At 42.3% G+C, this 143,394-nt stretch overlaps 9 protein-coding genes across 29 annotated transcripts; 5 read left to right on the forward strand and 4 right to left on the reverse strand.

Moving 5' to 3' along the window:
* Positions 1-4,744: 4,744 nt before the first annotated feature.
* Positions 4,745-24,433, reverse strand: syt13 (synaptotagmin XIII). 7 transcript variants are annotated; one of them, XM_042061219.1, is made up of 8 exons: positions 24,382-24,422; positions 23,007-23,070; positions 20,083-20,266; positions 15,442-15,661; positions 14,783-14,920; positions 12,057-12,358; positions 9,317-9,440; positions 4,745-6,987 (listed from the first exon to the last, which is right to left on the reverse strand). In XM_042061219.1, the coding sequence occupies exons 3-8, from the start codon at positions 20,254-20,256 to the stop codon at positions 6,683-6,685; spliced, it is 1,263 nt and encodes a 420-aa protein (XP_041917153.1). In that variant the 5' UTR covers positions 20,257-20,266; positions 23,007-23,070; positions 24,382-24,422; the 3' UTR covers positions 4,745-6,682. The 7 variants fall into 7 exon arrangements, with proteins under 7 accessions (XP_041917153.1, XP_041917155.1, XP_041917154.1 ...); XM_042061221.1 differs by having other exon boundaries at positions 20,083-20,263; positions 24,382-24,399; XM_042061220.1 differs by lacking the exon at positions 24,382-24,422 and adding an exon at positions 23,169-23,360 and having other exon boundaries at positions 20,083-20,263.
* fbxo3 (F-box protein 3) lies at positions 24,422-36,662 on the forward strand. Of its 3 annotated transcripts, none has more exons than XM_042061222.1 (11): positions 24,424-24,594; positions 27,162-27,251; positions 28,525-28,688; positions 29,497-29,611; positions 30,897-31,101; positions 31,467-31,512; positions 31,678-31,762; positions 32,285-32,407; positions 32,640-32,755; positions 33,630-33,820; positions 35,187-36,662. In XM_042061222.1, exons 1-11 carry the CDS (start codon positions 24,503-24,505, stop codon positions 35,319-35,321), a joined length of 1,362 nt encoding a protein of 453 aa, XP_041917156.1. In that variant the 5' UTR covers positions 24,424-24,502; the 3' UTR covers positions 35,322-36,662. The 3 variants fall into 3 exon arrangements, with proteins under 3 accessions (XP_041917158.1, XP_041917156.1, XP_041917157.1); XM_042061223.1 differs by having other exon boundaries at positions 24,426-24,594; positions 35,190-36,662; XM_042061224.1 differs by lacking the exon at positions 35,187-36,662 and having other exon boundaries at positions 24,422-24,594; positions 32,640-32,775; positions 33,630-33,780.
* Positions 36,663-37,035: 373 nt separating this feature from the next.
* cd59 (CD59 molecule (CD59 blood group)) lies at positions 37,036-41,520 on the forward strand. The gene is made up of 4 exons (XM_042061225.1): positions 37,036-37,559; positions 37,887-37,996; positions 38,574-38,675; positions 38,929-41,520. The coding sequence occupies exons 2-4, from the start codon at positions 37,942-37,944 to the stop codon at positions 39,126-39,128; spliced, it is 357 nt and encodes a 118-aa protein (XP_041917159.1). The 5' UTR covers positions 37,036-37,559; positions 37,887-37,941; the 3' UTR covers positions 39,129-41,520.
* A 3,234-nt stretch (positions 41,521-44,754) lies between these two features.
* aplnr2 (apelin receptor 2) lies at positions 44,755-46,848 on the forward strand (the record flags this gene model as incomplete). The annotated part of the gene is made up of 2 exons (XM_042061240.1): positions 44,755-44,951; positions 45,524-46,848. A coding segment is annotated over exon 2 (1,221 nt), but the record flags the coding sequence as incomplete, so codon positions are not given.
* A 2,371-nt stretch (positions 46,849-49,219) lies between these two features.
* scg3 (secretogranin III) lies at positions 49,220-60,680 on the forward strand. Its single transcript, XM_042062283.1, has 12 exons — positions 49,220-49,768; positions 50,267-50,319; positions 50,601-50,640; positions 50,740-50,964; positions 52,331-52,473; positions 52,564-52,728; positions 53,086-53,290; positions 53,682-53,798; positions 55,568-55,651; positions 55,780-55,890; positions 56,608-56,697; positions 59,732-60,680. Exons 1-12 carry the CDS (start codon positions 49,672-49,674, stop codon positions 59,848-59,850), a joined length of 1,449 nt encoding a protein of 482 aa, XP_041918217.1. The 5' UTR covers positions 49,220-49,671; the 3' UTR covers positions 59,851-60,680.
* A 948-nt stretch (positions 60,681-61,628) lies between these two features.
* On the reverse strand, positions 61,629-65,542 carry lysmd2 (LysM, putative peptidoglycan-binding, domain containing 2). The gene is made up of 3 exons (XM_042062289.1): positions 65,297-65,542; positions 64,369-64,694; positions 61,629-62,599 (listed from the first exon to the last, which is right to left on the reverse strand). Exons 1-3 carry the CDS (start codon positions 65,540-65,542, stop codon positions 62,551-62,553), a joined length of 621 nt encoding a protein of 206 aa, XP_041918223.1. The 3' UTR covers positions 61,629-62,550.
* Positions 65,543-74,595: 9,053 nt separating this feature from the next.
* On the reverse strand, positions 74,596-97,959 carry tmod2 (tropomodulin 2). Of its 2 annotated transcripts, none has more exons than XM_042061229.1 (10): positions 97,785-97,959; positions 90,763-90,940; positions 90,331-90,487; positions 82,125-82,247; positions 81,330-81,404; positions 81,035-81,165; positions 80,839-80,946; positions 80,259-80,402; positions 79,746-79,890; positions 74,596-77,033 (listed from the first exon to the last, which is right to left on the reverse strand). In XM_042061229.1, the coding sequence occupies exons 2-10, from the start codon at positions 90,886-90,888 to the stop codon at positions 77,005-77,007; spliced, it is 1,038 nt and encodes a 345-aa protein (XP_041917163.1). In that variant the 5' UTR covers positions 90,889-90,940; positions 97,785-97,959; the 3' UTR covers positions 74,596-77,004. The 2 variants fall into 2 exon arrangements, with proteins under 2 accessions (XP_041917163.1, XP_041917164.1); XM_042061230.1 differs by lacking the exon at positions 97,785-97,959 and adding an exon at positions 94,641-94,696.
* A 6,342-nt stretch (positions 97,960-104,301) lies between these two features.
* leo1 (LEO1 homolog, Paf1/RNA polymerase II complex component) lies at positions 104,302-111,506 on the forward strand. Of its 3 annotated transcripts, none has more exons than XM_042061227.1 (13): positions 104,302-104,449; positions 104,975-105,335; positions 105,372-105,709; positions 106,640-106,741; positions 107,118-107,212; positions 107,355-107,503; positions 107,659-107,743; positions 107,860-107,954; positions 108,175-108,309; positions 109,311-109,446; positions 109,800-109,989; positions 110,484-110,581; positions 111,388-111,506. In XM_042061227.1, exons 1-13 carry the CDS (start codon positions 104,392-104,394, stop codon positions 111,499-111,501), a joined length of 1,956 nt encoding a protein of 651 aa, XP_041917161.1. In that variant the 5' UTR covers positions 104,302-104,391; the 3' UTR covers positions 111,502-111,506. The 3 variants fall into 3 exon arrangements, with proteins under 3 accessions (XP_041917161.1, XP_041917162.1, XP_041917160.1); XM_042061228.1 differs by having other exon boundaries at positions 105,390-105,709; XM_042061226.1 differs by having other exon boundaries at positions 104,975-105,709.
* Positions 111,507-124,616: 13,110 nt separating this feature from the next.
* On the reverse strand, positions 124,617-130,553 carry LOC121682373. 10 transcript variants are annotated; one of them, XR_006022540.1, is made up of 4 exons: positions 125,973-126,558; positions 125,770-125,838; positions 125,627-125,688; positions 124,617-125,542 (listed from the first exon to the last, which is right to left on the reverse strand). XR_006022540.1 is itself a non-coding variant. In XM_042062489.1 (4 exons), exons 1-4 carry the CDS (start codon positions 130,468-130,470, stop codon positions 124,980-124,982), a joined length of 804 nt encoding a protein of 267 aa, XP_041918423.1. In that variant the 5' UTR covers positions 130,471-130,553; the 3' UTR covers positions 124,617-124,979. The 10 variants fall into 10 exon arrangements, 8 of the variants coding, with proteins under 8 accessions (XP_041918423.1, XP_041918425.1, XP_041918427.1 ...); XR_006022539.1 differs by having other exon boundaries at positions 125,910-126,558; XM_042062489.1 differs by lacking the exon at positions 125,973-126,558 and adding an exon at positions 129,898-130,553 and having other exon boundaries at positions 124,617-125,131; positions 125,679-125,688.
* Positions 130,554-143,394: the final 12,841 nt, after the last annotated feature.

Here is a 143,394-nt window from a genome sequence, read left to right on the forward strand (position 1 = left end):
CATTGGGACATAATTCGTGTTTCAACCGATACAGGGGGGGGAATGCCTCTGCACTCAATTGGATAGACCTTCGTCAATAGGCCGTCAATGTCTCCTACCACACTCATTAGCGAAGTCTAAAAGATACGTAGTAGGGTAGGCTATTAGGAAAAAAATGATAGCCTATATCCCCTCCGTTTTTAAAAATAATTCTGTTGAACACTGACATGCTACAAACATGTTATAAACAGGGAAAGGCTATCGCAAATCCCTCGAACAGGTGGTCAATCAGAGATTTCAAACGAACGAGGGAACAACATGTCACAATGCAACACGCTGTTTTCCCTTGATGAAAGTGAAACCATGAGTTTTCCCACATCTCAGCTTTGGCCAAAGTTTTCAGAAATAATCATTTCAGTGAGAAAACCTCATTGAAATAATACGCATTTTCCATATGGGGTCTTAGAAGCCATCTGTCTTCTATAGCCTCAGCGTTTTTGTTGCAAACATAATCAACCTAAGCATGCTCAGATGACATGATAGACAAGGCGCTGTTGCTCACCTGTCCATCATCGTAAAGCCTGATTTGATTGGTCCGCCAGATTTGGTGCGAGCATAGTTGCTCCACAACAGAGCAATGCCAGACCGAACTTCCCGACCTCAAATGTTGTTGGCGGGACTAGGTTCGGCTGACACCCAGGCTATAGCTCTACAGTAATTGCACAAATACATGACCTTATTTATTTTTTACTTTGAGAGTAGACCTAAATAGGAAGAAATGCATACAAGCAAATAAGATCACATTGAATTGCAGTGTTCAATGCAGGTGAAAGCCAGACTAGCAGGGCCTGGTTTCCCGAGAGGAATGAATCTTAGCAGTTGCGACGGTCCGACTGCGACTGTCCGACAAAGGATCTAACAGGCGTTGGTTAAGTTTTTACATACGCTTAGAACATGCTCGTAGCATGAGCTGTGAGCTGAGGGGGAGCTGTCCACATTAACAGTGCTGAAATATCGCCTAACTTGGTGATATTAGGTCAGGTCCTTGAATTTCCCCTGGGGATCAATAAAGTATCTATCTATCTATGTCACCAATGCTCGTATCTAGGACAAGGCTTCTCTGGATCACATGTAAATCTGTGTTTTCACGTTCCTAAGATACAATAGTTTCAGGACGCATCTCTGAAAATCATTAGATGCCTGTGAGAGGGACCTCATGAATTCCATATGCTTATGCCCAGTATATGTAAAAGGAAAGGGGTGTCATATATAACTCAGGAGTTGTCAGGTGTAAGAAATCAATATTATCAAAACTCAAACTCAAAAGTCAAAATATGGAGTCCAGAGATGGAAGTGCTGTAAATAAGGCTATTGGATGTAGGAAAATAAGGAAAGGTAAACCAAGTTTTTGTTAGACTAGAAATTCACCAATTTAAAGTCAAGATTAGTCTTTCCCTGAAAGTCAACTCAAACAGGCCATTCAGAATTCCCTCAAGTTAAAGAGTATTTTATCATTTTGAGATATGAAAGTAAAACATGATATATTGTACAGTCCATCATCTTTGCTTGAGTGTGGAAGAGATGGACATTCATAGCTCTGGGAACACATTGGAACTGAGCTCTGTGTGCTGCTCTGACACCATTAGTGTCTGTCTATTGACTTGGAGTCATTGTGGGTTTAGGCTAATGGTCAATTATGTGACTGTAATTAGAAAATATAATTAACAAGAGTGTTTTGATCATTTACTTTGTTTGAGCTATAGTGCGAAAGGCAGCTGAAACTGAAGAGAAATAGAACATAATGAGGAGAGAATGTGACATCAGAGGGAGCTAAGACTAATTTGAGCAGGTACAGGAACACAAAGTCTGACTCTCTCTGTGTATGTGTGCGTGTGTGATGAAATGTATCTGTACATTTCTTCTCTGCTCCAGATTGAGGGCAGATTGTGTCAGATTGTTGTTTATATGGATTCTTTTTATTTATTTATGTGTGTGTGTGTTTGTCAGAGAGAGAGAGAGCTATTCTTGCTTTTCTCAAGCTTTGTTTCTTTTTGGTCTTGCTGTCTCCATGGATGCTGTGCTCTGCCCTGTCCCTGCTTTTTACAGAACCTGATTATAACATTTCCATCTGAAGGAGAGGAGGTTGTGTTCTCATAGTGGTCTCATACTTGTCATGTGTCAGTGTCATGTTGTCAAGATAATCATGTGCATGCAGGTGATTTTTTTCCATACTTGATAGCAGTGATAACATTGCTAGTATATGAACCCTACTGCTTTCAGTAATGACTTTAGTTTTAGTTTAATTTATTAGAGAAATGAATGTATATCAAAATATTTCTCTCAATTTATTTGATATGGTTAAGGTATTCTAATGAGACCACAGACCTTCATTAACATCCCAATACACTTGCTAATGAGCACTGAGCTCATAATCTCCCAACCCTTTGCACATTCATGTGCCAGAGCCTGTGAGCACATTTTGTCTTTGTCTGATGCCGATTTAAATACTTTTGGCCATGCTTGCTAAATTGTTTTTGGTAGAAATATATACATAATATATTATGTAGTATTGAAAAGGATTCTGGGTGATGAGGGATGTTGTTCTTAGCTTCTGGTAGCAACCTCTACAGGGTGTCCAGTCAGAACACGGAAACCAGATTGTTGTTCAAAGAGTTATTTTCTTCATTAATGCTTCACACCCACAACACAGAATAACGATGGATCAGGTGAATGAGTGTGGAATGATATGGAATGTGTAAGATTGTGTATGTGTGTGTGTGGTTTCTGAAATAAAGCAACAAAAGACAATTCCTGTCAATTCGTATACTGATAATTTCATGTTGTTTAAGATTCTGCAGTTTTGCAATAAATGTATGTATAAAGTATATATGAATAATTAATTAATTAAAACGTACCTTCACATCCAGAAAGAGTGTCAGATCAAATGTAGTCATATCTTGATTTCTGAAAAGCTCCTTTACTGCCAATGACTAACACAAACTGGCAGCCATCTCAGCCAAGTCTCTCCCATAGCCACCCCTCTTACACCCATCACAATCGTTTCTACACAAATGACATAACGGTGATAAAGGACTTTACAGCTTGAAATTCCAGCCGTTTTTGAAGATGTTTTTTGTAGTGTGTTTTTTTAAAGCATATCATAAATATCATATATCATAATAAATAAAGAAATAAAATTATCAGAGTGACCTTTCACTACACCTACATTTAAACACTAGACCCACATGGGAGTTTTCATTTAAGAAATACAGTACACTAATGCTCTATCTATGAGAACATTCACTGTTATCTGCAATAACATAAGTGCTATAAACTAGCTTGTCCTTTTTTTTTCAGACAGTTCTATGCAGACATACTGTAAGTCTATATGTTGAAACACTGAAAAACAGATGAATCACCCATATGATCTCTTCCATCACAACAGGACCGCTGCAGCTGCACAGACTTCCCTCTGAGAGCTGATATTTGATCATGTTCAGAAACAGAACTGAGCGAGTAGCGGTGGTCTTGGGTATCAGGATGCCCTTGGCAGCGGTGGTCTTGGGTATCAGGATGCCCTTGGCAGCAGGTTGATGTCTGTTCCCGCTCCAAATGGATGGGACTCACGACAGGGGGCAGGAGGCTTCTACAGCAGCAGCGTTACATACTGTAACAGCCTGCTCTCGGAAGCATTTGTCATTAATGCAGACACTGTCTGCTTCCGTATGATGAGAACAGGAGCAGATCAGATTCCCTTTTTCCTGGGTCTAAGATATTCAGGATTTTACTCTTATCTATCTACTGTAGTGTCTTGTCAGTTCTCCCATTGGCAAATAACTGATTGACTATTTGACTACAATTATGACTACATAACTGTCTTTGGAGGAGGTAATGTGCAATAAGCAACATAATGTGGCCCAGTACAGTTGTTGGTAGGCCTACAACATTTAAATGTGTAGATCCCAATCAGCATTTTCTCCAAGGGTTAGGGTTTTGGTTGGATACTAGATATTCCCCATCTGTCCAAAGTGTCAGATGTTGGCTGTATGTGCTGTATGTATGGATTATACCACTTTTTGTTCAAATTCCCATTGTGATGCTCTATTTAGAAAAGTCAATTAACTTTCAAATATTTGCACACCTATGAAAGTAGTTTCTGTTTTTGGCCACATTATTCTCCATCAATTCACCAAACTCATTAAGTTGAAATTAACTGTCACATCAGGACGGTTTCCTATGCAGGAGCTCACAGAGGTTACACAGACAGATACATAGCTTACATTTAGCTTTTTGAGTTGAGGTACACTGAATGAACAAACTTAGCTTAGTGATGAAAATAAGCTTGCAGTGTCTATTGTCTTCAATTTAGTCCATTTGGAGGTAACCTATTTGCACAAAATCGAATAGGCTATCTAAATCTAAGGTGGATCATTTAGGTAGTAAGAACGTTCAGATTACAGTAGCTGAACACATAAGCAAAATGCTAATAAAGGATTTAACAACATTGTGGTGTATCAGTGTGGTGATCATATTTGCTGCAGCTGCCACCAGATTTTACTTAATCTAATTAACGTTGTGATGGCAGGGCAAAGGTTGCATCAGAAGGTCCTACACGTCCTGTAAGCAGTGGAGACAAAACGGCTGAAAGGGCTGATCGAACGGGCATTAATGACAACCAACTACAGGGTAAGACTGAATTAGATCCCATGTTAAAACATCACAAATATCCTATATGAACTTAGAAAGTACCACAAAAGTATGGAAGTAGTATGCAGACAGCTGATATGTTTATTTTATTCAACTGTGGTACATATAACCTCCTAAACTACTGTTTGTGATATTAGGAAACAGAAGAACACTGCTGCTTCTACACATATTGCTACTATATTTCAAAGTGTCGAACCGATTACAGTACATTATGTAAATCAAGCCTGTGAGAAATTATTCAACCTTTTTCGAAAACATACTGGCACCAAAGCCTTTGACAAAAGGCTGAATAACTCTTGTGTTCATAAGGTCTGACATCTCCTTAGAGAGGGAGAATAAATTTGGCCTTCAAGCACAGTACACTGGAAAGCGTGACAGGATTGTTTAAGCAGCTTGGGCTGAACTAGCAAGCACTTCTGCTGATCTGTGCCCAGACACATAAGACAGAGTAATGTCTCCTTTACAATTTACATCACATTCAGACTACAGCTGATTGAACAATAGTCAGGGAACATAAATAATGACATTGAGGAAAGATAAATGATGAAGTAAGGTTTGGTAGGTAAGGTTAGGATGACATGACAATGTATGAAGTAAGGTTTGGTAGGTAAGGTTAGGATGACATGACAATGTGAAGATCTCTCTTGAAAAACCAAACAATAACTCAGTCAACAATGCTGCTTTCATAACACAAAAAGCACTTGAAAACATTTTAGGTTTTTAGGTAGGTAGGTTTTAGGGCCCTGAAGCTGGCTAAAGTGTATGGATATAACATGCAGAGATACTTTTCTCTCCATAGAGTCACTGTAGTTCAATGAGAGCTGGTGGAAATCATAAACGATAAGAGTAGCTGATCCATGTGAGCATGTTTCACTATGCTTTTGTTTTTGGTATGCTTGATTAAATATATGCATGATTAAATTGATGCTTGATTAAATCCAGAACCTTCGGTAAGGAACCTTTTACCAGAATTCCGGTAACTTACTGGTTAGCTTGCTGGTTAGAGAACTAATCTTAAGGTCAGATCCCTATAAACCAGATTACATACACAATAACTTAGTTTTGACTTGACCATACCATAAACTATCCATCTTCTTATATTTACTATAATTTACCTGAAACCTGAAAACCTGAAACCTGAATGAACCTGAAAAGTAAGAGGTGCTGTTACCTTGTTTATGTGTTCTGTAAAATTCAGCTTCAGAAGTACTGCTTTTGGTTTTGAGAGCATTTAAACAGTTAAATAGAAACAGAAAAAAAAAATGTGTATTGTATGTGATTTAGTATTGGGCAGTAACATATTTTCATTGCCAAAAGGCCTGCATTGTTTTTTGGAAAGCATTTGTGCAATTGCCTGGCAGATGCCCAAGCAAGCACTTAACCTTGAAGAGGAGGGATGGCTGGAGACGCATGGGATATCAGCCATCTCTTTATTGAGCCATAGTGTATGTGACCAGCTTCTAGAGTCTAAAATACCCTTTATTTAAAGTGGTGCTTTAATCTTAGAAATGATCTTTAAATATTCACAATTTTAAGCATGGAAACTTTGTGTATGATCAATGTGATGGGTTGAACATGGCTAATGATGCTAACAAAAAAATATTTGTAGAGAATATTTAACTGATATAACACCATAAGGGGTCTTATCAGTAGGCTACTCTAAACTCATAGCAGGATTGTCTAGCCATGATTCACTTTTGTGTCCCAGTCACTAACCAAGATAGACTGTGATAAGCCCCCTTAAAATAATCCCATGTGGAATATAAACACAGAGCAAATGTATGTATGTATTACAAAAATATGATACTTTTGAATCAGGTAACTGTGCATGTTTGGGTCCATTCTTCAAAGTGTGCAAAATGAGTACCTGTGAGAACCCAAGTGAAAGACACCCCCACAAACACAAACCAAGAGAACATATGCAGTTGTTCAGGCCTGTGAGTGTGGCTTAACAGACACATCAGAAGTGATGAGTTGGGAGAGTATGAGGGAGGTCTCAGGCAAAGAGAGGATGCCACATAGCGATCTGCTTGCGAGGGTTGTCTAGCATCTGCTGCCAGTGCTGAAGGCCAGTGCCAGAGGCCTGAAGACCCAACTGGCAGTGGCCAAGGGGCTCCAGCTGCCCCTGCCCAGTCTGGTTGAACAACTCTAAGTCCAAGCTGGACTTGGCCAGCATCTCACGGGGAACCTCCAGCATCATCATCTCATTCCAGACAGGGTTGATCTTGTGCTTGACTCGTCGCGTCTGCTTCTTCTTCAGCTTGGTGGACTGGTGCTTCAGGGCCAGCTTTACAGAAAGGTCTGAGGAGAGGATGAAGAATTAAAGAACAGGGAACACGGTTCTACTGAAATCAGTCAAATGGGTCAAATCAGTCAGTGGATGGTAATGTTGCTTGCGTATTGCAATATCATGAGTCCTTGTGAATAACCATATTTAGTGAGTTGTTTCCGCATTTGTCTCCACAATATTCAGAAGTAACATAATAAATAACACATTTATTGTGAAGTTACACTTGAGGATGGGGTCAATCGTCATAATATACTTGAAAACTTAGAAAATTACATGTTTTCCATGAAAGTACCATGAGCTTGAAAATGACACACTCAGGTAATCCAATATACAAATCCAAACATTAAAGTCCATAAATAAAGTAATGTGTAATAAAGTGGAACGACACAAGAAAAAAGTATTGAACATGCCTACTAACATTTCTTAAATACTTTGTGGAAAAGGCTTTGTTTGTAATGACAGCTTCAAGATATTTCCTGTATAACAAAACTAATCAGTCGCAGTATTCAGGTGTAATTTTGGCCCATTCTTCTAAACAAATCTTGAAGATTCCAGGGGTCCCTCTTGTGAATCCTGATTCGAGAAATCTTCAATTGGATTTAAGTCAGGGCCTTGATTTCCTTTATCTGAAACCAATTGAGAGTTTCCTTTGCTGTATGCTTTGGATCATTGTAATGCTGGAAGGTCCACCCACATCTCATCCTCATCATCATGGTGGATGGCAAGATTCTCCCGGAAAAAATGGCTCCATTCTTCATTCCTTTAACTGTATGAAGTCTGCCAGTACCATGAGATGAAACACAGCCCCTTACCATGATGCCTCCACCTCCAAACCTCACTGTTGGTATGGTATTTTTAGGGTGATGTACAGTGTCATGTCTCTTCCAAACATGGTGTGTAGTATGATATCCAAAAAGTAAAATTTTGCTCTAGTCTGACCAGACTACATTCTTTCAGTATTTCACAGGCTTGTCCAAATGTTGTGTGGCAATCTTTAAACGAGCTTCAACATGTTTTTCCACAGTAATGGAGTCATGCGGGGTGAGCGTGCATAAAGGCCATGGAGGTGGAGTGCATTACCTATGATTTTCTCTGTAACAATTGTACCTTCTGCCTCCAAGTCTTTCTGGAGCTTTCTCCAACTGGTCCTTGGCTCTTGGGCTACTTTTCTGTCTATCCTTCTGACTCCCTGGTCAGAAATCTTGCAAGGAGTTCCTATGGCCGGTTGATAATGCAGTTATGTTCCTTCTACTTGCAGATAATGGTCCCAATGCTGCTTACAGAAAGATTCTGAAGTTTGGAAATGCATGGGGCAGCCGTGGCCTACTGGTTAGCGTTTCGGACTTGTTACTGGTTGCCGGTTCGAACCCCGACCAGTAGGCATGGCTGAAGTGCCCCTGAGCAAGTGTGTACTTCACCTCACTGTGTGTTCACTGTGTGCTGAGTGTGTTTCACTAATTCACGGATTGGGATAAATGCAGAGACTAAATTTCCCTCACAGGATCAAAAGAGTATATATACTTATACTTACTTATACATCTGTAACCAGTTCCATCAATATTTTTTGCAACAATAAGGTTGCAAATGTCTTAGGAGAGCTCTTTGGTTTTACCCATCATGAGATGTTTCTTGTATGACACCATGGTGACGAAAAAACTTTTTATAACCCATCAAAATGTACTAACCCAGCTTATATTAATATAGGAGATAGGAGGGATAATTACTCTCTAACTACTTACAGATTCCAGCTCGTTCTTTGCCTTTGCTTGCCTTGGTGTACTGTTTTTTCTTAGCAGGTTCAATATTTTTTTCCTCTGGCATTCCCCTTTATTACACATAACTCTACTTATAGACTTTAATGTTTATATATATATATACAGTATATATATATGTGTGTGTGTGTATTTCCTGAGTTAGTACCAATGTCTGGTGAAAATTCCATGCGAATAGCCTCACTTACGGAAAACAATGCTGTATATTTTAAACAGGGCTTCAAACCAGAATTTTTCCTAATTTCCTAATTTAACTTTGCCTATATTGGGCTTACTTGAATTGGTTAGAACCAAAAATCTCAAACGGTTAATAATGTTTCATGTAATGCTGTGTGATATAACAAGAAGCAGGTATAACTTCCGGACTTCAAAAAAAATGTCTATTGATACATGTTTTACTCTAGCCTCTATTGTCACAAAACATTACCAAGCCACATTGTACCATACAAGCATTGCTGTACTTGTACACCTAAACAATCAGTTTCTAGCAGTTCCAAAAACCTCTCTGTTCATCCGGTTTATGCAGACAGACAGAAATAATTGAGTGTGTACCTGCATGTGTTCTTACCTATGTTGTTTTTCAGCCTGTCAGATTGGAGGCCCCTCGCCTTCATGACCACAACACCCAGCCTGTTAGCAGCTGGCAGGTAGCTAATCGACAAGAGAATCTCACCTGCAGATTCGGCCACCTCCTGTTGTTTGGAGTAAATACACAATTCTAATTAATATGGTATATGAGAGAACACTCTATCATAATTAATGCTAAAGGTCACTGAGAGTGGACATGACTGGCCTCATGTTAAAGGTCAAACACTTTCTGCTCTGGCTAGCGGGCACATCAATGAATATGTATGAAGACATCCCAAACTGAATACGTTATCAGCGAATATCTATGAGGTTGATAACTTGCAGGTGTACTTCACACACAGATGGACAAATCACATGCTTTTAGCCATCATTCCATTTCCATTTCCAGAGAGAAACATTATTGTTATCAGATAGATAATTCATCCATGGCATCATCCATTTAAAAATAGGAAAAGAGGTTTCATTAATGTAAGACTGCTAGAACGTCACAGAAGACCATTGAGAGATTTGATTAAAATAGGTTGAGGGCATATCTCTTTCAAACCTGCACAGCATAGATGATTTCATAACTAGGAAATATGATGAATGATGAATGATGAGAGAGAATAAATAGAGAGGTCCTGCATGACTCAAAAAGGATCATGCCACAAAGACGTGAATGCAGTGCAGGGTCTTTCTGAATCAGTGTAAGTACACATTTGATCTAGACTGAGTTACGTTGCTGAGTTGTAATTAGAGCTAGTATTAGAGTTTAGTTATTAGAGTTAGTAGAATGTAAAAGGTAAAGCAGCTGTCAGGGGTTGTCTCTTAATAATATAATGTTGAACTTTATTGGGCAAATTTTATTTCATTATAGCACTTGGCAAATAAGCCTGGTGTGAATCTAAAGAGTGTCTCTCTATATACTGGCTGAATTTATTGATAAGGTCATTGATTTCCTACTTCAATCTATGTTACACATACTCCACTGAGACAGATACAATTACACTTGTGAAAGCAAACACTTTGTGTGACCTGCACTTTAAATCATGTTTTGAAGGCATGTTCTGTGGAGAAGAAATGTTAAAAATATATTTGACATATGACTCAAAATGTTGAATTTGCATGTGTTAGTCTCCTCTGTTCCATCTGCTGTCTTATCCGTGCAATTTTTAAATAAGGAAACGGGAGGCCTCTGGATGTACAAACTGTTAAATAATTTATGGCCACGCTTTGCAGTTACGCAGTACTTGCGTCACAGCCCTCCCCATTTGCCAATCCCACCTTCCTGCCTCTTCACCTTCTGTCCTCCTAGGGGACACTCATCTACTCCCTCAAATCCTTTACTACACACATTTGTTTTCAGTAAACTCTAAATCAACCTAAATTCAGCTGTGCTTTTTATTCTCAGCTTTTATAATTCAACCTTCAAAATGCATGGTTCCTGAAAATAATGCATTGAGTCTGTAATTCCTTATGGCACATCTATGAAACAAAAAAGAGAGAAGCAAGCCCTGAGGGACTCTCTGATGACGCACACTGTCTCCTGCCTGCAGAGCTCCCACTTGCTGTCGACAGTCGACAGGGCAGGACAGGTGGATGTTAGCACACTGCACACACACACACACACACACACACACACACACACACACACACACACACACACACACACACACACACACACACACACAAAGACACACACATACACATTCACACACACCACATATGCCTCATTAGATACTGATCTGTGAGTATTTCTGTCCACATCACTAGAAGGACTTAGGGAGCAACGATGGGGAGAACAGCTTGGTAAATAAATGCTATCGTAAAAGGACCAATTTCCACCCCTTTCATTCGATAATTCGAAAACAAAGATGTTTTATAATACTTCAAAATAATATTTTATATTGAACCTTACATTTTCCAGTAGCCATACAGTGTGTATATTTAGACAAAATGTGGTTCTCTCTTACCGGGAGGATCTATTGCCTAAAATAACCAATTTTGTTTACTGTGCTTGGAGTCTGGTACTGGGCTGGTGGGCTCTATTTCCGCCCACTCACTCCGCCCATCAAGGTACAATGAGGCACATTAAAATGTAGTGGTGCATTGAAAACCACATTCAGACTCACTTTTATTCCCCCAAGACCCCTACCTCACTAGGTAATCAGCTCATTAGCTCAGATGAAAATAAAAAATTCCACAGGAGCTCCAAGTGGTTTTGAACACACAGCCTTACAACACTGTTTACAGCTCTTTGAGTCAATGTACAATGCCATTTTTGGTACAAAGATAATTTAGATACCCTTATGGGGTGGGTGCTTGTGTTTCTTTAGGAGTCCGCCATCTTGGTTTTAATAGAAATTCATATTAAGTGACACATACACGTAAAAGGGCGAAAATAGGGCACGGGCGGTAATAGGTCACTTTCCGATATATGCGTAACATAAGAAATGTCAATTCACACTCCTGGCTTGGATTACATGCCCCAACAAAATGAAGGGGAAGATGCTGTGGATGGTTTACCTCTTGATCTAATAGCAGTTTACTAAAATAAAGCTTAATCATGACTAACATCTAGATGAGGGAGTAATCACACAAAAATGTACACTACGTGCTCGTTCTCAAGCTACATGCAGCTTCAAAACAAAAATGATTGAAGACAAACCTCTAGACTCATCAATAGCTTATGAGCATAGATTACCACAGATCACTTCCACTTATTAGTTGATGAGGTGTACCTGTTTTGGAGGTTGAAGATCAACCCAACAGTCTGCATCTGACATCATGCCCACATCGGCCAGCTTAAACCTCATGACACCCAAGTTGGTGTTGCGGGAAAATCGGTCACAGCTGTGAAGGGCCAGAGACACCTCTCCCTCCACCTGGTACCCATCTGGCAGGGGGAAGATCAGGTCTTCTCCCCACTGAACGTGACCCATGAGGCGGCGCACTGAGGTCTGAGCCTGCCTCTCCCTCCCCTCTGTGGTCAGCAGGCCTGCGATGTAGCCCTCACCACCCTCCTCCACCGCCACGTGCTCCGCTGTGAGGAGGACAATCAGAGAGTGAAGAGCTGCAGCGTGCACAGTGTGGAAAATAAACATTAGAATGGTGGAGGAGAGAAGTTGAGAGAATCTGTGCTGATGCATTACCAAGAGAAATTGTGAATTAATGCTTCAACAACAGTGCAAAAATATGTAAAATTATTAACTGAACAAATCAGTAGTTACTGAACATTTGTATTTTGTTCAAAAATATAACAACATAAAATATTTTGTCACCAAGGAAGGCTATTATGTTCAATATGAAAAAAATATTTTCTCACAATACAGAAAAACAGTAACAACAGTCACACATCATTACAAATGCATACCAGCATCTTGTTCCCTAGGGGAGGAAAGTGTCATTTGAATTATCTAATCCAACCAAGCAAAACTAATACATAAGATTTGTGGACTAACTGCATTTAGCATTAGGTGGAAAAGATTGGAATCTTTATATCTTTATGCTAATGTTGTTTGATTGAGTGATTTTGCTGTGATAATGGATAGCCTTATTTCATTTTATTTTAATTTCACACTGTCAGCACTTTTGGTTTTGTATCTATAAGACACACTGTTTTAGAGAGGCTGCAATCTCATCACCTTGGTTTGGCATGTTGTAGGCCTATGTAGGTAATATTTTAATGAATTACACTGTAAAAGATGTGGTGTGGGGGTTGTCATGCCGACAGATACATTCAAGCGTCACTGCATTCTGAGGGTGGTGATAGCTTGAGGCACTGTCAGTTGAAAAGAATGTGTGCACACATTTAATTAGTTGTGTGTGTGGTGGTAATGCTATGCTGACGTTTATGTCAGTCGTTTGAGTGGACAAGCATTCTTGCCATAATGCAAACACAAACAGATATACCACAACAGTCAACTGATTATCAAGACCTTTGAAGACATTTTGACAACTGAGTGCAAAAGCCTGTTTTATTGAATATTTATTATTGAAATTTTTGTTATGTTTCAAATTTTTGTTATGTTTCATTTTCTTAAAATGGATTTAATTATTTTTTCCCTCATCAAGTCATTGGATACCTGTCTGACCACTTGATGAGGGAAAATAATTAATTAGATCCATTTTAAGATGAGTCTGAAACATTACAAAATGTGGAAAACTTGAAAGGGTCTGAAAACTTGAAAGGGTCTGAAAACTAACCCATCAGATCATTACTTCATTAGATTCACTGTGCACCTCCTGGATAACCCAGCAGCTCCTCCTCTGACAATTTCGATCCAGCGTAACATCAGAAGCCTCTCCAAGCAACCATTTTGCAATATTAGTAACATCTGCTTTATCTACTCCAAGTTCATTCTCATCACTTGAGGTTAATGATGCTACAGAGACTCTTTGCTCTACACTGGCATCTTGTCTGAATGCAGCATGTCCTCTTTCCACAAGACCCACTCGTTCTAAACCTCGTCATCCATGGCTGACAAACAGTATACGCTCAGTACAAAAGGAACTTAGAGCTGCTGAGAGGAAATGGCGTAAATCCAGAGATAACAATGATCTCAGTAACTACCAGTCTGTGCTATCATTTTTTTCATCCACTGTTACACTTGCAAAAAAGGCATTCTATCAGAGCAAGATTGCGAGCACCACTGACAGTAGAAAACTGTTCTCCACTTTCAAGTCTCTTCTCAATCCTCCACCACCATCAGCTACTTCACTGTCAGCAGCTGACTTTGCAACATTTTTCATTGAAAAAGTTGCTAAAATAAGTGCTCAGTTTGATGAACCTATCAGGAGGGCTTTGCCTTGTGTTGGCATGATGGCATCGTTGGACTCTTTCTCTCCTGAGGAAGCGGATGAGGAAGCAGTCTCTCAACTGCTTCAGCGAAGTCGTCCAACAACATGCCCTTTGGATCCTGTCCTGTCTACTCTTCTACAGCCTATTACACCTGCTGTTCTACCGGCAGTCACATATGTGTTTAACACTTCACTCTGGTTCTGGAGTTTCAGTTCAGTTCTGGAATAGTTCCTTCTTCTTTTAAACAGGCAGTGGTTACACCTTTGCTAAAGAAAAGTACACTTAATCCAACTGATATGAAGAACTACAGACATGATGTCTTCTTCCTTTCTTGTCATGCCTAAATTCTGCTTACTGCACATTAATTATAGTCTAATATAATATTCAGTATTCATTATTGAACGCTTAGCTGGAATGATGATCATCCTATTTTAAAAGCAGACATTCCTGCGAGCATGTAATTGGGCTGCAGGTACAAGAATGACATGTTTGAATGGGCACTGCACTAGTTTTTTTTTTTATACATTTACAAAACACCTGCTTTTTTGTGGAGTATTGAAGTATTGTGTGTAGATTGATGAGAAAAAAATAACTGAATGTGCTTAAAGATGAGTCTGAAACATAAGAAAATGTGGAAAACGTATGGGACCAGAGATGCTGGCTTACCTTCTATCACTGTGACATGCAGTTCTTTGTTTTGCATGTTATAGGTGAGAGAAAAGTGCAGCTTTGGATGGATGATAGAGCTACTTGTTGTCATCCCATTGCTCAGTTCAGAGCCACAAGGTGTGTCATCCGTGGAATCTGGAAAATAAGGACCAACACCGACATCTGATTCCAGAAGTTACAGTATTCTGTCATTTAAAAATTATCCGATTTTTAAAATCTGATATATGGGCTAATATTGAAAATGTAAAAGTGTAACACAATACACCAGCTCAATTGTCTGTCCAATTCCCTGATTAAAGCCCTGACTCTGTAACTTATCCTCATTAGTTATTCTGTATCTGGAGGCATTCATTTGTCAATTCTGCAGGGGGAACTGAGTATCATTGCAAGCATTGAAAACATTTAGTGTCCATAAGGGATAATGTATAGAACACCGGAAAATTATCGGAAAATAAGTCCCGACGTGTCTTTGTGCTGTCACAAAGCATTGCCTATAATGGGATACATAGTGCATCTTATCTTATAAACTGGATTAGTTACAGTTAGTGAACAATATGTAGAATAACAGTATATTGATGAGGGATCAGTTAAACCACATTTGATTTATACTGTATATAAGATTGATACCAAGGTGAATTCTAACTTTATTTATTTACCCTCTCTGGGGATGGCAAAGTCTTCTTCTGGTCCATCCGTTGCTTGGTTACAAGAATCAGACTCTTTGGCAGTTTCCTTCGGTGTCATTTGTTTTGTTTTTCCAAGGTCAGCACAGTTTAAGACTTCAGGTGAAGTGACTGATGGTGTAGGCTTGTAGGTTTTGGGGAAATTCAGCAGGGCTTTTGGCTGAATTGGTTCTGTGGATTTTTCCACTCTGAACTGAAAGAATATGGGGGAAAAAATGATGACTGTGTTGTGCAATACAAAAAGTCTTGTTTCTATTCACTAGGCCTACATTCAGTACACTTGACTTCACTTCTTAGGGCGCACTCACACTATGCCATCCATACCGTACCTAAATGTTTGAAACCCAAAGTATGTTTGTTTGTTTGACCAGTGTGATCGTTCCGTACCGTACCGTGGACTCGGGGCACAGCACGGTTGGGCTTATGATCGCACCTTGATTCTATAACACAGCAGCTCAACCATGCCTGGGTACAGTACAAGTGAACCGTGCCCAGTGTGAGTGCGCCCTTACAGTGCACATATAAATAATCAGACATCACAATTCATTCCCCTACAAAATATACCCTATGGCACACACACACACAAACACTTGCACTTATAAAATAATAAAATGAGTATATTGTACAGCATATTGTCTGCAAATGATCTGTGTATTGTCTTTAGCATTAGAGTGTCATGACGACGCCAGTTCCTGCTCCTACTCCACCCCAAACGACTGTCCCCACTAAAAAAGAAGCTTGAAGTTACAATACAAACAAGCAACACTCTAATCCCACAAAACAGTTTACATTTTCAAACTCCTAATGAGAGTAGCTGGAGGTGGAGTGGTTGACAGGTAGCAGTGACATTTCAATTCGCACCAGGAGAGCTTGAATGGAGCTTTGTAGATTTGTTGAAAATGAGCTTTGCTCAAGATCACATCTTTCAAATATGTTTCCACACACACTACACAGACCTACAGTACATTATCGAGCTCTTGCGTAGACCCCCTCCTGAGTGGCTGAGTCATTCATATCCTCATCACAGAGTCTTGTCGGTATGCAGTAATTCTGTATTAGTGCCTATTTTCTCCTACTCAGGCAACGTAGTATTTAAGAGATTCAGAGAGGGATAGAAGTTTAAAGACAAATGGATCCATAATGGAGTCAGAAGGTGAAAAAAGATCACCAATAACTAAGATGTAGATTAGCCAAAAATATACAACAGCAATGTGAAGTCAGGTATTTTACAGACCACACAAATTCACAGACGGGTATTAGATTTAGTCAGGGGGGCACAACATTATATTTATGTCATGGCAGTGTGGGAGAGAAACTGATTTGAAGAGGAAGAGATTTCAAAAGAAAGATATAGGCGTAGATAGATAATTAACAGTAGGCTACTCAGCTACTCATCAGGAATTAATATTTTCTTCATTTGGAAAATGGTTTTATTTATAGCCAGGCCATGAAGGTCAGCCACTAGTGTTACCTTCTATGATTACATTATTTCAAATTGTTAATAGACAGTGGTATTACAAGGACGTCATCTTGAGTTGGACAACTGTATACAACTAGAACAGATACAGTATGACTGGATGAGCAATTATGGGCTACAATTATGGGCTACAATTGCAACTAGACTAACCTGTTTCTAGCATTTACTGTCTCATTATAACAAACAAACTCAGAGAGTGCTTTGGCTGCTGATGTTTCTGATAGACAGCCATTTACATCACTCGCTAGCCTATTGCACTCAATCTAAAGCCAGAGCGTGATGGAGATGTGGCCTTTTCCTTTTTTATCATAGTGACTGAATTGTGAGTGTGAGTCATGCCTTACTCTGAGACACCATCTGTGTTCTAAAGGAGGGCCCTTGAGTCAAGCTCTTGGAAAGTCATGTGTGTTTGGTGTGATATGTTATCTCAACTGGATGACTCTACAAAGAAAATAATCTTTTGCACCAACTAATGGACATATTTTCAATATTTCCTATTTGTTTTGACAGCTTCTTGTCTTTTTTAAGGTATTTTTCATTTGCACAGAAAGAGAGATGTGGGTTGTGAGCATAGCCTTTAAAATGATTAGTGACAACTCATAAGCCCAATAGATCTTTTAGCTTGCCTCACATGCTTTTTGCCTTGATTCTTTTCATTTTTCATTGCAGCTGTAGCTAAAATAACAATCAGCAGTGAGAAACTACCAATATATTACCTCCTAACAAATCAGTCAGCAGATATGAGTCTCTTCCTGTGGTGCACAAAATCCTTTATTTATTTGACTGTCAAGCAACTGTTGCAGCATAGGGAAAATGTCTTTCGCACCTTTGATGATGCTTTAATTTACAAATAACGACACTATTTGTTCACTACACTATAATTCAAATTTAGTTTCACAGCCCTGTACATGCAAATGAAATGGAAATGTGTATGTGAAATGGGTTAGAACTTATTATGAAAATACATACACATATGATGTACTTATGCTAGCAATAACAAAACATGAATGGCACTATGTCTCTGTATACACATGAATGCTTTGTTTCTTTTTTGATTGTCTCTCTGAATTTAGAATTGGGGGAAATGTTGGTGTAAGTGTGCAATTCATTGAGATGACACATTGAATTATTTATTTTTGAAATCAGCTCTTTATAAGTAATAATCAATGATTTTCCTCAGGCATCATACTCCAGCAATGGGAGACAATACTCAGACCAAAGCTGCATCGGTTGAGTCCAGGGTATCCTTCAGCCAAAACAGATCTAATAATAGAATCACAGTCCTTCAGTCCTTACAGCTGAGAACCTCTGATTAAAACAAATGGCTCCCTGCTGGCTTGCCAAATGGCAATGCTACTATTTGATGTCATGCCATTAGCCTGAAGATTGCCACACAGTATTCTGTATGGCAAAATTAAATGGGAATAAAACTGAGATCTGTTTTCCAAAAACAACAAAATACCTTATGGAGCAGATGTATTTAAATCCCTTGATATAATAGAATATTGTATTCTGAATATGCATATAGCCTATCCTATCGATCCTTATTAAACACATATCATAATCTGCTGTTATGGAGGAGGGGATCCTTCAATAGAGTCAATAGATTGGGTAACAGTGAACCATTGGGTTGCTATCTCACTCCAGCTGAGGTCTGTATGATAATTAACAACTGTGCTTGGTGGTGATACACTGTGAGAAGGATACTGCAGTGGCAAACCATCAAGGTGCTTCTCTCTGTTTGACCAATTGTGGGCATCTGGATGCAGTTTTCTAAATACAGCCTCTGAAACACTTCTCAACAATATGCGGTGTGGAGAGGCCACGTGTCAAAATGCAACCCCCAAAATGGTTTCAACTCCAGCCAACATGCGGTTATATGCACATAATGGTGGATAGACACTCAAGGTAGTGTGCTGAAAACAAAAGGACAGGGGATATGATCCCATTAATCTGGAGATGTCTGCAGTCCTCACTAGTCCATCCAGATAGTCTAGGTTGCTCTAATCATGAAGTCATCCCCATAGTCAAGTTCTCACATTGGACCACCAGTTCAGCAATGAATAACAACAGCGACCTGGCAATACAATTCCACAACCGCAGAAACAATTTAAATAGGCCTACAATTTCTGTAAAAGCTGTTTAGCTCATGATTGTGAATCTGGCAGAGAGTCTGTTAAATCCTAATTTTATGAGCACAGTAGGGAGTGGAGTAATAAAAGCTTTTTGCCCGAGACACAACTTACTGCTCAGTTTTTCTTTCACTTAATTTGGCTACTCTTAGCTCCTTTTTCTCATTGAACTTTTTCATAATGCTGCTAAACATGTGAGCACAAATCACTCTTATTCTTCCAGAATCAGATAGGCCTTTGAACAGAATATTAGTTTTGCACGTAAATCACAAGGAATTAATTAATTAAGGAACGAATGATTGCATCTCACAAAAAACAAGTCTGGACTTAAATTGGAATTATGCATTCATACAAAAATAATTGAAGCAATTCAAATTCTGTATAGATTATTACTGATCTGCTGTTCACCTCTCAAGGAAGTGTGAAGAGGTAAAGAGGTATGACATACAACACATTTTTATGTAATCATTATTTACAAATGTTTTGTTTCTATTAAAGTTGGGCCTACATTTTATTCACTCGTAGAAGTGATAGAAATGACTAAGCTGTGTGGTCAAATAAATGACTCAGGCTGTCTCAATGGAGTCTCAATGGAGAGTCAATGGATACAAAACACTTACAATCCTAAACATGACAAATCATGTTAAAGGCAACTTTATATGGCAAAGGCAAAAAGTAAAGCCTCAGATATTTTTAAATATTAGTTTCGGATTTGAAGAAGAACCGTGACTGTGTGTATCTATGTATTTCATGTCTGTGAGGCTTGTATTGTATGTGGAAACAAATTTCCTATGTAAGGACAAATAAACTAACTAACTAACTTGTTTTCCTTTTTCATATCTTAAATACTGTCATGGCTCTTCGTTAACTTCAAATCTTCATCTGCTTGAAACTATGTCATCTTAACCAGATAAAACCCCTAATGCCAAAAGCAATAATAAAAAAAACTTGTAATGACTCCTGAAGATTTAGACAAGTGAGAGTGTGATGCTAATTTAGACTTACCTGCTGTAGGGAGTGCAGAACACTGGCTTTGGACTTTTCAGGGTCAGTCCCAGCTGCACTTTCTAGTTTCCCTTTCTTACAGGATTTGCAGAGGAGAGAGAGTCCACAGAGGGTGAGGATTCCTGAAGCTGTCCCCAGGGTGGCACCCACAAAAGCAGCCGTAGAGAAAATCATGTTGGAGCTGCTAACAGACAGAACAGAAGTGAAAGTGCTGAGGAAAATGAGAAAAGAGAGGGACTGAGCAGGTGGGAGGTCAGTCTTTTGACCACATTGCAAACAATCTGGACTGATCTAATTTTACTGTCCTCAAAACATGAAAAACTCCTCCTAAAAATAGCAAAAATTCAAGAGCTAAGAGGAGGAAGTGATGGCGTGAGAGAGATCTGAGACCCCACATTCATCACCCCAAAGCCAGCAGCACGCCCAATGCTGTCAGTAATCCACTGATCCGAGAAGAGACAGGAGAATGTTTCTGTCTATGTGCCTGCGCCTGTAGCATGAAGGAGGAGCAGTGCCGAGCATCTCCTCACATGAATTCAGTGAAAATAGGAGAGGGGGAGGGGATGGAGGCAGAAAATTACAAAGGGGGAGGGCGAGAGAGAAGGGAAGAAGGTAGGGGTGGCTACACATACAAAAAAGAGAGAGAAAAAAAACACAGATGCGTTGCTGATGCAGTCCCAAGAGGGACAGTCATGTGTAAAGCATGATGACGTCAGACATGAAGAACCGGCATCCTCTCCAAGTCTCTGTGGTAGACAGGAGCATGAAGTCCATGCAAACACAAAGAAATCTCACATGCTCACCTGTCATCACAGAGCCCCTGAATAAAGGCTCTAAATATCTTTGAATAAAGGCTCAGAAACCCTGATAATGAGCTGCGCAAGTGGTATTTAACTTTGCAAGATATGAATCATTACAATATGAAGATATAATATTAGGATAAAAATGTCCCACATTTGTCCTGTCCTGTTTTTATCCTCTGTGTGGTATCAAAATGGTTGAAATTTTAACACACACCTTATTAATTCACACTTGGATTACTCTATGCAACACTGTCAAGAGGCTTGTGACATTAGGAGGCAGACATACATGTTTTTCAGTGTTTTTTTAAACTCATTAACAGTAACAGTTCAAAATGAATACAAAATGACACAAAATAAAAGTGCAAGTCACTAAGTTGAATTGACTAGAAAAACGCACTGATCCACAAACAGTTGATTTTCTCTTCTCTTTTCTTATTAAGGCCAGAGAATTCTCTATCCATTCTATTTTAGACCCCTCCAACTTTTGCATTAAATATAGACGTAAATGTGTTTCCATGGAAACCCCCACACCCTCAAACTGAACATGCCCCCTTCCCTTCTTCTCTGCAGCAATCCAAGGGGGGAAGCCGTATATGACTATTTCAGTTGCAATTTGCAAGTTTATATTCCTTCCTAAGATGATATGATGCTAACCTCATAAAGTTGTCTCTGAGTCAGCTTTATATAGAAACTGTGAGGTAATCATGCATCTCATTCTGTGTGTGTTCACTGATTTGGACCATATGCACATCTTGCAAACATTCTCTCTTGTCTTTGAGGACCACACAGCCACACAATAACAGAAAACAAACTGTACCAAAACAGACATAGTGTCTCAGTTCTTCTTTTATAATAATAATAATAATAATACCTTCGACTTATATAGCGCCTTTCATGGTACCCAAGGTCGCTTTACAACACATGGATGGGGGGACCTCACTAGTAACCACCACCAGTGTGTAGCACCCACCTGGGTGATGCACGGCAGCCATTATGCGCCAGAACGCTCACCACACACCAGCTTGAGGTGGAGAGTGAGGGAGTGAATGAGCCAATTACAGTGGGGGATGATTAGGGGGCCAGATTGAATGAGCCAGGTTGGAAATTTAGCCAGGACACCTGGGAACCCCCTACTCTTTACGATAAGTGCCATGGGATCTTTAATGACCACAGTGAGTCAGGACCTCGGTTTAACGTCTCATCCGAAGGACGGCATCTCCTACAGTGCAGTGTCCCCGTCACAGCACTGGGGCATTGGGATCGATATTTTTTTGGCCAGAGGGAAGAGTGCTACCTACTGGCCACCCACCAACACCACTTCCAGCAGCAACCTAGTTTTCCAAGGAGGTCTCCCATCCAAGTACAAACCAGGCCCACACCTGCTTATCTTTAGTAATTCAGCTAAGACAAGGTATCCATTGGTCTGGCTGCTGGCCAATTTTAATGAGCAACATACCGTAGGTCTGCACATTTGAATCATGATTCACATTTGAATCATGTCGGAGTCATTCAATCACTGCTATATCTCACTAAGTTGCGTTGAAACTGTCAAGTATTGAAAGAAGTCTGATTTTAACAGGTTGACAAATATCCATGAGTAGCCTACTGAAGAGCCCTCTCCACATAGCCAACAGAATGTCAAATTACACCGACAACTTTGCTATTATTATTGACATTATTTTCTTTACAATAAGGTCCACCAGGTAGCTTATTGTTTAAAAAACTCCATCAGCATCCTCATTTTTAGTACCGGCCTACCTTGTTTAGTCAACAGACTTACATCAAAACAGTCAAATCATAGACTTTAGCTTAAAGCATAGAAAACAAATATTGGTTGTTCCTTGTTGTTAGATATTATGTCTCTACTTTAAACATGCATTCAAATATGAATCTAGTGTTATCCTTTATGTCTCTACTTTAAACATTAATTTAAATGTTAATCTAATGTTAATGTAATGTTTATTGATGTCATTGTAAGTGCTTGTTAAGAACCAAAAACAAGTAGGCTACTTAAACTATGACTATGAAAAATGCATTGTGCTGTGTCTATTGAAATTGGTTTAGGCTATTCATATTAAATCAGGAATTATGTCTTTTAAAAATAAAAAAGGCCTAACTTACAGGCTACAATGTTCTTTTACCCAAGATGTTCTCTTGAGAGAAGTCTGTGGGTCTTGTATGCCACCTGGTGGTTAAAAGAAATTGTGAAAATTAGACCTATTGAAAAGTCCATAAGATGTTATGCCTTATGATTTCAAAAAAAGAAAGGTCTTAGGCTTTCACCTTTGAAACACCACGTAGCCTACATGTACATGTCACATGTTCCAGTTAGGCTACAAAACAGGCTACAAAAAGTTTCTGTAGGCTATCTCCAACGTCTAACATTGAGAATGATTTCAAGTTGGTTGGAATAACATGTTTTCAGGCATGTTATCATGCCCTAGCCTATCCCTCTCACCACCTGCAATGTGTGAACTACTTGATAACGCAGGAACTTGCCACATCCACTTATCTGATGACAGGACGAGTCGAGTCATAAAATGTCACGTGGTCGCATCGAAAGCTTGACCTCAATGGCCTGCACATTAGTTACATGATGACCTACCTTCTGCTTGGAATGATAAAATCAAAACAACTGATCCAAAAAGTTTCAAGTTAGGCTAGGCACAGATAGCAAATACGTAGGGTACCTACGTAGCCTGGCATGGTCAATTCATTTAACCACTTTACCATCTCTAAGGTGTCAAGTAGCCTAATTTTAGAAAGTTCAGTCAAGTTCAATCTCAGGCCTAGGCCTACACCAAAATCTCCACTCCCAACAAACATCGAGTTTTTCTCCTGTGAAGTATACACATAGGGTTGCCACCTGTCCAGGATTTTCCTGATTGTCCAGGATTTTCATGGTCTGTCCAGGAAAATAAAAATAAAAATCCTGGACACTGAATGTCCCGGATTTTTGTACACGATGCGCAAAATGTATATTTCAGTTTAATTGAAGCGTGCCTACGTCCATAAACGTATGCACAGCCTTAGGTCTACAAAAATGACGTAGCATAACATGGGTGGTGGTGGTGGGGGCACGCACCGTGGAGGTTCATTAGAAATTGTAAGGTGGAGATGGAGAGTGTGTGGGACAAGGAGAGACAGAGAAAGGAAAGTTTATTCCACATAAGCAAAAAAGCAGAACCTATTATGTATTCCCCCTTTTTTCTCAATACTGCCCCCAGGTGTCCACAACTAAAAACTGTTGAAAATATAACAAAATAATAAAGGTCTGCTATTAAATAAAGCAATTAACTAAACAAATAACTAGAAATTGTCATTCTTACTAATTTTAGCTATACAATTGTCGCTTAGAATGACGGTTTTTATCTTGGGTTAGATGTGCGAAAGGCGCCGTTGCTTACAAACAAAAAGGTCGATTGGTTGGTCAAAATGTCCAGGATTTTTGTCAGACACAGGTGGCAACCCTATGTACACATGAAATGTAGCTTACTCTCCCTCCAAGGCCCCCATCTTTCCCACGTTCCTCCAGAACCTCAGTTTTTTTTTTTTCAGACTGCACACTTCAAGCTTGACAAAGCTTGGTTCCGCCCATCAATGCATCAGGTTCCAAGATGGCGGCGTCCATGGTACTGAGCTTGGATAATTTGCCTTCGGATCCTTTACTGTTGATTTTATCTTTTCTTGATTTCAGAGACTTGATCAGGTGAGTGCATGTCATCGCATTTGACATTAAGAAAGGCACGTGTTATTTTGTATAAATACACAAGGAAAAGTTATCGATATCGTAGAGTACATTTAAAAGTTTTGCAGTGTTGTTGTGGCTTACTTAGCTAAAAGCTAGCTAGCTAGTTAGCTGTTCAGGTAATGTAACGTTAGGGTTATCTCCGATTGTTGTTTGGCTAGAACTAGCTCGTATTATTCCTGTCGCCACTCTTCATCCAAATCCTCGAATCACACAATGTAGTAATCAGATTTCCCATTTCCCCGAGTTATTATAGCAAACCTTTATACTAGAGCTGAGTTTTATGTTCCCTGAAATGTAGTGAAAGTTTGACATGACAGTAAATTTGAGAGCGGCCGCCAACATCTGGTGTTAGGTTGTTTTAAATCGAGTTGTTATTATCACCCCACGTTCATAGACATGATCACATGCTTTAATTGCTATCTTTAATAACGTGTGTAGTTAAGAGGATTGTGATGTTAGATAACTTACAAAGTTGGTTTCATAATTTCCTATCTAAACGCGTAGAGCCCCGTCGTTGCCTAACGTTAGCGAAATAGCCATTATCTACATCAGCTGTAACGTAGGCTAATGATCTGTGGTCAGTTTTGTGGTGCCGTATCACTTTGGTAACATCCAGGTTTAGTCTGTTATGTCTGTCAAAGTCCCACAATATGTTCACTCCTGTCACGCTAAAACGTTTGCTCATTTTGTTTCAAAATGATTAACTGATGTTTTGATAACATCAGGTTATCGTCAACTTATGAGTCAATATTTTTTTTCACATTGACATGTTAATGAAATGTAATTTGATGTTTTCACATTAACATGTTAACATGTCATTTGAGATTTTGGTGGACTTCTTTGCAAACAGACGTTGATAATAATGTGCGTCTGTATAGCAGCCATGTCTTTGTCCATACGCATAAACATTTGGTTTGTCCAAATGGGTAGAGAATTTGGACTTTTTTTTACCAGGTCTCTTTTTACATTCTTCTCAGCTTTGAGAAGGCATGTTAATTGAGCTGTGTTCTTGTAAGCTTCTACTTAATTAACCTATTCAGTTGTAATCCTGCTACTCTGGAATTTAATAATGATCTTCCTGAATAAATCGGGGCCTACTGGTTAGCACTTCGGACCTGTAACCGGAGGGTTGCCGGTTCGAACCCCGACCAGTAGGCACGGCTGAAGTGCCCTTGAGCAAGGCACCTAACCCCTCACTGCTCCCCGAGTGCCGCCATTGATGCAGGCAGCTCACTGCGCCGGGATTAGTGTGTGCTTCACCTCACTGTGTGTACACTGTGTGCTGTGTGTGTTTCACTAATTCACTATTTCACGGATTGGGATAAATGCAGAGACCAAATTTCCCTCACGGGATCAAAAGAGTATATATACTTTTACTTATACTTTTACTTATACTATACTATACTATATATTTTTTTTTTTTTTTTTTTTTTTTTTTCACCTAGTATCTATTCTATGCCACAAACAAGCTTGCCCTCAGAGATGTTCAAGGGAGAATGGCATGCATTTGATGGTGGGAAAGTGATTGTGGGTTAGGGGCCCAATTTAAAAAAAAAAATTGTCCCCCAGCGTTCATAATTCTGAATGGCTGGACTATATCTGAGTAATAACAACAACAGGTTTATGGGAAAAGTTTTATTAGACCATAGCATACAAAAAAGATGTCAGAAATATTAAAGCAAGTTACCATTGAACTGTGCGAGTCATGTGTCATAAAGTGGACTTGTGGGGCTTGCTCATTTAAACTGATATAATAATCACCTGTACATTTTAAAAACACTTACTTCAAAACAGCCTTTGCCATAGTTAAAATACATTCTGCTGACCTATAGCCTGTCAAGCCTACCTGAAAAAAACAATGTTAGCCTGTCTACATCATTTTGTTTAGCCTTATTCCTTTTGTCCTGTAGACAATGGACAGACACTTCATTTTACACATACATGGTCATTGCTTGTCCGAAAAAGTCGAGCGATAACTTTTGTTATGATGATCAACCAGTTGATCATTAAAAAAAAAGACGCTCAGCAGGTCGGGGGCCGCTGTGGCCCAACTGGCTACAGTCGGCTATCTCAATCAACCCCAAGTGGCCACGAGGACTGGGGGCGGTTGAGGTCTTACAACTCCTGACATATTCAGTTCCACCAATCAAATTCAGTCTGCTTATGAGGCATGTGAGCACGACATCCACCGCTCATACACACCTATAAAAAGACACTGAACATCAGATAAAATGAAACAAATGGTAGGGTTTTGATCCCTTGTCTAAAAATTGCTAGGCGTCGATGGCATTCTGGCTTACTCATGCTTTCTGAATGTCACCAACCCTACCTAGCAATATAAATATACAGTAATGCTAGGCCTACATTAATGTTCAGCTAATGAATCAGCAGGTATGTCATCAGACACTAAGACCTGTCACGCTGCCTAGGCACTAAAACATCTTGGCCAGTAACATAAACAATAGTTTACAAAAAATACCTGGTTATCAGTTGACTTCAAAATTTGCTACAATTGTTTTCCATAGCTGCAGCTTTGTGAGTCGTCGACTCAATGAGCTGTCCGGACACAATCCGCTATGGAGGAGACTCTGTTTCAAACACTGGCTTGTAACTGAGTGAGTTATCCATATTTTATCTATATTTGGTATTTCTATAAATTATTCTTGTGCCTTTGCTTTCATACAGAAATGCTTTCAAGCAACATATCGGTTCAGCATACACTTAATTAATTAAGGTTTTTTTTTATGAGTTAGGGTTTGTATATTATTGTATTTGTTTATTTTCATCAGGCTATTGATCATTGATATTGCATTGTCATTATTGTTTACTACTGCTATTTTCCTTAATGTAGTCTTACCAACATTTGAAAACTGTTCACTGTTCTTTTTAACTATTGTATTGTTTTTATTTGTCGCTTTGGACAACAGCGTCTGCTAAATCATATAACCATAACCATACATTGGTGCTTTCATGACAACATAGTGCAATAAACTAGTTTTTGTAGATAGTGGATGTAAAAATGAGGTATTTAGAAGAATGACCTTAATGACCACAAGAACCAAAGTTTATCTGTGAAGATGTATGCTTTTCGTAATGACCATGTTTAGTTCTACCAGTAGGTATTACTAACAAGTATTTCTCCTGAGACCTGAGAAGTCAGGAAGGTGTGTACTGAAGCATGTCTGCTAGGTAATTTGGTCCTGTTCCATTTAGTGATTTATAAACAAGTAGAATTGCTTTAAAGTCAATTCTGTGACTTACTGGAAGCCAATGCAGGGACTTAAATATTGGAGTAATGTGGTCAATTCTTTTAGTTTTCGTGAGAACCCTAGCTGCTGCATTTTATATCATCTGAAGCTGTTTAATAGTCTTTTTAGGAAGGCCTGTGAAAAGCCCATTGCAGTAGTCAACCCTACTGGAGATGAATGCATGAATAAGTTTTTCTAGATCTTGTTTTGACATTAGCCCTTTTGGCAATGTTTTTGAGGTGGTAAAAAGCTGATTTAGTTATTGCTTTCATGTGGCTGTTTAAATGTAGATCACTGTCAATTATGACACCAAGAATTTTAACAGTATCTTTTGCTTTAAGCCCTTTAATATCAAGGAGAGTGGCAATCTTAAGTCTTTCCTCCTTTTTACCAAATATAATTACTTTTTCTTTGTTCAACTGAAGAAAATGTTGAGACTTCCAGTTGTTGATCTTGTCAATACACTGACAAAGAGATTCAAGGGGACCATATACATTGGGCTTTTAGTCATTAGGTTTTTAGTCAACTTTAGCATGTGTATGTACAGGGTATGTAAACTTATGAATACTGTAGATATAGATTTTTCTGGATGAAATGTATCCATATTTTTAAGTTTCTCTTCATTGTTTTAACTGTTCAGGTCAGAAAAAACACAAAAGGGGCAAACCTGGAAGGATCTTTTCCGATGGTACTATGCTGATCTGGGTCGTTATATAGACCACCACAGCATCCTGAAGAAAGCCTGGGATGATCTGAAAGCTTACCTGACACAGAGATGCCCGAGAATGATTGAATCCCTCAAAGGTAGAGCGGAAACATCAGCAGCAGTTTGTAAACTATGCATGACCTATACAAGTTTTATATATATATATATATATATATATATATATATAATTTTTTTTTTTATTTTTTTTTTTTTTTATAATTATTTTTTATTATTTTCATCAAGAAGTAATACATATACCAGCATATACTGTGTAACTTCATATCACCATCAAAATACAAATCGTACTAGTAACAGTACTACTTTACTCCACAGGATCTTAACCCTCATGCATGCTCATACAGTACTCATACATTCACATACACATACTTTGCTCTCCATACTACCACTCACCCACATATACCATATTCCACTCATTCACATGTAACATTTATTCCCACTCATCCATATTTCACATTCATTCCCACACACACACACACCCACACACACACACACACCACACACACGTTTGGTTTCCCGCTCTCAGTCGCCATACCTAGTTCTTATTACTTAGCCACTTAATTTACAAGGCTTCATATATCCATCCAATGGGATATTTTAGCCCAATGGGAAGAGGACCATCCATCCAATGGGATATTTTAGCCTAGCTGTGTTTTGAAAAATACTGTTTAAAATATAAAAATACTGAAAAAGACCGTAAATTCAATTCTAATTCTACAAGCTATATTATTTGGTTAAGTCTTTCCATGGTTAGTATAATGGCCGTGACTTTTTTTTTCCAGAGCTGATTTTCATGGAATCTACTGTTCTACTGTTCATGGATACTGCTGTTCAACTACATGGATACTGCTGCTTCTCTGCTTTGATGTTGTTTTTTGTTTTGAATAGAGGGAGCTAAGGAGGAGGAACTCGATGCCATTGAGGCCCAGATTGGCTGCAAGCTTCCCAGTGACTACCGTTGTTCGTACCGAATACACAATGGGCAGAAGCTGGTGGTGCCTGGGTAGGAGCACACTTTCTGACAGGCTGATTTTTCAGAGGGGTTGTGTGACAGATACCGTAAGCGGTTGTGTAGTGAATCAACTGTTAATTAAGGCATGTTATTAAGGGCCTCAGCTATCAGTGTTGTGCCAGTTCACAGCTTTTCTGAACTAGTTCAAGTTCAGTTCATACATGCTCAAAGTGAACAGTTCACGTTCAAAGTTCACAATTTTAATTCTGAACTAGATCAAAGTTCAGTTCATTTTACTTTTTTCGTGAGATATTTAAATAAATACTTTTTTTCCACACTACGAGCTAGAAATCACTATACGTTCTTTGAAGCTGCTCATTAGACATTTGCTCATGACACTGCAATTGTGGGTTTCTTACCAGGTGATAAAACTTGCAGCAGTACAGACAAGCTAGACCAGTTCTATACTTAGTGCAATGAAATCCAGCCCTCGGCGCTCTCGTCGTTGCCTGCTACGCGGCGTTGCTATGCCTACCCCGCTCTGCTGCAATTCATCACGGGTAACGTTGTGCGGAAGCCAGTATGCTATTCAACTATTCTCAGCCGGACACTACGTTGCCCGAAATGCATTGCGCACACAATGTCAAAACCATTTCTGTCTGGTGATACATGATTTAAGCGGCACCAGCGAGAATACTGGAGGGAGGAACTTTCTCTCGTTGCGTTTCAAAAGAGAAAACAGATGTCACTCAGTTAACAAATTCCAACGTTCATTTACAGTGATGTCTGCCATTCATGACACATAATGTGAACTAATTCACGTTCAAGTTCTTTATTTAAAAATGTGTTGCGTTCAGTTCAACGTTCACGGAAAAATGAGCGTGTTCAATGAACGCGTTCTTTTGAACTCGTTCACGCACAACACTGTCAGCTATCAGCATGTATTGTACTGTGGTTGTGTTCTATTTCCATGGACTTTTGTAATCACAGCTTTCAGATTACAAGTATTTTGCGTTGACATTTTTTGTCTTATTTTATTTTCTGGCAACCAGCAGCATCTACTGACAGCATGTTTTGCTGGAGTGTAGGACAGAGTGGAAAGACCAAATGTATGATTGCCACTTTGGCCAATGGTGGAAATTGTGTGTCTGAACTTGAAATAGAAGGTCTTTCATTTAAAATAATGCAGCATCATATTTAAGTACTTTCTCATGCATTCTGATACAACTGTATTTAATTGTGGTTCTGAATATGCATCTGAATGTGCATCTTACATGATAATATATAAGGCCTATTTAACTAGTAATTAAAGTAAAACTTGTGTGATATTTATCAGATTGATGGGCAGCATGGCATTGTCCAACCACTATCGCTCTGAGGACCTGCTGGACATTGAGACCGCAGCAGGGGGATTCCAGCAGCGGAAGGGCATGCGGCAGTGCCTGCCTCTCACCTTCTGCTTCCACACGGGACTCAGCCAGTACTTGGCCCTGGAGGGCACTGAAGGCCGCGTCCGCAGTGAGATCTTCTACCACTGTCCGGTAGGAGCCTCCAGCCATTTCACACTCGGAGTTACAGCACAAACCCCTACATGTTTCAAGTCTTTCTCCTAAATAGCTGCAGTATGTTCAGAACTAGAGTAGCAGGTATGCTGGTATTACTAACGTTGACAGTGTTTCCCACAGAATTTAATTCCATTTGTGGTGGTTGGTTTACAGAATTAACTTGAATACAACGGTTTTTAACAAATTAGCACAGCGTGGTTATGATGCTAACCAGATTTAAGCACAATTTAGTACAACCAGTCCTCCTACATAATTGTCTTGACACCACTAGGGGGAGGTCTCGACCCCTGTAATATTTATACTCACCTCTTGAGCCGTTCTGACTTGCCATTCTTTTGTAGGATCAAATGGCCCAAGATCCATCAGCCATTGACATGTTCATCACAGGTATAAAACTGTTTCTGTTTTCTCATACTTCACATATATTATTACCAATTGCAGGTGAGGTGCAGGTATTATTACCAATTGCTGTACAGTTTCTTTAGTCACCACTCTCATCATGTCTGTGACTGAGTGGTTTGTATTTTTCTGAGCCTCTGTAACTCATCACAGGGTCAAGCTTTACAGAGTGGTTTACCTCATATGTCCATAATGTGGTGACCGGGGAGTACCCAATCATCAGGGACCAGATCTTCAGGTATGCATCGCAAGCCACTACACATGAACGTGTAGTTGTATATTGGGTTATGATTGCCATGCAAATTACAAAGGTGTGACTGTATGTCTACATATTGGATGGGTTTGTCAATCTGTGACATGCCAGGGGACTGTAAATGAGCCTGTAGCAGCCAATAACGTAATAACAGCCAATAATGTAATAATGGCCAATAACATAATAATTATAATTCAATAAAGCAAATAATGTGCGTATAAAATGCGTCAAATGGCATTCATGTTTAAAATTGTACAGGGTCTCTTACAAATTAATGAAATAAATAAGCCAACAAACAAACATGTTAAAGATGCATCAGAAACAGAACTAAAAGAGTTCTTCACCCTCAGTGTGCATCAGTACACACACACTGGCAGGGCTGCACTAATTAATGCATCACATGCTGAGCAGCCCAGATGTTCTGGAGCGGCCGTGCCCGCTGTGACTTGGCTTAGAGCACCTTCCTCGGTCAATGCTCATTGTCCCTCTCCTAATGTTTTGTCTCAGGTATGTCCATGACAAACAATGTGTGGCCACCACAGGTGACATCACTGTCTCCGTCTCTACCTCCTTCCTGCCCGAGCTCAGCTCTGTGCATCCCCCGCACTTCTTCTTCACCTATCGAATCAGGTACTTTTCCCTTATGAGACTGATGAAGGATGGCATTCTGTGGGTGTACATTAACTTCTGCCTGTACTGTGTGTGTGTGTGGAAGTGTGTAAACTCACTGCTATGGTATGTTTGTGTGTAAACTCACTGCTATGGTGTGTGTGTGTGTGTGTGTGTGTGTGTGTGTAAACTCACTGCTATTGTGTGTGTGTGTGTGTAAACTCACTGCTATGGTGTATCATCCCTGCATCAGAATTGAGATGGCCAGAAATGCCCTGCCTGAGAATGCCTGCCAGCTGGACAGCCGCTACTGGAAGATCACGAACGCCAATGGCAATGTGGAGGAAGTGCGAGGCCCGGGTGTGGTCGGTAAGAAACCTGTCAATCAGGTGACAGACCTAAAGCATTAGCTGTGGCAGTCAGCCCAGTTGTTCTGAAGACACATGGGGCCAAGTGTATCAGTGTTTGTGTACAGCTTGCCATAGAACCATGTGTATGCGAAATCCCACAATTTATGTGTGGACGTTTTTAGTCCTTGTTATCAAATGGAACGTGCAGCTAATTCATAAATCTGAAAGTGGGTCAAATCGTGTGCATATGAACATGCTTAATGTCCACCCCCACAATTATCCTTTTATGGTCTACACAATGGACTATATTCCACGGAAGCCTCTTTATTTGTATGTATTTCCATTGGAGCAACACCCAGCATGGTCCATGTTCACAGGTACACCCAAACAGTAGTGGCTACAATACAGGTGACACTCCATCGAAAATGTATGAGCAGGCTGAAGAGCCTTCCAGGAAGAGCCTGGCAATACAGTACATGTGCGAGAATGCAGTGATTGATACACAGGCCATTTAGTCTACTTGCAGTGATTGATACACAGGCCATTTAGCCTACTTGCATCACTTTTAGTTGCTTTTGGTGTCAACAATCTGCAAATTACAAATATTATGTGAAGGGCACCTCCAAACTATTTGCAGAAGTATGCTGGTTTTCTTGGCAAGTATCTTTTCATGAATACAGTTCCGTGGGTCGTGCTCTGAGTGATGTCTGTGCGTGTGCACCTTTGATACATGTGGCCCTTAGTCTCATCCCCTTTCAAGTTATGAATGACACTAGCATGTGTTTGTTACTTAGTAGCAGCTAAACAGATTAAGATTTCTGGTGAAATTCCTTTTAACAGTTACTCTAATATTGTTTCCTCCTCTGAGTTGGTGACTTTAATATTGTGTCCAGGGGAGTTTCCTGTGATGACTCCTGGCAAAGTGCATGAATACGCCAGCTGTACTACCTTCTCCACCACTTCTGAGTACATGGAGGGACACTACACCTTCCACCGGCTAAAAAACAAGGAGGAGGTCTTTGACGTTCGCATCCCTCGCTTCCACATGGTCTGCCCCACCTTCCGCGAGTCAGTCGTTCGCTCTGTAAGTGCTGTGCGTCCTGCGCCTCTGTTGCTACAGCCACATTCTGTGTGCCTGATCACTTGTGGTAGATATAGATTGAGTTTGTGTATTTTCCAAAGCCGCTGGAGTTTTCTGCCTGCATTTTAGGGGAATAGTGCTGGTTTAAGGAAAACAGAACTGGCTGCCAGAAATCCTATTCTAATTCCAAAGATTATAATGCAGGTTACATTGGTGCTTTGACCCGGGTTGGGTGTGAGGTTTAGTGGGTGAGTGACAGACCACTACCCAGAGATTTTGGCCTCCATGCTAGGATGCCCACTTCCCAGGTCAGAGGTTGTAAGTGTCAGTTCAGTTCAGTTCAGTTCAGTGCTAACCTGACCCTAGCCAGATGAATTTCGTTCCGCCTAGCTTCACTCACATCCATCTGGGACCTCTTCCATTGAGAGTGATTTCTGCAACCGATTTTATGGTACAGCCAATCAGAACGCAGGGCGGGAGTTTCATAGATGTGACATAGCGTAGAAGCGACTGTGAGACTGTTATTAGCGTCACGGGTTGGCTTCGATGTGAGTGGTTGAAGTAGCACGTCAATAGATGATGGACAAGTGGCTTATTCAATCATATGCAAGCATTTTTTGATTAGGCCCAGCCTTCTGAAGCAACACTTCAATGGATCGGTTCCAGATGGATGAGTGGAGCTAGGCGGAGCGAAATTCATCTAGCTAGGGTCAGGTTAGTTCAGTGCAGGACTGTGGCTACACAACGCAGGTTACACCAATCCTTAGAATCAAGCATGTCAAGCAATCACTTTTTTGAGTTTTCTCAAGATTTGAGTTTTCTCTTGCTGGATTACTCAGCTATTCAAGGAGTTCCATATATGTGCCAGCCAGACCATTACCCAAAGACAAAAGACACCATTTGAAATGTTTCCAATTTGCCCAGATTTGATAACAGCAAAATTAGATTTCTGTTGAGTTCAGGCTTGTCCTGAGAGATTGTAAGGTAGTAATTGAAACGATTAAATTATATTTAATGTCCTTTTGTCTTACAGTGAGCTGATCAAGCCCAAAAGGTTCATTGCACGTTTAAAATAGTTGTAGAACATATGATATATTTGTTGCGTACTGAAAGAAATCATACTCCAATAAATTCTTCCCCTACCCCACCCCTCACCCCAAAACAATCTGAACTGTATTAATCCTGCTTAAACCCATGGATACTTGGAACATTTACAGGGAATGACCAGCACAGCCACAAGATGTTATTTTAATCAATGAAAGAATGAGAGTTGGACATGTACTTCTGAAAACTGTGGCCACTGCTCTCATTTGTACACTCACCTCATGTGTGTGTGTCTCCCTCTCCCTCCTGCTCTCTCCCCCACCAGCAGAACTCCGTAAGCGATGTCTCCATTGCCCCCTTTCATGACGACAATTCTTCAGACACGGATGACTATGATGAGGGGGAGCTCCGTGGCATGAACCTGGCCGCTCCGGCAGGTCGCTGCCCTCGCCACGTCTGACACTGCCCGGTGGCACCGCACTATGAAAGGGGCGAGTTGGCAGTTTGTCAGGCCTTTACAACTCATGCCTAAGCTTTTTAAAAAATAGTTTTTAGCACAGCCGGCAGTAAAGGATGGTCTTCTTGCCCCTCTCGGGAATCTTTCACAGAGAGTTCAAGCTGCCAGTCTTCTTATGGTATTCTTTTGGTGATGATCAAATGCAGACACATTGCTTTTCCTTATTTGTTTGGAGCAAATAGGATGCGTCACAAGATGAGTGTGCTCCTGATTACATTACATTTGTGCACATACAGACAAAGACACATGACTCAGAGACTTGATTGGTGTGGTCTGACTTCTCCAATCCGCTGTTACAAATCTGCTTCTCTGCATCAGTGCAGTTGGTTTGTTTCCCAGAAAAACACAGCTTTGCCACTAATGCTATGAACCAATGGACTCACATTCAGTGATGTCACAGTCAAAGAGGTCAGATATTACCACTTCAGTGGTTTGACTCCAACATGAGACAAAGATCTGATGTGGTATGTAAAAGAAAATAAATGATGGTGCTCATGTCTTTACCAGCGTAGGATCGATGTGGATGAAACTTCTTTGTAAAATATGATATTGCCACAGACAACAACATCCCATGTAGTTTAAAGAGTTTTTTAGAATTTTGTGATTAACTGAGAAGTGATAAGTAAAACAGCACAAGTGTCAGATCTTACAGTTACGGAGTAACAGATACTTTATTATTTCTCTCCCACTCCAAAGTCACTTACCCTCCCATAGAGACAGTTGGTTTTGTTTGCTTGGTCTGATTCCTTGGCTTGACCCTGATTTATTGTTTCAGCTTTTAGCTTTATTGTCATCCAGTGTTCTCTGGTCTATAGAACCTGAATGTGGAAAAGCCTGTCCGGTGCAAGAGATCTATACGCCGCTTTCACCTTTTTGAAGCAGCCCATCATCTCGGGTGTAAACAGAGAACTGGACTTTAAATTATCTGGTTCAATCAGAACAAAAGTATTTGAATAAGTACCATGGTAAAGATTTCTTTTTTCATGTTTTGCCAAGTGGGTAAGTGTTCTACCCTTTTTCGGTGTACAGTATATATATGTATAGAGAGAGAGATATGAGGTTTCTTTTCTTTTGTTATATTTTCAGTTTTTATTGTGGGTGATTGCTAATTAATATTTTAATTAGTTTCTCCTTTTTTGGAAAATAAGCTGTGCAATAGAGCTTTCATTTATCTACTTTTGTTTGAAGAAAAATCTCTTATTTGCAAGTGTATCAATTATATTTTTTCTTTATAAATGTGTGTCATGTTTTTTATGTTTCAGGTAAAATAAACACTATGCTTTACTTGGCTGTGGAATGACTGATCTTTACCCAGTGTGACATTGCATATTAACTTTGAATGGTGAACTCCAAATAGATGAATTACCACAATCTGCCATCAAAAACATTCAGACTAATACAAAAAAACCCTGTTTTTAGTTTAGAGGGAATATCTAGAATTCACCCTTGTCATTTGGGATCTACTGCATCTCTGGCTTCAACAATGACATCGGTCAAAGAATGACAATAATTCAAAGCACTTTCAACAATGACATCTTTTGATTTTGAGATTTTTTTTAATCCCAATGGCTGTTTGGGAGGACACACGGGCCTTTGTTTGGAGAAGCCTAGTCTTACAACAATCCTTTATGGGCTGTTTGCTCTCTTTACTTCATGCTGCCAGCGTGTCCTCAAGAGGCCTTTGTGGTGTGGGTAGGGGACCTTTGTTTAGCCGCCCAGGGCAAGCTGGAGCTGCTATGCCTTCATCCCTGTCTCCTGTGTCTCCACACTGGACCTGAACTGCCCACCACCGCTCAGAACATATCTCCTTATGTTTCTTGTGCTCATTGATGGTAAATCTTAGGGAAAGTTGTATATGTTTGAGTTCAAATGTGTGTCGGGGTGTAAAGTGTGCGTTGTCTGTAGCCAGAGAGAGGGGTCTTGTTGTAAGGGCACCATACTCATTTATTACATTCACACTTTTTTTCTCTTGATCAGGAGAGGGAACAATTGAGCCAGCGGTGACAATGACCTTATATTTGGCAGGGTCACCCATACGACCAATTGCAATTCTAGCCAGCAGGCTTGGGGGCGTAGAGAGTCTGTGGGGTCGTGAGTATAGCATTCTTCACAAGATCAAAACTCATTGGCAGAAGAAAGAAGAGGGTGCAAAGCTTCTCAGTCTCAGTGTACTCCAAGAAGGTAAGAAGCATACAAAACTATATGAATCATGCATGTGTTTCAGGTGCTTATGTGTCAAGCAAATACGGTTTAAGCAATAAGCAATAAATAAGCAATGTTTTAAGGAATTAACAGCTATGATATATATTATTTGTCTTGAGTTTACTGTGACTGCAGGGCAGGTTCAGTTTAATGTACCTCATGACCAAGTGCTCATCATTAGAGTTAGTATTGGAAAATGAGTTTGTTTCAGGCAATGTTTCAACTTGACATGATCAACACTTAAATATTTACTAACATAAACATATCATTGGGTGATATGTATTCATTTATTCCATGTCTTTTCAGGAAGGAAGGGAGATATTTCTGGTATCCAAAGGGGATTTGATATTTGCACACAACGATGAAAACATCTGTTGGGATTTGCATTGTTTTCTGTCTTGCAATATTTGGACTGGGTATGTGAAATGATTTTGATTATTTTTCCCCATTGATGAATTGTAGCATAGTACAACATAACAAAACACTATATTCACATGAAATACCTATGGTTTAACTATTCATTTCTAATCTTTAAATGACTTCAAATGCTACAAATGTTAACCATATCAACTGATGTCATCTGAAGTTTCTCACCTAATGTTTACTTCAGTATTCCTACTTCAGTCTTTTTAATTTTCTTCTAGAATTTAATGAACAGCCCACCAGTATCTGTTTGATATTGTTGTTCTGAATGTACATAGATCCAAAGATTATGACTATTTTGGAAACTGTATAACAAAAAGATTTGTTAAAGTGAATGTACAAGTCGTCTTCCAATTTTGACATGGACAGTGCTGTGGGCACACGTTTACACTGGATACAATGAAATGGAATCTTAAAGCTCTACTGGTACAGATATACTGGTAGGCTAATTCTGATAGAATAGTCCCTTTCAACATATGCCCTGGCTAGAGAGAGAGAGAGATTCATCAATTGACTATCTAGATGGTTGGTGTAGTGCTATATTAACTCAATAAAAACCTTTTTGTCCAGGCTCTGCACTACAATGCTACAAATGTAAAGATTACACTGGGAGCTGCGCCAAGGTCAAAGGCTGTGGCTGGGAGGATGCCTGCCTGACTCTGAAGGAGAGAGGTGCTTCTCTTCCCTACAACTCACTCTTATATTCATTTACATCCAGTAAACTACACTGTCTCTTGTTATTGGAAGTCTTTTAGAGTGGTGATTTGCACGCTTTGCAAACATATCCATTCCTAGTTGAATGTTATTAACCATGGTAGATATTGTTCAGTAATATTAGCCATGACCTTGGCATAGATGATAATGGGTAATGGGGTATTCGACTATTATAAGGATAAATCCTAACACTTTTGCCCTCAACACATAGGTGGCTTGATCTACCGCCAGTGTATCAAGTACTCTGACTGTGATTACAACCGGCTCTCCCAGATGTTCCCTTCAGTGGCCAGCTTCACATACAGATGCTGCAGCAGTGACCTGTGCAATGCAGCCCCTCTCACTGCTGCCGGCAAGCCTCTGCTGGGCCTGCTGGCGTCCCTGGCTGTCTTCTGGTGGTGTGTCCTCTAACCCAGCCCAGGCAAACATCCAAAGAGTTGGACCATGTGGCAAACGGAGCAGCGATTCGGAGAATGACTAATCACATCCTTGCTGCCTTTCCTGTCTGATTTGTGCACTAAATGGTTAGGCTTTGTTCGTATGTGAATGGGAATATGCATTAATTTTGTACGTCTAAAATGGTCATTTTTGTCTGCAAATGAAGTGTGCATACTTCAAAAAACACAAGGCGTAAATATGTGTGGCTTTTTGAAGATAGCTTTGATAAGGGAGTGCTTTGGCACTTTAAATTTAAGCTAAATGAGTAAAGCTCACACAGAAAATAGTGTATGTACTACTGCAGTTATTAAGGAAGTGACAGGATAAACTTGCACATATGCCAAAAAATAATCTTTTTATCTGCACATGCGTGTTATTTGCTGTATTTTGTAAAGACATTTGTGTTTTATGAATCACCTGCCATTACCAAACCATTTTCATTCTTCGACTCTACCCTTAATTCCTAAATATTGCCTTTCTCCCCTATTAAAATGACAAAAAAGTATTTATCTTGGCTCTCCTGTACCTTATAGTCTAGATGATAGAGTGATTAATAGTCCACATGGACCACATGATGGTCACAGGAGTTGCAACATGTTTACTAATAGGCCAGTGGTACAACCACACAGGAAAGAATCCATCTCAGGGTATCAGACATATTTTACCTGTTAATGGCTTGTATGAATGTTTTTGTACCATTTAGTTAATCCAATGTTCAGCTAAATTCAGTTTATCCATATTCAGCTTTTAGTTTTCATGGAGATACAGTAAAGAAAGAAAAATGTTTTCATGTTAGACAAAACAGTGATTTTGTTGTAAAATATACATATGTTTTACATGGGGGCACAGCAAAAGCTTTCATTGTTGTGATTTTCTGTTAGTTTTTTTCTGTTAATATTTTACACCCAAATTCCATGGAAATTTGTTCAGACTATGTGCTATGTGCTCAGTTTGCACCAACAGTGGCTACCTGCCACTGCCTTGCCATGTGGAGCCAGATGTGACTGATGTGAGGTCACATGTGGGAGGCTGGCTGGAGAGTGCTCCAGAGGCCACTGGAAAACACGGCCAACTCTCCTTCTAAACTCCACCCATCCAGCCACAATGAAGCGCCTTTAAACCTGTTCTCTGATCTCAGCAGAACTGCTTCTTTGAACTGCTTTGACAATGGATTGGATTGATGTCAAAATTTAAACTGGAGTAAACAAACTAATCTTGTGGGCTGTCCTATGGGTTTCCCTGTGTATTATAATAGCTCTGGCTTGTGGTGAATATATGCTGGTTGCTTGTTGGACTTCAGTCTCGGAAAGATGCTGAGACTAGGGGCTGCAACAATATGTCGGAACCTGAAAATACTAAGTGGAGACAAGGGTGGAAGAGAAAGCATCAGCAAGCAGTTGGGAGTTGGTTATGTATATAAAATAGCCGATGACAGTGTTTAGAGAGCAGAAAATAATGTACAGCATGATAGTACGCCTACATCCATAACGCCAAGCATATGAATGTTAGAAGTTATGGGGTGTAAAGCCATGGAGGTTGCAGAGAGGTCTGTCTTTCATTCTCCAAAGGTTTTAGATGAGATGAAGAATAGTGTTAGTAATAATACCAAAGTAGTCAGGTAGTTAGTAAGTTCATTGAAAATAGTAGGAAAAAACTTTAGACAGCATTTTGGCAGTATGTTACTGAAGGTAAATATGAAAGGTGGGTTTTGTCCCCACGTATTGAGCAAAACCACATTACATTTAATGTTTTATTATTACTTTCCCCAGTAACCCCAGTTTTTCACAGATTCTAAAACAGTGATAATATTACAGTTACTAGGGAAGATTAAGTAAATAGTATAAATTAAAATATCAGCCTATTAATAGGTCTGAGGGAAAAGTGTCACAAAACTCTCAGTTTGCATTGCCCATACCTTCACATTTACAAAAATGTGTTTTCTGCTAGAGCAAGTAGCTACATTTTGTTCAACAGGTCCAGGACCATGGAATGAGAAGCCTTGAATTATATCACAGACTATATAAAAAACCTTCTTTATACAGTCTGATAAAAATGGACAGAGAAGGATAAATAGTAATATAATGAGTAATGTAACATTATATTAACCATATCACACCACCAAAAACGTAATACAAGTATTCATGACTTTTTAAAGGAGTAGCCTAAGAGCAAAAATGTTACACACCCAAAGCTGGTCACCACTGGGATTGCTACATGTTGATTCAATGATTTTATGTGTGCTTCTCTACATCCTTGAGCAATACCCCTAAAACTAGTGTTTTTTAGTGTATGTATTGTATGTACACCACACAGGCATATGCAGTTTCTGATGGACAAATAATAAACGAAAACCTTGACAATTAAACCATTTTCTATAATGTTGTTCTTATGTATATTGATGCAACAACTGAGGGGAAATGTTCATTTCTGTCCAAAAGTAAAATAAAATATAGCTGCAAGCAGCAATGAGGGGTCCAAGCAGTAAGCTTGAGTTGCCATGGCAACTCAATGTTGTTACATCAGACATAAACAGTCACAGCAAGTTTCATGTCAAACAACCCAAGATTGGCTGAGATATAAGGTCACTTCCTGCAGCTTGGCCACCGACTTTGATTGCCTATGATGGGCAAACGATTTTGTCAATGGCTCCAGAAAGTAATGCACTGATAAGGCATGGTCTGAAGGTGGTCTGTGCCAATTTTGGTAAAGATCGGATAAAATATGTGACCTGTGAAAATATTTTTGTGTTTCCGACAAAATCCAAGATGGCAGCCAAATTGATTACAGTGACATCACAAGTTAGCATTTGTCTGCCTTCCCATAGTGTTAACAGACACCACTAGTAAGTTTAAATTCCAAACACATCAACAGCTAGAGGCTAAAATGTATTTTTGCTAATTGCAGTGCCTCTAGAGGTCAAAGGTCACCAAATTTCTTGAGTGTCCTCCTAATGGGGTCTTGAGTCCATGTACTAAGATTGTTTTTGATACATGAAAGTTTGGCGACTTCACCACTGATTTCGATTGGCGGTTACGGGTGAACGGTTTTACATATGGACTTTTGTAAGGCATGGTCTGAAGATAATGTGTGTCAAGTTTGGTGACGATCGGGCAAAATTTGTGACCTGTGGAAATTTATTTTCACTTTCGCTAAAATCCAATATGGCGGGAAATCCATAATGGCGGAAATTGACATCATAGAACGTCGAAAGTTGAACTCGGCTTGGTCCAAGGATTCCAATGATACCTCATTTTTTAAAATCGGGCCAAAGGGTCAAAAGACATGCATGAATGCATGTCCAACTTTGGCCTGTTGGCGGCGCTAGAGTGCTGTAGGTGCCGACATGAAACTTGGTGAAATTAATCAGTGTGCCAAATTTCACTTCGCTGCTTGGTCCCAAATAATAACAGGAGATTATGTTCTGGACTCTATTGCTGAGGCATATGAAAATGAGATGCATTGGCCATTACTAAAATCCCTTTGATCAACTACATTAAGAAAAATTGTTTTCTTCAAAGGAATAGTGATAGGATCCATTATCAAAATATTGCAATTCAATCCCTGACTTACTTTAGTGTCTGACTTTGTAGGCAAATGAATGACATGAGAGTAGATTATTTTGAGGATGTAGCTTTTAGCAACTGTGTTTATTATAGGCCTGTCACTTGGTCGCCAAAAGCTTGAGATGGAACACAAATGAAGGAAGGAAGTGTGTCATGTTGCCCACAAAAAAAATATATAATGAGTTTGATGTATGAAAAAGGAGCTTCTACTTGTGCAAATGAGAATAACAGACACACTTTCATGGCGGAATATTTTTTTCAGACCCAGTTAATTACTGAAGCAAAAACTGGAGCATATCCTGCTACTGAGGTCATATTAATGAACTGAACTCACTGAGCCCCTTGTATCAATATGATATGGTGAACATTTGCAACATTTGAAATAAATTATGTCAGAGACTCTTGCTTGGACTTCAGGCTGGGAAAAGCATGAGGGTGTCTAATCCATTGAATCTAGATCATTCACACTCCTACTCATCCTCTGTAATAGCAGCTTTTCTCACCAAGGACAATAAAAATGTGTAATCTGTGCCAGCTATCCGCACAGAGAGATACACTCTCTTCCATATACCCCCCCCCCCCCCCTTCCCCAACAACAACCATAACAAACAACAACACATTTATTGCTTAAATGACACAAGTTGTTCTTACAGTCATGACTACTTCCCATACCCCCTCCCCAAACCTTGTTGACCCCTTGCCCTTCATAAACACCATCCTGTTTGAACAGCTGGGCCCATATTGTGCAGTGAGTCTGAGAGGAAGTGAGAGAAAGCAGTGGGTTGGTGAGTACTGAACAGAAGTTGTCGCTGTATGTTCATTAAGAGTGTTTCTGGACATGTTCTGAAAAGGGCATGAGCTTAGAGTAGAAAGGTTGTTGGTTGTGTCTTGGAAATTTGTAATGAGACAATCACAAAAAACACAGGCTCTCCGCTATTGTTGTATCCTGTCAAAGAAGATATCTTAGTCCTGCATCAGGGTTTTTCTGGGGACAAAAGTCCCATTTTCATTACGAAAGGAGGTTTTTAAAGCTTGCATGCATTCACACGCTGTACTCTGAAATGACATTTCTGACTATCAAAGCGTATTAAAGCTGACTCAAATGAACTGACAAATCTGAATCTCTGTTTTCAGAATGTTAGGAAGAAAAAAGGGTGATTGTGGTAAGCAGGTGTTGTAGTAAGCAGTGGTTGTAGGATGAGATCTGTTGGTCTTTCACACACTCACAATAAGAGAGTGTTGGCTCAACATTAGCAAGGTGTTGTCACAGTGACATCTTGTAAACAACTGTTCTGTTTAAGCTCATCAGTTCAGCTACACTTCTCTGATGCCAACAGCTCCTATTTACTCTGCAAATACAAACCATCATTCCACTTTCCACACATAACAAAAAGTTCAGTGTTGTTTCTCTTTCAGGGTTTCACTTCTGTTTGACTGGGATTAGTTTACAAAAGAGGTGGAATGTTCATAATACAAAAGTACATTTACAGATCTAATGTCAAAAGGTAACAATCAACCTTCTGACTCAGTCACACTGCTTAACTTTACTTATCTGCAGCTTTGAGCATCGTGTTAACTTGACATGACTCATAAATCTTTTTGTTTTCCGTCAAAAGATCAAACCGTATTCATGGCCTCCTTAAAACCAATACTGTAACAGTATGATCCTCCACCAAATCAATCAGACATGGTTACCATAGCTTTGAAAATATTTTTACAGATGTTGAACATGAGAGGGTCTTTCCTTTGAGTATAGAATTAGAGCGGTGAGAACTCTCATCGTCCATCATCTGTATACATTTGGTCAGGTGTCAAAGAACAATGTAGTCAGCTGACATGGTATGTGTTTCTACAAGTTGTGTCATGAATGACAACAAGTTTGCTGAGGAGAAAGGCTTTAAGACTGTCCCAGAGTCACAGTGTGCACACAGTTTGTGTTTGCAGAGTGGGAGGGGGGTCAGGGGATGTGGGGGGCTGGGTATGGGATTGTCAGCAAATCTGGGAAAGCGGCAGCAGGGGTGGTCTGGACGGTGGAGATGAGTGGGACACAGGAGGCTGGGCGAGGCAAGAAAAGGGAGGATAAAACAGAGCAGCTACAAACATCATCCCAGGAGAAGGATGTGAGGACACCGGAATAGATGACATGCAGGAGACACACGGGACTATTGCTCCTCAACAGAACAGCCTGGACCAAAAAGTAAAGCATCGTCACTAAAGCAGCGCAAATGCTGAGGTAAGATCCTACTGATTCCTTGCTGGCAGCTGGCATGCAGATTATTCACCCTAAAAAGTTTATTGAAATAAAGCTTGTTGTATTTTGTTATCTCATTGCGAAATCAGTTTAAAACTGAGGGGAAAAAATGAGTTTTAATCTCTGTTTTAATGAAAAAATAAATTTGTCAAATGATCTCTGTTTTAATGTAAAAATAAATTGTCAAATGAAGTCAGTACACAGACCGTGCATATTTACATTTATAGTATGGAGACATAAGACACATAGGCCTAGATTAAATAATAATTTGGTTTCAGGGGAAAATATTAATTTAGTATCAGACCATACTTTCTGCTGATTCTGCTGAGGATTAATGTTAGGACCCCAGCATGCATACTGTACTGAGCTCGCATGCCTGGCTATCAGGTCACTAAAAGTCACTCGATATTTTCATGCTCATATTATTTATTACCTATTGGGAATGTCAGGGAAAATGTTTTGTCCTTATTCAATATGTTTGGTCAGCGCATGAAGAATATTCCGTTAAACATCTTCTTCACTCTTAAATAGCTGTGGATTGGTTTCCTTTTCAGCTACATCCTCTAAGAAGCGGAAAGGTAATTAAAGGAAGGAAAGGGCTTCTGACTCAAGGGCCCTGCACACACACGCCACTGTGGCTGCTGCCAGCTTGGGAGCGATGTCCCTTCCTGAGGCACGCTTCTCCACTCCTCCACCTTCCTCTTCCCCTTCCCCCCAGTGTGACTACAGTGAGTGGAGCCCCTCGCTGGTTTTCATACCTTCTGTCTACGTTCTAGTTTTTGTCCTTGGATCTCTGGGCAATGGTCTGGTCCTCTGGGTGTACCTGGACAGGCCCAGGGGGAGAGTGGCAAGAGTCAGCAGCTGCTCGAAGTCCAGCAAGCCCAAAACCGCTTGCAGTGGACCCTCCACCCCGTCGTCATCCCGCTCCATCACCGACTCTCTCATCGCCAGCCTGGCCGCAGCTGACCTGGCCTTTGTGCTGACTCTGCCCCTCTGGGCTGCGTACACAGCCCTGGGCTACCACTGGCCCTTTGGAAAGCCCCTGTGCCAGGTCAGCAGCTTCATAGTGGCACTCAACATGTACGCCAGTGTCTTCTCCCTCACTGGCCTCAGCGTGGAGCGTTACTGGGTCATCGCACGGCGACGCAAAACAGGGGCCATGCGGGGCACAGAGCTGTGCCGGGCACCGGTCGTGGTGAGTGTGGTGTGGTTGGCGGCGGGTGTGCTGGCCCTGCCTGCTCTCCTGCTCATGACGGTCAAGCAGGTGGGCCTGGGGAGCGAGTCCGATGACGAGTGGCCTGAGGAGGAGGACGCTGGCCTGCCTCAGGACTCCGCTCTGGCCTTCATCTCCTCCTGTGACATGGACTACTCCAGCCTGATCCCCGCCGAGCTGGAGCCGGAGGAGCGTGAGCGGCTGGAGGTGGCGTGGGGGGCGGCGCTGGGCCTCAAGTCCACGCTGCTGGGCTTCCTGCTGCCACTGGCCGTGCTGCTGCTGTGCTACTGTTCGCTGGGGCGCCTGCTGGCCCAACACTTTCGCGAGAGTCCGCGGCCCGACCGCGGGCGCCAGCGCCGGCTGCTGCGCGTCATCGTCACCCTGGTGCTGGCCTTCTTCCTGTGCTGGCTGCCCTACCACGCCAACAAGAGCCTGGCCATGCTGATGGAGCTGGAGCTGCTGCCCTACTCCTGCACCTTGGTCCAGCTGCTGCTCCTGGCCCACCCCTACACCATCTGTCTGGGCTACGTGAATAGCTGCCTGAACCCGCTGCTCTACGCCTGCTGTGACACAGCCTTCCGCAGGCGCTGCAGGGCCCTCCTGAAGAACATCGGCTGCAGGTCGAGGTGCAGCAGAGTGACTGAGGCTGAGGAAGAGGAGGAGGAGGAGGAGGAGGAGGAGGAGGAGGAGGAGGAAGAGGAGAGCGGGAGCAGGAGCTCAGCCATCCCCTCTGTACTGCATGCAGAAGCAGGGGACAGCCAGAAGGACAGCACTGAGAAATCTGACTGGAATCGTCAGCTCAGGAGGGTGGGAAATGGAGAACCCAATCCTTGTGGGACGGCATAGTTGCAGTTTCAGATGAAGTCAATTTAATACATGGACACAACCACACTGTCTGAGAACACTGAGGAATTGTGGGAACTGACTAGTGGGAATTAGGACTTGTTTATTTTATTTTGAAATGCTGTCACTGTTTTTGAGATTTGAGATGACCATAAAAATTTTCCATTTCCTGTTGGTGAACCAAAATTAGGCTACATCGAATAAAAACAGTGTTTTTCTCCATGACCAAGACTATATTTTCACTATTAGTTCTTACCTCAATAAAATAAGGAATATGTCAAATAAAAAGACATCCTATGCAACTTTAAGACATAGGACGATTTTTAATTCTGTCAAATAAATATTGTTTTTCAAAATATTAGAGGTCATATTGAATACACATACTGTGGGGATAAGGTGCTATTCTGTATTTTGACATACAAATAAGGAGTTTCACTGAAGTGCTTCACTATGCAAATTAGAGGCCCAGATTTAACTAAATCAGTACACTTAACATGGGAGTAGCATTCCGGTAATTTCAATATTTGAATAGCATGCACAATTGCATATTTAGATAATAAGAGAGATTTTGATAAATGTAGAATTCTTTTCATCTAGTTTTCTCTGTGAAATAGGAAAGGAATTTCTTGAATTCTTGAATTTCCCCTGGGGATCAATAAAGTATCTATCTATCTATCTAGGAGATGGCTAAACTGCACAGTGCAAAACATGGATGTGCGTGTTTTCTGTTTGAAAAATGCAAATGAGCAATAATAACAACAAGGCATTTCAGACAATATAGCCTACACTATAAGGAAAATCATGGGTAAGAGCATTCAGAAGCTTATTTGTTTGTTTGTAGGCTAACAGATCAATCAAGTATGCAAATCAGCTTTAACAATTCTCAGCTTCCACTTTCTCAGCATCTATCCAGCAGTGTTCTTCTGTGTGGTTATATGATTCTACTAACATACCTCCTACAGGAAGTGCTCTGCAACAGTCAAGGCCTCTTCCTCACTCTCCTCTGTCCTTAGCACTGCTTCCCAAATTTTACACACAGTTCAGCTGTCCTGCAGCTACTGATGTTCCAGCCATGAAGCCCATTTAGAGAAAAGACATCACTTCCTCCCATCTTCACTCTGCTTCCTCCACACTTGCAATCTCATCTCATCTTCTATCTACAGTCTTCCCTGCTCAACATTCTCCTCTTCCTCTGCGCTATCCTGTCCTATTGTGTTGTTAATGGTGTTGTCTGGTTGTTGTTGTTGTTACTCATCAGTGTTGTGCTCGAGGGACTTCCCCCTTATAAAAACTAATTTTGTTGTGTCCAGCTTCCACAAGTCGGAGCTGGAAACACTGAATCACTCCTTAGACAGGACACAACTCAAATTTACCAAAAGCTTGTAATGACATTTTACTGGCATTGGCATATGCCTCTGTCGGAGCAGATTGCCGTCTCATCCACCACTCAAATATTCACCCACCTGATGGCGCTGTTACGTTGCGATGATAGCGTTGATTATATAGGCCTAGGCGGCTACTCTACTCCATTTTGTGGAGCAAAACAGCAAAATATCATATGCTAATATCTTACTAAGCAACATTACACTCTGAAGCAAAGTGTCAGACAACAGAAGTGTGATTTGCTATAAAAAGGTCAGAGTAGGCCTAGGTTAGGCCTACATCAAATCATCCGCATCATTTCGATCGAAAAGGCACTTATGGAAAAACTTGGCAACAGTTTGTAAATGAGGTAAGCAAAAATGAGGTTGGCGGTTTTTCATCCATGTTTATGCTGAAGCAGACGAATAGCTTCCTCCGCCACCTGCAGGTGGTGGCAGCAGTCCACTGCGGCCCGCCTCGCATCCTGCGAGGGAGCTTCGATGTGCCAAACTGGGGGAGGGCAGAACACAGATGTTCACGGAAAACATGCACAGTTTACACAAACACGCCTAAATTTAACACCACAGCTAAAATGTTATTAGAGAAAATATTTTGTCTAATAAATATTTTGTCTAATAATTAGACCTAGCCATTTTCACTTTGAGAAGCGCAAAACTGAAACGTTATTGTTTTTTTTTGTGTTTTTTTTTAGCATTGCTGATAATCACCACCTGGCCTTGATCAAAAGGAGGGGGCCAACTAATTTAGAATATGCACTGGTAGGGCATGGTCTGCTGTCAATAGGCTCTCTTTTATTAAAATGTAGAAGCTATCGAAAATGGATTGTCTGACGCAGGTTGTGAAGGAGGTGACGCACATGGGCGGATTTTCGGCATCGCCCAACAATTCGATCGGACTGGCTCGGAGTCTGATGTTGTAAAGGTGCGACTGCTAGGCGGCAGGTGTGAGCTCACGCGCAGCTTAAGGCCAAAACGAGCTCTACCAGCTTATCTCTTTTTAATTATAGCCAGCGACCTGATTTCAGCACCGCGGGTACGTAACAGCTCCACAGCAGCGCTCTGGGAAACAGCACCTTGCGCCTCCCCATTCAGACACTGTAATAGGCACCGGACAGCGCAGTCAGAAGAAGCAGCGTCACCGTTAGCCAAGGGAGCTGTCCAAACCTGTCAGCACTTTCTTGTAGTCGTTCACAAGGTGTACAGATAGAAGACAAAATACGAAGTGAACATACCAGGAGCTCTACTCCTGGCCACAACTAAAATAATGGCGTCAAAAAGCTTGGGGATTCTGGTCTTAATTCAGGTTTTTGCTCTAACCGTTCACCATCTCTCTGCCTTTCCAACACCTGCCAGTGCTGACGGTAAGTGGACTCTAACAAACCTGTTATAGGAAGTCATATGGAAAAATATTTATGAGGTTTTCTGGCAGGATGATGTTTTCCCATAGCGATCATATAATGAAATTACAGTCATTTTCTCAAACGATTGCTGAAAGACACGATCTAACTTGATTATCACAACATAATGTTAATAACTGATTTTAATATCAGTCTACATTTTGCCTTTAAAGAGATGTACCCTAATATTACATTTTGTCTATTTCATGTAAGTGTAAGTCGATTGCGTTCTATTTTCATGGCAGTTTAATCTTTTGTTCACTAATCCTCTTATTCCTCGGTCTCTCCGATTGGACAGTGCAAGGCAACTTAATACAGTAGTCTATGTCGGTCGCAGTCCAAATCATTAGGTTTGAACTTGTTAGAATAAAGTAAACAGAACACTCTAACGAAATACCATAGATTTTAGCCTGTGTACCTTGTGCATTTTATTTGACATAGCATACTTTTTTGCCATTTCAGATAAAACTGTACACAACAGACAGTTAACTGAGGAGAGACCTGTTCAGGAGCAGGTGTGTGTCATTCAGAGTTTGACATTTTGTTATTATTTTATACCAATATTAAAATTCTGAGCTGTTAATATTAAAGTGACGCACTTCCTGTATTCTCTGTTTTTCTCATCAGATATATACCTACTTAAGGTTATATTAAAGTAAATTAAAGAAAAGTAATTTAACTGTCCTAGTCCAGAGCTGAAATCATATAAAGAATCAAATAGTATTGTTCAACCCAAGACTACCTGACTTACTTTGTCAGATAGATGTATGACATACTTTTCTTGTCCTTACAACAGATTGCTGAAGCTGACAATATTAAAAAGGCAGACACAACAGGTAAGACAGCAACCACATTCCCTTTAATTTACCCAAATAAACTATTTCTTGTGTTTTTTGGTAATACGTTTGTTATATATTACAAATGTAATATTTCAGCTCCAGATACGAAGCAAGCTGAGGAGTTGAGTGATTCGGCAACCAACTCTGATAGTGATGACTTCACTCTCTTGAAGTCGCTGGCAGAGAAATCCAAGCAGGGTGAAAATGAGACCCCCAAGTCAAGTAAAGATGACCAGTTCGTCCCTGATGAGGCCGACTCAACCAAGAACAGAAGGCTAGCAGATGACTATGATTCCACCAAGAATGGCATGGACTACAAAGGTGATTAGACATGGGAAAACACTTAACTGAAATCATTGATGAAAGAGAAATAATTATCAGAAACAGTAGCAGTACATCTCAACACTGACTTACCTTCAACCCTTCATCATTTGTTTATATAAAATATGCAATTATTAGCATGAAACTTTAAAACAGAATGATTACAAGCTGTGGAAAAGTACTCTCTAACGGGGCTAGGTCAGTGTTTGGGCTGGTGCTGCAACTGCATTTAGGGGCACAGGTCCCAGATGTCTGTCGGTTTGATCTTTAATTCTGCACTCGCTGCTGAGCTGACAGGTCAGTCTAGAGATGTTCTGTTTGAGATGGGATTATCTGTTCACCGTCTGTCACTCCCAGGCGTGCTAAACCTCTGCTACCTCTAAAGCTTACTTACTTCAACCCCCTTCTGAGACTTTGGTGTGGTACAATATACCTAAATTTGAACAGGTTCCCATCCAGTTTTCATATGTTTTCGTATGAGTGAACCAGTATCCAGTAAGCCACTATTCTGTCTGTATGTCTGCTGTTTTTCCACTGGTGTGTTTTTGTAAGAGAAATGCACCCACCCGTATCAGATCAATACACTCTGCAGGGCGTATGTGGATTTGGCTGGCGAAGTGAGGCCAGTGCTGTAGTCATGTATCCTTCCTCTTTCATCCATGCCTTCTCTATGCCTTCAGCTCTGCGCTCTTTGATCCAGGCCATTCTTGCTGAGTTCAATCACTTTAACTGTGCTTAATGCCGCTGGGTCAGCAGCCGACTATGTGCTCATACAACATACCCTGTGCTGGCAAGCACTCTACAAAAATATTTTTGCACTACGGATGTCTTTTAGGTCGGCTGGAGCTGCAGAGAGTTTGAAGCACTGAAAAATGTGATGTTGCTGTTTTAGCTTTGAGGTCTAATCACAGCACTGAGAGGGCCTGTCTTTTTTATCTGTTGTGCTTGCGTTTAATCAAACACAACTGCAGAGATCTGCATGGTTATGTTCAAATCCACTGCACCACCATGGCACATTATATAAGAGTCAAATTACAGAGCCAGCAGGAGTTTGACTGCAGGCAGATGGATGCTGCCAATGCCATATCACTTTCACTCACTTCCGCTGGTGGGGATCTGGCTCATTAATAACTGCCATGTAAGAACTGATTGGCTGTGCTGCACTAATGATCCAGGCTGTGGCTTTAGGAAGCCACACACACACACACACACACACACACACAGAAAGAGAGAGAGAAAGAGATGTAGCACTACTGACATTTAAACTCTAAAGACTAAAATGCAGTCTTATTTAAAAAAATCATATTCGAAATACAAATTGTAATGTCTGATGAATTTTCCAAAATGTTTCATCCTGCTTTATTAGATGACCCTGAGAGTTTCCGTCAGCTTGATGGGACCCCACTGACAGCAGAAGACATTGTCCAGAAAATTGCCAAAAAAATCTACGAGGAGGATGACAGAGGGGTGTTCGACAGGATTGTGTCCAAACTTCTGAAACTCGGACTGGTAAGGAGATGTGGGTATTTCTAACATGTGCGTTGCCTAAGACAACCTAATCCACGTGGACACAGCGCTAACATAACTCTTTGTCCTCAGATCACGGATAGCCAAGCAGATACGTTGGAGTATGAAGTGGCAGAGGCCCTCCAGGACCTCATCACCAAAAATGCGAAAGACAATGAGATTGATGAGCCAGACATGAGTATGGACTACCCTATCTCCAGGGGAGATGATGTGGATGCAGCACCTGAGGACAACATGGTAAGACAGGATGGAGAGAACACTTGATTTGAGGAGGACATTCTTATCTTATCCACTATGGTCCTTTCCATGTGTAAACTACATGTATTGCAGTAACACTAACCCTAACACCCACATGCATGCATATACATACATACACACACATATGCATGCTTATACATACATATACGCACATATGCATGCGTGCGACCAGTACACACATACTCACGGTTCTTATTAGATAACAAATTGTGTAGGTTTATCATTTCAAGTTTTAATGAGAGTGAGGGTCAAATCTGATTTGATCTGACTCATATAAACTCACTGTCAAGCGAGGTGATGCCTCTTGTTTTAACCTTCTGTTCTGTCTGACCAAAGGAGGAGGCCGACAGGCTGCCCAGCCGGCGCTATGAGGAAGACGAAGAGCCAGAGAATGTGGACGAAGAGACGGACGAGGCTGCGGACACAGCTTGGGACGCAGCCAGCGAGGGCAATGACAGGAATGAGCTGAGCCCTGTGGACAGCCTGCAGGACCTGCAGTACTTCCCCAACTTCTACCGCCTCCTCAAGAGCCTCGACTCAGGTGAGAGCGTCAGGACATGCTAGCACAGGTTATCTGTCTACACAGCCAGTGTTTACCTGATGCAAGATTGAATCTCTAAGCCATTGCCTGCACTGCTATAAAGCCATCTTATTTCCTGTGCACTGTTTAACTTTTGATATGAGGGACGGTATTGGGTGTAATGAATTTCACCCATACCACACTGCCATTCAATTGAACCAGTGTAATAACACTCTGAAAGATGGTTATGTTATCAGTGACTCACAGTGGATGGATACGGTTAAGAGACATTTTTGTCATACTGAAACAATGTTCAAAATATGATGAGAAAATGTCTACTATAGTTCATAGCAGCTTTTCTGCAAACCTTGAAACTCTGCTACCTCACTCTACTCTTCTCTGCTTCCTCTAGAGCAAGATGCTGAGGAGAGGGAGACCCTGATCACCATCATGAAGACCCTGATTGACTTTGTGAAGATGATGGTCAAATATGGCACCATCACTCCAGAGGAAGGCGTCTCATATCTGGGTAAGTTTCCCAGTAAACTTTAACATGTTGCTTGATGTCCCTCTGATTTCAAACTGATCCCGTTTTACTGCTTGCCCACTGCACATTGGATATACCCAGATGGCCTGGCATTACTTGCCAAAGACAGGCTGTAATTTGAGCAGCATTAAAACGGGAAACTAACATTTTCCATGTCTCATATTGATGTGATGTATTGATTCAGATCATATTTCCTCTTGCCTCAGTAGCCTCCAAGATGACATGCTGAGAGTAGCCACAATCAAAGGAGAGATTAAAAATAACACTTCAATGCAAATGTGCTCTTGCACACTCACTTGAAAGGATATGGCAAAAGTGTAGTGATGCATTGTTAACAGTGAGAGCTAGTTATGTTTAAATTAGTCTAATGACTTTAGGTGGACTTATTTTGAACTGTGATGCAGCATATTGTAGAGAGGGAAAATGATTCACATCGGATTAGGTGGGAGATCCCTTTTGATGTTGGCGGTATTGATGACACAGTGTGTCTGTGTGTGTGTAGTGTGTGTGTCTGTGTGTGGGTGGGTGTTTGATGTGCCATTAGGCCGCTTGTGCTCTTAAAGCCAGGCCTATCTCATCAGAGACCTGTACACACACACAGCAGCTGTGTTCCGGGCAATTACCCTCTGTGAAATAGGACAGACTCCTCTGGAAACTACCTCTGTTTGATGTTATTTGCCTGACATTTCAGGGTTACTGCATATGACCTTACCCCTTCAAGCATAGAGGTCACACTCTGTCTATATGGCATTCTATCTTGTACTGAATTTAACCTATTTCAAGCCGTCATGTTGTTTTATTTTTCCCTTAATTGCATAGTTACAGAAATAAGTATTGATCCAAAGATAATTTATACCTGCAAAGTAGAGGGAATTTACAGATGATTTACTTTGAGTTGACCAGAAATGTTTGTTCTCTGCGCTCTCAAAAGAGAGATCGTAACAGATAGTAAAAAGTGTGTGTGTGTGTGTGTGTGTGTGTGTGTGTATGTGCAAATTAGTGTATGTTTGTGCATGTATACCCCTGTTTAAAAGGCTGTGGGGAACAGCACGCTCTAAGCCTTCTTTTGGTACAGCCAGTGATCCCTCATTACATGGTCGACTGGTCAGCAGGGCCAGCCTGCTCACCTGTTTGGGCCTCCTGTCCTGTGACACAACCCATCCAAACTAAGTGAGATGATGTGTCCTCTCAGTGCTCAGGGCCTTAGTAATTAGCTGTCTCTGTGATTTAGTTCTACTGTGTTCAGACCTCTAACGACGTTAGCAGAGTCATTAAGATAGCAGAGAGATAACATCATGCATGCCCCTATTACGTAAAACAAGGTTTCCACAGCAACCTCAGCCACTTAATGTCAAGGTTCTATGGCGACCAGGGGCACGGAATTGTGTGTTGCCTGGTAACAGCCCATTGCCGACTCTATTGTGACAGGGATGAGTCACCTGTCACTCTGATGAAAGCTGTTCGATGGAGATAATGCCCCCTCCGTCATGACAGTGTGTAGCCTATGTACGTATGTTTGTCCATGTGAGTGTGTGATACCAGCATATTCACTTCCATTAGAATGGTAATGTTAGACTCTGTGTTTCTGTGTTTGTACCAAAGACTCAATGACCATGGTTGAAGCCACTAATCATTTTAAGGGGAGTTACAGTGTAGAGTAAAAATAGTATGGTAGTAGTAATAGTAGACAACCTGTGTATGTTGATTAGCTATGTATAGGTCATCAGCGTAACTGAACCTTTTCTCTGCAGAGAATCTGGATGCCATGATTGCCTTGCAGACAAAGAACAAGCTGGGCCAGTCTCTTGGGATCCCAGTTCTGACACCACCTACAGGTACATGTCCCTCTGCTAACTCCTCCAAAAGGACACTGACTGTCAGTCATGAGAGGCACATTACATTAGTGCAGTTGGTACAGTAGAAGCACAGCACCTCACATTTGGCCCTTTGCCCCACTGTCCAGGCAAGCTAACAGACGATGAGGACAACACTAAGGCAGAGGCAGCAAAGATGCAGAAAGAGTATGAGCTGCTGAAGGACTCCACCAAAAACATGCAGGCCGCAACAGAGACCAGTGAGTTGGACACAATTAAAATTTCACACTCACCAGATCAGACATAACATGAAATTTAAGAATTTGATATTTAAATTTGAATTTAACAAACTGCTACTCAGGATATTTTATGTCAGTTATGATATGGTAATTGCATACATGTATGCACCAAGACAAGGAAGGCCACAATAGAACTTGATTATTGATCATGATCATTTCAGGATATTACAATTTTGAGAGAATTAAGTTTCAATGATGCAATGAAGAAAAAAAATGCTTGAACAGGTGGTACTATTTTTTCTGCATATGAGCCAGAGAGAGAGAGGGAGAGAGAGAGAGAGAGTTTGTGTGTGTGTGTGTGTGTGTGTATGTGGGTGGGTGGGTAAGACACCACTCGACAAACCCATCTGCTTGCACCTCAGGAGTGATCCAGGTTTTTCAGATATCACTTGCAGAGGCCAGTGGATCTGTACATTCCCTGCACTGCTCTGCGTCTCGTGACTGAAAAACAACATGTGTACAATGTCATACATCAGGCAGAAATAAAAAAGGCATAGACTGGAAGTTTTGTATGTTTGCATTTCAATTAGAATGAGGTCATCTGTATTTTTTTTTACACAGCTGACAATTCTTTGTGCAAATTCATTAATGTGAAAGATTTGGTGTTTTGTGTTCCACGAAGGAGAAAATGCTCCTTTAGAAAACAAAAGACTTTAACTTGACCCCATTCTCTTGCAGGTCACCCGGGTAAATCTGAGACTTATTTGGAAGCAATCAGGAAGAATATTGAGTGGCTAAAGAAGCATAACAAAGACGCCAACAAAGAGGGTAAGCATTTCCCCATCTTTAGCTTACAATACAAGAACTAGTGGCGGTGTAGGAGGGAACTGGTGGCCTATATAACACTGTCCTAGATTAAGAGAGGACGCCACTCTGATCGTTTGGGAGGGGGTGTTAGTTACCCCAAGCTTCCTGTCACATATTTGTAAACAATTCAAATATCATTTGTCATGAAAACCAAGGGCCGTAAGTTGTGTACCTGCTGTAAGGAAGTTCTAAGCTGACTCTATGCTGTAACTTGTGTGCCACATCAAATGTATTTCACCTTGATGTGAGATTCTGTTGCAAATGGTCAGAGATGGAGCGTGGGCTGAGGGCCACATGGAGATGCTCTCTGGAGCCTCATTCAATTAGGACCCTCTTTATGTCGTTTTAGTCACACACACATTTGCAATGTAAATCAGTGTTATAGTAGTTTCCAGAAGATTCGTGAATATGCATGCTTCCTTGATGGGCTTGCCCTAATTATAGGGATGTGGCTGTTGTTTCTCAAACAAAGACCCCTTTTTTCCACTCCATATACCTGACGCATATGATCAGAACAGAGTCGTAAATACAGTGCTTCATTCGTAAATACAGTGCTTTATTCGTAAATACAGTGCTTCATTCGTACATACAGTGCTTCATTGGTAAACCAGGAGCTCTTGGAGCACAGAGAGGGTGCTGTTCCAGCAGGGCAGAATAGAGAAAGAAGTGATAGAGCGGGTAATGGGTCTGTGTGTTGTGGGGCAGTGGGGGAGGTGGGGGTGGGGGGTGGATGCTGAGAGTGTGTCTGTGGCGCTCCAAAGCCCCTTTTCCCTTTGAGCTGAAGTCTGTGTCAATGCAACAGATCTATCACATTACATGATGTTGATATTCATCATTGCTACTTTTGGTTGTTGATCACTGTTGCTTGCAGCAGATGTCAGCTGTTGCCTGCAGCCAGATGTCATCTTACTTGATATTCTCATTGGGAAATCTTCAAAATACGCACTTTTAGATAGACACATTTTCCTTTTGCATACATTTCGGTGAAAAAATAAAGCATTAGCATATGCAATTTAAGGAAGGGTATATATTTTATTCACAATGCATTGCTACCTCACATCGATTAGGGTTCCCATCAATTCTAAATGGATCTCATACATATTTGATAATGATATGTTAATGGATTACAATACTATTGCTGACATAATTCTTTTTTGCTGTTGTCGTTGTTCTTTTTTATGTTATCACCCTCACTCTCTCTGGGATGTAGATGGCATCTTAATCGGATCTATCTATCTTTTATCTGCTCACATCATTTTAAAAGCACTGGTCCAATTTACTTAAAATTTTCACATAGAGGGTCACACAGATACAGAGATACACAGACTAGATATCTGTATTCACATTGGGAATTTGAGTCTGGTTACGGTTTATCACATCTTGATTAGCACAATTTGGTCATCCTACAAGATCACTTTCTTTTACTGTCTATGCCTGGATCTGGATCAGCATCCAGGCGAAGGATTCTTTTCACTTTCTTTACCGACCAAATATTGGGGCAAAGGTCTGCAGTACATGACTGCCCTTCTTATTTTACTGGGTGCCATACCGGTTCCGCACTAATAGAAACGCAAACAGTCAGACATAGAGATCCAGTTCCAGCACAATCTAAGTCCTGTGGAACACAGCAGTTTCCTGTAGCACTTAATGAAGAGGAGGAATGAAATGTTAATGAGTGCAGGATATTCATCAACACGTAAGGTCGTCTATGCACTTTGGCTGCGAAACACTAACCAGCCATAAAAGCTCTCCTAAAAATAGAAATGCTTTTTTGACTTTCTATCGCTTTCCTGTCAGTACTTACACTCAAAGACAGTTTTAGGCTCAAGCTGAGGTGAATGAAAGCATGCAATTTAAAAAGACCACTGGACCCACACAGAATGCTGTTTATGGCAGCAGACAAAAACTATATTTTATTTGACTCCTTCCTCTTTCTCATCTTCTCTCCTCTATGGTGTCCACTATCCTCATTCAGTTTGTTTCTTGTTCTTTTTCATTTTTTCTTGTCTATTTTCTTATTCCTGTCTTGTCCATGGTCCCCTCTCCGATCTCTATCGAGGGCCCCAGTGAAGTGTACAGCCCTGTGTTTATTGTCCATTGATCTTCTCCATGTGCCTGCTGGAGGCCCATTAACATGCAGAGACGTGTATTGGGGTGTCTGGGAAAAGACAGCCTCTCCCTCTCTGATTGATTTTAAAAAAGGAAGTGGGATAAAGGCTCCATAATAGGTAGAGTCGGAGGGCTTTATAGTGACAGTGAAAGGCCCTGCTATTGGTGCAGGTCATTTCCCTGTACGTGGACACGTGGGCTGTTTACTTGAATGGGGGAAAGTGAGACCATGGCAGAAAAAATGGACCACTGTGTTCAATTAAACCATCATTACTCACACTTAAAAAAACCTTGATCACTTGCACAGATATATTTTCAGGTAAAATCAGTTCAAATTAATTATTCCATCCCTTTTAAGTGTGATTGTTTGATTTCTTTTTTGTCATTTGACTGCAGCATAAGGGAGTCAAGAAACATGAAAATTAAGGACTATATTGTGTATAAATTTAATATCTTATGTAACTGACAGGGAAAATATTCACTACATTGAGCACGAGGGCAGGAGAACAAACTTTCAGCAAAACAACCCAGATACTTGTATTCCCTTGATTACAACTTTGTTGGGGGTTGATGCATACAAAGCATCTCTCTCACTCCCACCCAACACCTGTAGCAGCCATATTTTATAACACAGATAGATGTCCATGCTCACCATGAGCAGGCCCACCAGAGGAAGAAAAAACAGATTTGCGTGGGTGTATAAGCTTTGGACAAGACGTTTTTGGCAGACTTGATGTACAAAATAGCCTTTGTATATATTTTTAAAAAGCTGCTTCTCACTTTTAAGCGAGACTATTATCATTAGTCAACACTTGCTATTCTTAGCGTCTGTCAAAATAACAGAATCTTAGATGCTCTAACATGCCTTCTTCTTCATCATCCCCAGAATACGACTTGTCCAAGCTGAGGGACTTCATGGACCAGCAAGTGGATACCTACATTGATAAGGGGATTCTAGAGAAGGAGGAGGGGGAGGTGATCAAGAGGATCTATGGTAGCATGTAGAGATGACTGATCCATGACCATGTATGACTAAGCTAAGCATTTATGTGATTCTTCTGTATGCTGAAAGGAAAATGACCATTTTGACCGAAATGACAAACGACAATTGTATTGAACATCACGCCTCTCTAGTGGGTCTCTCAGAGAATGCAATAATGATGAAGACATTGCTGAGGGCCTTTTAGTATTGATAGTATCCAATTGTAATCTAAACACTCTGGGTAGCAGTAGCTGAATACAAGGCAAACAATCGCCTGCACCCTCACTTGATAACACTTGCATTACCTACAATAATTAGTAAAACAATAACCAAAACCTATTTATTGATCCCAATGGAACCTGCAAAAATAGGGCACTGCCTTCCTAAAGAATGAATTCTCTGTGGCTAATGTGGAATGAGTGGCAAATAATTTTAGAAAATCACACTGTAGTTTTTGCATTTACTTCTATTTTGCAATAGACACTAAGACATGTGTACATCTATATCAAAATGTATCCATTCTGTGTAATCTGTCCTAGCATACTATTGTTTCTCTAATGTAAGCATAAAATCTATGGCTACTTAAGTCAACCAAAAAATTCTTTGTTTTGAGGTCATCTCAGTGACTTTTTTCTTCATCCTGTTTTATTTCATTGTTCTTGATTAATGTGAATAAGGATCTTTCTTTGTACTTTTTGTCACACTTCTGCACCTGCAACATGGGAGTTTACCTTCGGCATGTTTCAGTATGTTTTACTGTACACCGTTCTAGACACAAAATCAAGTATTTTTAAATGTAAATATTTGTGATTTTTCCAAAATGTTAAAGCAAATAAAACGTTGCCTTTCTTTATCTTTGTAGTTTGTGATGTCTCATTAATATAAGTGCAATCTATGAGGGATATTTGAATAGGATAAGCGGTCCAAAGCTTTTTGACATGTATTTATTTATGTCATTCAACTGAGTGTATGTGAGGTTATGATTACTCTAAAATCAATCTGGTTGCAATTGATTTTGCTACTGGCCTAGTTGTATTTATAGTACATGTTAAAGAAAGCTTGTCTGATTTGTAAAGCACAAACTGGGCTAGATATTAATGATCAGCTTAGATTTTTTCTGCAATAGCTGGACTCAGAAATAATGCAAAATTGAATTGGGCCAATGTGAACATTTCTATGATTTTATGTAGTGTATCAAACATCATATTGAAATATTTGATGCAATTGAAAAAGGGGGCATTACCACAGATTGCTATATATCTACACAGGATGATGCCTGGAGGCATACTGGCATTTCTAAAATAGATTGGTCTTCCACGGTGTGGCAACTGCGTGACACACAATGTGTAGGGGCCTGAGCTAAATACCCTTATCTCTCAGCTAAACACAAGTACTGTTCACATTGCAAAAATACCTGTGTAACTGTGAACACTATACATTTGACAACCACTCATGAGATTAAGCTTTGTAATCTAATGCATCTACACAAACCTCATCAATGCTCTATGCACATTTGTGCTGTTTCAAATGACTTGTAACAGATGTAAATGTCATGAACATGTTACTTGCTTCATTTAGACATAGCATGCAGAGTTGTGAGGAATCATCCTTAGTATTACCCTTAATGGTTTCGGAACAGTTTAGAGTTTTGGTATTATTTATGAACAAATATTTAAATCCCTATTTGAGGCTCCATGCACTTATGTATGGCAAGTGGTGAATTTTGGCAAACAGTCTGGGCTCTGCATTTGACAAGCTGATGCTCAGTACTGTAATCGGGAACACACCGGGTTCAAGAAACTGTTTTACAGATGCATTTTATTATTACTCAAAACAAGACAAAAATAGCACAATATAACTGCTTCTTGTCAACAAACTCAATGTCCGGGCGCACTCACACATGCGCACACACACACGCACACACACAATAAAATAAAATACATTCACACTCAAGAATGAAAAGTTTCCCTTCCTACTAACAAAACATTTGTATAGGCAAATAAGTTTTAGTATTGTTAAGCTATCACACACGGACAGCTTGCTGTAAATGTTCAGTCATTCAGTTGAAACATGACATGGTGAAGACTGAAAGTTTTCTCAGATGTGATATTGCGATGGCTTCTTAAGAGAGAGCATTGATTATCCTATTTGTTGCAACTGCAATTATCTACTAGTGCAGAGTCCCTCCTTTTACTTTGGGGAAGTCAAGAGGTCATGTCTAGAGCAGCTTTAAAAGCATGTAGTGGCTACCTGGTGCCCAAAATAATCTCCAAAAAATAAACAAATGATGTATGGATGGACAAATCATATAGAGACCTGAATTCTGTGTTTCCAAATGCTTCTCCCTTACATCCACAAAGAGCTGTAACTCTCTCTCCCTCTCAATGTAGGCTCTTCCTCTGCAATATCAATGACTACGCTAAAGCAGGTGTTCATCCGTGATGTTTGTCTGTACTGCCCCCTGGTGACAGTCTGGTAACTGTATGATGTGCAATTTGGAAACAGCATCAATAATAATAATAATAATTATAATAATAATAAAATTCTACATCTAGAAGAGTGAAAGGCAATGGATGACCTCAGTGCAAGAGCCTGGACATAATGTCCCATTTCAAGGTTTGGTAAAAGCAATACATAAAAAGAAGGACAGACAACAACAAACACAAGGGCAAAATGGAAAGGAATTTGGAAAGGCTCCAGGTAAACAGTCCACCACCACTGCCTCAGATTTCCTGGTAGGATGACGTTGGCTGTGATGTGTTGTCTTCATCGCTTCAAAGGAAAAAAAAAAATGTTACATGTCAAGGTTTTGAATCATGTAATGATTATTACAATGAACTTAAAAACCTGTTGTTTTAACCATTCGTGTTGCAGACCTTTTATAATATAGCACTGACCAAAAAAGACATTTACAAATTTATAATCTCCATGAAAAAATGTCAAGGTCAGGTCAGATCAGTGAGATTGTCTAGACAACCCGATTCACGGTTAAAAGGATTAAGTATAATGGCTTTCATTTGAAGCTGCCCAAAGTACAGGCTCTATACAACACTTCCTCCACCTGCCCACTCAGGTCAACTGTCCAGGCTCACGCCACCCATAGAGAGACCTCTGACCTGAGTCTGATGTTTGGTCAGATCCACTTTCCCAAACAGACTGGGGCACCTCATCAATTGTGCAGGACTCCTCGTGCAAACAGAAGGGTTTGTTCCTGGCTGTCTGTGTCATGAATCTTAAAACCAAGCAACTGTCCCCTGCACTTCAATTGAGCAAATACAGATGAGCAGTGAGCCAGACAGCAAACACCACCTTGTGTACACGTGTTTTGTCTGGAGATTCACACACAATTTTGTGGAACAGATTGACAGATCACAGATTGCCTCCACGGCCTAGAGCTACAGTCCCCCTTGCTGGCGTTATCATTTATTCACAACTGCGCATCTGACGCTGAACAACAGCTCATGTATCAGTTACACCAGTGCCACCCTGCCTTTAAGGAATCACAAGGGGAAGGAGAAGCATACTTTGTTACATTTCCTCCTGCTGCATTAGAACAAAGAACCAAGGTACTGCCTTTGAGTCCCAAACCGTTTTAATACTAAATTTCCTTATAATGTAAAAATGCTGTAAGCAAATTCTAAATATGTGAAGTGTGATGATATATTTTCCTTTGCATGGGACTATTCTAACACCATGTTGCATCTGCATTCATTTGAAAACTACGTCTAATGCTTTATAAATAAAGTCTGCCATTTTGGGTCAGAAAAAAAGTGCATGACTCAAACTTGCCTTCTCCCAAATGAAGGGTTGCAGGCCAACTAGGAACAAGTGCAACAAACATATTTAAGGAAACAAATCTATATTTGGTATCAATCAACAACTGAGAACCCATTTTCTACAACAGTTGAGAATTAAACAATTAATTTGTTTATTAAGCACTGATTAATTAAACCACTACATTACACAAAGGTAGAGCTCATCTAAAATGGGCAGACATAGCCGAAAAAAAGGAGTAATGTATCTAGAATGATTTCCAAAACAAGGAAACAATATGTTTCTGTCTCACCACTGAGGCAGACTCACGAAGAATCTCTGTGTGAAATCGCCAAGCATATTGGGCTCATTACAGCAGCTTGCACTGAGACACAAGTATGGCATCCACTCTGATTTTCTGCTCAGTAGACAGACACAAGACTTTGGCTACCAGTCAGTCTAACTGACTCAGCACCTCGACAACAGGGCCAACAGCACTACTCAAAGGAGCACCAGCAAGCTGACTATCTGTGGAGATGCCAGGAAATGCAAGACATTCATCAGATCACTCCACTCTGATTCGACGTCAGCAGCCTTCTGGCCCATGCAGACGGGAGGAAAGACATCCTTAATATGTTATCCCTCTGACCTTCCTCATTCTTATCTTAACATTTTCACTTTCACAATTTTATGACTCGCTTAATTGCACAATTGTGAATGCAATAGAAACATTTTTTCTTACAAATTGAACCCTTCAACATACTCTCCTTCACCAATGTGAGGCTTACCTTCTATCCTCCTCTTTCAACTTTCTTGCAGCCTGTTTGGATAGTTTAATTTGCAAGTCCAGTCTATGCAAGTAATCCTTGGCTGAGAGTTCCTCAGGCTGAGGGGGTTTGACACTGGGCTCCGGTGAGGGAGTGGGCGAGGGCCCATCAGAATCAGGGGCCACATCTGCTTGCTCCTGGGGAGTGGTGGCCTCACTGTCTGGGGACTCCAGAGACAGTCCGTTGAAAAGAGAAGGCTTCTGCGAAATCACAGGGATATTCAGGCTGTTCCGCAGGAAGATACAGTCATTACTAAAGAGTTTGTTGGCCCTCTTGATGTGCTCCATCTGTGTGGTAAAAACAAAGAAAGAATTAAGTGATTTTTCATAATTCTCAAATGAGTGGTTAGGTCATCTTTTCGTTGAACTATGATTCATCAACTGAATGATTATTAACAAAAAAAGCACTACATGATGTGAGGTTAGGCCTATACCTAACGCTCTGGTTAGTTTTATTATCAGTTAGGCGGCTACATAAAAGCAGTAGGCTGGCTAACCCTTCAGGTGCAACATTATGTCAGGCCATGAATGAGACTCAACAATTCCTGCTTCTCCTCCAAGGTTGTTCCGCAACCTTGCTTACTATTTCGGCTGAATTTTGTCTCCAGAAAGAGCAACACATGGTAAATTACGCAGTCGCTATAAATGAACTCATAGCTATAGGCTACTGCTAAGTCATTAGCATAGCGAGACTGGCAGCACAGCGCAAACGCTAGGCTACTTTATGAAACTGGCGTTGAAGTACAATTAGGACACGTTAGACTGGGAGGTTTTGTAATTTACCGCAACATTTCCAGTGCGCAAAGCTCCTTTCATATTATGCAAAACAAACGATATAGGCTACGAGAAAATTCAACTTGTAGCCTATGTTTAGTCATAACGTTACTTACGGTAACACCATATTTGAGCGCTATCCCTTGCAATGTATCGCTATCCGTAACACGATGTTCAATGTATTTCTCTCCCAAAGACGCTGTAACGCTGGCCGTGCTGCCATAGGACCGGGTTTTGGTGCGAGCCAAGCTCTGTGATAATTCACTCTCTGATTCTGATCCGGACCGAGACCTTGGGAAGATGGGTTGCCCGAATCGTCCGCCTCCATCCCGTAGAGGCAGGACTGGGGAGAACTCCGCCATCTTCTTTCTGATAAATAAAGAGGCTGCAATAATACGCCAGCTTATCGCACACCTTCCGTAGACCACCGAGGCCTTTCTTTAAATTCTGTGAAGGCCCATGTTTGGCTCCTTGTCTGCAAAACAGCCTTGACGTACCCTTGGGGAAAAACAGTCTGTCAAAATTGCAGAAGTTGGAGCTGCGACCTCACACAGAACGTGTGCCGCCAGGGCACTGTAACATGATAGCCTACACTGTACGGGAGCAGTTCGGATCCAAAATTATGGTCAAGATGATAATTAGTGTGTAAAATAAATGTGTACGAATGTGTTAGAGTTCCCAGAGGTTTGACTACATTAATTTAAAATTAGCCACAATAATGTTTTATTCTTTCATCTCTTTCGTCTATTTGACCTGTTTTCTCCCTTATTTTTGGCTACTTACCATCAAAATATGTCAGTCGCCCTAGCCGTAAATTGACATAGGCTATTATAGTCCCGTATAGGCTATAGTTTGCTAGGCCTCAATTACTTAAATCCAAGTAGGCCATATCCTCTAGGCCTACTCCAATCCTGGTGGAAAATATTGGTTTATTTTCATCTTGAGAGTAGATTTCTGACCCAATAATGAATGTGATAACACAAACATTATGTTGTGCAAAATGAGTAGGCTAGACCTAGACCACTTCGGATAGGTGTTAAAACAAAATGCAAAGAAGCTGGGAAAACCAATTATTTCAGGAAACCATTATCTCCAGTGTGATAATTTTGAGTCCTCCAGTAGCTCTCTCCAGTAGCCTACAGCTGCCTGTTCTCTGCCACCAACATGAGAGAAAGTGAATGAATCATTAGGAGTTATTTGCATGTCTTGGGCAAATTCCACAGGTGTCTGTAAGAGAACTAGTCTGGACAGTTCACACATGCAGTTCAGCCCAAGACAAATATCCAGAATATATCTAACTGATAATAGGCTGCATGTACTAATATGAATCATTAGCAATTGATAGCCATTCAATCAAGCAGGAAGCAAAAGTTAAAATTTTCAACTGATAAATGCTTGTAGGTTGCCCGTTGAAACCCTTAGGATGAACTTTGAATCATGCTTGCTTTGCTTGCCAGTCCTGAAAAAAACAATGGTTAACAATGGTCTGTGGGACCTGTTTTCAATGTTTGCTAAAATAAATATTATGCTATTTATTAATTCTTCAAACTCAGACTCATTGGTCTTAGCTCATTTTCTGTGAAGAACATAAAAAATAACTTATTTTCAAATTGTGCAAATGAGTGGTCCATTCTGCTTTTTTATCCTTAAAATGAAAATAACAACAATTCTGTGCAAAACATGAACTATGTGTTTTGTTTTCTGTGCACGAAGAATATTTTGTGCACAACAATGTTAACACATTTTTATTATTCATAGACAGTATTCAAAATGAAGTCTGTACTGTTGGTGCCCCATATGACTCACATTAATTCTACAGAACAGAGATATAAGATCCTGCTCAGGCTGCCACAGCTGAGTCCATAGCAATCTGGTGAAGGGACTGGCTGGCCACAGGAGTTAGTTCTCTCAACCTCAAAGCCACTGGCTTCTAGCAGACAGAAGTCGGCAGAAGCCCCATCACACAGAAACAGCAGAAATATTTCCACTGAGATTTTATAAACCACCAGCTGCTTTTTTTTAGACCATACCCGGATTTACCTGGACTCACCATTGGAGAAGGGGTACAATCAGAACATCAGAACATCAATCAGAACATCTTAATATGGACTTACTTTTGATATATGTTTTTACACTGCAATATCAGTGGGCTGGCAAAATGAGAATTAACTAGATGTACCACAGAGCGGTACAAAATATGACCGCCGCCCAGTCCAGCACATGTTTTCCACAAAAATAAGTCACACTGAAAGGCATATATGATTCTACCTATCTCACTGAATTGCATTATGCACACTCAATTCTCACTGGTATCTGCTAGACAACAAGTACCAAAACATGATTAGTTCATAGATTTCACATGTAATATACATTTTATACAACCCCACCCCCATCTTGCCTGTTAATAATTCTGAGAAATTCTTGAATTGTGTGCATGTACATGTTTATGTTTATGTGTGTGTGGGTGGGTGTGTGTGCGTGCATGTGCATGTGCTTGTGTGTTTGCCTGTTTATGTGCCTGTGTGTGTGCATGTGCATGCATGCGTATATATGTCTACTGTGTGAGTATGTGTCATACGTAGGATTACTGTGAATGTTTGTGTGTGTGTGTGTATCTGTTTATGCACATGTGTGCATATGGAATGGGTTTACATGACCCCTGGAGGCAAACATACGCACAAAATTGGTCATCCTAGGCCCTACGGTTCTCAAGATATTCACAGAAAACTGTGTCTGCCCTACAGTCCGGCAGGGGGGGGGGCTAAAGATCAAAACGAAAAGCAATGGTTCCATGCTATCCATGTGGGGTTACATGCCCACCAAGTTTCGTGTACCCCGGTCTTTCAGTGTCCCGGGAATCCTTGTTGGTGTACGGTCACTAAATGTACACATAATTTATTTTATTGTAAGGCCCCCCATGAACGAAAGTCCACGAAACTTGGCATGCATTCGGAGGGTGTCATAATGATCCTACACTTTCAATTTCGTGCAGTTTTGACCATGTCAGCCAGAGATATTGTGATGAAAACACCTAATGTTTTGCTTTTTAATTTTTAACTAGGTGGCGCTATACATGAAATAAGTGGTAATGGGATAGGTTGACATGCCCCCTTAAGACCAACATACAAAAAAAAGGTGGACCTCCTAGGCCCTACGGTTCTCGAGATATTCACAGAAAACTGTCTCCGGCCACCTACAGGCCAGTTGGTGTATAGTAACATAAATTAATTTATTGTGTGGCCCCCCATGAATGGAATTCCACAAAACTTGGCGTGCATTCAGAGGGTGTCATAGTGATCCTACACTTCCAATTTCGTGCAGTTTTGACTATGTTAGGTCACAGATACCTGCGATTACAACACCTCATTTTTACTTTTTTGTGTTTAACTAGGTGGCGCTATACATGAAATGAGTGGTTATGGAATGGGTTGACATGGCCCTTTGAGATCAACATACAAAAAAAATGGTCCTCCTAAACCCTACGGTTCTCGAGATATTCACAGAAAACTGTGTCTGCCCTACCCTCCTTTCGGGGGGTCCAGTCCAGCGGGGGGGCTACAGATCAAAACGAAAACAGGAGGTTCCATGCTATCCATGTGGGGTTACATGCCCACCAAGTTTCGTGTACCCCGGTCTTACAGTGTCCCGGGAATCCTTGACGGAAATTTGGACATGCGAAAAAGAAAAAGAAAAAAAAAAAAATCTGACTAAACCTATATGACACTTCGCTGCGCGGCGGTCATAATTAATCTGGTCTCATACACATGAGAAAGGAACAGCTGGCATGCAAATGATATGAGGAGCACCAGTCCATTATGCAACAAGGTGTTAATAACTCAGCATGACACTGTGAGCTGCCGTTGTGCTCATGTCCAAATGGGTATTTAAGGGATTGGTCCTAATAAAAGTATCGGTTGGTTGTGATGAGCCCAAGTCTGTATCAATCTCATCCGTACAGAACACCCAGAGGCCTAACGACTCCCACATGCTGGTTTGGGACATGAAACAGCACCAATGTTCTAATGATGTCATGTATATGGATGTGTGAACTGATCCACCAATTCTCTGGATGAAGTGATGAAAGAAAGAAGCCTTTCTAATTAATAGTATATTTTTTAAAAATACTAAAAAGCATCTGCCAAATACCATAATGATATAATTTAATCTATTTCAGTTAGTTAAAATTACCTGTGTAGAACTGTCAGCAACTTGCTCTGAAATCAGTTTAGCAAGATATATCTAACCAATATATGGGTGAGAGTATAGGTAAAGGACATCCTTGTGGCAGTGATTCTGCCGTAGTGCCGCAGGTAATCATCACATACATTTTATATTACTGTAAGACTTCATGCAATGAAAATGTATTCATGTTTTTAAATGGAAGATGGCATACACATGAAATCTGCATCCCAGTCTCACTTATTACACTCACCCAGTCTCACTTATTACACTCATGTCCTGGCCTGTACAGCCTAGCGACCCATCACCTGCCTATGACAACTCTGTCCGGATTCCTGGCCCGTCTGCCGACCCACCACATGCCCCTTGACAACTCCCTTCCCCTGGACAATTCCAACGCTGGACTATTTGAACTTTCTGTCACTAAATCAGGATTAATGCATTATCATACCGGATACGTAATCATCCCACCTCTTGTAACTTTCACCTCAGGTGCTTTAAACACCATGTCCTATTCTCTACACCTGACACAGTAAGGTCTGTATACATGACAAATGCATATTATGCATTTGTCATGTATACAGACCTTACTGTCCTGTATTGACCCTAGGCAGATGGGTCAGACCCTTGAGTCGTGGATCTGCTCGAGGTTTCTTCCTATGTATCTCCAATTCTAGGGAGTTTTTCCTCGCCCCTGTTACCCATGGGCCTTCTTTTCTTTTCTTCCTTTCTTTCCTTTTTCTCTGATTGCCTATATTCTGTAAAGCGCCATGATACATGTGTAATGTTTTGGCGCTCTATACGCACAATAAATTGAATTGAAATTGAATGTCTGTCATAGTCGAATGAGAAATTAATTCACTACAGAGGTGGATAACTCCCAGTTCACAAAGGGTATAATGCAACTAAGTTTGGTGGAAACAGGTTTATTGTAAAGAAATTACATTTTATGATGTGATTAAGGTGCCTTCACCCATAGCTGTTCACAAATTCTCTCTTGATTAGGAGAGAGGGTCTGTTTGGATGGAAGCCCAGCTAGTGACCATGGTGGCTGCCACTGTGTAACCTTCAGTGCCTTAACAACTGATCACTGATGAGTCATGTTTTTTATAAATTCCTGGGAAAACATAAATAAAATCATGTAATTTGCTGATGATTCTTCATGGAAATGTGCTCATTATGTGGAGGCATATGGGAGTGGGAATTAAAAAAAAAAAAAAAAAAAAAACAGTGTAATTACTGGAAATGATATTCATTGGTGAGGCTTTGCTGACCAGCTGGTTAAGTGCAAGTGATTCAGGTTCTGTCCTAAAGCTAAAATGCCAGCTCGGAATATGGTAAGTGTCACCTGGTGTCATCAAGGGTAGAGATGTAGAATAGAAAACAGGCTAAACACACATATGTCCTTTAAATCATTACCTTTGTGATGCAAATTGACTGATCAATGGATTCTTGCAAGGAATTTTATAATTAGTAATATTTCCACCTGTGAACAACATAATTCTAAGAAGCAAAGGGAAATTGCATAGTAGTCTCTATGCCTGCATTAAATAGAGATGAAAGGTAGTCACTAATCACAAAGAAAGATGGCCAGTGTACATGTACTGCTTTAAGCTTTTAAAAGCAGATTAATTTCAGGGATAAGACCGTTCTCATTGTGGAGAAACTAACAGAGGCATTGAAGGGCTGATAAGCACAGGGACACCTTGTACTTCTCTTGTTGGTGTTGGATTGTGGGACCTTCCCAGCTGTATGTGAACATGTTGGCTTTGTTAAAAGACATTTCATAAATGATTACATAGGTGACCATTGTATTGAGATGTGTCAATAATTCATACTAAATTAAGTTGAAAACATTTTGTTCCGATTGCTTGTTTTGTCATACTTATAAACTTGTTCAGCTCACTGGAACCACAGGCTAAATAAAAACTTAACATTGTTAATAATGACACTTGGTTTGAGGTTTGTTGTTGGCCCTTACCATAAAGATATGGTAGCCTAATGTGCTTGAATGCTGATCTGTGTCAATTTGTTCAATAGAGTTTTGCCATGCAATGTGTTCCATCCATTTCTATTGTAATTTCCATTGTGTATAAACTGTGCTACAGCATGTATCGCCATCACTAAAAACAGTTTTAGAATTACGTTTGGTAAGGTGAACCAGCTTTACAGGGGCCTGTTTTGTTAGTACTCAAAATACCTTAATTCTATCATGCTGTTCACAGGTTTTGCTGCAGATTTCATTACAATTTTCTAGTGTCACAATAAATACATCTGACAGTAATAATTATTCAGTGTAATCAGCAGAACTTTGACCATGAAAGGCTAGCATAACACATATAAACAAATAGGACTAATACATTTTTCATACATACATTTTTAGTCTCTACTTTGTCTGACAGAGAAACTACTGGAAGTTTGCTGTGTGATTGTTGATGTGTCAGTCAGATTGAAGTAGCAAGTATTTTTATGTTAGTGCAGCTGCACTTACTGGGTATGTATCATCAGTGATGCATTTGATCTCCATGGTGAGCATGCAAGGTAGGCCTTTTCCTTTGTTGCACTATCACAGTGGAAAAGCACCACACTGACTCATGCCACCCTCATGGTAATTTTCCTAAGGCCTTCCTCCTTGGACCCCTGACAATGTAACGCATAAGGGATGGTTGTTAATAGCAATGCTGGAATGGGAAATTACCAGTTTGTTTGTGGCATCTGCGTTTTGCTTTCACTTGATGCTTGAGTGGGGTGGGGGGACTGTTCTCTGTGCAACAGGCTTCTTTGAGGCGGCATGTTAGAACACCTTGTGGGAATATACAAAGATTTTTTTAACAATTTTTCTTTATTCTCCATGATCCCTTCTTTTTAAAAACACCAATTTGACTTGTCTTATGCAAATCTTTCTTTTTTATTTTCCTCCCTGAACATGGGCAAAATGCACCATTGAGATCAATATGTTTTGTATAGCGTTACCACAAGTTACTATATACAACTAGAGGTGGCGCTGTGGTAACTCTAAAACATATTGATCTCAACATGTGTCTCCTGGGTAACATAGGTACATAGGTCTAGTGCGTGGGCCCTGGTTGAATTGACGTGGAATGACCCTATAGCATTTGAAAAGTACAAATAGTGTGTGTGTTTTAACAGCCTTCTTGGATATAGTAGAAATAATAGCGTTTAATGTGAATGGACAACTCTATGAAGTTAGGTATTTTGAAATTTGGACTTATGGATGTAAAATTTGGTCAAAATTAAAATCAAGATTTGTGTTATAGTGAATGAAACCAAAAAGTACATTTTCCCAGTACAAGGAGAATTCAAGGTATCTTTGGTTCCTTTTTGTAGGCGAACTTCAGAGGTCTATGACATCAGACTTGTAGTTAATACCGCTTACTGACAGATGGCAATGTTGCATCAGTTACTCCACATAAGAAGCTGCAGATGACTGGTATGTGTTTACCAAATCAGACCTCTAGGGTGTCCCCAAAGTAAAACAGCCATTTGTCAAAATAAGATTTGCTCCTTTTCTACACAGGAAGATCTACATAAATATTCCTGACAATTTCAGTTCTGGCCTATGAAATGCATGCTGTATTAAGGCTATGACTTCACTCCTCTCAGTTTTATTTAATCAACTTGATTTTAATTTTGACCAAATTTTACATCCAAGTCCACTATATGTTTTTTGTATGTATTCTGTTGAGGGAATGTATGTTTTGCACAGCATTTATGAGGAAGGAGAAGGGGGGGGGGCATATGGAAGGGGGTATGGGGGGGTAGAAGACTTTATAGAAGACTTTATGAGTTTACTGTGAATGTGAATGACCCCAGGGCCTGTCTGGACACACACATATACAATATACAGCCATACCCTGAAGCTGATGATGCAGAAGGCATCTTTTTGAGCAATGTTGCAAGGCAATGCTCCTAGATATCGATTCAGTATTGCTCAATGAGCAAAAATATTTTTCTACAGAACTTTCATTATCAGTTGGAAAATTGTCATGACCATCCAATCACAACACTCAGGACCAGTTATCTGGTTGCCCAACACTGCTCAAAAAGTTACCCTGTGTATTATGACCCAAAGATCCCTCCCTTATAATGATGTGAAACAGAAAGGTTTCACTTGATCATATATTTTATGACGACGTACACACCAATCCCTGAATTCACTGAGAACTTCCTATCATTACTATATAAGGTTGGTAAGTGTGTGGTGAGAGCCAATCCACTGAAACAGGTGGCAGTGAATGTGGCTTTTGTTTGTTTGAAACAGAGGTGGGGTTGCCTTCATATCTACCGGAGATGATGTCATGCTCTCAGAGACGCAGCTTTGATACAGGCCCTCCCTTTGAAGAACAGCAGTAGGTATTGTTGCGACATGTTTTTGGGCATGTTGGGCATTCAATCAATACAGTTTTTACTGACCTTTTAAGGTGTGACAGCAGTTAACTACCAATATGTGGCGTAAGTAGCCACATAAGTAGCCTACGCATACAGCTGCTGCTGCTGCAATAACATCATTAGGTTTCACAGGGGTAAGCACCTTAGCTTCACCACAAGATAAACTTTACTTTTTGTGACATTTAAATTCATATCAATGTGACACACATGGCTATAACCACAAGCTGTCTTCTCAAATGCTTGCATGTAGCGTTAACACATGTTACAAACCCTTCTTCTCTAACAGCTAGAACTCCCTTTCAACACTGGAGATATGTATCAGTCTAGGGTGTCAGTTTCATATACAAACAACTTTAAAAAAATAAAAATAAATGTGCTATTCTCGTCTCTTCTAATGGTCAGTAGAAACAAACTCATTTGAGGCGGTCAACTCAGTTTGGAACAAAGTTCAGTACGTGGGCCCAAACAATCGCAGTATTAAGATAAAGCAGTGCTCTCTCTGTTCTGGCAAAAGTGCACAGGATGACATAGCTGCATTACATCATCTTCCAGGCATGAGCAAACAATCATAGAGACTGGATTCAATTAGAGAGCCACCACCTGCAGGCTCTCCCCAGCTATATATATGTTATATGACTTTATAGGAATCACCATGAAAGCTCCCTCTTAACGGCAGGGACAGACGTTTTTGCACTGCTTATGGTACACATACAATTTTACATATCAATCGCAACAGCATACAAGTTTTGAATGACTGCTTTAATGACAGTTTAAGTTCTGTCAGCTACGTGTTCACAGCATGAGGGAAACATACAGGAGACTACAGTGATACGTAAAAACATTTATTATTCAGAATGTTTCATTCTTTTTACAGTGCCACAGAGCCATGGAGTTAATAACAGTACATAATATTTCCTCTTCTTGAGTCCAGAGTTGAAGTATTAAGGTAAAAAAAAAATCTGCGGAGAGTGCCTTACCACTGATATTTATTATTCTATATAGATATTTGTATTATATACGAAGGGGTGGGAGGAGTTTCTGTGAAGAGGTCTTGAGATGGACATCTATATTACACATCAAAAGATCAGACATTTCACAGGGCAAGGGCCATTTCACTCACGTGTGTTTTATATAAGCATGATCCAGCTACCCGAAAAGGGAAAAAAAAAAAAAAAAAAAAAGCAAAAACACCTGACATCATGGCTCAAAGCACAGATGTACAAAACCTTAAAAATTAATTGCAATACATACGCTCAAGTTTACAGACAAAAGACAGACAGAAAAACAGACAAGCATGATCACAAACGTGCTGATTGGTCCACAAGGCTATGTTAACACATCTCTCTTCAAAAAGAGGTGTAAACAAACAATAAAATGGAATGCTAAATTGGTCTGAGTGTTCACATCTAAAGCATGCTCACGTGTTCCTGTGAAAAAAAGATCTAGCCAATTCCTGTTGACCTCTTACATAAAAGAACAGCATACTTCTGCTAGCATCCTATATAGAAACACAAAATGTGTATGTGTGTGTTTGCGAGAGTAAGAGTGTATGTGTATCTGTGTGAGGGAATTGTTTCCGCCTTAGTGGTGTGACTGCCTGGGAGGCCAGAGACCTTGTCCACAAGGTTATCCCAGCATTTAGCTCTACAATTATTACCACAGTTGTCTCTGAATGGAACTCCCTCCATCCTTTAAGCTAGACATTACAGCAAAAATAGTAAAAGTACAATCCAGATCCAAAACTAAAGGAGACCACCAGTGTTCATGAGCTGCATCAGTCTTTGGCATAGGTAGACCAGCTTTAGTCTGGTTACTCATTTGAAACGCATTAACCTGATCTGTTCTTTTTATTTATTTTGTTTTTCCTTTTAAAAATTACCATGTGGTCTAAACGCAGCATTTAAAATCCTTCAAATCAAACAAGATCCTAATTGTCTAGTTCCCTTGTCCCTTGTCAGGGGAAAACAACCCATAAGAGATTAAAAAGAAGCGTATAACAGCGAGGGCACTTCAGTAGAGAGGAGACTATGGTTCAACAGTAAAGCCTGCTCTATAGGCGCACGTCCACTCACAGTCCCTATCTCTCTGACTTTTCACTTTCACTCCACACACATACATGCACTCTCGCGCACACACACACAAACAGACTCTCGCTTACACACACCAACACTGAAAGCTATTGTGCCGTTATCCATATGTGTGAGTGTGACACGTCGGATAAACACACCACAGGTGGGGCAGTCAGCAGTGATAAGACTGCTCAGTGCTGACGCCAGCACGGAGGGCTGTGCTGTATTTAACCAGCAGACATGTCCAGTCAAGCCTAGGTGTCTGACAGAGTCACAGTCCTCCGTCACTGACCATAGCAGCTGATGCGCTTCTGCCCTCCACCCACAGTTGCACTGTGGAACACAAAGGAGATGAAGCAGTCCAAGCTCATGTGCCAGACATAGGAACCCGGTCTCTCCCTACTGACACTGAGACTAGCAGAGATACACTGAAGACTTCAAACTTGGATCTCTACACCGAGTCAGCCACAAAGCCCCGTGAGCACTCATCAAAAGATGTCCAAAGCTCAGTCTAAGAGCATGCTTCCATTTCCCACCTCTTGCAGTGAAGCCCGAGAGGGTCATTAGAGGTCAGCTTTTAGAAATGGGCCTGAGAGGTCCAGTTATCACCTGGCCTGGATGGATCAATAATATCCTCTTTACTCTTCCTGTTAAACGTGATCTTAAAAGTTGGCTCTATAGAGCTAGAAGCATGTACTGATGATGAAGGATTTCTACAGTCCTGTAAGCTGTAATCATCCTATCCTAGTTTTCAGCAGAGTACAAAAACAAAACAGAAAAAAAGAAATACCCAAATTAACAAAAACATTAACAAGCCAAAATGTCTCGCACAAGCAAGACAAGAAAATGATGAAAAACAAATGGAATGACAACTCTTGAAAAAAAAAAAAAAAATATCACAGCTGGAATGATAATATATAACATATAATAACAGCAAAAACCGAAACACAAAATTTAAATGCAAAGAAAAGAAGAGGGCTGTTCCAGTTATTTCCCTTCTTCATGGTGGTGCTCTGGTTGTTGAGGACGCCTTGTTGCTCCGAGAGTTTGGCACAAGACTGGGGAGGTGCAGTTGAGTCGGGGCGGAGGAGCGGGGGGGCAGGGGGAGGTTTGGCAGGCAGGCGGGCGGGCGGGCGGGGACGGAGTGGGGTGGCCGCACAGCATGTCTACTCCCTCTCCATTCGTTTCCGGCGCACTGCAGAAGCAGGACAGAGATATTGGTCAGGTTATTTCTCAGCACCCAATCGTGTTGCCTTAAGAGATCTGTGGGCGTGTGGCGTAGCTGCCTGTGGTTGTGAGGGTCAGCTGTGTCCAGCCCATGCTGCTGTGTTAGATCCACCAGAGTCACTCTGGACAAAACGTATTCACTACATTTAGACCAAAGACAAACTAGTGAAATTGAAACATGCACTGTGAATTGTGACCTGTAATAAAAACAGACCATAAGTCAGAAGCTAACCGATGTCTGAGATGATATGAGGAATTATATGAGCCTGCATTCACAGAGGCTTAACAAGAATGACATTTAGAAATGAACTTAATAAGTATATTATAGCAGTCCCAGACATACAGCACCTGACTCGATTTCATTCTGCTCAATGAGATCACTAAATAATGGATTCAATGAGAAGGACACTCAGTGAAGTGCCAACCTCACCAGATTTGTAACAGATCCTCTACCAGGGAGGTTTCCTTTTCACCCATGTCTGTTTGTTTGTTTATTTATTAATTGTTTATTTGTACCCTGGAAATCCAGAGGTTTCGAAAAAAGAACAATTTGAATTGTCTTTGCGAGACACTCTGGCAATGAGTAATGATGCATGTTACTTTTACCCCTTGCATCGTGAGGAACCAATCACATCGGTGTATCTGATATAGGCGGGCCATGTGGTGAATTAAAAAGATAACGACAGCATTGCAACGAATCAGTTAGTAAACATTGGTCGTAGTGTTATCCAATTGCGTCGAAGTCCGGAATCAGTCAGTAAACACTGGTCGTAGTGTGATCCAATTGCGTGCAGTGAGATATTCAAATGTATGCTTGGTGCCGCCCCTCGAGTTGGGCCATTTTCATTATTCGTGGCCAGACCCTTAATCTTTCTAGATTACCAGGGTCTGGATTTTCCAGGCTAGTTTATTTGCAGGATGTTGCAAAAACTACTGACCCAATTTTCATGAAACTTGGTAACTCAGCAAACGGTACATTTGGGAATGTGTGTATTTGAATGTGAATGCTGTATTTAACAACATTAGCCAATTCCACACATTTACACCAATTTTCATGATAATCCAGCGAGTAGTTTTTTTTTTGTGTAATCCTGCTTACAAACCAACAAACGGACACAGGTGAAAAAATAACCTCCTTGGTGGAGATAACAAAGATGCTGCAACTTCTTCAAGGTCTTCAGTTTAATCTAGACTAGCTGTTTCTGTGTGATCAAGCGCCTGTACTACCGTAACGTCTGAAAATCAGCTCAACCCTTCTTTGAGCAAGCAGCAGTAGTCCTGAAAATAATCCCAACTCATACTTAGTCAGAATCTGAAAATGCTTTTGCATCCAAATAGAGGCCTTTCAGCGTGAGCCAGGTTAATATCTACTCCCACACACGGCAAGATTTCACTGTTAGGGAACACAGTTAAGAGGGCATGCTCCAGTTTCAGGGCCAATGGTCACTACCATGCGCAAACCAGATACCCGCGTGACAGGGGCCACCCCAAATAGGCGTCTTGTCTGAGCTGGACACCTAGGCCGCAGAGGGTGCTGTGAGGTCATTACCCCACCCACAGCAGGGCAGCTGCAGGGCTTCAACAGAGAGAAGACATGCAAACAGCAACAATAAACAAACTAAACAAAAACAAAACAGTTTCACAGAAGGGCTTCAGTCTTCACCACGGCAATGAGATCCACAACACAAACAATCACTTATTCACAAGAGTCTGTAATGCAGTTAAATGATTAGGATGACTTCCAAAAGCAGACAGAACAAAAGATCCTTCTCCTCTGTCCCCAGATTCATTTAAAGGTCTGTGAGACTAGAACTTGGCCAGCCTGTGTAATGGCCCTGAAGAAGCCCATGGGGAGGAACTCATCAGGGAGGAAATGACTGAACACCAGGGACTTAAGGCACGAATCCCCAGCTCACTTTCCCACACATCCCATTACTTGTCTGGCCCAACAGCAGTCGAATAACGCTCTTCAAGTTATGTTGAACGGTTAGTCAAAAAGTGATGAACACATTTATTGCTGGTGGCAACTATTTTTACACAAACTTTTTCTTCTCCAGTTAATAACCCAATTTTCGATTAGTGTTCCATTATTAATGGATGGTCTTCCTGGTCTTTTATTAATTTGATAAATCGGCATCCTTCTCGGAAGACCATCTGGGCTTTTATACATACTGTAGTAAAGCTGCCTGATCTCTGGCAGAGCTAGAGTACATCAGTACATGCGTCTAGCTCTATAGCAAGTGGTAGGACAGTTTCACCCACATCCTGCACTAGTTTGCAGTGATTCAAATGTTCCAATCCTTCAGAAATGTTTTATTTTGTTTGTTAAATGGCTAACACAACCAGATACAAACAATTACTGCCAAAACAGGGTGTGCCCATACAAGACTACACAATGACTTCCTGGGGGTGGTTTACTTTTACTTTTTTTTTTTTAACCTAGATTCAGGCGTATACTCAATAATCAAGTGATTCAAGTGAAGCACTATTTTAACTACCCATCTATCATGTCATATACAGCAAACACAGAGATAATGTCCCATAGAAACCAGAGATATGAAGTCCACAGTTGGCATCTCTAGAAAGTGACAGCAGAGAGAGCAATGATGTGTTGTTTGCCAGGTAATGTGTGTCTGGCGTGAGAGGTGAGGGGCTCTGGTCCTCAGAGCGGTGCTCTTACCCAGGTCGTTGTTCTTGGTGATGGCTGCTGCTGCTCTGGACCTTGGGCCTTGCTGGGTGAAGTGGTAACCAAACTTGATGATGCTCGTGTTCTGCTCCAGCATCTTGGCGATGTCCATCTCTGCATTGGCTCCCAGCTGCTGTCGCTGAGGAACGGACAGACAAGGAGAGGGTCAGCCTGAAAGGCGCTCAACTGCTTCATAAAACTGTACGCAGGATAGAGTGGCTTCTCTGGCCCAAAACGTCAGTAATTTCAGTTGTTGTTCAGTCGTCACAGATCATGTTGTAGAAAACACCTGTCTGTACTTGCCACGACAATCATAAATACCATTCAATACAGGCCTCAATTCTACTTTTGGGTCCCCTGCAAAGAAACAATCTAGCTTTGCTTCAAGCACATTTAAATTGAAATCAGTATAATTGAAATGCACTTGATTAGGGATGTCAATGACTAGTTCATTCAGGTAAAAATAGGAAAACTTCTTTGCGAAAAATGTTTAGATGCTGTCAATACCTGGTTGTCAATTTTGATCTCTGTGAGTGCGTCATTGTCCCTCAGGGCTTCAACTAAGGCCTGAACACCGGCACTGGTGATAAAGTTAGACTCCAGGTTGAGGCTCTTCAGGGTCTTGTTCTCTCGCAGCATGTCACTAAATGCCTGTCCAGAGAGAGGAAACATAAGACACTTCATGATGTCCCACTGTTACACTGCCAGTGAATGTGAAAGTAAACACAGCCCAAGGGAACAGGATGTGAACCTGCAGGGCCAGTAAATGTGCCCATTCATCCATAAATCCCAACAGGCTCATGAAGAAAGACAGGTTTTGTCAGAACAGAGCTCTTTTAGTAAGTCTTGGAAAGGGCTTCATAGGCACCATATTTCTGAGAGTGTTTCAAGAAAGCAATCAGTATGTAATAATGGGTTTGGTAAAGTTCTACGTCTGTATAGAAGATCAGCAGAGCCCAGCTGCAGTGTAAATACAGCACCAGTGAAACCGAAACACAAAAGCTTAGGCTGTTCTTCAACTGTGAGCTGGTTTATTTCTCGGCTATGGCAGAGCTCCTACAGACAGCTCTCCCCTGACGCAGCTTACCACGGCGATGGGATCGTTGCTCCGTGTGGCCGCCAGGCTGAACTTCTTCACATGCGTATTCTTCTCCATGGCCTTGGCAAAGTCCTTCAGTGTGGGTATAGGAATGTTCTAGAAGAGAACACTGTGGTGTTAGAGCCTTTGCACAGCAAGATATCTGGCTTGTAACCCAGAGCATATACTGCAGTTAGTACTATACCTTGATGTTGTTGAGGTTGACCTCCGTCAAAGAGGAGTCATCTGACTTTATCCGCTGCAGCGTCTCTTCGACGTTGGTCGGGTTGGGCGGCTCATCAAAAACAGGATTGACTTTTTCACCCTTGATGATGTCTACCATGAAAGATGAGATTAAATAGGTTTCTATGGTAATCCCTACACCCTGGTAGAAGTCATTATTTTGGTAGTAGATATTGGGAAAGGGTTTGGCAGTAGTGTAATCAAGGATTCAAGGAGTTTTAAAATGTAAAACATGCAGTGAACTGTGGCGTACTCACTGTTGTAACCGCCTTTACTGCTGGTCCCATCGTAGCTCTGTGTACTTGTCACTAGTGTGTGCACCCCAAGGATCGCTGTTAGAAACACAAACACAAAAAATAAATCTTCATAAGTATGTAAAGCATAATGTTGATGGAGTTTTGGTGCCATCGTTTGTCCTCAAAATCTGTAAGTGGGCTGACAGAGAACACACAAGCTGACGTGTGGACAGGATGAGCAGCAGTAGTGTGTTTCCCCAGTGGATTAAAGGGTGGGGTGATGTTCCATTGTTTTCCATAACAGACATGTGGAAATGTATTTTTATGCACGAGGGGGCGAAACAGACCCAAAAGTAAAGGAGACGTGGGCTGGCCCTGCGGGTGGGAACGCTGCATTAAAAAGGGGGCCGCCCTGGGGAGCTCGATCTGGCTTTTTAAAAGGGGCTTTCTCAGTTTCTCTACACAGAGCACTGAAAGGCTCTGGTGAACAGACTGCAGAGTTACAAGCACAACTGACATCAGAGACAAACAACAAAAGTGGAAAAAAAAAAAAGAGACGTCTACTCCTCCCTGCAGCCAGGTCCACTGAATTAGACTCCCTAAAAGCTTTGACTCCAGAGTCCCTCAGCAAGTGAAGAGGAATGGCTAGGCTGGCAACTGAGGGTCCTTTGTTAGGGTTGCCCCCTTTCCCACACGGTCTGTCTATGTGAGTGGGCCGTTTGTTTCTTAAACTTAAATGTTCAACTTGCAGGACATACAATGTCTTACTGTTGTCCTGGCACAACAGGAGACACTTTGTTCCCTCAATCTTCCTACCTGCAAGGTCACAGAGCTCTGTGTCTGTGGCACTGGAGAGAGCTTCTTCTAGTTCAGGGTCAAGGGTCGTCACATCCTCCTGTCGGGTTTCCATGGGCTTCTGCTTGGGCACCCACGCTTTTCCTGGGGGAAAGAAAACAACGATAAGTCTACGTTCTCTCACACACACACACACGCAATAATGTTTTTTCACCTGAGTGGCCTGTGTGGTTTCACTACGAGCACATCAACTGCATCAGGCTGTAAGCACATGGTTAAGCTTAAGCACAAAGACTCTATTCTGCAAGGGCCGCTGTCACACACAGCGTGTCTGTTTTGTGCTTCATGAGTCCGAGTCAGAATCAGCTGTGAGAGCCCAGTCAGCTGTAAGACATCACCATGGGGACCTGGCTCATCCAATATCAAGAAGAACCAAAACTAATGTTGAGTTGCGCCAAATGAGGCAATCAAGAAGATCTTAATCTGCCCAAGTTGTCAGTCACCTGAGGTCATGTGTTAATGCTTAGAATACACTATTTGTCAAACTCACAGGGGAAAGAACAGGAGGAGAGTTCACTGTGTCTGATAAGCGCACATCTTTTTTAGCTTTTAAAAAGGAAGACAAATACTAGAGCTGAACTCAAACAAAAGGAAGAGAAAAGACTTTGCAAAGATGTTATTCTATTCCACCTCATCCTGCTCTAGTCTTTTGCGTCTTGAAATAAATAAACTAATCAAGCTGAGGTACAGCTCACATCTGGTGCCGGAGTGCATCATCTGTACTGGGTCCACTGCACACACTTTCCATTAAAACCAGAAACGAGCTCCTACAGCAAAGCCAGCAGAAACCACAACATGCGATCACATTTCCCATCAGCCTTGGCTTTCCAGAGTGACTCACTCTAGTGCCAGACCCAGCTGCGTGCTGCTCTCCTCTCCATCCCCAGAACATGCTGACCATTGTGGAACCCAAACCCCCCCTCACTGTCTCTCTGTCATAGCTTTCTGCAAATTGCTTTGTAGCGGAATAACCATGGTGACACTCCACGTCCCTTTATTAGTGCTCGGGGAGTGTGGGTTAAAGATTTCAAACTCAGACCTACAACAGGCTTCATATCTCTGATGTCACTCACTGCTTGCAGAGCACTTTTCAAAGAACTTTCAAATGGAAACACACATCTGCTTTTAAGATGAGCACCACACTAAAGGATGTGCTGTTCACTTGGTTGGTGCTTTGCATTCTGGTTGACAGCTTCTCTACACCATGATCATTACTGTGTCTGCGAGTCGATTTCATTTGAAGAAACGTGATCTACGGGGATAGACTTTCAGCTCTGTGCAGATAGAGATAGTCGTCTACTGCAGTGCGAGCCAGTGATGTCCAGGGCGCATGACCACCCCACACAATGAAGCTGGGTGCTGTTGAAGGTGGTTGGGGACATGTTAGCACCTACACTGGGTACACTGCACTGACCGATGACAAGCTTCCCTGGGGCCTCTCTGATAGGAGCTGCCTCCATCTTCAAGAAATAGCTCACGTTAAATGAACAGGATAGCATTATACGTATTTTGTAAGTAACAAAGTTTTCCCTACGGAAGTCGCAGGCATAGAGATTTTAATCAGCACTGATACTCTTGTTGATACTCATTATTAGTTCTTTTTTATCACCATCTATCCATCTTCTATCTATCTATAAATGACAGGAACATCTATCTGTCTGTCTAAGTCGCATCTCTCTCGAACCGTTTGTCCAATTGATTTCAAATTGGGCAGGTGTAATGCAAAAGATATTGTTGAATATATCGGTAAAAGTAGCAGACATTGCCTTTCTCTGCTATACTGTAGCCACTCCCCCTCTCACACAGCACAGCACAGGAACAGAGACAGAGGGTAAGCAGAGTTTTGGCAGCACTGAATCAAGATGCATGGATGCTGATCATGTCTGACATCAACAATGAAGACTCCCTGTATGCAGTTTGCTTGCATAAAATGATTCCACAGATTTTGCAACAACACACCAACAAACACGGGTATGCAGTGGCTTTTTAAAATTACATAAAAATGATGTGTAATAAACTGACACATCGAATATCCCAGGCTACTTTGGACTTGAGACTTTAAATAAACCAATGACAATTCCGACTGCAAGGTCCCAAATTCAAACAGGCGATAGGCTAATGGTCCCGAATTTAAGGACGTTTCAGAAAGCCACACAGCTAGACAACTAGTGGCAGACAGAGCGACATGTCACTAATGCTACCACTGTTTTTGTGCTAAGACTGTTTTTGAGTCACATCGTTGCAAATCTCATATGATGAGAAAATGGTTTGTCTTCTATATACTTAAGTTACTCAAAGCTTTAGGCTTATAATTCGATCAGCTACAGACGAGTGGCAGACAGAGCATGATGTCACTTATTACAGGCTACCAGAGATAGTGGTAGTGGGAGTCACATTGTTGCAAATTTCATACTATGATGCTCATTTCACAAAATAGTCGGTCTTCTCGATCAGAAAGTTATTCAATAAGCTTAACAATAAACATATTAGGGGAGTCACGATTCTCCAAATCCTCGATTCGATGTAATTTTCGATTTTAAAGTCACGATTCGATTTTCAATCTTTTTTTAAAATATTACTATTAATGCATTTCTTATATGTTATTCCCTTTTTTTGGCCTTTTCCTTTTCTGTTTCGGGGGGCTTTTATTTTGAAACCGCTTTTTATTTTGAAACGTTCCAACCATGAGGTTGTAATGTAAACAGAACTAACATTAGGCTAAAACAGAGACGTGAACATAGTGAAATGAAACAACACAGAATGATAATTTGATTGTTTCAGCACACTCCGAAGAGACCCAAGGTTAGTGTTCATGGAATATGTACTTATCAATGTGCATTTTAAACCTTAAAGTAAATTTGGACTGTAACTAGATCACCTTTTCACTTGCTCAGTTGAGTAGACTAAGTTAGTTTTAATTGACGTGAATGAATGAATACTTCCACACCGGTGATTTAAAAGTAGCAAGAGGGGCTTTGATTTCGGTAGGTTGATGTGTATATTTTAACTTGCTGCTGCCTAAAATTAGAGGAGTGTAGGACGCTGCAGTTCAGCACGTGCGTGCATGTTTGTGCGTCTTGGCATAGCCTACATGCTGGATGTGACATTGGGGGTGTGGTTGCATCGTCGATTCGAAGTTCGAGATTGAGATGTAATTTCGATCGATTTCGATATAAAATCGAAATCGTGACACCCTTAAAACATATGGCCTTAATTAAACACATGGCATTTTGATCTGTAAAAATGTCCCATGCAGCCATGCCTAAATTATGCTTACTGCATATTAATTAAAGGCTAATATATTATATTATATAATATAATATTCAGTATTCATTATTGAATGCTTACCTGGAATGATGTTTTTCCCCCCCCCATCATCCTAATTTTAAAGCAGGCATACCAGCAGGCATGTAATATATAACATTTTTTACAGGAATGGCATGCATTTTAAAAATAACAATCATTTGAACAGGTGTATTGATTGGCCATTTCCTCTGTACGATTTTATTTTACTGACTACCAAGCATAGTTGGTGTGTGATTGTGTGTGTGTAAAGGTCGTCAAAATGTTATCAATGACAGAAAACAGCTGACGGGAGGGTTCAGGCATGTCAGAACTTTATGGGACAGTAAGATGCATTAGACTTGTGACTTCTGTAGAAAACACTGGTAATCTGACTCCATAATTAGACCTACAATATCACTAAACAGTTTATAAAACAAATGTTAAACACAAGGGCATGACACACCAAGAGTTATATGTATGAGAGGAACAGTTTAATACTCCAATACACGGTAGCTTAAATGTTACAGATGTCAAGTAAACACAAAACCAAACCTGGGATGAATGAGTGAGAGAAAAGGGGGAAGGGAAGACAGAGATAAAGAGTGTGAAAGAGTAGATGAGCAGGGCAGAGAAGAGAAGCCAAGCTCACAAACACTCTTAGGTGTTTGGTTTTATACACTGAAACTCATTCCAATACATTTGCCAGTGACCAATCCCTATGAGGCCCTAAGATAACACTATACCCCATTAATCAAAGCCCAGCAGAGATCACATTGGACTAGTTGGGCTATAAAACTATTGCAAATATTTCAGATTGCAATGAAACCATGATCAGTCTGCTGCCCATATAACAACAATCAATTAGAGACCAAGCATGAATATTTTATATTAATATACAGTATAATAACACAATACTTGAAATACCACTCATCTTGAGTCTCTCTGACCCTGGTGAAGGGCTGGGTTGAAATGATCAAAAGACACAGGAGATGCAATTAGCAGCATTGTGATCCCTTGGGTGCCAACAGTTCAAGCTGGAAAGCTGTGGTGTGACTTGCCTTTTTGGCCACCTGGGCAAATAACGTCATTGTCCATTAGATGTAATAATTTATTTGTATTTGTTATTTATTTATTTTATTCCAAAGCACTAAAAAGTATCGGTAACGTCAGAGCTTATCAATACTATGGTCTTCAATAATTTAGCCCCAGGACCTATGGATTTAATTATCCAGGGGACCAAGGATCCGTTTATGTGGTACAACCTCCACAGGATCCTGGCTGACCACACGAAAAGACATGGATTAAAATGCAGACGTCTTATCATGGAGGGCACGTTTCCAGAGAGCCCGGCCCAGGACTGGGTGGACATTCCTGTGTTTGTGTGTGCGTGTGTGTGCGCACCCTTCTCTCCTATCTGTGACTGGCATCTGAAGCTAGAGACTGGGCCTCCAGAGCAGTTTCCATCAAGACACAATATCTGAATCTTTCAGGAAACACACAAGAGGTCTCCCAGGAACAGGAACAAAAATGCAATGGAAAGGATAATGGCCATGTACAGGAATGCCACAAATCAACAAACATGCCGCCATACAAGAGAAGACGACGTTTGGACCCGAAAATATGGCCCAATCAAGTTTAGCAAGAGCCTACAAAAGGATGAGGTAGGTGGAAAACTATTTCTGTGGGGGGAAAACAGAATGAGTAATTCTTCAGCTCAGCAGGGGGAAGTTTCCCCTACGAGTGCACCCCCCCAGCAGACCCCTGCCAAGAAGAGAGAAAACTGTATTTAGAGTAATTACACTGACTGCATGACTGAAATTATGTTTATAAAACACTGCTGTTCCTGATGCACTCTGACATAAGCCCTCGTTAATCTTGGGAGTGGATACTGCTTTGGTTTACTTGTGCCATTCTCCGAGAGGCGTGAGAAAGAGTCAAACCAACTGCGGACCCTTTTGCAAAGTCAAGACGGGACAAGCTGAGAGAAAGCAGGCCCATTCTGACAGGACATGGAAATTGAGAGTGCCCATGATTCTGTGAGGATGTTTGAGCGAGATGGCACCGAGATTCCATAGAGCTGACGCTGGGAGCGGAGAGGAGCAGTCGCTCGAGACGCCACAAGGGAACACGGCGAACAAGGGCAGATTCAGCCGTTTCAAGGAAAGGGCACTTTCATGTGTCCTCAATTCAATCAGTCGTTCCGCTGGAAAGCACCTCTTTGTTAAGCACAGGAATATGTCTGTCTAGATTCCTTGATGTGTGTTGCCCTTGCTAAAGTATGTTATCTCTCTGGTGCTTTGAAAACAGAGTTAAAAGGGAGAGAGTCCCTCTTTTCTTAGTAGCTGACCAGGCTGGACAGAGCTTGGCAGGTTTCCATGGTGACCTGCAGTGGGTGGCTCAGCTACAACTGACCCTTTGAGTTTACACATGCTGCCTCTCCCTTCTCTCCCCTGCAGTGATGGACAGATGGCCCATTCTTTCTATCTCTTTCTATTTCTCCCTCTACTCAGCCGTTTCCCTCATTCTCTGGCTCTCCAGGAGAAGGAAGTCGCCCTGCTCCCTTGGCCAGCATCGTGAAAGAGTACTGGCGTGGACCGGGGAGCTGCGCTAGGGGCCTGCGGATGGGGAGATTCATGAGCGGAGATTAGCATCCGCTGAAGAGCCTTGTCATCGTTAAGCTTTATTCATGGCTGCTGCAGTGCGGCCAGAGGCCTAGGGAGGAAGAGTAGAGTTCAAATGGTAGAGACTCGGACACTGCTGCACGCTGCTGCACGCTCCATACAACTCTATACAAGAAGAGACTGCCTGTGACAACACAATATAAGGGCAAGAAACCCTGCTGGATCAGGAAATGACCAAGTACACAATGAACAAAGCTTTTTGAAATAGCCTAGCATTTTTAAAAATAAAAGGACTCTGTGTTTGCAAGACATTAGCACAGAGAGTGAGGGTGTTGCCATAGCTCCGCAGCACAAAACAAATGCAACGCAAGACCACTGCATCAGTTCAGGCATAAACTTGAGAGGACTTTTAAACATGTCGGAAATGCCCAGAGTCCTGCGCCTGCACTGCAGAACAGGAGAGGGGTGGCTATTCCACAGGGGGCTAGCACTTCCTGTTTCCCCCTCACACACAACAATTACACAGCAATCAATGTCACTGGTCTGGCTCACAAAGGCAAACAAACAAGAGAGACCAATAGCAGAGAGAAAAATGCCCTGCAGTCTCACAGGCCACCAATAGCAGCCAAACAACTCATGCCTTATGGTTAAAGCATTTGCTGTTTACTTCAAAAAAACATACCAACTAAACATTTTCTGCATTAGTGGTAGTTCCATAGCACAAATCATTCATCAATCAGGAATTTGATAGAGTGGTTTCTGGACCAAAGGAGGAGGGGCCTTTGTGGTCACCCCACTAAACCTACCCCTCCGTCAGAGGAGGAGTGTAGAGACAGTGAGCGTTCACAAATCAGGCTCACTGCAGTCCTTGAATGATTTCACCTCCTCAGGCACCCAGTGCTTCAACCCCTGCAGTGCTGTGCTATGACGTCTCTGCCCTGACTCTTTTCAGGAAGACAACATTAGGAGAAAATTACTCATTTCCTGTTCTCAGTTTCTCAGTTCTCAGAGCCACAAAGTCAGACCCAAGAACCAGTAATAATTCTGCTCTTTTTTCCACTAGTCATTTTCTGTTAATACAATTAAATCTCAAATCACCTTAATCACTTATCTGTGACTGGGCTTTAAGCGGGCGATTCATCGTTGTGTTTTTAGAGCGGGACAGGGAAAGGACTGGGACTAGACCCAAGCGCCACAGCTTCCGCTTTCCACGCTGAGCCACGGCAGCGTCCAGCTCAGGGCCAGAGAGGAGCCCCCTTGGCTGGAGTGTCCTGAGTGCAGAGGGCAGGAATGTGTCAGAGGTCCATTTCTGACAGCAGCCGTTTATTTAATTCAGCTGCCCTCTCGCATCACCAGGGACCAATACTCACCACTCTGGAATTCCTCTGGACAAACTCCAGAACACAGCGTTCCATTACACCAAGATTTCTGGGCGTATCTCTCACATGTGTGTATATCCTTTTGCACCAAAGTCTGTTTCTCTCTCCCCCCCTCTCACACACAAAATACGACCCACGACTGTATATTCTCTGGCAGACTCTTGAAACACATCTGCCTGCATATGCACACACACAGACTCGGAGCTTCTGGAACAGCCTCAAAATTCATTACTCGTTCCACACGCTTCTTTGTTCCGTCTGAGAACCTACAGAGCTCTTTATGTCTGTGAGCGTGTAGGCTAAAGAAACCTCGCATTGCAAACTAGTAGAGACAGCAGTCAGACATCAGTAAGGGTGGAAACACTGTAATTCTATTAGAGTGTGCATGTGCTGCTTTAGAAGATTCCATCGAAGAATCTCCAGTTACCAACCTCATCCATAATTTCATTGTACGTTCATTCCCCTCTCTCAGAGAGTATGTGTGCGCATGTGTGTGTGAGAGACACTGCAGCTGGTTACATAAGAGGAGGCGGAGGGTGCATTGGTAATACCTGCAGTGCCAGCAGAGTGGGAATTACAACAGAAGCTGAGCAGCCCACACATCCTCAGAAAACACCAATCAGCCAGCTGCCACAAATGCACAGCAACACTCACTCAGTCCCACATGCCCAACTTTAAACTAAAACTAAAAGCCCAACAGAAGACTGAAAAACACACACACTAGATCCTACAATGTTACAAACTGCTACTGACACAAACAAACCAGAAAACATTTCACTCTAGCAGGTATGTGCTGATGGTGAGAAAAGCTCTCTTTCTTTCTCTTTCTCTCTCCATCTCTCTCTCTTTCTCTCTCACACATACACACACACAGAGGCTCACCTTTCCGTTCCCCTGTGAAGGGCACAACGTCTTCTCTATCTTTGTATTCCAGGGCTTCCTTCTCCAGATAGTTGAGCAGCCGATCTCTGTTATAGGGTCCTGTGGCTTGCTTCACTGTCTGGTCTTTCTGTCGCAGGCCAGCTGGCAACAGTGCATTCTGGAAGCAAAAAAAACCCCGGAATTATTAAAAACACAATGGTCTGCTCTTATGGTTTTGCCTTGGCAAGTTTATTCATGATAAATAACAAACATTTCAAGAGGCCTGAGAGGTATTTGCATAAGCAAATCAACAAACAAATCCTGGGCTGTCCAGGGCACATCTGTGTGAGACTCCAAACAAGTGCAACTTCATAGGCCTTAGAAAGTCAACCAGCAAGGCTGCAGACCAGAAGAAGAGAAGAAGACAACATCTCATCTTTCTGTGCTCCTTACCTCTGGGTCCATCTCCTCCAGAGCATTTTCCAGTTGTTTGAGCTCCTCTTCTGAGAGCTTGTCGAGGATCTCATCCTCATCTATCTCCTTGTACTTCTCCAGGTCTTTCTTGAATGGCAACGCCATATTTGCAGGGATACAGTCGTCTGGTAATGTTAAGCCAGAGATGGGGGGATTCCTTAATATGAAAAGAAAAATAAATACCGTGAGAGGGTATAACATATAAGAATATCTCTTTGCCATCACTCCATCTGAGGCATGAGGCATGTGGTTAAAATTTGTATAGCACTCTTGATCATCAGCTGCGTGAAACCAAGGCAGAATGAATGAAAGGTCACTGGCAAAACTGATCTCTTTAACAGTTGTCTGAGGCACAATGGCAGCATTCATGCTAAAAAAAAGTACCAGATTCTCTGGACAGTCACACTCAGTTCATGCTCAGTAAAAAAAAATATCTCCAGATTTAAGCCGAGTTAGGGTCAGTTAGAAATTACAAACATGCATGCCCCCTCAAAATGATTAATCTTGCAAAATTCATAATAAAGGGGACAGTGAATTACTTGACAAGACTGAGCAGTAGGCGTACACAGCAGGACAACAATGCAGAATAGAGTACGACTAAGTGAAGGAGCGGAGATCACAGATGAGCATGGGGAGTCAGAGAGAATATACTAGACACTCTCTCCCATGGTCACTTGTCAAGAATGAGCTCGTTTTTTCCACATTTCCAGCAGATGTTTGCCATTCTCCAGCCACAAGCGGCCTGTCTCACACACACTTTGACCCTGCGCTGGAACACTCCCTCTTACAACATCTCATTCCCATCCCTTGGTGACCCAATGCTGAACCCCACTCTTCCTGCAGCTCATCTCACAAGAGGAACACAACAATTGAGTGGGGGGTGGGGGTGGGGGGGTCTACGCACCAGGACACTGTTCATGCATGTGTTACTCATTACCTCTAGTACATGAACACAGAAACTACCCGACTTATCTCATTAGTTGAAAGCTCCTTTCCCATTGCCGCACTGAGAACTGTTTTTATGCCTGCCGTAATACACGCAAGGGCACTGAAAAGGTCATTCTTTCCAAGTGACACACTGCCTTTAAAACAACTATTACAGCAACATTGCAGCCAGCATAAAAAAAAAAATAAATCACATTTAAATGTGCAGTTCTCTATAAAAACATCATGGCGAAGACGAGGAGAATCGTAAACTTCAGAACGCGATGACAGAGGACATGAAACATGCAACCAGTGCTCTTGCATAACACCACATCATTCATTGGTCACAGCAATACACTACAGGGCGCTCTTTTATTAGATGAGAAAAAAACAACAACCATACAAACCCCAACTGCCTTTCCTAGTGTAATTCAATCCCAAAAACACCATCTTGTGACGGTATACCATATGTCATCCAGGAGGTCTTGATCCTATGTGCTTTAGAGGGAGGTCATGTGGGAAGGCTGTTTGAGGGCAGGGTGGCGCTTACACTGAGCACACCACTAACACTCAGTTTTGGTGAAAATGGAAAAATAACACGTGGCACTCGGAGGCAAACGAAGGGCTGTTGTGATAGTAAACATGAAGGGACCCGGAACACTGTAACTCACTTCAGGCAGGCCTGACTGTGAACCACTGTGATCACTGCAATGACAGCCCAAGGTTAGATCACCGCCTGGCTCCAGTCCCCAAACATAACACACACATACGTTGCTAGCGAAAGCTTACGCTCTTCATTTCCTACAAACTGTAATGGACCTGGACAACAGTCAAGTCTGACTATGATAGAAACCAAACTTAAATGACGCCATGCCCCTGTGCTTGTGAAATACATGAACACTGCAGATGAGCTTCTGCTTTCTAAAACGATCAGAAGTTAAAAACCCAGCCCAGAGAAAGTTGCTTTAATCCCAGTATAGGACAGTTTTCTATGCTCTACAACTCCATTCGTATCAAAAGCTCAGGCTCATTTTCCACTATGCGAAGACAACACTGCAGCAGTAACATACAGGCTGCAGTAATTCCAGCTGTTCCAACAACACAATTTATGATACAATGTCTCCAAGGACACAATAAAGTTGGATTCATGCTAGAAATATTACTTGCACCTGCAAAAAATGAAGGATGTGAGGTCAGTGGGTTTGGGCTGGCCCTACGTCTGCAGCCGACCAGTAGAGCTAAACCAGTCTAATCTACCAGAACATAATGCTCTTACGGGAAAGTCGTTTGTTTACCGTCAAAAAACAGGAGGGACACGTTTACCTACAGAACAAGGCAAACACAGGGAAACGCTGGGGGGGGGGGGGGGGGCGATATGGACAAAAAATAATATCCCAATATTTTTTGTGATTTTGACGATAACGATAATTAGTCGATATCCTTTATCCTTGCGTTATTTATTAAAATAGCATCATTACAATAATAACCAATAACCTAATCTGTGACTTTTTAACCAAATCAACCAATGCATTGTCACGTCACACATTTTCAATTCTGCCCCCACTTGTGTGTGTGGCAATGACATGGTCTAGCCAGCTACATTAGAGAAGATAAATAGGCCTAACAGTTTCCCAAGAGAAAGTCTGAAGCTGAAATTCCTTTCAAACCTTTAAATAGGATTCACTGTAAAACTAAGAGCAGATAAACAGAGTACATCTCAGTTATTTCCTTCTATGTTTTGTTTAAGAGCTATCACGTAGGCTAGCATTCCATGTTACAGAACTCGGGGAGCAGTGAGGGGTTAGGTGCCTTGCTCAAGGGCACTTCAGCCGCGGCCCACTGGTCGGGGCTCGAACCAGCAACCCTCCGGTTACAAGTCCAGAGTGCTAACCAGTGGGCCATGGCTGCCCACAATAATAATCGGTAAATGTAGATATTTAGACCGAACTTAAGTCCATTTACAAAAGAGTTACATGAGAATAGTTCTTTGTTTACAACTGACTATTAAAATACTCAAAGGCTAATGTTTTCTCTCCATATAATACCGTGTAGGAAAAAACGTGACTGTCTCATCGATGCTACTTGAACAGAAGCCGCATAAAATCCCAAGTAGGCTACTTTCGCTGCACAAAATAAACATTAGGCGTGTGTGGGACAACGTTGTGACCCACTAGTGATCACGTGACACTTGCTCTGCTGCACTTCTCCCGCATACACCTCCTGGGAATGTATAAGTCTTCAGTGCGTGATTTCAAGTGTTTCTTCCCCATAAGTAACTTAAATACTCGATAATGTCAATTTGCACATCGTTAAAACAACAATCACGATATTATCGCAGACGATATATATTGCCCACCCCTAGGAAACGCCCATCCTTCTTTAACCTATTGTGATGCATACAGATGATGTCAGCATCTTAAACTCCAGCTCTCTACTCCATACAGTCAACAAGTATCAGAATCATTGAATTTGAAGGGATTTCCACATTGTGTGACTTTTTTGAGTCGTCTATTATTGATGTAATGAAATATTAGGACTGTTTTTCCCCCACTGTAGCCAGCTGGTCAGTGTGTGCTGGACACCCGATAAGGAATCTGCATTGCTGACACACACACACAGATAAGTTCTATATTGCAACCAATAGAATGCTGATAATGCCTCATGTGATCAATGGAACGCCATTTTGCTCAACTCATGTAACTGTGTACATCCAGTGCATATCAGCTGCAATTGGACAGTACAGTGTTGAGCGTCCTTTCATAAAATCCAATAAACAAAATGCTCAATGCTAGGAAAATTTCCTTCAGCCCTTATTCACTTTTAACAGTTTCATCTTGGGGAACAAAAACAGCAAACTATATTTGTAATAATCATACATTTGGTTCATGTTTCCTTTGTCAAAAGATTTGTATGCAATGTGCATTCATCATTACCTTACAACATTCCCTGGTCCAAGGCAGACCTTCTACATTACTCCAACACTGAGTTTCAGTGGAAATTGTTCCTTAATACAAAACATGTTCCCCCAAGGGCCTACCCAGGAAATCCAGTCTCTGCGAGACACTCTGGCAATGAGTAATAATGCACGTTACTTTTACCCCTTGCATCGCGATGAATCAATCACATCGGTGTATCTGATATATGCGGGCCATGAGGCGAGCTAAGCAGATGACGACAGCACTGCAACGAATCAGTCAGTAAACATTGGTCATAGTGTTACCCAATTGCGTCGAATTCCGGAATCAGTCAGTAAACATTGGTTGATCCAATTGCGTGCAGTTGGTAACACTTTGAAGTTTCATGCTTGCATTTGAATTGTACTTCAGGGGTTCTGATATGGAATGACTACACTAAATATGGAATAATTACATAAAAATATAAATCTTTGCCATTTCTATTTCAATTGAATTGGTGTGTATAAGATGGACTATACATCTGCACAACTAATATTGGATAAAATAACATGATTATTCAATTTCTATGGATTCCTATGAATATGTCAAGACCCAATATGCTATATCTAGCATATTGCTAAGGATATGCACTGCAGCTAGAAGGCAGGGAAGCACCAAAGGCGGAGGAAGGGGAGGATGGCATTTTTGATTAAATTTAAGTGAGACATAGTTAGATTAATCTGACAATGTAAAGCACTACACATATTTTACATGAAAAAAGATTGTCATGTATTGTTTCCCAAGAGACCAAGCTTTCAAATGATGTAAAATATGACTATGCGACATAACAGTCTGATGTATAAAAATGATTTAGAATGTTGGGGGGAATGTTGTGGGGGAGGGGGGGTAACAGTCCCGCCCCCAGTCCTGCAGATTATTAAGAGTCGTGGAAATGATTTTTTTTTTTTTCTAAGTAATGCTTCCTCTCCTTACTTTTTTATTACTTTGCAATGCTTTTGGGTTGAACACGTTTGTGTTCTCAATAAAGACATAATATTGCATTTACAAGCTAAAATATGGCGAGGTAATGCAAATGTATTGTGAGAGACCACAAAAACAACTCGGGGAGGGGGGGGGGGGGGGAGAATACCACCCGGATTCTTATGGGGCTCTGTACAACTGTGGAAGGAAACAAGGGATTTTTTTCCCCATTATGACACCAAACAGATGGAGTAAGGCTAAAATTAGCCTTCCTCAGCTCTCTGGAGTGGCATGCTTCCATCCTCATTCATCTTCCGTACCCTACCCTCAGACTAACACAAAAGAGAGATGATGATGGTACAAGACATGAAGGAGACAGATGATCACCACATCACATGCACACAGGGCTTAATGCCAACAGGGTGCACACAAGTGAAACTTGGGCCACACCTAAGACATGGATCAATGGTCTGCATGCTGTAATCAAATACATGTGCATCAATGTGTCAATGTGATCATGTTAGTGAATGTCAGATCATTCACATGTATTCAAGTAATATCACATCACTCTACTGATATAATGATGCTGTCAAACCTGTTTACTGGGGAGATTAGTGGCTTTATGACCAAAGACTGCTTCTTCTGAATACAATTGAGAAGAAATAGGCCTAGACTACAATGCATATTGTTTAGCTGCAGGGTTCATTGTTTACATGGAGGACGACAGACACCAAATTAAATACGCAATGCAAGTAACATACATTTTACCATACCACTGTATTTCTTTCCAGTGGCAGGGCTGTAACACTACATAAAAGCGAAGCTCTCAGATTTCTTGGGTGCGTCTTAAATACAGCTCCCTCGCCCTTGTTTCTTATGTTGGACCACACCCTAGCCCAGAACTAATTCTGGCATTATCTCGACAGCATGGGTAATTATAAAAGAACAAGACAAAGAGATCGTGTAGTGTAGTATTGTTCTCGATTAGGTCCTCAATGTATCTGTAACCTACTAATTCATAATTTGTATATCTGGGACGGCGGCACAGATGAACCGCTTCATAGAAACTGGCGACGCAACGTAAGAAGGGCCGTGGAATTGATTGAAGTGTCAAATGCTATATTTATATAATATCGGTTGCGGACACAATAACTATGGTGCATATATTCGCCATTTACAACAGCTAATGTCTGACTGCGCGGCCGCTCAGCAGTTGCGAGAAGAGTATGGAATTCCATTCAGCAAAGAGCTCGTGCGTTCTCGCACATCAGACATGTCTCACTCGAAAGTGGGGATTGGCCATTCCAACAAAACAAAAGAATGAAACAAAGTTAACTGAAAGAAAGCTTCTTTTGGATAACTCAACAGGGTCAAGATGCGACAACCATTTATCAGCCATCAACCGGACTCGTCCAATACACTAATAATGTTACATTAATACGTTAGCTAGCCTAACATTGTCACTTAGCTAGCGACAAGCGTAGTCAAATGATTTCGCACAAAAATCCTCCAGAACTATCCACTATGCACATTTATGTATCTCAATTGATTCAATGGTCTAACACCTTAATGACTGTGGGCTGAATGACTGGACTGTTTATTTTTCCAAACTATCGAAGCTAGCTAACTCAGTCGAGTGAGTCATTGGTCATCGTTACGTGGGATTGAATCGCATCTTCCATATAACTTATAACGTCCCATATAACTTATAGCTATAATAGTGGTATGATACGATAGGTAGACTAGCAGGAAAATCAATCAAGTTAATATACGCTCATTGGCTTGCTGTTTCTAAAAACTGAGATTATGTCGCCTTATGGTTCACACATTATGATCCATAGCGGTTTACAACAATTCATCCATGGCATTGCCACAAACACAATAACGAAGGTAACGTTAACTTAACGTTAAACTTGACGTTATTGAGAAAGGTATACGCGAGTTGTCATATGTGTACGTTGTAATAATAGTAATGTGTTGATGTCTACAAAAGAAACAGATCACAAATCAATGTTTCTGAGAACACCTTCCTAGCAAGTGCAGAAGTTAGCTAACGTTATAGTGCCCTTGTATGAACGTGAGGTAGACACTGGCAACGGCAGCTTAGCCAGTTAGCCAGCTAGCATGGCTAGCAAGTTAGTCAACACCAAACGAGGCTACTTAAAACACAATCGTACAGTAAAATAAATGCGTTTTTCTTACCTAGAATTCTCCTAGTGTGTGAGCTCACCCCAGTACGACTTTGCTGACACTACGCTAAATCCAAGAAATCTTCCCAGTGTGAGATCCACTCACCCAAAGGGCGGTACCACAGGAAGCTATCAAGTGTTGCACGGAGTGTTGAACCAAAGAATTTCTAATTTCCGTAGACGGGCGCTGCTGGTTGTGCAGTCCTACAGTCAAGAAACAGGCAGGGCAGGAGGCGCCGTACGTAGTAATATTCCACCAATCAAAAGCAGATACGATTGAGACGCGCGTACGCCAAGGACGTTGGGATAGGTAGTTAATACAATTGTTAATACAATTGGGGCTATACTCTCCATTTCTTTAGTCATAGAGTTAGGCAAATATGGAATCTTAAGGGTTGAGGTGTTGATTTTTTCCTCTGAGCTATATTTCTGTACCCTCACAATTATTTTTACAGGGGTTATTTTGTGTTCCCTCAATTAGATTTGCACTCTCAAGGTTGAGGCTGCTGATTGATTGTCTGGTCTGAGCCATCCATCTTTTTCTCTTTCCTTTCCTTTCTGAGCCAGAAAACCACATTTTTGAGCACACACACAGGACAAGATTTACTGAGGCCGACCTGCTGTGAACCCACGAGGGTCTGGTTAGGCTAGCTCTCACACCAAGGGTGCAAGTTTGACAGTGTATTTTGCCGACATAGCAGGCACACTGTGACCAGAGTGAAGTCAGACGCATGAAGTGGGCAGATTAGGCCAAAGTTAATTAATAAAAGATAGATGGATAGGTCAGAATTGAACGCTGGTTGCATGTGTGTAGTAGTGAGCAGCTGGAAGTTGATACAGGTGCAAAACAAGTTAATTAGTCCATTGTGATGTCATAGTGCTAATACAAAGTCTATGGGGAAAAATAAGCTTGTTTTTTATTAATATCTCAAAAAGTATAAAGTTTACAAAAGTGAAAAATACATTCCCCACGTGTCCTTTTCAAGACCTACGTTACAAAGTTTGAACCAAGTTTCTACGTTAAATGGTTAAATCTTTGGAACACCTCTCCTTACTCCCATGGTTTTTGCTTAACTGCCTACTTATCATACGCCATGACATTCATTTTATTTCAGTTTGGATGTAAGATGATGTCACATGTCAATCTTTTGGAGACAGAGCTCTTGGTATTCCTATTATTATTGTTATTACTATTGGTGAAGCAGTGGTTGGGTCGGCATCTGGTATGCTGCTGACCCAGGCTCACTTCCCAAACCCGCCATTGTAAGTCTGTGATGCTGCTTTGGGAAAAAAAAGTGTCTGCTAAATATCAGTCACCTTTACATTTGCCTAAATCTTTTGACTTAAATTATAAAATTTGTGACAAACACATAAACATGATTCTCTCCATAAGAAAAAGGAAGGTTTCTCCAAAAGTGAAAAGCACACTGTCCAATTCATGTGCAATCTCTTCCATAAGAAGCTTCACAAAGAGCTGTGGAAATGAGAACCAGACTTATTAATTTGGCATCATTTACAAATGTCATTCATGCCACCCAGTGGTCATTTTCTGCACTCGCTACAATTGTTGAAAGTTTATTCAGGTCAGGTGTAAAAATAATGAATGCTGAGATTATAATTATAATTATTACAGTGCATGTTCTGTTATCCGAAGTCTTCTTCTTATTACAGTGCATGAAAATGCACTGTACTGTTCTTCCTAGGCTTCTTCTTATTCTTATATTTCTTCTTCTAACGCAGTTAATGCAGCTTCAACCGTTTAACGTAGAAACTTCATTCAAACGTTACGTAGGTCTTACTAAGGACATGTGGGCTTTGTATTTTTCATCTTTGTAACTTTTATACTGTTTAAACTATTAATTAAAAACTATTAAAAATTTCCCCATAGACTTAAAGGTGCCATGTGTAATGTCCGGCAAAAAATCAACCACATTCCACCGCAATCCACATTCCATAAAAGATGGGGGCAGTATACCTCCAGAAAGTGAGTTGGTCTACCCTAGAGTAACAACCGAGACACATGTATTGCAGTTTGGCTGGCGGTTATGTTGCCCGCATACCGCCTCCCATGGCCGAAACTGGTATTATGACACCTGTCGGGCTGTGGCTAGTAATTTAGCATGCTAATTCAGGTTGATATCTCCGCAGCACTATACCTTGTCATTTTTTAATGACATCATCGCCCTTATTTCTTCTCATTCTTTTGATGCGTGTAGCTCATTTATTGGATATTTTTACCTCAATTCTTACACATGGCACCTTTAACATGGGCTGATGACATCATAATAGAGCACTTAAGCAATTAGAATCCTAGGCCAGGTGTTCCGGCCACCTGCATCAACTGTCAGTTTCTCAGGCTTTAAAGGTGCGATTTGTAGGATTGTTACCGAACGTTCTGCAGGCCAAAATCAAAACACTGGTGAACGTTCTCAAGACTACCAGACGCGAGCCTCTTCTGGGTTGCCAGATGTAATTAAGACTTAGCTAATGTTAGTTGACCTGCAGCTGCTTTAACGTTTCTCCAACCATGACCCAGCTACACATTACGGAAACAGTGAAAACAAAAAATACCTCTCTAACCAACGTAACATATTTAGCTGAAGTTAGCGATGCAGATGAAGTTTAGCCTAGGCTACCTGTTGTGGAGAAATATGGCCAGCTCTGCGTCAGACTTGATATTCTTCGTTTGACGAAGACGTCACCATCTCAGGAAGCTCCTCCGATGTCCACTTAATTTGTTTCTTGTTTAAATTTTGGAAATTTGCCTGCCTCTCGTAGGCGTTCATGACTACAACTGACAGCTGTTGACAGTTGGCCTTTGCCAATTTGGCAACCCAAATAGGAGGACGCGCTAGCCCATTATTAATACGCTATTCTAGAATGAATCGTTCAAAACATAAACGAAAATTCCAAGACATTCCGCCCCGTAACTCATTTTTTTTCATGGGTTTTACGGGTTAGAGTAATGTTGTCAAATAAGCCATTACTTCAATTCATCGTGTTTCCTTACTCTCTGACAACATATGGTGATCATTTTTGGAATGGTTACAGTTTATTTTCCATTATTTCCTACATACTGGACCTTTAAGCATACAGTCTCATTCTCTTAAAGGTCCAGTATGTAGGAAATAATGGAAAATAAACTGTAACCATTCCAAAAATGATCACCATATGTTGTCAGAGAGTAAGGAAACACGATGAATTTAAGTAATTGCTTATTTGACAACATTACTCTAACCCGTAAAACCCCGTAAAACCCATGGAAAAAAAAGAGTTACGGGGCGGAATCTCTTGGAATTTTTCGTTTATGTTTTGAACGATTAATTCTAGAATAGCGTATTAATAATGGGCTAGGCGTCCTCCTATTTGGGTTGCCAAATTAGCAAAGGCCAACTGTCAACAGCTGTCAGTTGTAGTCATGAACGCCTACGAGAGGCAGGCAAATTTCCAAAATTAAAACAAGAAACAAATTAAGTGGACATCGGAGGAGCTTCCTGAGATGGTGACGTCTTCGTCAAACGAAGAATATCAAGTCTGACGCAGAGCTGGCCATATTTCTCCACAACAGGTAGCCTAGGCTAAACTTCATCTGCATCTGCTAACTTCAGCTAAATATGTTATGTTGGTTAGAGAGGTATTTTTTGTTTTCACTGTTTCCGTAATGTGTAGATGGTTGGAGAAACGTTAAAGCAGCTGCAGGTCAATTAACGTTAGCGAAGTCTTCATTACATCTGGCAACCCAGAAGAGGCTCGCATCTGGTAGTCTTAAGAACGTTCACCAGTGTTTTGATTTTGGCCTACAGAACGTTCGGTAACAATCCTACAAATCGCACCTTTAATAAGACTACACATCTTGTTCAACTGACACTTAAAATGTCCCACGGCACACTAACATCCTGTGTGAAGAAAAAATAAACATACCATAGCCTAAAATTTAAAATAATACACAGATACGGCCTTATTATGGCTTCTATGCAAGACCTGCTCAATAAAACAAGCGCCCTCTGTTTCATTTGTAGGTGACTATATCTATAATTTAATTGTTATGAACTGGATATGATTCTGTGAATACTGGATATGGGGGCCCCGTTGTACAATGCATGCATACCACATATAGTGCAATCATAAAATCAATGAGTGCATGTGGTTATAAATTCTTTGTTGCAACAGTTGCTTTTCTGGACCAGTGAGTGACATTTGGGTAATTTTCTGCGGCACACCTGATGATCTCTCACGGCACACTAGTGTGCCCCAGCACAGTGGTTGAAAAACACTGATTTAAACTAGCCACCTATTTAACTGTTTAGTCATTCCAACTATTAAACCTCATCTACCGAGCAACCAATATAGCAACCATGTCAAATACCCTAGTAACAGCCTAGCAACCACTTCCACAGTTACAACCTAGCAACCAATGAGTTTAACCTAGCAACCAGCATAGCAACCACCACAACTAATCTAGCAACAGCCTAGAAACCACCTTAAGTACCCTAGCAAAAGACTAGCAACCATGTAAAATACCCTAGCAACAGCCTAGCAACCACTTATACAGTTACAACCTAGCAACCAACATACCAACGAATGAGTTTAACCTAGCAACCAACATAGCAACCACCACAACTAACCTAGCAACAGCCTAGCGACCACCTCATGTACCCTAGCAACAGCCTAGCAACCATGTCAAATACCCTAGCAACCACTTCCACAGTTACAACCTAGCAACCAACATAGCAACGAATGAGTTTAACCTAGCAACCAGCATAGCAACCACCACAACTAACCTAGCAACAGCCTAGCAACCACCTCATGTACCCTAGCAACATCATAGCAACCATGTCAAATACCCTAGCAACAGCCTAGCAACCACTTCTACAGTTACAACCTAGCAACCAATATAACAACCAATGGGTTTAACCTAGCAACAGCCTAGCAACCACTTACACAGTTACAACCTAGCAACCAACATAGCAACGAATGAGTTTAACCTAGCAACCAGCATAGCAACCACCACAACTAACCTAGCAACAGCCTAGCAACCACCTCATGTACCATAGCAAAACAGCCTAACAACCATGTCAAATACCCTAGCAACCACTTCCACAGTTACAACCTAGCAACCAACATAGCAACGAATGAGTTTAACCTAGCAACCAGCATAGCAACCACCACAACTAACCTAGCAACAGCCTAGCAACCACCTCATGTACCCTAGCAACAACATAGCAACCATGTCAAATACCCTAGCAACAGCCTAGCAACCACTTCTACAGTTACAACCTAGCAACCAATATAACAACCAATGGGTTTGACCTAGTAACAGCCTAGCAACCACCTCAATTACCATAGCAACAGCCTAGCAACCATGTCAAATACCCTAGCAACAGCCTAGCAACCATCACAACTTCAACCTAGCAACCACCACAGCAACCAACAGGATTACCTAAACAACCAGCATAGCAACCACTTAATTTGGCATAACAACCAACATATGTACCATAGCAACACTATTGCAACTATATCTGCATTATTTGTTTTTACTCTGTATGATATTTTACATAATATGTTTTGCATTTTCATGCACTGTATTTCCTTCAGGAAATGCTTTTCTAGTTATTATTATTATTATTACAGTGCATGAAAATGCACTGTTCTGTTATCCGAAGTCTTCTTCTTCTTATTCTTATTCTTCCCACCAAATTTCTGCGTCTAATTCAGCTTCAACCGTTTAACGTAGAAACTTTGTTCAAACTTTGTAACGTAGGTCTTGAAAAGGAGACTTGAGGAATGTATGAGAAATGTAAACTTTATACTTTTTGAGATATTAATAAAAAACAAGCTTATTTTTCCCCATAGACTTTGTATGGGGACTATGACATCATAATGGGCTAATTAACTTGATTTGCACCTGTATCAACTTCCAGCTGCTCAACTAGGCCCCATCAAAAAGCTAGTTAAACTGATTGCACCTGTATCAACTGCTTTCTGCTCAATTAGGCCAACTCTCTCTGTGTATCTCCATTCTACAAGGATATAAGGCACATTCCATCCAACTTTCTATCCATTCATCCTCTTCAAACCATTCACTCATCTACCCATTAAACTATCCCATCAACATCCATTAAACAATCTGCCTAACAACATCCATTCAACTTTCTGTCTATCAACATCCATTACACTATCTATATTTAACTTTTAAACTATATACTCTGTCTCAGGCTTTAAACATACAATCTGGCTCTACAGATCCTGTTCAACTATTTCCTCTGCCCACAACTGTTTCAAAATAAATGTCCTCACTACAATAATTCACTATTAAATAATTTAACTATTTAAACTACTCAACTATTTAACTGTTCAGCCATTTCAACTGTCAGTTGTTATCAACTATAACTTCTGCCAACTGTTATCAAATAAAAGTTTGTTTTGCATTTTATGTTTATGATAAAGAGCGCATATCAGGGACTTCTTCTTCTTCTTCCTTAAATTTAATGGCGGTTGGCATACCAACTTGGTGCATTACCGCCACCAAGCATATCAGGGACTGTCCACATTTTCCGGAGACATACCGGAAGCAAAGACTTTTAACATCAAAATACTTGTTGTCCACGCTTCCTTGAAAAATGGCGGATATGGATGAATTGTTCGGGAGCGATGGCGATAGTGATAATGAACAACGAGGTACACATATTTGTTTATTCTGGCACTTTTATTACATATTAGTTTGTCACTTTTAGTTGTATCACATATCTTGTTTCTTACGGCTGTGCAAGGTAACCTATCGTGTATAGCTGTTGTCTTTCTTGCTAGCTCAGTAACTAGCAAGATCACACCGTAACGTTAACGTAAATGTAGTGAATTAGTGCGCTGAAATGGTATGGAAACGTCCGACTATAAGTGTGTTATTAAGTCCCATGTGTATATCCCTGTTAACATAGTCACCCGGAGGCCTATATATTCAAGTTTAGTAACTGCATACAATTGGGTGATGTAAACATGATTGCTTGCTAGGTACCCCCGCACAACATGACCAGAACTTATTGATACTTTCTTGGATGCTGAGCGCATCTTGAGGACACTGCATTTCAAGACGGTTTTTAAACATTATAAGTAGGCTTCAGTCTGACACAGTCGTAGTCACAATGCAGATCATGTTATCGTTTTGAAGTTATGCTGACCATCGGTGTTCTTCACTGTCTTTATTAGAATCTGGCTCGGGGTCAGGATCAGATTCCGAGCACGAACGCCCTAGATCTGTCAGCAATGGCTCGGGAAGTGATAGTGAACGTGAACGTGATGATGACGATGATGAAGAAGGCCAAGACGGTGGGAAGCCCAGTAACAAAGAGCTGTTTGGGGACGACAGCGAGGATGACCATGGGAGCCAACACAGTGGCAGTGATAATCAATCCGAAAGGTCTGGAAATCAGTCAGATGCAAGCATGCACTCTGAGCAAGAAGACAACGAACAGTCGGACGCAGAGCAACACAGTGGTTCGGAGGGTCATCATGATGAGGATGTCCGGGGGCGTGGGTCAGATGTAGGCAGCCCGGCATCAGGGGTAGGGAGTCGCCACTCTGATAGGAGTCGCCACTCTGATAGGAGTCGCCACTCTGATAGGAGTCGCCACTCTGATAGGAGTCGCCACTCTGATAGGAGTCGCCACTCTGATAGGAGTCGCCACTCCGATAGAGGCAGTGCAAGCCCCAGGTCGGAGGCTGGAAGCCCACATTCTGATGCAGGCAGCGCCCACTCGGACCCAGGAACCCCTCAGTCTGGACTGGGCACCCCACACTCTGACCCAGAGGGCCACTCTGATGATGAGAAATGGGGCAGAGGGATTAAGAGCGACCAGTCAGATGATGAGGAGAAGGCCCAGCACTCCGATGAAGACAGAGACCACTCAGATGATGAGGGCACAGGGAGTAGACACAAGACAGGTAATATATTCAAGATTGTGCATGGAATTGCTATGATGGGTGGACATCTTGACTATCATTCAGTGTCTTGACTATTAATCTCTATTAATCCGAGTTTACATGTGCAATTTTGGTGATTCCTGTATTTTTGCTAGCATCAGAGAGTTATATGTGTCCATGGATTTAGTTACTGAAAGACTCCATGTTTGTTAAGAGCACTCTAGTCATCTTGATTGTGGAGTAGCAATGGACATACACAATTAGGCTACATATATGTATGTATATATCTCATATATGAGACCAGATCCAAATTCTTCACAATGCATGTTTTAGGTAAAAGAAAATAAGGTTGTCAGATGTAACCCGATTAGCTGATGATTGATTTTCATTTTGGTTCATTCATTTGGTTCCCTTTTTCGAATACGTTTATCCAAAAATGTTGTTGGTTTTCGTTCTTTGAACCGTTTCTAATGAGGCTCTACATGTCAAGTAGGGCTGCAGCTATTATTTTCATAGTCAAATATCAGTTTGTTATTGGGTGAAAAAATGTTGATCAGTGTTTCCCAAAGCCCAAGTGTATGTCCTCAAATGTCTTGTTTCGTCAACATGCCAAAGATATTTAGTGTACTGTGTAAGTATCCTAAAGTTGACAACTAATCGATTAATTGTTGCAGCCCTGATGTCAACTTAATGAAACAGTTAACTGAAATATTGTACAAACGTGAGATACCATAATATTGAACCAAAGTACTCTCTAGCCCAACAGGAAAGGCTAAATTACATTATATCACATTTCAACTACAAACATAAACACTGACGATGAGGACACTGATGATGATCTTGTGAGAGGCAGCAGTTGAAATAATTGAATGTAATACAGTTCCGCATAAAACATTTATACCTTTTATCTAAAAGAATTATTCTGATTTTGTGTTTTGTTGCTCTTCACAGAGTCTGCAAAGGGCAGCGATAGTGAGGATGATTTTATTAGACAGAAAAAAAAGAAAATTGCTTCAGACTCTGATTCGGATAGTGAGGTTGGAGGCTCCAAAGGTAAGTATGTCAATTCACACCACATACCACAGTAACACTTTTGTCAGTGTAACACTTCAGCATTTATGATTCAGCAGTCAGAAATGTATACACAGTGAATATAATAATTAGAATATTTGAATGATTTAATTGAGTATTCATCCAGTGGGCTTACATAACAGACGCAAATGCTCTATTAATCTTAGATATGGTGCTACAAGTCTATGCAGCTCACACTGTACCCTGCACTATGTTGTACCTGTTCTTCTCCTTGTCATTGAAATGTCAAATTCAGTGAGTTCAGAAGTAGTGTTCCTGAAAGTGTTTAGAAGTAGAGTGCTGCTGTCCTTATGGCACATTGTATGCTACTTAGGATTTAACCATCTCTTTTCTCCAGGTCCAAAACCAGCTGCAGATGACCTGTTTGGTGAGGCCGATGACATTTCTTCAGACAGTGATGCTGAGAAGCCCCCCACGCCTGGACAACCGCTGGTGAGTCTGCGCTCTGAAGTAAAAAAAAAAAGGAGGCTTGGTTTGGGACTCCCACTGTATTAGTATTGTATTGCAAGGCCTTGGTAAAGTGCACTGGTCCTGTAGACTGAGAGGTGGTGCTGGCTGGTGGTGTTCCCTGTAGGATAACGAGGAGGGGATGGAGGGCGAGCACCCGGAGGAGGAGCCTGTGCCCGAGACGAGAATAGAGGTGGAGATCCCCAAAGTCAGCACTGACCTCGGCAGTGACCTGTACTTCGTCAAGCTGCCCAACTTCCTCAGTGTGGAGCCTAGGTGATAATTTCCCCATTTGAACTCCCTTTCAAACAACAGTTTCACATTTGAGTCAAATACTCTCAAAAACTACTAGATATGGAGCTGGGTTTCTCCTTTATTACATGTGCTGATCATTTGATACGTGTGTGCAAATAATGCTCTCGTCTCTTTAGGCCATTTGATCCCCAGTACTATGAAGATGAGTTTGAAGATGAGGAGATGCTGGATGAGGAGGGTAGAACAAGGCTCAAACTAAAGGTATCGTCTACATTTGCTCTCAACAAAAATTTTGTTTAGGGGCCTAAAAGTGTTATTTCACTACACTGTAGTTCGGACTGTATTGTATTCATCAATTGTGTCGTCTTGTGGTCCAGGTGGAAAACACAATCAGGTGGAGATCCCGCAAAGATGAGGAGGGCAATGAGACGCGAGAGAGCAACGCTCGCATTGTGAAATGGTCCGATGGCAGGTCGGTTGACATTATCTTTGAGGCGCAAAAACAACCCTCAATCAGATCCTCATTTTTGAGGAGCGCAGAATAAAATCAGTGAATCTGGAGATTTAGTTTGTTACCTTTTTGTGGGCGTGGTGGAGCAGTGGTGATGTCACACCATTGCAATTTTGTGTTGCTTTGGATAAAAACATCTGCTAAATACCAGTCAACTTTAACCTTTTCTGTCCCCCATCAGTATGTCGCTCCATCTGGGAAATGAGGTGTTTGACGTCTACAAGGCCCCGCTTCAGGGAGACCACAACCATCTTTTCATCAGGCAGGGCACAGGTCTGCAAGGTCAAGCTGTGTTCAAGACTAAACTGACCTTCAGGTGAGCCCACTATTGAGACTAGACAGACATTCAGGTCAGTCCACTATTGAGACTAGACAGACCTTCAGGTCAGCCCACTATTGAGACTAGACAGACATTCAGGTCAGTCCACTATTGAGACTAGACAGACCTTCAGGTCAGCCCACTATTGAGACTAGACAGACCTTCATGTCAGCCCACTATTGAGACTAGACAGACCTTCAGGTCAGCCCACTATTGAGCCGTGTTCTGCTCAAAGAGATCTCCAAGACCTTTTTCTGTTCCAAGATCGTGACTGCTAGGTTCTGTAGCCAAAATCAGCAGGTGCAGTTAAAGGGTGCCAGTGTTTTGGATTATCACAAAAGGAAAACGGATTGTTTGTATATGTCACCAACAACAGCACAAATACTATTCAAATATGTACACTATGTCATAATTCCTTAATAGCTCCTGGCTGGACAAGTGAAAACAAATAAAGCCTCTGATTTGATGGTCCCCCTTGGCCTTTTGTATTTTAACAGACGGCTGCTCTGCTGATTGACAGTCTAAAGCTGTTGAAAGTAAAATTTTAACCTTGTTTCACTCAATTAAGGGTCCAATCAGTGAAGCTGATCATGGCCACTTGCAGCTATATTACTTTGTGAATGTAATTGTTTAGTATGAGGTGCCATTTTAAAGATGCTGTTTGTTGAAATTCATTGAAATGATACAAAAATAGTTGTAAAGAGGGTGAAAAGAGGGTCCCAGGTTCAGATTGGGCACTCACACTTGGGGTTTGATTTCCAGTGCTTCATCAGTGCCAGCATAAACAATATCCATTCTTAAACATGGCTGCGTAACCTCGTAGATGTATTTATGCCCTTTTCGTATTCTAGGTTGTTGCCCTAATGGTCTTCCTGTATGTCCTATAAAATTCGTAACCATTAACAGAGAGCTCATGTGGTGTTTGTTTTGACTTCTCTACCAAAGTCACGTTGCCCATTTCCCTTGTCATAAAACTCTTTTGTGTTGCTCCTCTGCAGGCCTCATTCCACAGACAGTGCTACTCACAGGAAGATGACGCTGTCTCTGGCTGACCGCTGTTCTAAGACTCAGAAGATCCGCATCCTGCCCATGGCTGGCCGTGATCCAGAGTCCCAGAGGAACGAGATGATCAAGGTAATGGCTGCTAAAAGTTTGATAAAAGGCACATCTAGGCCTTTTTGTTATTTTTGTTCCTGTGAATCAGAATGGGCTTGTCATTCTACTGTTCAGTTATGCACGCAACACCCTCTGCTGATGATGCATCCTTGGTTCCATTCAAAACTGGTGGAAATGCAGGCTGAATCCTGAACAGAACCAGTTCAAGAGCTAATTCTCTGTTGGTCGATTGTTTGGGATCTGTATTCTGATTACTGGACAGGCTCTGTCTTTGTGTGGTGTTTGTAGTGCAGCCATTGTTGGGAGTGGGGATGAGGTGGGGCGTGCCGTGTGCTGTTTGATTCATGTGGACCCCTGTGTTGCTACTGTAGAAAGAAGAGGAGCGCCTGCGGGCCTCTATCCGCCGGGAGTCCCAGCAGCGGCGCATGCGGGAGAAGCAGCACCAGCGCGGCCTGAGCGCCGGCTACCTGGAGCCTGACCGCTACGATGAGGACGAGGAGGGAGAGGAGTCCATCAGTCTTTCTGCCATCAAGAGCAAGTATAAGAGCGGAGGACTGAGAGGTGAGGAGGAGGAGGAGAGGGAGGAGGAGGTTGCGTACCACATGCCGAGATTGGCCACTGTGTACAGCCTAGAACAAAAGCTTAACAACAATAGCAGTTGGGATAATCCGGCGGCTTACTTAAGCAAATTAAGTGTCATTTGTTCCTCAGCAGAAGCTGTGGCTCTGGTGTGTGGCTCATGTGTGTGTTTATGGCACTAGGTATTACTGAGTATTACTAGGTAATACTGAGAATGTCCTTGACAAGTCTCTTAGAAAGTTAGATTTTAAGATGGCTTTTCAAAACAATATTAATTCCAGATTAGAAATGCTCTTAATATGCTTGAAAGAACAGCATGCAAGAACCAGCACAAAAACATGTCCCATTATAATCAGTTGAGCCTTATTGTAGCAGCGCTTTGTTTAGTGTCCAAAATGGTTTTAATGTGCATTGTTTGATGTGGTGCAGCCATCATTGTGTCTCTATACACGTGTTCTTGTTCTGTCCTCCTGCAGAGGAGCGAGCCAGAATCTACTCCTCCGACAGCGACGAGGGCTCAGACGAGGACAAGGCACAAAGGCTGATGAAGGCCAAGAAACTGGACAGCGATGACGTGAGTGCCACAGACAAGCCTCTCTAGCAGCGTCACTACTGTGTTGGTTTTAACTGTGTCACAGAGACAACATACTCTTATCAGGAAACCTTTGTATCGGGGTGGGTTCACTCGTTCTACCGTTGTGAAATGTTCTGAACCGGTGTGAAATGTTCTGAAATGTTCCTTTTGTTGCTTTATTTCTCTTTACTTTTACTCTGGCTTTTAGGAGTGCTTAAAGGAACACGCCGACCTTTTGGGACTGTAGCTTATTCACCGTATTCCCCAGAGTTAGATAAGTCGATACATACCCTTCTCATCTCCGTGCGTGTAGTTACTCGGTCTGACGCACCCACCGCTAGCCTAGCTTAGCAACATTTTCCTATTTACATGCTGTGATTTGTATAGTTACAACGTGTACAAATAACAATTTCAAACGAGACAGCCATTTTGTAAGCATACACATACGGGAGTTTAAGTCCCAAAAGGTCGTTGTGCTCCTTTTAAGAAGTATAATGGCACTTAACTGAAATGTCACTCCAAAGCCTCTGCTATTCCCACCCACTAATCTCCAGTTATAATCCAGAGAGTTTTGAAGTTAAAAAGTGAGTAGAGTAGACCATCCTCCATTCACTGTGTGCAGTTCCCCAGGCTAGCAGCAGGTGGCATAGTTTCACACTTTGTTGCATGCCCTACCATTGCACTCGGAAGTGTTGAGCAGGAACAGGAACCTTTTGTTGCTGTGTGTGCCAGGCGTCTCACTGTGGTGAGGAGGGAAAGGTATGTGGGAAAAGCCTTGTGTTTACTGTCTCACTGTTCTCTTTCAGGAGGGAGAGAACTCAGCCGGCAAAAGGAAGGCAGAAGACGATGGCGAGTCCTCCCCCAAGAAGGCAAAGAAATACGTGATCAGTGATGAAGAGGAAGAGGATGACGATGAGTGATTTTTTTTTTTTAATATATTTTTTCCCCACTCATTTCCTTTTTCATTGTTTTTTTTATTGTTTTGTCTGTGTGTTTTGACTTAGTATCATGGAGTGTCCATTTGTACATTTTATAATGGAGCTGCCCAGCTGTAAAGTAAAGAGGAATAAAAGAGTAAACAAACTTCAGTAATCTTCCGTTCTTTGGTATTTTTATGGAGGCAGGCTGGTGTGCCCAATGGTCATAAAATATTAGTAGTTGCAAAGTATTATCACCTCTTTGCTGATTATTTATGTTGTTTTAGCAATCACACAGTGTGCCTTTGAGCAACATTTTACCAACTACTAACTGTCCCCCATTTTGTAAATGGATAGACCTATTTATAACTAGCTCATAATTTATCAAGGCTCACAGTCGAGGCAGATTCACTGGTGCACAGGTGCAGTTTGATATTGACAGAGAAGTGTGTAATCTGGCCTTGGCTTGACCTACTCTTGGCCATTGCAGAAGGGCTAGTGAAGTCATCCTAGAGCCTGCTAAATCAGCCCGCTGCCCCGGAGAATGTGGATCCCGGTTAGTGAGTGCACCATTAGCCAGAGTGACGCACAATGTGCACTCAGGAGATAACAGAGGGGCTTAGCCCTTTGCACGTTTCCCCTTTTTTTTGGGAAGGTGTCCATGGCCGATGCCTGTCCCTGGGATACCTTTAATGCAGGCCCCAGCCAAACAGAACCGGCCCCAGAGTGCTGAGGTAGCGAGCCGGGGTAAGTATGTAGTGAAAGCGAGTTACGTAAAGTAATTTGCTGCTCAATCCACAACAGTCTACTTCTTACTGCCCCCCCCCCCCCCTGCACCTCCATGCAGCTGTACCAGGCAAAGCACTCTGCAGGAGAGAAACAAGGCTCCTTTCATGAGCCATATTGACCAATGCCCCCAGAGAAAGTGTGCTAGTAAGGCACCCCCTGGGCTTTCACTCGTGCCCACCCGCCACAGATTGTGGGTAGACCAAAAGGGCAATGCCATCTTTGACAGTCACTACCTCCAAATTCCACTGGGCCAGGAGCCGGAGTGCCCAAACCAGACAGCTGTGCCGCCGTCCTCACTTTGTCTGAGTCCGCACACAAGCTTTATGAGGACGTCCCAGTCTTCTCAGCCAGGAGGAGGATGCGTCCCAGTCTTCTCAGCCAGGAGGAGGATGCTTTTTTCCGTGGAAAACCTCAGCAGATTCTCCTGCTCAGGGAAGAGAGAGCAGGGGTCATTAATCACATCGGCTGGCTCACCACTGGTTATTCATAGCAAATGCTCAGTGTTTTACTGCAGGGGCAGGGATGCTGCATGTGTTTGTGAATGTGCCTGTGTTTGTGTGAGAGTGTCTGAATGTTTAGTTCCCCCTGGTGTTTCAGTGTTGAAAGCTTTTCTCATGCTGAGCAGTGCACTGTGCTTGAAACGTGCTCTCATGTTTGTGTTATTCAGATGGTACCATGTGAGTGCATTGCTTTGTGTTCTCTGGGTGTTTGAGTAGGATGCCATCGTTTGTCTCTCCCCCTCTCTGCTCAGGATGTCGTGAGCGTCGGCGGGCCACGCTTGGCTGCCTCAGCCCCAGTGTTACATAACTCTGCTGCAGAGAAGGGCTGCACTGGCAGGGCAGCGGGCGTGTGCTGGCGACTGGGGGGGGGGGTGCAGAGGCTCTGCAGCATTTCATCACCCCCTCAGCACTGCACTCTCAGCCTCCATCCCCTCGCCTCCAGCTGACAGCCCCAAGCACAGGCGACTTGAATCAGGGCAGCACCCTCAGTGTGGCTGTCCTATTAGAACACAACATAGAGCCAGTCAATACAGAGCACCTGGCTCTTTATGCTTCACTGACCTCCAGGAGAAGATCGATGTAAGCACATTCCTGTAATGTTTGTTTTAACTTTAAGCTAATGTTTCCTTTTTAAAAGAAAGGCTATATTCAGTCCTGTTGTTTGAAGCAGAGTGTGACCTTGAAACTGTCAGATGTTAGATACACGCTTTCATGATAACTGACAGGTGGATCCCTCGCCTGATTGGATGCATTCTGAGGACCGCATCATTTCCCCCCAGTTTACAGAACGAGTGTTCTTGGCAATAAAATGTTGATTTAGCCTGGTTCATCCTATAATTAATCACTGACTGTAGGGACACTGCACTGATTATGTTCTCTTAGTAGAGTAGCCAAGTCCTTTTACCATATGTTGATACTGAACCAAGTCAGCCTATTCTTTCCTATGGGATGATATGTGTATGGAGTCTTATAGCCAAAAGACAACCTATGTCCATATATTTATAAGCAATATAATCATGCCTGGATTTGGCTACGGTGTGTCTTCCTCAGATAAGAAAGTTTCAGAAGTGCCCTATAACCAAAGACACCTTGAGATCAATAGAAGGTTTCCTCAAACATGTCTTCAAGCTCAAATCCAGCAAACTTTCTGTTGCCTCTGTTGGCACCCGCTGTTGCCTCTACACACTGTAATGTGTTCCTATGTAAACAGTCTATTCATAATCACACCTGAGCCACTAGGTCTTTATTTTGGTCCTTAGACAGTGGTGCCAATGGGTGGATGACCAGTATAACAGTAAATCTCAGAAGTCTATTCTCTGATGGCCAGGAGCTATGCCATGACTTTAGAGACCGCACTACAGACAAATGAGAAAGGGGAGACAGTGGCTGAGTCGAGACAGGAGCTTTTAGGCTGCTTAAACCTGTCTGAGCATGTCTGGGGAACAGGCCGAATGTGCACTGAATGTACAGCTTATATACCGATAATGGACCAATGGTTAAATTGTTTAAATTTAGTAATGCTTGTGGTTGTTTCAATATAAAGTATTAGTTTGGTCATTTAATTTTCTTATAGGTCCATCTGTTGATTGATGCCCAAATATCTTGGGAACAAATGTGTTGCTTTAAAGGAACAGGTCAACTTTTCAGGAAATAAACTTATTTGTCATCAACCCTAGTTCGATGAATACACCTTCTCTTCTTTATGCATGCAATAACCCAGTTTGACGCTGTTAGCCTAGCTTAGCATAATTCACAGGAAGTGGGTTACACCAGTTAGCCTATAGCTCCCGTTTAGCTATAAACTAGCTATAGGATAACTGGAATAATTATAAAGTTCATTGAATTGAATTGATACTCAGTGAGGCCTTCCTGATGCTGAAGACTGAGAGCCAAAGGAAATATTTATCTATTTTTATTTATTGAGAGTATGACACATGGGCAGTCCCTGCAATGGATACTGAAAGAGATCACACAGACACACACAAAAACACAGTGTTCTGGCATTGACCAACAAGTCTCTTGAGCGGCCACTTTATCCAAGGCTCTGCCTGCGTCACCGGGTCCCTGTCTAATGACGCCAGCTCTCAAGCACAGTGCTGTTGCCCTGGCTGCAGCTGTATTTCACAAGTTGGATGCCCTTTACCTAGACCAGGAGTGTCCCCTGTGTCCCTGGGCAAGTTGCATAAGAGACCAGTCTAATAAATATAAACATAATCCCCTGATACTAACCGTGCTACTGTCAGATGTCACTGTGATTATTCATAGACAGAGGTGATCAAGGCCCTCTGCTCTCACACTCGATGGGCAGAAATGTGATAGAACTTTATCAGCATTTAATACTTTGTCTTGATGAACAGCGCCACTAATTCTTTGTACGCGTGTTCAATCCTATCCTTTCTCTATTTGGGTCAGACTGTTCTTTTAGAGGGAGGCAGTAGACTCTGTAAGCAGGTAAAAACCCTCCACATCCCAAGATAAGATTTAAGAGTATACAAACAAAGCAAAAAACACATGACACATAATATGCAACCAAAAGAAATCTAGTGAATGGTCAGAGATCAAGGAGACCTGTAAAATGACTTAATCAAAAATTAAAGGGACAGTCTTAATACTTGGACTATATGTGCCAGGAAAAGCAGTAAATGCATTCATGTTGTTAATGGGAATCGTAAGGAAACTCCAGATTCTTTAGAAGTATTACACTGTTCATGGAACTGTTTTGTGTAAATGTTTGATGAAGTGTTCATGAAAAACTCTTCTGCAGGATTTTAGTAAGAGATCAGGAAATTAATTCAGAATCGCATGAGTCAGCTTTTTTTTATTTCTGAATTTCACAGTGAAAGAGGAAAAAGGTAACAAGAAGCAAGAAGTAGCTAAATATCTGTTGAATGGGACCAACAAAAAATGCAAAACTGTTTGGCAGTGACTTTCTAAGGGCACAGTCTAGGAACTGTCCTCTCTGACCATCTTAAGCCTCCTGATGACAGCAGCATCTCCCCCTGGTGTGATGATTCATCTCTATCTGGGCATGCACCCCCACCAACCCTGGCAGGATTTCAGCTGAGGACGATGGCCTCAATTCCCAGCAGTCCACATACCCAGCACACACAGTCGGCCCCTGCAGACCTGCAGTATTTCGAACCTCTTTGCGATTCCCGTAAGATAGAGCGTTAGCCCTTCAATTATCTAACTCTCGATCCGTACTAGCCAAGCAAAACAGTGCAGCACAGCGCTTGTCTCCCCACGCCACCAACTCAGACTGGCCCCAGTTAAGTAACACAGGGAGAATGAGTAACAGAGAAAGCAGTTACACAAGAACCAGGGCATGAACACTGAAATGTTTTTGCTTCCAAAATTTGATGTGACATTTTTCCCACAGTGCTGTTGCATTTCTATTGCACAGTGTGTACATTCACAAACTCTCAGCAAGTGAGGATGACTATTCCATTAGCTCCACTGACAGGGATGGCTGGCCTATCATAAGATGCTTATCTAAGGAAGGTATATGTTCAGTTCTAAACACAGTATCATATACTGTATACATGCCATGGTTTATTTAAGCTTACAGTGACTTTGGACTGTTACTATCATTATGGTTATATGTTAATTCATTTGATAATTAATTGATTTAGTTTGATTAGTAAATGAATAAAATGACATTTCTTGGGTAATGATTCCTTAATTTGACTCAAATATCTGTATTACCATGTAAGAAAACATGCATAGCCTTCCCTATCACTCCCTCTTTTGAATGTGTGCATGTCAGATGGATGTACTAATATGGCCTGTTGTTGCTGAGGAATCAGGATAGTATTCAAAACAAATTGGTGCTCACACAATAACATTGTGAATGGCGTAAAGCTCGAACAACAAATAAGGCTGTTATATAAGAGATCTGCACAGAGCAAGTCAAACTGAAGTCCATGAAAATATTATGGGAATGTCCTGCCCTCCTTATGTGTGGCTGTGAAACCTCACAGGACCCCTCGTGTCCCGGCCTCACCAGCCCCTACAGCACCCACACTCAGGATGGCGTCACCCAGGCCGTAGAAGCCAGAGGTTTATGTGAGAAAGCCTGTGTCTGTTTATGTGCCTCTTTCTTTCTCTCACCTCCTTTCTCGCCTTCATTCCAGAGAGCAGGGACGTGCACAGGAATTTTGAGGGGCAGTTGCTCTGACCTGAAAAAAGGGCACCCCCCCCCCAAAAAAAAAAAACTCATGGGCTATATGCAGGACTGAGAATAACAGCGTCTTTTTTAAAATATTTACACAAAGAAGTAAAACACTGAGATACAGCACTCAATCACCTTAACTTATCATTATTATTTTCATGCCCACTAGTGGTATTTATGTTCTGCTCAGGCAAGATCTTTGAAATGACCTTTTAAATAGCCTATGTTTTTTTAGATTACAATTATTTAGCATGCAGCTCTTTAATCCTGTACTTTCTAGCATGGTCCTCTCATCTCATCTCGTGATCATCACTTAGGCCTTCCTGTCCTCTGTGCCTCCTCCTGGTCCACATTTTCCTCACAGTAGTCTGGAGGCTTATGACTGCTCCTCATCTTAAATGTATAATGTAATTATGAAACATTGTCATTAGTAGGCTAGGCTAAAATATGAGTTAATTAATCAATTCGTCTACCCAGTGTCATGTCATCTTTATCACAGTGCAAAGTCTCTGTCTCACCTGCTGGTTGGCTTGTGATTGCTGCCTCCCTGAATTGTCTCTCCCTCTCCTGAATCTGACTCTTTTCAGTGGGCATCTTGGCTTCAAACAATACCCAAAATACTAGTGATAGGATTTAGGCATTTAACCATTTTGAATAAAATAATTAATGTGATGCATTACTTCCATCATTCATTCTTCTTGCTAAAACGAAATGTGAGAAAGATATAGATGATATAGATTATAGATATAGATGAATATTGTACCATTTGTGATATGGCGCACAATTCATGGCCTTAATACACAGCAAGCATCCAAGTGTCCTGACAAATACTTATTGATGTTATGGTATTGAGAAAGTCCCTGTTTCCCAGTCCATTGCCTACGACAGTTTCCTTGTAGAAAATGGAGCCCAGAGGAGAACAAACACTTGACCTACTTTGGAATTTGACTCTTTCATTGACTATGGTCAAACTAGTCCAAATATGTGCCTTAGAAGCTAGTGCAGCCTACCATGTTTGTAAGAGAAATAGGAAAATTATGCTTGGCTACACAGCATTCCATGGTCACATACTGTAACTAAAACTTCTGACATGCCTTAACACCAAATGAGAACTGGAATGAGTTCAGGTCAGATTGTTTTACACAACCTGCCCTTGACAATCTTTTTTCCTGGGAACACAGGGGGCCTTTATTAAAATAATCTTGCACTTACAGTATGTTTCGTAAGGATCTGAAGTGACCTCCTCACTGACAAAAACCTTTAGTGCAGTTTTAATCAGTTTACAGGAATAATTTGCTGGGTTTACATTGCTTTTGTGTCTTTTTTTGCAGGGATTTGCTCATTCCACATCAGTGTGCTTGAGTTCATGCTGTGTGCTTGAATACTGTAAATCCTGCTGTAAAAGTTGCAATACCAGAGGCTCAGTTTCTGAGGTCTACGAGGTGACCGTAATCATTGAGCAACATCTCAAGGATCTCCTTTATAGAAATGTAGAACTACTACACCAGTTTCTGTAGCCTATTGTTTAATCAGGTATGCAATAAAAAAGTACACTATTCTCATCCAGCAACGGATCTGTTAGCATGATACAGGACCATGAGCTGGCACCCAGACAGCTCAACATAGCAAACGAGCCCATACACATAGAAAGAGCATAGAGGAAACAAGTATAGAACTTTCTCACAGGAAAAGAAACAAGAGATACCATGGATTCCTAATTAGACTAAGGCCTGTTTATCTGGCTCTCCCAAGTATGACCTCCCCCACCCCACCCTCAGCGTTCCTGTGCTTCTCTGCTCAAGGGCTGGTGCCTGAGCCAACAGCAACCTTGCCGATATAAATAGGCCGTACCACATTTAGTCTTCCTTTTCCTTCTTTACTTCATAGAAGCGACTGACAGAAATAAAGGACAAGCGCCACCCCCCCCCCCACCCACCCACCCCCTATCGCTGCCTTCCCGTCTGACTCCAATCCGTCAGTAACCTGTGAACTCTGGTAACCAATACCAGTACTCTGGTAACCTGTGAACTCTGGTAACCAATACCAGTACTCTGGTAACCTGTGAACTCTGGTAACCAATACCAGCACTCTGGTAACCTGTGAACTTTAACCTTAAGGTCAGAGCCCAGGCGGTGTCATGGTGACTGTGTGAGCGGTCGGAGTGCAGTGGAAACTGAGCCCACAGTGTCCTGTTCTCCCGCAGGGGCAAGAGGGTTCATGGTGTAACACAGACGGCTCTTGCAACTTTGTGACGAGACAATAGCGTCTGCCCATTCTCTCACTGGAGGCAAAGCTTGGCCTGTTGAGGTCTGAAGCACTGTATTCACTCGTTTTGTTGACTTGCCATTTTACTGCTGATTTAGCCTGGATCCATGGATTATCAGCTCCCACTTTAGGGCAGTGTCTATTCAGACCTGATACCTATTCAGAACCATACCTATTCAGCCCAGGCCTCCTGAATCAGCCTGCTTTAACTATAAATTCAAATCTCAGATACATTTGCACACATAGTAATGTATTGTTATATTTCACTGAACACTACTGGTGTAAATACTGTATTTGACACATTAGCACTGTGCTAAAGTTATGTATAAAATTGCCTCTACACTTTAAAAGTCAAGTGTGAACGTTTCTCACTCTAGCTTTAGGTTTTGGGCATTATCTGGAGTGCACTTCTGTTTCCCTCGTACTTAGTGTGGTGTGTAGGCTAAAGGTCCCCTGTGTCCAGCCTGACATTGGAAGGTGGAGCCTCCTGTCAGAGGGGCCAGAGATGGTGGGTGGAGAGGGGATTTGTCCACTCACTGAGGGGCAGTACAGCTCCAAGGCCTCCAGTCTGCTGAGAGTCTTGACCGGCTGTCAAACTCACACTCATGATTTTTCATCTTAACTAAGGATTAAAAAAAAAAAAAAAAAAAAGCTAAGTTGTGGATCCAAATGTGAATAAAACTTTGTCTCTGACTGTGCAGAACTGTTATTGTAAACACACAAGGAGCATATGCATGTTTTAAACTGAAGTCAGGGTTTTGGGAGTGGTATCCAAAGAGGCATTTATGTAATTAGTTATAGAGGCAATTATATAATTATATAATTAGAGACATTTATATAATTATAATCAGAAGATTCAATGAAAGGAAAGAGGACCAATGCTCTCATTTGACTTATACTGCAGGCATCACTTGACGTTTTGAGGTGATAAGTTTGTAGAGATATTACAAAGATGCTGTCAAAAGTGTCCAGTATTGTGACGGTAATCCTTAACCTTTAGGACATGCAGGCTGAGAGAAACGACAAGAACAAGCTTATCCCTGTGACTGTCAATACACCTTTGATATGATGAAAGGATAATCTGCCAGTCTTAGGACACTGTGCAATCCAGACTCCAAAACCTTTCAATTCAAAACTCTACACTTGTGTTGTTGAAGAAGATGGTTATAAATATATTTTTTCCATGATTTTAAGTCCTCCACTTCTCAAGCATGCAAGCAGTCAAAACATTGCTGCAGGTTCATATGTGTTATGTAAAGAGCGTGTGAGTGGGAGCTGTTCATGTGGATCTGCTTCACTGCCCACATCAGCAGGCAGCCACATCAGGCTCCTGGCTCAGAGACAGCATAGACCTGGCATAGACCACTGTCCCACTGCACCGGGCCTAACTACAGACACACACACACATACACACACACACACACACACACACACACACACACACACACACACACACACACACACACACACATGCATGTGCACACTCACATACACACACTCCCACCGTTCTGGGACATTGATGTTTGTCTGGGTTGAGAGAGAGAGAGAGAGAGAGAGAGAGGGTTGGTAGTCTCTGTGGACGTATCTTCATGGACACATTCACATACTTCCACAGGATAAACAACATCTCTGCTGCTGTGCAGGTCTGAGGTCTCAGTGGAGGGCTCTGTATCAGCTTACCTCCCTCCCATGCTGTCTCATGTTCTCTACCCCCTCTCCTGCCACACACTGCTTGCCTTGCCATTTTCTCCAGGTAACGTTGATATCCATCTTCAACTCTCAGATGCCTGTGTCCATGGGCTCTGAAAGGCCTGCACAGCAGAGTGGTGCCGGCCCCTTCTGGGCCTCCTGTTCCTCAGAAACCTCTCAGCACCAGCCTAATCCCCCTGACTCTCCACATCTCTGTGCCCGGGACCAGACTCAAATCCTAGCAGAGACAGGCTGTGACGTAAAGCTTATGGGTAAGGGGAGAATTTTAATGGAGGTAAACGAGTCCCTGAGGAACCTGCGCAAAGTGTGCACGAGTGGCTATGATGTTACAGGAACTATGCAATAGATCCCTGCTGATGATGGTTCATTCTGGAACAGTGACAACAATTCAACATTTGTTTACATCCTGTAACAAGTTTTAACTTTGCTTACTTTGTAAAACACATACAGTATATAATATCTTAAAATATATGTTATACTGCTCATATCACAACAAATGAATGTTCAATGTTTTTTTTTATTAGTCTGAAACTGAATAACCTGTAAATAACAGATATTCCTGATGAATAATAAGTAAAACTTCCTGATGGCTTTTAAACTTTGATGACTGTACACTGATATGTGCCTTATGCCAGATAACATATCCATTCCTCTATGTGTCTACCATTATGGAAACAAAGAGATGCCTGTTAGAAAATACCTGTCCTAGTTTACCCCCACAAGCACGTTCCTCTCCTTCTCCTTCTCCTTCTCTCTTATTATCCACACACTGTCTCCTTTCCTCTCCTGGGGCTTGTTGCCATGATGCCACCGCTCCTATATTTTGCTGCATGTAACGCTCCTGTCTGGGACAGAAGGTGTATAATATCCCTCATATAACAACTGTTTTTGCCCCAGAGGCAGCAGGCCCCAGTTCCTCTGTGGTGTTTGGATGGGCACAGTACATCCTGTCTGCCTGTGATCAGCAGGACTTGGCACCGCACTGTAGTGGCTAATAAAGACAAAAGAGATTGTGCTTGTTTATTTTCCATGGCAGTGCCATTTCTTTATCGATTCTATTGCATCTTTTGACCTTTCTTAATTACAGTTTTGGTCTGGAGAAGTGCTAATTCAGTGTAGCTAATTTAACCCTCATGAAAAGTAAAATAATTTGAGTGCCAATCAATTCTGAAATATATATATATATATATATATATATATAAATAAATAAAACTGTTTTCCTAAATGGGCAGTATTAAAACTACACATGGTTCATGCTGTCTGTTTGATTTGCTATTTGAGTAAAAATCAAATGAGTGAAACAACCAAATATCCAATCAATACACAAACAACATACATTCTTCTTTACGCATGGCATTCATAGTTACATTGAATCCCACATAAAAGGCATGGACAGGCTTTTATTTCAACTCTCAAACAATTGAGGCCATTCTGCCCTGATGCTGCAGCCCCAGTCCACAGATGACGCTCCATTCTGGGGCAAAGGACAGGCTGTGTGTCTCCTCAGAGACCTGGTACATCTACTTAGCAAAGCCTGCAGTCTCTATGGGAACAGGCGCCCCTTTCTTGTCTGATAAATCATTCTGTCTCCCACACAGGGACAGACTGTGTTAAGGAGGAAGAGGATGAGTACATGAGAATGCTAACACAAAAAGCAGAAAACTTTCAATAATATGGCAACTTCAATAAAACGTGATTATCAGATACTTCATTAAGAGGGTAATTCCAGGAAGGAAATGTATTAATTAACTTATTGTTCTTCTTAAGTTTTCTTATTGGGGGCCTAGCAGCGAAGCTGCAATAAATAAGCGGGTGCTGTAATAAATAAATAATAAAATAAGTGAGCTCACATCTCAGCAACTCTTTGGCGTATGAAGTCCAGGGACCTGGTAGCTGATTGTGAGAACGCACAAGGACATTGGTGTAATTTGGCCTCTAGGGGCACTGTAACAAAGTAAATTAGCTTATTTTCCAGCCGTTCTTTATCCAATTGCAATCAAACTTGCTATGAGTGCTTGCTCATGCCATGGCAACGTCATTTCTGCGCTAGCACACTGCTAGGCCCCCACATTGCTGCTTGCAGCAATATTTATTATTATTCCCGTCTCCCTAATTTTTGGCCAGCTCCTGCGCCTAGACCCCAGAGACACCGTTCCAACTTTAAAACGTCCAGGCAGTACCGGTGTAACTTGCTCGAGAAGATGGCGTCATGCGGCGTTATCATTCCTCCTCCATATCGGACTTAATAGAATGCGAAACTAAATTTTCACAGGTCACAAATTTGGTCCGAACTTCACAAAACTTGACGTACATGATCCTTTGACCAAGCCTCACAAAAGTTACTAGAAGGATTTTTGATTTTTGGAAGCGTTTGCCTGTCACAGCCAAACGAAATCGGTGGCATAGCCGCCAAACAGGAAGTCGTCATTATCTCAGGAATGCTTTCACATATCGAAACCAAACTTTGTACATGAACGCGGGACTCCAATATGAGGATGCACAAGATCTGAAAAAAAAAGACATACTTAAAATATCAGATTAATTGGCATGCCCACCTATGTCTATGTATTACTAGCCTCAGACATCCTGTTTTTCCACCACTTCAACTTTGCAAAGTATCATTGCAGCCTTGCCATGCATCTCATTTCAGTATCATACATGGGTGTTTATGGACCTGCAAATAACTCAGAAGTGGAACCATGTGATATTTATACCAGCAACACTTTGCAGTACACTGTGATGGTGTTCAAATAAACTTGCTTAATTATCATCATATGAGAGTATTATTCTAAATGTTACAAGTACAAAAGTTGAAGGGAGATTATTATTCTAATTTGTACATGTACAAAAGTATGCAAATTAATATATTTGTTAACTAATTAATATGTTTTCTGGTGTTTAACTTGCAATGCATTCTGGGTAGGCACGTTGTTTTATTTCTGGGGTAGGCTAATGAGTTTGCGTTGTGGCTGTTCATGACTGCAATACGTTAGACCGGCACATCCGGGAACTTGACTCGTGACAAACGTTCCCGCCCCTTTCGGGGGGAAAACAAACAACCCCTCTCATTAACTCCAACGCAAATTAGGGTCAATAAACGTAATTCGTACAGAAATCGCAGGAGTAAATAATAACAAAAAATACCACAAATCAATATGACCACTCAATACATAACCACTTTGCCGGTCGTTGACCGTGAAAGATACCTACAAAAGCTTAATTCAATTAATATAAAAACATGTCCCTTCAGTCTCCCGAGTAGGCTACGAAGTGGTGCAACAACCCCACTCAGTGACCAGAAGTGTCATACGGTCTTCTCTTCTTATGGCTTGTAGCCATCATTTTCTTCTGTCATGATTTTTTTTGAGGACATGGTAGGCAAAAGAAACTCAGGGAGGGGTTCTTAGATGTGTGGTTGGTACATGTCTACCGGTTCACTCTGGCTTGTTCTGAGGGAATGTTTTCCCCTCAAAAGGGGCATGGCGCAAACAACATGCTCTGTGTGACGCGGGTCCGGTTGTAAGTATATCAGTAGCCTACGACGGGAATACAGTTTGTGAAGGTGTGCGTTGATGAACCAAGTAAGTTAGACGTGAATCTTTTAATTACCTAGCCTACCAGTACTTGAATGAAGAGTTTAATGAATGCCAATGTGACCAGAGCAGTAAGGAGGGAAAGAGAGAGGCTATAAGCCACTCCCAGTAGCCCGACTACGCCACCCTGGGCTTAGTACCCTGGGACTTCTTTAAGAGAATTTGCTAAGGAAGGTTTGACACAGGTCCGAAAGCACCAAGCAGACAACGTGAATTCCAGTCAAATCATAAGTTTATTAAATAACCAAAGGGGGGGGGGAAGGGAGGAGTGTCCTGCAATAATACCTGAACCGAGTCAGAGGTTATGAAAGTACAAAAATATTTATTATTGTTCTTTTATTATGATACAATATGAACAGGTGATTTCTAAAGTGGGGCCAGGCTCCACTGGAGCTAAAAAGATACAGCAGATGGGGGCTTACCTGAGGGAGACAGACTAACTGGAGGTGTGTTCTAAGTTCCAGCCATCACACGTGCATACACACTGCAAGAAAGTGACTTACCAGTGACACAGCAGCCCACCGCAAGCAACAATGACACCACAAATGTGCAGCTACAGGGTCCCACCACCAGGTGACTAGCCTCCCTCAAAGAGGGCCCCACATCTGCCAAACAAACAAATAAAACAGCACCACAAGGGGGGGGCAAAAATACAGTCAGCCAATACAGACGTTATGGTAGATAATGCAGGCACACCAGGACAAAAGAAATACAAACACACGCTAATGACAGCCAGCACCAGACAGAACCTAAGCAGTTACCAGGATGAAGCATATGCCACTTATGCCCCGTTCCTCTCTACTAATGCGGCAAGCAACATGCAGGCTGACATAAACGCCAAATAAACCCAAACACAGGCAGACGTAGACACTAAATTAATGCCCACAAAAAGAAAGACACAGAACGTACTTGAAAAACCGCACACAATTAGGCTACACCAAAATAAAATAACTACAGACAAGACAGCAGCACGACCCACGCTATGCACCCCGCGTAGATGGAAAAGGCCGCGCTACCTGGACAGGACAGAAAAGACATTGAACATAAAGCCTTCTACTGCCGCCTAAAAAGTTACCCATTAAAGCAAGCATCGTACATACCTATGTTCGTAACTACGATTAGTGCACAAAGCGCCGTATGGGGAGCACTCACCCACGTTCAGCTACAGGCATACAAGAGAAAGTGTTACGACTCAAAACAGAAAATAAACTACGAGAGATTTAAGACAAACATAGGTGCATACCTGTAGAATGAATAAGGGATGGTGTCTAACACACGGGCAGCAGGAGCAGACTAGCCGGTGACCACGAAGCTACAGGTGAAGACAAACATTGATTAAACCATGTTATTAGTCTGGCAGCAAACGGGAGTATTGCAACATACCTGATGACTAAATCCGACACGCTAGGGGGTTAAACAGGCAGAGCTTACAACGCTTCTTCGTACCTGGGTGGTTTTATACTGTCCGGCCAGTAATCAGTGCGAACGAACTCCGGTGTGTAACTAATCACCACGCCCCCTTAGTTAGCGGGAGCAGGCCAGTGTGGGACATGTAGGGAAAACAGGGAGACATGGGGAAAAGACAGAAACAAGGTGAACTGGCTACAATCTACCCCCTTGTTCTTTATCGTCGCCCCGACGATAAACAGGCTAACTGGAAAATGGGCAACAGCTTAAGATCGGAGAGGAACTCCGATTAGCCAAGACACAGGTCAAGGAGAGCTTGCAATCACATTACTCGGCCTCTATACGCCACGGGGGAGGTGGTGGACATTGGAGTGTTGCCCTGCCGTGCCTCGGGCAGTCCTCCTAAGGGTAGTTTCATTGCTGTCAGAGTTGTTCTCGTCTTGAGATGTCGACAACCCAGGGGGAGGGGTCAGGACTGGAGGTGGCAGGTCCACTGGCACCTGTGCAGGTGGAACAGGACGCCTACCATCCATAGGACCAAGCCTCAAAGAGCATGGTTCCCGGTCAACCTGGAATGGGACAGGAACTACAGCCTCTGTGGTGGAGGGGTATACCGAAGAGGGTGCAGTTGGGCCCTCTCCTGCAGGTGGAGGGGGGGGCTCAGTCACTTGAACCCACAGACCTTCTCCAGAATCTTCTTCTGGATGTGGCCTTGGCTGGAGCGGTTGCTCTTCTTGGGGGGTATTGCGGGGCTCCATCCTAAGTTGAGGCTTCAGCATGATGCGGTGGACGTGCCGGACCTTGCTTGGGTCATCGACAGGTGCGATTGTGTAGACAGCCCCGCCAACTTTAGGTGTTTTTAATACCTGGTACACAGTTGAACACCAGAGTTCCTGGATCTTGTGGCGTCCCCTTATCCCGTGGTCCCGAAGGTACACATGCTGGCCCTCTGGTATTGGGTCTTCTTTCACATGCTGGTCGTGGCGCCCTTTCCGTCGAGCAGCATTGGTGGCCAGGCGCTCCTGGGCTCCATCAAATGCAACCTGGAGCCTGACTTGATGTTCCCGGACCCAGTCATGCACCGTACCGACCTCTGGTTCCCGTACTCTGCCCAGCAAAAAGTCAACTGGCAACCGAGGGTCCTGACCAAACATAAGAAAGAAGGGGGACTCCCCTGTCGACTGGTGTGGTGTGGTGTTATAACAAAAGACCAGTTGGGGAAGACAGGAGGCCCAGTCCCTCTTCCTGGAGTCTGGCAACGTGCGCAACAAATTGTGCATGGTTCGGTTAAACCGCTCACATTGCCCGTTGCCAGCTGGGTGATAGGGAGTGGTACGGGACTTGGTAATTCCATACAGGTTGCAAAGCTGCTGGATAAGGGCGCCTTCAAAACTGCGCCCCTGGTCAGAATGAAGGCGACTTGGCACACCAAACTTAAAGAGCCACTCGTTCACCAAAACCTGGGCCACCGTAGAAGCACGCTGGTCTCGTGTCGGTACTGCTAATGTATACTTGGTGAAGACATCGGTAAGAACCAAGACGTTCTCCACCCCATTGCGTGAGGGTTCTAAGACAGTGAAGTCAACCGCCAGGATCTCGTTCGGGCGTGACGCTAACAGATGACCCATATAAGTTGGAGCTCCCCGACTAGAGTCCTTGGCCACTTGACAGCGACTGCACTCTTGGCACCATCGCTTGACCTCCGCAGACATGCCAGGCCAAAAGCACCGCCGACGAACCAGCTCCAATGTTCGTTCCACCCCTTGATGGCCGTGGTCTTGATGGAGCTGGGTCATTACTTCTGGTCTCAGGGAGGCGGGCAGAATGACTTGGAGAATCTCCTCTCCCCCATCTGGGCGGAAGATCTTGCGATACAGCAACCCATGCTCCTGGACCAACCGGTCCCATTGGCGCAGGAGGGCTAAGGCAGAGGTTGACAGTTGCCGACGCTCCATGTGATTAGGCCGCCTCTTCTGCTTCCAGAGCCTGAGTACCGGGTGAATGTCAGGGTCCGCCATCTGCAAGGCACAAAGCTCTGATGTGGAGTGAGAAGGAAAAACAGACATAACAGTGTGGCTGAACTGAGTGGGCGGTGGTAAAGCTACTACCTGCTGCAGGTGAGTAGGTACGGAAGTCCAGGGAAAAAAAGTTAGCATAAGCCAACACAGGGGCAGAAGTGAGTCTGGTCTTTAGGCTCTCAAAACTTCTTTCACACTCCTCACTCCAAGCCACTGTGAAGTCCCGCCTCAACCCTCTCCTAGACTTTGTTCCAGCCAGCTCCGCCACCAGCTTATGCAGGGGTGCCGCCAACTTCGCAAAACCCTCTACAAAGCGGCGGTAATAGCTTGCAAAGCCAAGGAAAGAACGAAGCTCAGACACCTGACTGGGGCGGCACCAATTGGCTACGGCCTCGATTTTCTTTGGGTCAGTGGAGACACCAGCCCCAGAGATGACGTGGCCCAAGTAGGCAACTTCTGGCCTACAGAAGGCACACTTTTCTAGCTTTGCCTTCAGCCCTTCCCTCTGCAGCCTCTGCAATACTACTTCTAAGCGGTCAATATGCTGGGAGGTGTTAGATGAGAAAACTACCACATCGTCAAGATACAATAGTAGCGACTGGCAATGTTGGTCTCCGAAAATCCTTTGCATGAGCCGTTGGAACGTGCTAGGAGCATTGCACAGCCCAAAGGGCATGCGATTGTACTCAAAAAGCCCAAAGGGTGTGCAAAAAGCGGTCTTTGGCTTATCTCTCTCCAACACTGGGACCTGATTATACCCGCTTGCCAGGTCCATTGTCGAAAACAAACAAGCACCTGACAATGCATCCAAAGATTCCTCGATCCTGGGAAGTGGGAAGGCATCCTTACGGGTTTTGGCATTCAATTGCCGGTAATCCACACATAAGCGTGGGCTGCCGTCCTTCTTCCGGACCAGAACGATGGGTGAGGCATAGGGGCTGCAGCTCTCCCTAATGACCTGTGCCTCCAGTAACTGATTAATGTGAGATTTTACAACATCATACTCAGAAGGAGGCAACTGTCGGTAACGCTGCCTAACTGGAATCTCGTCGGTCACAGGAATTTCGTGAGAAATGAGACTAGTGCAACCTAGGTCGCCATCATGAGCAGAGAAAATGTCCTCATAGCTCAAGAGCAGAGACCGAACACGTTCCCCATCGGCATCTGTAAGCGCAGTCAAATCAAGGGACTCAATCTGACTCCGTATTGAACAGTTTTCTATTTGGGCAGTGGCTTCTACAGCTCGAACTTCAGCTACTGTGGACACCATAGACCCTGTATCCAACAAACAAGGAACAGTAATCCCCCCCATGACCACATCGAGGTGAGGACATGACGACATCAGATTAGGTACAGTGCCAGTCCCCATCGAGCTAACCCCAGAGTCAATAAATGCCCCATCTGAACTGTGACTCAGCAACTCAGTGGGCTTTAGTTTTCCGACCTCTGATTGGAGCTGGTGGGTCTAGCAGTGCCATCCATAGCGGATGCTAAAGAAGCTGACCGGGGTCGAAAAGGAACCTGCTCCTCATTACACTCTCTAGCGAAATGACCAGGGCGCTGGCACCTCCTACATATTAAGTTATGTTCACGAAAAGGCCTAGTGCGCCTCTGACCTTCCTGTAGGAGAGCGATACTCTGAGCTAACTGAGTAAGCTGTCCCTGTTGACTCTTAAGGATGTCTTTAAGCTCCGCTAGCTCAGAGCCCTGAGATGTATTGGTCACGGTTTGAGAGTCCCCCTGAACCTTATACTGGAGACCGTAGGCGGATGGCATCGAATGACTGCGGCCTCGTGCACCCCCAGGCGTACCCTCCCGTTCCCATCGTAAGCCTCGGTGCGCACCTCTAACAGTGTAGATGTGGGCTGACGCCGCACCAATTGTTTAAGCTCTCTGCGGAGGGAACCATCATAAACATGCTCAATAAATTGATCGCGTAACATTACCTCTGCGTTAGTTACAGCATGTGGTGCAGCCTGTTTAACCTTCCCCATAAGGTTCATCAGCGCCAGGGAAAACTCCAGCAGACCCTCTCCATCCTGCTGCTTTCTCGAAAAAAATGCCTCCTGTAGGGATACATGAGATTGGGAACAGCCATACAGTTCATGCAATATAGACAGTACCTTCACTGGGTCCTCCCGTTCAATGGCAGGGCGATATTTAATCTCCTCCCTCGCATCCCCCTCTAAGTGATCAAATATAAAGAAAGCTTGGTCAACTGTAGAGAGATGACGAGCCCTCATGCAAGCCCACACTTCTTCCTCCCATTCATCAATGCTAATACCTGACCCGCCCCTAAACGTAGGACATTTCTTATCTCGAGGAATAAACACAAGTCTTTCCATTGGTGGACCCGGAATCACAGGTGGAGGCACTAGCCGGGCTGGTGCATCAGGGGTGGCTGTGGAGGTAGAAGCAGTAGTGTTAGCCCCTGCAGCAGCCCTCTCCTGGCGCAGTCGTTCATTGTCAGCCTTAAGCTGAGCGACCATGTCTCTGAGTTCTTGCATTTCTTCCTCCATATCTGCCACAGTAACCTACTGCAGAGAATAATCACAGGAGCAAAATGAGGGGGGAGCTACCACCAGAGGTCCAGACTGCAGAAGGTTCCCAATCCGCCGTCTTCTGGTCAGCTGCTGTCTTGTCTTGTCTTGGTTTTGCTTTGGTTATTTTATGTTTGGTTTTTGTGTTGCCTGTCTTGTCCTTCTGTGTGTAACTTTCATCTTTATTTAGTAGGGAGGTGGCTCTGAGGGGGTCTAGTTTAAGCACATGTGTGGTGTTTTTGGTGTATTCCTTGTAGCTTTACTGTGTACTTTTGCTGTGTAACAGGTGAACCTTTCTTTATGCTTGCATGGTATTGGTCTGAACTTCCATAGTTGCCACCCTCAGATCTCCACTTCCCTACCTTTGTCTTAATAAATATTGTTTTCCTGTAATTCATGTCCACTGTGTAGTTACGAACCTGAAAGCGGTACAATCTCTTAAAGATTCCCTGATGCACTAGGCCTCAGGGTGGCGTAGTCAGGCTACTGTGATTGGCCCCTTGGCCCTTCCCATGTACCACCCTGTTACACCAAGGAGGGACTGAATGTTAGCATATGTTTACTTTGTTTTTAGACTGCTAGCTAAGTCTGCCAACGAACTTTTGTCTTTATTTTCCACTATGTATTTGATAATCTAGTATGATAGTCAGTATAGCGGTGAAAATTGACATCACGGTTATGATTTATTTATATGTTTCTATGCATGTTAAATAGTTAAGTTATCTCCTGAGTGGGCATTGCTTTTTGTGGCATTTCACCAGAGAGGGTTAAAGCAGAGCTAGTAATCAAGGATCTTTGATTTCACGTCGCGATGTTTTGAAATTAGCCTGGAAAATCCCGACCCCGATAATCTATTTTGAAATGCGTCTACAGGAGCTTTCAATCGCGAGGGAACAATTTTGCATTGTAGGCATAACTAAGGGATGCAGTAGCCTAACACCACCAACAACAACCAAAACTAGCCTACTCATTGTCAACATGTACATTAAATGTAACGTTTCATTGTGAATCAAATTAATATGTTATCCTCTTTGCAAACGTAGGCATAGACATATGGTGACAGATTAATTTAATAATGTTGCTGCGTGAATCACGGTAAGCGTGAATGAAGTGGCCACTTCTTAAAGGGAAACTTCCCCCTCTGCTGGAGAAATTGTGCACTATGCTATTTCAAACTGTGGGAAAAGGTAACGATAAAGCACATGGATTTGTTTACAAGCTAGCGAACGGTTAGCATAAGTTTGGCAGAACTATGTGGATGTTACAAGGTAAGAAACACGATTTAAAACTAGTTTCTTGTTTCTCACTTCTCTTTCCGGGACGGTAAGTCTCAATATTGCAAGGTTGGTTTTCCGCCTGGGGACGCTAGGCGCAGCGGGGAAAGTCACTATTTTCACCGGAACAGGTCATTTAACCATCCGAATGATTTCTAAACTGGTTTATTACGTTGAAATAGTTGCCAAGTTCCCCTTTAATGGGACCCACTGTATGGAAGTAGGCCATGGGCGTAGGGTGGGACGCTCATGACTAGTCCTAACCAATATTTTAAGATGACAATATTTTAGCGAACTCATTTGTGCTGCTGATCATTCCGACAGCAAGTACGACAGTACAAGAAACAGTACAAGAAACGTCGTCATTTGATTGGCTGAAAAAACGGGGGGGTGGGGGGGGGGGGGGGTGGTATCTGACACGCATGCTGCACACACTGGTAGTCAAGTGAGCGGGTGTGTCAACGACAACGGTAAGTTACCAGGGCTGTCTGTCAATACATAGGCCTAACCCATAAAAGGCCAGAGTGAAACATTTTGATATTCCCAGTGACCAGGCTTTCAAATTATGCAGATTCTATTATGTGGAAAAATAGTGTAGCGACTGGCTGTCAATCAGGGAGTGCCCGTGCTATGCATAACCCCAGGCACGCTCATGGTTGGCAGCCTGGCGAAAGGGGGGGTGGGACCCCCGGGGAATATAGGCTACGGTTCGAGGAAGTTCTGCCTCTTTTCGGCTCTGGGCCTGACACGGGCCGCTGCGTGTTATATGCTGCATTGTGTGCTTTGGTGACAATAAACCAGTTCATGAAACTCTGGCTCTTGGTGAAATGCTACACTGGTGTCAGAAGTAAAAATTATTGAAGGAGTGATTAGGGAAGACCGAGGGTGCACCCTGCACGATTAGTTAGTCACCAGTTTAGTTTAGTTTAGTTAGCGTTAGCAAGACCGTGTCGCCACAGTGTGCGTAGGGAGATGAGTGACGGAGTAGGAGCCGGGCCGCAGAATGGATGTTTGGTCACCTACATAGGGAGCTGAGACGGCTGGAGGACAGCAGAGACCTCCTTAGGGGCACGATGGAAGCGATGGCCTCTGAGATCGGCTTCGATGGACGAGGGCGTGCACGCTTTGCGACCTGCAAGCCAAAGCTGGAGGGGGACGCAACACTAACGCCACCTCCGGCGCGGGAAGCTCAGATGTAAACAACAATGGCGGCGCCCACAGCCGGACCGCACTATTAGACTGTGCTGGGGCTGTGGAAAGCCCGGTCACCTGGTACACTCATGCCCAAAAGCACCCAGGCACCAGGGAAACGACCCCGGGTCCGCATAGAGGGGGCAACGCGGACCACGAACCACAAGCCCCCACATACACCCTCAGGCGCGGCTGGCCCGAGGGCGGTTGCGGTAGTGGGCCGGACTTCAATTGGGGACCTCTGCCACATTCCAGTCACTGTGGAGGGAGTAACGCGTGTGGCGCTGGTTGACATCGGCTCTACAGTGACATTAGTGCGGCCCGATGTGCTCCCCAGGCGAACTGTGTTGGAGCCAACAGCAGTCCACCTGTGGACGGTGACGGGGGAATTGTCACCCATGAAAGGCAAAGGGACACTGACATTTGTGATGGGCGGTAAAACAGTGCGCCACCCGGTGTGGGTGGCGTTAGTCCAGGACCCCTGCATTCTCGGACTGGACTTTTTGAAGAACACAGGCTGTCGGCTGGATCTTGCAGAGGCCACCCTGTGCTTTCCGGGGGAACGGCCTGTCAACATGGCTCCACCCCCCCCGGGCTACAACCCTACAACACCCCAGGTAACCACTGTGTCAGCAAACACCGCTGAAGCCAATAATGACCCTGTTGAAGGGACCGGGAGGCCCACTCCTCGAGACCCCTGTAGCCCCCCACCCCCCCACTCACAGCTGAGCATAGGCATGTTACATCCCCCGCTGCTCGGAACACACCAGCCGCCTCCCCCACTACCCCCCTCACCTCACCTAGCCGCCTCACCTGTGCCACAGCCTGCACACACTATACAGACCCCTATGAGCCGGGCACCTGAACCATTGGCAGCCCAGCTCCCCCAAACAGGAGGGAAGTGTCGTGTCGGCAGTACGGGGTGTATGGCGACGGAACTGTTCTCATCTAGACCCCCAACAGGGCGAAGAATTGTGGCCACTATTGTCGCATTTCAAGGACATTTTTGCATTCAAAGAAGGTGACGTAGGGCGCACACACCTAATACAGCACGACATAGATACGGGTGACAGCCTGCCTATCAAGTTACGCCCACGTCGCCTCCCACTGGCACGCCAGGAAGCAGCAGACAAGGTGTTATGGGAGATGCAGCAGACGGGCATTGTGGAGCCGTCTGACAGCCCGTGGGCCGCCCCTGTCGTCATGGTCCCAAAGAAGAACGGTCAGTGGAGGTTCTGTGTGGACTACAGACGGCTCAATGGGGTGACAAGGAAGGACTCCTACCCCCTGCCACGGGTGGACGAGGCTCTGGACCAGGTAGCGGGTTCGGCCTGGTTCACATCACTGGACCTGAGATCTGGATACTGGCAGGTGCCCCTCTCCCCCTCTGCCAAACCAAAGACTGCTTTATTGCTGCTACTGGAAGAAACTGGAATCCATGCATTTCCACTGAATTATTTTTGGAATCTGATCCCTTATCATACCTGTTCATTCTTACTCATTGCTCGACTTATCGTGACTAAATTCAAGATGGCTGCAAATGCTAAACTTCGTGAAGATACTGTCTGTATAAATCGTCTTGTAAGTAAACTACCAGTGCTTTTTCAAAGTTCTCAATGTCTCGTTTTAAATGTCAGGGCCCTCGGAAGTCTACCAATGAAGTGTGGAGATACATTGAGCCTCGTAAATGGGTGTAAAACAGTGATTTATTTGCATGGCTAGCCCGATGCCGAAGCACCACTATTGAAAAAGCTGTTGGTAGCATCGGCTAACTAGCGCCAGATTTTGGAGTGCAGGGGACAAGCCGAGATGGGCTATGAGACATACGTTCACACTCGGTATCATGTTTCAATACACTTTAGGTCAATATCACACCGGAATTCTCCTTTAAATGACTTTAAATGATATGAAACATATTTCACAAATGGGCCTCTGTGTACCTGATGGCTTGCCTTCACTATTCGCGATGTACCCGAAATAGTTGCAGATTTCACTTCACCTTTTGTTTTATCCACAAGGCCGAGGACGGTCGGCAAAGAACTACTGTATGTTGACGTTGGCTGCGCACTCACTCACTCACTCAGAGCTGCCTGCTTGACACGCCCACTTGCCTAGATGCGTGCAAGGAGCAGTGAGAGCAGCAGTTCACGTAGACACAGAACGTTAATTTTAATGAAGTATCGATTCTAAAATCGTCGGAAATCGTATCATTTTTTGCGTGAAGGCATCGTGATACCTTTTTAATATCGATACACCGTGCAACTAGCCTGGCGGGCCATCCTATATCATTGAAATGTATAGTCTGGAATTGAACCATTCACCTTGCTTAATCCAAGGGGCGGGCAGAGAATTGTCTTTCAAACTGCCTAGGCATGCAATAGGCCAGCGCTACGACCATATCCGTATCCGGTCGGCAAAACAGCAAATACATCCTTCTTCGAAAGGAATGACTTAAGTGCATTGTGTTGCTCAACTTTCAAAAAAAAAAAAGAAGTCCAACTCCTCCAAAGTTGACGCCAACGCCGATTCAAACAACCGCTCTTCGTTCGCCATAGCCACCTTCCTTGTTGTTCATCGTCGCAGGACTGTCGTTTTCCTGTTAAGCCCGCCTTAAGACTCTCTAACAAAATAGAGCGCTGTGATTGGATGACGTCCACGGCGTCAGCCAATAGAAATCCCTATGGTTTGATACTAGACGTACAGGCTGAGCAAATTAATTTGCCGCTGCTAGGGTGCGTCTAGATTTCTAGGCTACCGTGCAACACTAGGAGATGCAGACACGGCCACCATGGGAGGAGGTGGCACCGCTCTCCACAGCGACGAAAGGGCTGTGGGCTAAGTTCCAGGGCCTGCGGCTCACTGATGGGGTGCTACAGCACGCCTGGAAGGATCCAGCGACGGGAGAGCTGAGGTGGCAGAGAGACAGACCGTGCTGAAAGCAGTGCATGGGGCCATGGGGGCTGGTCACTTCGGGGTCACCAAAACTCTCCGTCGCCTACGTCAGAGCTTCTACTGGGGGCAGTCCAGGAGGGACGTAGAGGACTTCTGCAGGAGGTGTGACAGCTGCATGGCAAAGAAGTGCCCCTCTGAACAGTCCCATGCACAGCTCCAACAGTTCCCAGTCGGCGCACTCATGGAAAGAGTCGGGGTGGACATAGTCGGTCCACTCCCGGTCACTGACAGTGGGAACGGGTACGTGCTGTCAGTAATGGACTACTTCACTAAGTGGCCCGAGGCTTATGCCCTCCCTAACCAGGAGGCAGAGACTGTGGCTGAAGCTCTACTGGAGGGCATGGTCTGCCGTTTTGGGACGCCCCAAACCATACACAGTGACCAGGGGCGGAACTTTGAGTCACGAGTATTGGCCGACCTGTGTCATAGACTGGGTGTAAACAAAACTCGCACCACCCCCCTACACCCGCAGAGCGATGGCTTAGTAGAACGCTTCAACAGGACCCTGATCCAGCAACTGGCCATCATCACTGCTAAACATCAATGCGACTGGGACAAGCGCCTCCCACTCGTGCTGATGGCCTGTCGGTCTGCCGTCCTGCACACCAGCCCTTCTCATGCTGGGTAGAGAGCTCCGCACCCCACCAGCATTGGCCTTTGGCCTCCCTCCTGACACCCTAGCTGTGCCCCCAGGACGAGAGTATGCCAGGAGACTGCAGGACCGCCTAGAGACAGCTCACAACTTCACACGCGTACAGCTGCAAAGCGCAGGGGCGAGGCAACGCAGAAACTACGATCTACACTACAAGGGCCGCCACCTGGAACCAGGGGAGCTGGTTTGGGTCCACAGCCCGCAGAGGAAAAAAGGTCGTTGCTCTAAGCTGGACAGTGACTGGGTAGGACCCTGTAGAGTGTTGGAGCGTCTAGGGGAGGTGGTATACAGAGTACAGCTACCACGTGGCAGACGAGTGGCCATACATAGAGACAGGTTGGCCCCCTACCACGGAGATGCTAACCCCCAGCTCCTACACAGGCCCTCACAGACCCCCTTTAACAGCCCCCTCCCAGACACTACTCACCCTGCACCCCCTCAGCGGGAGGGGCACTGGGCCCCGCACAAGCCCACAAATGGGCACACAGACACACATTCAGACATTCCCACCTCACCCCTCAACCCAGTGCCACTCTCTCCCACACGTGACATGGCGGTGCCTGCTCAGCCCCAGAGGCGAAAAAAACCGCCGGCCCATCTGAGAGACTTTGTTTAAAGTTGTTGTGTTGTGTTGTGTGTATTTGTTGTTCCCTCAGGGTCGAGGAACTTTGATGCGCGGGGGGGGGGGGGGGGGGGGGGGTAATGTAGCGACCGGCTGTCAATCAGGAACGTGCTATGCATAACCCCGGGCACGCTCATGGTTGGCAGCCTGGCGAGAGGGGGGCGGGACCCTATTGATTAGGGGTGTGCAGCATGGTCACATAGAAGTTGCGCTATCACAATAGATGCTATTACCAAGTCACTGAATGTTAATTAGCCTACCTTAATTTAGAATCTTGGAAGTCACAATAAACATTGGATCTGGACATTTTTCGTTTCTATTCTGTTTATGTTATGTAGCCTATTTCTGAGTGTAGCCTACACATTGCAGAGAAATAAAAGGGAGACCCAAATTCATTTGAAGGACTGTCATTGCATTGTTATGACACATGCTGTAAAAACGTGTTGGCAATGAACACTGTTGGTTATTCAAATATAATGAATCATTATTTGATGAATAGTATCCAAATAACACTATCATATACAATATGGTAGGAGGGTTAAACTCGCTAGCCAAAGGATAGGCTACAAAATAAATGAACCACTTTGTATGCAGGAAAGACAGCATCAAACCACTACAGATGGATAGCAGGTTGAGGAAACAACATCAGGGCTTCAGGTGAGGTTCTAATTATTAGCCTAGGTCAAATTGTCAATTCAGTTGGAGTCAGCAGCATTGCTGTACAATATAATGAGATGGAGTAGATTCAATTCTGTATTGTGATATTCTGTATTGCCAACAGTCTGAAATAACAAAGGAAATCGCCATTAAGGCACTGGTATCTTACAGCAAAAGAATTCCAATTACAGTTAAGCATTAATAAAGAAATACAAATATAATTTAGTGTCGCATAAATTCATAGACATATTCAATCCTAAGCTATGGTGCATTTCCATACTCAGTAACATAAATAAAATACTATATAGTATTTTATTTATGTTACTGAGTATGGAAATGCACCATAGCTTAGGATTTAATATGTCTATGAATATATTATATATATATTGGATGTCCCCACCAAAGCTGAGACCAAACCTACGCCCTTGAAGTAGGCTAAATAAAATAGAGATGTTTCAAATAAGATAAGGTTAGTCAGAATTCTAAGATCTGCCTGCTTGACAACGGTATAGATAGAACTGGCCTTTGGCCATAGCAACCATCCATTTAGAACCACTGGCCTTCATAGCAACCAAAGATCTTAGCTGTGATGCATGTAGCCTACAGTATGCATGCAATGTGATGCAAAGTATAGAAAGGTGATGAAATATACAGAGACAGGTCAAGAAATATAGTGCAATGTAGACAGTAGTATAGGTTACAGTTGATTTACAGAAGGTGGTTTAGAGTAATATGAATTAATGATGCTGTTCATTGACTTTAGTTCAGCATTCAACACGATAGTACCTCTCACCTTGGTCACAAAGATGAAGGCCTTAGGACTGAACACCACCCTGTGTCACTGGATATTTGACTTCCTCACCAACCGTTCACAAGTGGTTAGAGTGGGGGGTCTGACATCTGACTCATTAACCATCAGCACTGGTGCTCCCCAAGGCTGTGTTTTGAGTCCACTGCTGTACAACATCTACACACATGACTGCAAAGCCAACAGTAGTCATACCTCCATCATCAAGTTTGCAGATGACACAGTGATCTTGGGCCTGATTAGTAACAACAATAAACAGCTCTACTTGGATCAGGTTGATGAGGTGGCACAGTGGTGTCAATCTAACAGCTTGACACTGAATATCAATAAAACCAAGGAAATGGTAGTGGATTACAGAAGGCAGCAGCAGAACTACAGTTACACCCCACTAATGATCAGCGGGCAACCTGTAGAGAGAGTCACAAGTTTTAGATACCTTGGTGTCCACATTACTGAAGACTTAACATGGACTGTTAACACTCAATATGTTCTGAAGAAGTCCAGACAACGACTCTACTTCCTTCGTCAGCTAAGGAAATTCAAAGTTTCTACATCCATCATGAAGGCCTACACCTCAGCGGTTGAGAATGTTCTAACTGGTAGCATCATCACCTGGTATGGGAACTCAACAGTTAGAGATTGTAGTACTCTGCAGAGAGTAGTGCGCTCAGCTGAACGTACTATAAGAACTCAACTCCCTGCTCTACAAGATATCTATTCCAGAAGAGTACTCCTAAGAGCCCAAAAGATTCTGAAGGACTCATCCTAACAATGGATTATTCCTACCGCTGAAATCAAGAAGACGCCTATGTAGTCACAAAGCCAGAACTGAGAGACTCAGGAGAAGTTTTTATCCCCAAGCCATCCGAACTCTGAACTCACACTATACTGACTTTGCACACATTCACTCCTCAGCACTCTCAAACATTTCCCAACTCTGAACTCACACTATACTGACTTTGCACACATTCACTCCTCAGCACTCTCAAACATTTCCCAACTCTGAACTCACACTATACTGACTTTGCACTCATTCACTCCTCAGCACTCATGACCCCCCCCCCCCCCCACACACACACACACCACACACACACCTACAAGACTTTTAGCACTTTTACATCCCTCTCCCTATGCTACAGACCTTTCATTTATTTTCTTATTTCATCACACGTCAAAACACACACACACACACACACACATATCTGACTTTCTCCAACTTTTGCACATCTCCATAGAACTTTTTATTTATTATTTTTGATTTCTCCTCCATCTACCCATGTCCTTGATTGCCTAGCCTTTCTGCCCCCCCCCCCACCCCCATCCCCAACACACACACAAAAAACACACACACTTACATCATCACTGTCATCACCTCACATACATACAGCACACTGCTTGCTACAGTAAGCCTCCTCAACATACTTGCTGCACACTGCCCCCCCCCCCCCTCCCTATATACACAGCACATTGTCTTCAGGATCTTCTCCAACACACATCCTCTACATACTTACAGCACACTGCCCCCACCTACCCACACACACACTACACACACACACACACAGTCACTGCTCCACTCCCCTCCTGCCCACACACACATCTTCACTGTCATCACTCACATACATCATACATACAGTACTCTGCTTGCAATAGTAAGTCCCTTCACCATACTTGCAGTACACTGCCCCCCCTCTCCCCTACATACACAGCACATTGTCTCATGAGGAAGCTTCTCCAACACACATATTGCATACTGCCCTCTCCCCACATACACAGCACACTATCCCATCTCCCCGGTCATCCCCCCAACACACACACCAAGACCCCTGGCAATTGGGTTAGCCCCTTGAACCGTGGATCTGCCCAAGGGTTCTTCCTTGGTAAGGGAGTTTTTCTTTTCCTTTGCCCCTGTTGCTCTTGGGTGCTCGTTGTTGGTGCCCCCCCCCAATTGTAACATACTAGCTCGGAGTATGTACATTCAGGGGAGACCAACGCAGTGTTGAAATAATAATAAATTAATTTATTAAAGAAAGTTAAACATAAACTAATATTGCGGAATAATGATAAGGATGAGGTGCAAGTCAGTGTAGTGTTAGTTATGCAAAAGTGAAGTGTAAGTCAGTACAGAGAAGAAGGTGACGCAACAAAATGAATGCCAAGCCGGGAGGAGGAGAACCGCCCCGAGTGCAGACTGAGCTGATCTTAAATATCACTCCCAATCAGGCACACCTGGGCACACAGGGGAAACAAGCACCCAGGCCCGTCAGTGCCAATGGCCATAGCCCCCCCCCCCCCCCCCCCCCATAAATGCACAAATAGGCTGACACCAGACATAATTTCACTGCATTTCTTACTTCCAGTAACTATATGCATGTGACAATAAACTTCCTTGTATCCTTGTATCCTTGTAAATATGTGCAGTGTATTAGCAGTTACCTCATACAATAAGTAGAATAATGTATGTAGATGTAGCAGTAACATTATAATAGTAGAAAGAATAATATAGATATATGCGGTGTATTAACAGAATATAATAAAACAGAATAAATATGGATATTCTGTAGGCCCTTTCACACTGGCAAAATTGCCACGATTTTATGTACCAGAATCGCGGAACGACTGTCCCTTTCACATAGACTGAGGCGGAACGGCGGGACAAAGTGTCTCGCCAAATTTACTACCAAGCCGCCTAGACATTTTGCCGAGTTTTTTCGTTCCGCCACCAGTGTGAATGGGTCAAGGCGGAAAGGGGAATCTGGGCGGACATTTCAATGCTATGTCCAGCCCACCACAGGAGATTGCAAATAAATCTAACTGATCAAAAGCAGCAATAGCAGAGACAGCACATTATGTCAATCTATAAATTCACAAAGTCACCAGTCATTCAATGCCTGCTAGAGTTGACTGTAGCTTGGAATGCAATCAGTTGCCATAATAGGCTATCCTAAAATCCAGCGATAAAGCAAAGCATGAACTCATGAGTGTCTGTCTGCCCTATATGTATATCCTCTGATTGTAATGTATTTTGTATTTGGCCTGTTATAAAATCATGTAGACTTATTGAACAATTTAAACACATTAGGAACCGCAAAGTTGGAGATATGCATAAAGACATTGCTGCAAATTTAAAACCGGATTACTCTGGAATAGCTAACTGTGCAGGGGAATGCTTTACACCTTTATGTTCAGTAAGGTCTGCTGTTTATTCTGATATATGGTTTGTCATGTGTTTGCTGATATATGGTTTGTCATGACACATATATAACAGATATGTACATAACATACAGCTATGTGCAGTGTGGTAACAGTGTCATTGTAGTGCAGAAACAACATTATAAGAGTAGTAAGAATAAGTCTATGTGCAGGATGAATAGTATGAAGATCAGTAGAATAACTATGTATACCGGTAAATGTAATTACAGTAGGCCTATGTACATTTGTAAATAAATAGAAAACTATGGGTGAGAGGGATAAATTAATTTTATTTAATCGTAAAAGTAAATTGCATTAAATTAAATTGCAATTAAAAATCTTTCCAGTAGGCTATAATGTCACGCAAAAAGTATACAACCAAAGCTAAGCTTGATAAACTAGAACATCCAAAGAACCAGAACTTGAGTGTAGTTTTTTGCTGGGTCCCAGGCCATGTTGGTCTGAGGGGAAATGAGAAAGCGGACAGTGCTGCTAAGCAAGCATCAATGAAGAAGTCACAGAATGTCAAATCCCTGCCCCAGACCTTAAACCTATACTGAACTCTTACATCACAGATAAGAGGCAATCTGAATGGGATTAATGTACCAACAACAAGCAAGGAATGTGAATTTTGGCACGTTTTCATGATCCACTGGGTCGTTATGGGCCACTGTTGCTAAAATTACTCCTATTGTGGCTATTAGAGACATGCGTTCATGGGTATCCAGCTACATTTAATGAGTTAAGTAAAATACATTCACACACAAAAAAAAAGACATCACTAATGGTGTGGACATTCCTTTATTCTGAGATACATCAATAGGGTCTCAAAACAATCACAAACAGACATAAGGTCTTTATAGAGCAAATCCATATAGATTATTTGTCAAATAAAACAGTAAAACAGAATTAGGGGATGGAATATTTAACATTCACACTCATAGCTCATATGTTTACTATAAATCAGTGAAAAAGTATCCTGACAAACAAGCAGCATTTTAATGCCTTGGTCATATTTCATAATTTCAATTCTTCTGTAGGTTACCTGATAGCCCAGTTTGACAGGCGCAAGACGCGTGACATTATTTTTGCAGCCAATCACTGCTGTCGTTTTATTTTATTGATTTGATCTTATAGTCATAGCAGCTAAATTTGAAGGCAGGCCACAGGTAAAATCCAACGAACCACATTCACCCCGCAAGCCAATAGTTGAATAGCCCTCTCCTAGAGCTTTTGAGATATTGCCACTGCTCCAACACTGAAAGGCACTGTTAGGATGCTTGGATCAAGCCAGGTTCAGCATAGCGTATGCCACTGTCTGCTCACGTTGCTGACCGGACCAGGGCCCAGTTCCCCGAAAGCATCTTAAGCCTAAGAGCGTCGTAAAGTTTTACGAACGTCTTAAGATTTGCCGACTGTTTCCCGAAACCATCGTAGCTTAAGAGCGTCGTGAAAACATTTGTAGATCTACGAGTGCTCCAGAGTACTCGTTACCGGCTAAGAGCGTCTTAACAGTACTTCTGTCACCAACAGGACATACAGAGGAATTACAACTTAG

Source organism: Alosa sapidissima, chromosome 14, assembly GCF_018492685.1.
Source record: "Alosa sapidissima isolate fAloSap1 chromosome 14, fAloSap1.pri, whole genome shotgun sequence".
Lineage (NCBI taxonomy): Eukaryota > Metazoa > Chordata > Actinopteri > Clupeiformes > Clupeidae > Alosa > Alosa sapidissima.

What these genes read in the sequence shown, in the direction of transcription:
- syt13 (XM_042061215.1), bottom strand. Translation starts at nt 20,581, where the DNA reads ATGCTACAGGCGCAGGCACATAGACAGAAACATTCTCCTGTCTCTTCT. An exon ending in GCATGTCACAGTGATAGAAG is followed by an intron (nt 12,359 to 14,782) that starts GTAAGCCAGCAT and finishes TCCTCCTCACAG; the next exon opens with CGGAGCACGTGGCGGTGGAG. An exon ending in ATCTTCAACCTCCAAAACAG is followed by an intron (nt 9,441 to 12,056) that starts GTACACCTCATC and finishes TCCAAACAACAG; the next exon opens with GAGGTGGCCGAATCTGCAGG.
- fbxo3 (XM_042061222.1), top strand. Translation starts at nt 24,503, where the DNA reads ATGGCGGCGTCCATGGTACTGAGCTTGGATAATTTGCCTTCGGATCCT. An exon ending in AGATCTTCTACCACTGTCCG is followed by an intron (nt 31,102 to 31,466) that starts GTAGGAGCCTCC and finishes ATTCTTTTGTAG; the next exon opens with GATCAAATGGCCCAAGATCC. An exon ending in GCGAGTCAGTCGTTCGCTCT is followed by an intron (nt 33,821 to 35,186) that starts GTAAGTGCTGTG and finishes CTCCCCCACCAG; the next exon opens with CAGAACTCCGTAAGCGATGT.
- cd59 (XM_042061225.1), top strand. Translation starts at nt 37,942, where the DNA reads ATGAAAACATCTGTTGGGATTTGCATTGTTTTCTGTCTTGCAATATTT. An exon ending in TCTTGCAATATTTGGACTGG is followed by an intron (nt 37,997 to 38,573) that starts GTATGTGAAATG and finishes CTTTTTGTCCAG; the next exon opens with GCTCTGCACTACAATGCTAC. An exon ending in CCTGACTCTGAAGGAGAGAG is followed by an intron (nt 38,676 to 38,928) that starts GTGCTTCTCTTC and finishes CTCAACACATAG; the next exon opens with GTGGCTTGATCTACCGCCAG.
- scg3 (XM_042062283.1), top strand. Translation starts at nt 49,672, where the DNA reads ATGGCGTCAAAAAGCTTGGGGATTCTGGTCTTAATTCAGGTTTTTGCT. An exon ending in CCTCAAGAGCCTCGACTCAG is followed by an intron (nt 53,291 to 53,681) that starts GTGAGAGCGTCA and finishes TGCTTCCTCTAG; the next exon opens with AGCAAGATGCTGAGGAGAGG. An exon ending in AGTTCTGACACCACCTACAG is followed by an intron (nt 55,652 to 55,779) that starts GTACATGTCCCT and finishes CCCACTGTCCAG; the next exon opens with GCAAGCTAACAGACGATGAG.
- lysmd2 (XM_042062289.1), bottom strand. Translation starts at nt 65,542, where the DNA reads ATGGCGGAGTTCTCCCCAGTCCTGCCTCTACGGGATGGAGGCGGACGA. An exon ending in CGCTCAAATATGGTGTTACC is followed by an intron (nt 64,695 to 65,296) that starts GTAAGTAACGTT and finishes TTTACCACACAG; the next exon opens with ATGGAGCACATCAAGAGGGC. An exon ending in TTGAAAGAGGAGGATAGAAG is followed by an intron (nt 62,600 to 64,368) that starts GTAAGCCTCACA and finishes TTTCCTTTGAAG; the next exon opens with CGATGAAGACAACACATCAC.
- tmod2 (XM_042061229.1), bottom strand. Translation starts at nt 90,888, where the DNA reads ATGGCGTTGCCATTCAAGAAAGACCTGGAGAAGTACAAGGAGATAGAT. An exon ending in CAGTAAAGGCGGTTACAACA is followed by an intron (nt 81,166 to 81,329) that starts GTGAGTACGCCA and finishes CTTTCATGGTAG; the next exon opens with ACATCATCAAGGGTGAAAAA. An exon ending in GCAACGATCCCATCGCCGTG is followed by an intron (nt 80,403 to 80,838) that starts GTAAGCTGCGTC and finishes CTCTCTGGACAG; the next exon opens with GCATTTAGTGACATGCTGCG.
- leo1 (XM_042061226.1), top strand. Translation starts at nt 104,392, where the DNA reads ATGGCGGATATGGATGAATTGTTCGGGAGCGATGGCGATAGTGATAAT. An exon ending in TAGTGATAATGAACAACGAG is followed by an intron (nt 104,450 to 104,974) that starts GTACACATATTT and finishes TGTCTTTATTAG; the next exon opens with AATCTGGCTCGGGGTCAGGA. An exon ending in TTCCTCAGTGTGGAGCCTAG is followed by an intron (nt 107,504 to 107,658) that starts GTGATAATTTCC and finishes TCGTCTCTTTAG; the next exon opens with GCCATTTGATCCCCAGTACT.
- LOC121682373 (XM_042062489.1), bottom strand. Translation starts at nt 130,470, where the DNA reads ATGGAGGAAGAAATGCAAGAACTCAGAGACATGGTCGCTCAGCTTAAG. An exon ending in ATGCTGTAACTAACGCAGAG is followed by an intron (nt 125,839 to 129,897) that starts GTAATGTTACGC and finishes CTTCACCTGTAG; the next exon opens with CTTCGTGGTCACCGGCTAGT.